Source organism: Ovis aries, chromosome 2 (assembly GCF_016772045.2).
Source record: "Ovis aries strain OAR_USU_Benz2616 breed Rambouillet chromosome 2, ARS-UI_Ramb_v3.0, whole genome shotgun sequence".
NCBI classification, from domain to species: domain Eukaryota; kingdom Metazoa; phylum Chordata; class Mammalia; order Artiodactyla; family Bovidae; genus Ovis; species Ovis aries.
The window spans coordinates 8,466,052-8,610,230 of record NC_056055.1 but is presented as its reverse complement, the minus strand read 5'-3'; the positions used below and the strand labels follow the sequence as shown (position 1 = coordinate 8,610,230).

General features: G+C 42.7%; 1 pseudogene; it reads left to right on the top strand.

Annotated features, from left to right (window-relative positions):
- The first annotated feature begins 43,548 nt into the window (after positions 1–43,548).
- Positions 43,549–45,429, top strand: LOC101102452 (RNA N6-adenosine-methyltransferase METTL16-like; annotated as a pseudogene).
- The last annotated feature ends 98,750 nt before the right edge of the window (positions 45,430–144,179 follow it).

The following is a 144,179-nucleotide window of genomic DNA, read 5'->3' as shown; positions in this document are numbered from 1 at the left end:
TGATGCCAACACCTATGAGGCTCTTTCCACTGAGAGACAGATGTTGACCTTTGACACTTCACTCTTCCTGACAAACACAGACAGGGATGACTAATCAGAGGGAACTGATTCTTTTCAGACAAGCAAACATGCTTAGAGCACTTTGTACTTGCCTAGTGGTGTGAGAGATGAAGAAAAGTGGACGTCCTGATCTTGGCCACAGTTCATTGTTTATTTGAGGTCGTAAGATAGGAAGATTGATGGGAGTGCCCTGGAGCCCCGAGGATGCCAGGATCGCAGACAGTGTTTTAATATCTATAACCAGAATACCAGAGACTGGATGGCTTAAACAGAAAACTTTTATTTCTCGTGGCTCCGGAGTCTCAGCAGCCCAGGATGGAAGAGCTGGCAGATTTCGCGTCTGCTGGGAACCTGTTTCCCTGTTCCTAGGTGGCTGCCTTCTCTCTGTGCCCTTATACTGTGGAAGGGACAGGAGAACACTTTGGGGTTTCTTTGATAAGGACACAGATCTCATTCATGAGGGCTCCGCTTCCAAGGGGCCTCCCCTCCCAAGACCATCACACTGGTGGTTAAGATTTCAACCTATGAATTGTGTGCGTGTGTGTGTGGTGTGTGCTAAGCTGTGTTCCACTTTTTGTGACGCTATGGACTATATAGCCCGCCAAGCTCCTCTGTTTGTGGGATTTCCCAGGCAAGAATATCAGGGTGAGTTGTCATTTCCTTCTCCAGGGCATCTTTCTGATCCAGGGATAGAACCCGTGTCTCCTGCATTGACAGGCAGATTCTTTACCACGGTGCCAACTGGGAAGCCTCATGAATTTTGAGGGGAACACAAACATAGCAGACAGTGATTCCTGGGTCATGTGGTCAAAATATCTTCCGAGAAGGGTTGCAGGACATGTTGTAGATTCTGGCAGAGTCATGGGTGCTGCCGTGGGAGGAAGGAAGGTCACCCAATCCTAGGGTGGTGTGGAGTTCCTATAAGCACTCAGCAGACAGCTCAGTTAGTCCTTCTCTGAGATGTCTTCCCTGATGCCCAGGCAAAATCCCCCAGAGGAGGAAATGGTGACCCACTCCAATATACTTGCCTGGAGAATCCCAGGGACAGAGGAGCCTGGGGGTCTACATCCATAGGGTCGCAGAGAGTCAGACACGACAGAGTGGGCATGCACACCCCTTGGTTCATAATAAATGCAAGTCTCATTCTCCCAGACTTGTAGGGAGGAATGAGTATCTGCCTTGCTGGCTGGATTGCCCTGATGTAAGCTGATGGTATGGGGAGCTGTTTCCCTGTTGGCTTTCTGGCAGAGGGTTAACAAGCGCTGGATTTCAGAGGAAAGAGACACTGCCCGAGTCCTGAGCTTTCCCTCCAGCTTTTTGCAGTGGTAAGTTCTGCCGGTTCTTGCAGCCATGGGTCGTGGTATGTTCCGTGAGCATTGCCCCTTCCTTGTCATGCTTCCTATGCGAAGTTTCCTTGTGCGACCAGACAGCTCCTTGCGATAGTCTCATCTGGCAGTATCTCTGGGGCTCTCAGAAATACCCACTTTAGGGTGGATCAGGACCAGCTGGGTACATATAAGCCAGAGTTGCCTTCCATCCTTCAGCTTTCAAGAAATATTGTTTTCTTTTGCTCACAGACATTTTTTCCTTCTTCTCTTTCACTTCAATAACTCCTACTGCCCTTTTGAGCTCAGCTTAAATCTTCCATTGGAAGCATTTGTACCCTTAGGTACCACCTCTTAGGGCCTTTCTCATCTTGGCCATGAGACAGATTAATTATTGAATTACTTTTCTACAGTGTCAGTTATGTTTAGCTTTGATTAGTTTATTAAGTGAGTTTATCATCTGTAGAACTTCGGAGACTTAAGAGAAAATTTTTCACAGAACTGATACTTTTTGATGAAGGGGAATTGGAAGCAAAAGCAATATGGGCCTCAGTGGGGGTCTCGGAGCCTCATAGCATTGAGCAACTTTCTGAGTGAGTCCCAGGAGGAGAGGCTGGAGAGAAAGAATATAACAATGGAAAACTTGACTCACTTGAAAATTCGTCCATGAGCCAGTCCTGAAGTCAAATATGATCTCATCAAAGCTTTCCCCCTTGATCACAGTCACATATGAATGCATATGTGTGTATGAATGCATGTGTCTGTGCTTTTCAGACAGCAAAGGGCTGTCACACAAGGTTTCAGCAGCCTTGTATATTAAGCACAATAGAGATCCTCTCATTTGTTAGTGAGGAGGAGTCGAGGGTTTAAGGAGTGACCTGCCTAAGCCCTGCAGCGTGGACATACGCTGCTGGACTTCTAACCCCCATGGCAGCTAGTCTATTCCATTTTCATGCCTTGAAACTGAAAGGTCTTTAGATGCCTAAGAGGTAGGTATTTGCCTTCATCTCTTTCATCAAAGAATTCAATGCACCTTATTGTATTGAATATTAGCAAGACAGTTTACAATGATATTCCATAGTAGTATCATATGGTATTCTTGACCATATGGTATTCTTGACCATGGAAGAAGATGGCAAAAACCCATCCTGACAAAGGGTGAGTAAATGCAAGATATTAATAACCAAATGGAGAGACAACCTATGGATTGGGGGAAGTAATTTGCAAATGATGCTACTGACAAAGGATTAATTTCCAAAATATACAAACAGCTCTTACAGTCTAACACAAAAAAAGACAAAACAAGAAAAGCAACTGAATCAAAACTGAGAAGACCCGGATACACATTTTTCAAAGAAGTCATACAGATGGTCATCAGGCACAGGAAAGGATGCTCAATACTGATAATTATGCAGTTCAGTTCAGTCACTCAGTTGTGTCCGACTCTTTGCGACCCCATGAATTCCATGAATTGTTGCACGCCAGGCCTCCTTGTCCATCACCAACTCCCAGAGTTCACTCAGACTCACGTTCATTGAGTCAGTGATGCCATCCAGCCATCTCATCCTCTGTCGTCCCCTTCTCCTCCTGCCCTCAATCCCAATGAGTCAACTCTTCATATGAGGTGGCCAAAGTATTGGAGTTTCAGCTTTAGCATCATTCCCTCCAAAGAATACCCAGGGCTGATCTCCTTCAAAATGGACTGGTTGGATCTCCTTGCAGTCCAAGGGACTCTCAAGAGTCTTCTCTAACACCACAGTTCAAAAGCATAAATTCTTTGGCCCTCAGCTTTCTTCACAGTCCAACTCTCACATCCATACATGACCACTGGAAAAACCATAGCCTTGACTAGACGGACCTTTGTTGGCAAAGTAATGTCTCTGCTTTTGAATATGCTATCTAGGTTGGTCATAACTTTCCTTCCAAGGAGTAGAGAAATGCAAATCAAAACTATAGTGAGTACTGGCCACTCAGAGCAGTCAGAATGACCATTGTTAAATTTAAAAGTCTATAATAAATTTACATAAAATAAGTAAATGAATAAATAAAAGTCTACAATAAAGTCTGTCTATAAATACTGGAGAGGGGTGTGGAGGAAAGGAAATCCTCTACACTGTTGATGGGAATGTGAATTGGTTCAGCCACTATAGAGAACAATATGGAGGTTCTTCAAAAAACTAAACCAGAGTTACCATATTATTCAGTTCCACTGAAATGACCATATTCAATCCCATTCCTGGGCACATATCTGGAGAAAATTCCAATTAGAAAGGGTGCACACACCCCTATTTTCATAATAATACTCTCTGCAACAGCCAAGACATGGAGACAGCCTAACTGTCCATCAACAGATGAATTGATAAAGAGGATGTGGTTCCTATATACAGTGGAGTACTACTCAGTCATAAAAAAGAACTAAATAATGTCATTTGCAGCCACATGGATGGACCTACAAATTATCACACTAAGTGAAGTCAGACAGAGAAGGACAAATACATGGTAACACTTACATATGAAATCTAAAATAAAATACACGTGAACTTATTTACAGAATAGGCTTACAGACAAATTTATGGTTACCAAAGAGGACAGTGGAGGGTGAGAGGAGAGATAAACTAGGAGTTTTAGATAAACAGATACCCATTATAATATATAGAATAGATAAGCAACAAGAACCTACTGCAGAGTACAGGGAACTATTAACATATTCAATATCTTATAACAATCTATAATAGAAAACAATTTGAAAAAAATATATATATACATATACAGGTATAACTGAATCCCTTTTCTGTGCTCCTGAAACTAACATAATACTGTAAGTCAACTATACTTCAGTTTTAAAAAATGGTTAAAAATGTAGGCAATCCAGACCAAGGGAAGAGAAGATGCACATATGCAAACTCCTTGTATCCCCAAGATTGGAATATTTGAGCCTCACTGAGGGCTTTGACTTCCTAGCAGCCAAGATAAAAAAGAAAAACGTATTGAATCCCTTGTACTTAGGAAAGCAATAGTTTCTGAGCCAAAGGAATCATTTGTAAGCCTTTAGGCATCAGAAAATTCTTTTCAAGGGGCTTTAGCATTTATTCAACAAATGCTAGTTACTGTGTACCAGGCACTGTGCTAAGACACGGCACAGAGGATGAGCAAATATTGTCCTTGTCCCTGTGACGATTGGTTAATGATTAATAATGTCTTTCTTGCCTCAGTTTGCTCAGCAGGAGCCATCTAGCGAGAAGGTGTGTGTTAGTCACTCAGTCGTGTCTGACTCATTTGCAACCCCATGGACTGTAGCCTGCCAGGCTTTCTCTGTCCATGGGATTCTCTAGGCAGGAATACTGGAGTGGGTTGCCACTTCCTTCTCCAGGGGATCTTCCTGACCCAGGGGTCGAACGCAGGTCTCCTGCATTGCAGGCAGATTCTTTGCACACTCAAAACCCAGATGTGCACCCCGCACGACAATTGTAGCTCTCATCTGGGAAAGTTTTCAGCAAGCAGTTGAAAAGAAGCTATTTTCGGTTCTTTCCTTACGCTGTTTCGGTCCTAAGTGGGTACTTTGGTCCCACAGTTGCAGCAGTGAGAAACTAGATTGACAGCTTCTGGCACAGCCAAGAAGAAGGATCGCAGGCAGGCTTTTTTCCCTGGGTAAATGGGTCTTTCTCTGAGGACAGATGCTGGCACTTCTTGATGACTCACTTCTGAGGGCCTCAGCCCCACCAGGGTCTGGAGAAAGGAAGAGGGCTGGCGCCAGGCCCAGTGCTGGTGACATCCTGGCTTCTTGCCTGCCTTTTAGAATTGCCCCAGTGGGCACATCTGTGCCCGGAATTTGTCGACTTGTGTCAAAGGACAATGAAGGTTTGTTGCCTGCATCTGAAACGATGACTTCATGGTTCATTTAAGGGAGAATAACAGTTAGGATGGAGGAGGTGGGAGATTTGCGGAGTTAAAGGGGCACATTGCAATGTTTGAGTTTCATGATAGATAAAATCTAGAATGCTTCCTATCTGGGAAAACTGTAAAGTCTGAAGCATTAACCCTGTTGACCATAAGAGAACCCAAGTTTCCTCCCATTTAGCTAATTTTGAAAGGAATGATGAGTCTCCAAGTCGTTGGGGTGACGTGAGTAGACTTATTTTCCTTTCCTGTGCTGAAAAGCATGATGTAGAGCAGTGGCTTTTAAAATTGTTTGACAATGATCCATAGCGAGAAGTGCATTTTATATTGTGACTCTGAACATACAAATGTACTGAAAAAGGTTTCATGGAAAATGCCACTGCAATGTGTAATAGCCGAGAACAGTTTCTGTTATATTTTATTTGTTCATTTACTTCATCTATGAAAATCAGCTTGTGAGTTGGTTCCAGGACTTCCTAACAGGTCATGACCTCCAGTTGGAAAATATACATGTGGAGGAAAGACCATGGGGTCTTAGAGGTCTCAAAACAATAAGATACTTGTCTGTCATTGACATTAGGGGCTCTATGCATTATAGTGACTCAGGGACCCAGGTGGCTGGAGTCTCCGTGTTAATCCCTCCTCCAGTGGGTTGGAGAGCAATCTGACTTCCAGCCATGAGCCTGGGACAGTCACGGGTGTGACCTGCACAGTCATGGGGTCTTGTGCTAGGCTCACTGCTCTGTGGACACTGTCTTGAATTATTAATAGTTTTTGAAGAAGCTCCCTGCTTTAATTTTGCTCGGGGCCCCGCAGATGATGTAGCCAGTCTGCGTACAATGTCATTGAGTCTTCATTTTTTCTTCTGTAAAATGGGTGCTCTTGATAAAACTCTTAAAAGGATTAAAAGAAGAATGGCTGAGGGTTCCTATATGCGAGCTACTGTTTTCAGCTTGCTGGGCTCATCTTCAGTGGTACCTCCACGGAAAACCTCTACTTAATTAAACGTGCCTGGTCAGCCTGAAGTGCTGTACTTTCTTATACTGCCTTCCTTTCTCCCTGCCGCTTATCTGAGTTTTGTTCATTACTCAAGAAATCACTCTAGTTCGTCCTTGGGGGCCATCTTCCATGACTTCTCAGCACCCCTGCAGCATCAGCCACGGGCCCTTCCTTCAGGCTCCATTCACTTTAATTCCATCCTCTCCATCTGACTCCCTCCACCCCAGCTCAGGACTCCTCACTTCTTGCCCGGAACACTTAGGCAGCCTCCTAACTAGTTGTGCCATGTCTAGCTGGCCCTTCCATTCTATCCTCCACCATGCCAGGGTCATTTTCCCATTATTCCCAAAGACTTTTCTAGGGTGCCACTTCCTTAGGTAGAAAGCTTCAGCGGCTCCTGCCACCTGTAGGCCTTGGTCTTGGGGTCATTGGCTCCATAGCCCCCTCTATTCTGCTCTTCCTCTGCTCCCTTCCTGAGCCCTGCCTGCCTGCTCCATGAACCATCTCTGGAATAGAGTTTATCTTTTGGCCTTTGGTTCTTCACACATTCTCTTCCTTCAGCTGAAGTGACCTGCCCTCAGCTCTCCATGGGAAGATTTCAACCCACCTTTCACTGCTCCTGTGAAGCTCAGCCTCCTCCCCAGAGATCTCCTGGGCAGGATGGAACAAAGTCCCTCTTGTCTCTGAATTCTATAGTGTTTCTTGGAATTTAACCTTCATCTTGAAGTTATTAGGCAATTCACCCAAGGTCTTAATTGCATTTTCAGCTGGGTCTGTGTTCCAGAGAATAGAGACAATTAGGTGATACGCCTGTTACATCAGCCATTCTTTAGGGGAGGCCCCTGGAGTGCAGACTCCTGCAAAGATTGCTTGGGGCTTATCCTGGTCGCCTCAGCTGGTCTGAATCATCCCTCCTCCTCTGGCCCTCTTGGCACTTTGCACATCCCTCTAGCATAGCACTCACCACTTTCCATTTGAGTTATTTCTTGACACGACTGGCTTCCCCACTAGGCACATCTTATTCATTATTGCAGCTCCAATGCCTCTCCCAGGGCTTGGTGCTCAGTTAGCACTCAGGAAATGGATGAATAGATGAAAGAACAGAGATCCAGAGAGAAGGGGAAATTGTTGGCTACTGCGGGGGTGCGTGGAAGGAGGGTCTTGCGTGTATCTCAGGTATGGTAGACCGAAATAACAATTGTTTCTCAAATCTTATTGACTCCAGACAACACATATTTGTTTCCCATTCAGACTTGTGTCTATCGTGAGCAGCAACAATTCTGCTCTGTTCTCTCTTCATTCTGGGACCAAGGCTGATGTCGGTCACAGAGACATGACTGTCTATGGCAGAAGAAAAGGGCAGATGGCGGAGGCACACAGTGGCTCTGGGGAGAAATGGCTCAGATCATTTCCACTCACATCTTGTTGACTGAAGCAAGTCTTAGGGTTCCAGGAAAGATACTTTCAGAGGGTTGGGCCCAGTAGAGAGGGGCGGTGGGTATTTTGAAAACACAACCAGCTCCAGCGGGGCAATGCTTCCAAGTGGGGTAGTGCCCAGAGTTACTGGTGTCATGCTCTGGGCCACAGAGTTCTGCATCTGGTTCATCCTTTCTAATCCAGCATGGGTTGCCCATAGGGACTGTATTTTCTACTTTGCCCTTTTAGGGGTGGAGGGAGAGACATTCTAGTCCAGGGTTCCTGTGACGTGGCATGTTCTGTCTAATCCTGAAGTCCCGTTTATCACTGGTAGGAGCCAATTCTCCGATATCAAGTGTACGCATAACAAAGGTGATGAATAAGGAGATGTTTCCTTCTTAGTCCTCTGTCCCATTCTCAGCTTGTTTGGAGCTTGGATGAGGAAGAAAGTGCGATTTCTTGAGACCCTTCCAGTGCCTCAGCACTGAGTTTGCAGAAATACCAGGTTCTGAAAATGATGTTTACTCCAACACAGAGAGGTTCTACACACAGAGATGTGGCTACTGTGAGTATTGTTTCACTTAAAGGACTTGGCCAGTGGGAAAGGAAGACCAGTTCTCAAACACAGTGTCTAAACATGCTGCTTCCTGCCCCAGGATCAGCTACCAAGGACTCTGTTCAGGACTTCCCGGCTGGTCCAGTGGCTAAGACTTTGCACTCTCTGCAGGGGGCTTGGGGTTCTATCCCTGGTCAGGGAACTAGATCCCACATGCCACAGCTAAGATGCAGAGTGGTCAAATAAATAAATAATAAATAAAATTTAAAAAGACTGTTCATGCTGGGCCATCTGGTTCCTGTATAATCAGAAATCAGAGCACTCTGTGGTGACCTAAATGAGAAGAAAATCCAAAAAAGAAAAGTATTTATACATGTATATATATATGCATATGTCTGTGTATATACAGCTGATTCACTTGGCTGTACAGTAGAAGCTCACGCAACATTGTAAAGCAACTGTACTCCAATAAAAATTAATTAAAAGAACACTGTAGGAAATGGCCATGGGGGACATCTGAAGTGAACAGTATCCTTTTTCATGCAAAGCAGACCCTCAGGGAAAATCCTGAAACCTGACTATTCACATTCATTTTGACTGGTACATATGGCATCCAGAGGATCCTTGTGAGGGGAACACACCTATCCTTACTTAACAGGGTGTTTTGCAGAGGCCAGGCCTGGGATTCATATATTTCTGGCAAGTGGAATCAGTGATACCCTTCCCTACCAAGCACCTCTTTGTATCAGCTTTTATCCGTGACCCCTTTGTATCAGCTGTTATCTATGGATGGTGCTTCAGTTCTTAACCAGAGGAAGAGGAACACATTCTGATGGGAGGAGGAGGCTGGTGGGTGGGCAGGGAAAAATGAGCAAAGGTGAGAGGGGAGGTGTCATGATTTGTTTCTAATCAGTCTGGCTGCGTGATAGAGTATGGGGAGGGGAATGATGTCTAGAGCAAAAGTCCTATTTATGGAAAAGTGCGAGATGCAGGGAAGAAGCAGTGCAGCTTCGGGAACAGGCTCCAAATTTGGCAATTTGCTCAAAAGATTTCTCCTCCCTCTGGTTCCAGAGCTGAGTCTTTGGCAGGGCTTGTAGGCCACAATGTTGACCGCAGGAGGGGCAGAGAGAGAAGCAGGGCTCTCACCAAGGGTGCCAGGGGTCTGTGGCACTCAAGTTTTTTTCCTAAAACTGTTTGCTCATGGAGAATTTCAAAGAGAGACTGGGTAAGGCTTGTTCTTGAGCCTATTCAAAGTATGGCGCTGAATGATACTGCATGCGTGCTCAATCGTCTCTGACTCTTTGAGACTCCAGGGACTCTCCTTTGTCCATGAAATTTTCCAGGCGAGAATACTGGAATGGGTTGCCATTTCCTTCTCTAGGAAATCTTCCCAACTTAGGGATTGAACCTGCATCTCCTGTGTCTCCTGCATTGGCAGGCAGATTCTCTACCACTAAGCCACCTGGTTAAAGACTATGTTATTGAGAACTGATGGTGGTGCTGGGGAGTATTTAAGAATCATTATCATTTATCCTTTGATGTATCTATGACTTCATATACCTTCCCAGGATGTTGGACCCTGAGACACAGGGGTACACCCACAGGTAAGCCCTCAATAGTGGGGAGACTATTGTGTTTGTGATATATCCTTCTGTATTCGTTTCTTATTGGTGATGTAACAGTTTACATTGGAAGGATTGTTGCTGAAGCTGAAGCTCTGATACTGTGGTCACCTGATGGAAAGAACCGACTTATTGGAAAAGACCCTGATGCTGGGAAAGATTGAGGGCAGGAGGAAAAGGGGGCGGCAAAGGAAGAGATGGTTAGATAGTATCACTGACTCAAGGGACATAAATTTAGGAGACAGTGGAGGACAGAGGAAGCTGGCGTGCTACAGTTCATGGGATTGCAAAGAGTTGGACATGACTTAGCGACTGAACAAAACAACAACTTAACACAAACTTAGTGATTAAAAAAACCCCATAAATTTATTATATTATAGTCCTGGAGGTCAGAAGTCCAAAATCAGTTTTACAGAGCTAAAAGCAAGGTGTCAGCTGGCTATGTTTTTTCTGAAGCCTCTAGAGAAAAGCTCATTTTTAATTTTTTTTGTATTTTCTATATTCCGGCAATCACCAGCTTTCCTTGACTTTCATTCATCATCAAAGCCAGTGGTGTAGCCTCCTTCGACCTCTTTCCCCTGACTCTGACACTCCTGCTCCCTTTCTCAAGGACCTTGTAAAACTACCCTCATCTCAAGATCCTGAGCTTAATCCCTTCTGCCACACGTTCAGCCAACTATATCCTCCAGTTTCCTTTGGCTTTGGTTCAACCTTATCAAGAGGACACACAACTGCAACATTTATTAAGCACCTGATGCTGGGAAAGATTGAGGGCAGGAGGAAAATGGGGATTATACCGTTTCTCTGCTAAAAACTTTTCATACTCTTGAAACTGAATCCCCACTGCGACTCTGCACATGTACATGTTCCTGCTCAGTCATATCCGACTCTCTGCAATGCCCTGGACTGTGGCCGGCCAGTCTCCTCTGTCTCTGGAATCTTCCAGGCAAGAATACTGAAGTGGGTTGTCATTTCCTCCTCCAGAAGATCTTCCCAACTCAAGGATGGAACCTAAGTCTCTTGCATCTCCTGCACTGGCAGCCAGATTCTTTACCACTGCGCCACCTAGGAAGCCTCTGCACGAGGGGGTATTTCCTTATGTCTGTTGTATAAAGGGGGACTTCCCTGGTGGCTCAGACGGTAAAAGCATCTGTCTACAATGCGGGAGACCTGGGTTGTATCAAGGAGGAAGCTGAGGGTGGCATATGTTAGATTACTTGTTTATTTTGTAAGAGACGGAAATAGGATTTGAGTGTAAATGGGTCTGGCTTAAAAACTCACTTTCTCTACGATTTCAAATACTCCATCTCTGAAGCTGCTGCTTTCTTATGATTGAAACGATTCAGTAAAAAAAAAAAAAAAAAAAAAGCCAAGAAATGTCTGTCCATTCTCTGCTGGTGGCTACAGAGGAATGTTCAAGGGGCCTTTCAGTACTTCTTGATAGCCACGTTCTCTATCCTGGGAATAGGGGCTACGCCTGATTTCATCTTTTGCCTGGGGTTCTGACCAGGATACCCTGGCTTTGTGGAAGAGACACACCCAGATTCTCCAGATGAGTCATAGACTGTGCCCAGAGCTAAAGTGTGGTGAAGAGGGAAGGCTTCTGCTGCCCCAGCCTGTGAAAGGGTTTCCATTAGGGTATTTCTGCCGAGAGAGCAGCAGAGTGCTGCCCTTTGATCCTCCTCCCCACGACTCTGGAGCCTCGGGCATCTGCCTGAGTTAGCAGAAGCATGAATAGGGCACTGGAGAAAGCCCGGGACTGGAGCTCAGTGACCTGGATGCCTGTGTCAGCGTCACCACTAACTGATCCTTTGACTGCTCCATCCTCTGAGTCTTGGGTTCTACCTGGACTGAATGTGGGCAGCCTTCTCTTTCCTTACAATTTAGAGTGTCACTGCTTAGCCAGAGGTACTGCTTTCAGTGGAACAGATAAGTGTCAGGAAGTTACCGTGCATATGGAGACAGCTTTGCCATGGGCCGCACTCTTTCTCCATTGAGCGGCTAAGAGCCCTGCATTAGAATTCTGGTTCTTCCCGTGCTGGCTGGGTTATCTTGGGCAAGCCTCACTTTCTTCACTTATGAAATGGGGATAATGATAATTACACTGCCCTCCTTCTGAGGTTGTTGAGGGGGCTGCACAGCCACTAGTATATCACTGGTGACTCTTCACTTCTATACGAATGCTCATCTCATGCCTCCCTGTCCGCTCTTATGGAAGCTCTAGTAGAGAAAGGAACTTGGGCTTCTGAGTCAGAACCACTAGCTTTTTCTATTAGACTCTGCTACTCATCAGCTGCCTGAACTTAGACAACTCAACTCAAACCCTCTGATCCTTAGGACTTTTCATAAACTGTGGACAATGATAATAGAGACTTCTTACTGGGGGGATGAGAATTAATAGGATAACACATGTAAAGTTCCAAGCCTAGCATATGGAAAGTATTTTCTCCCTTTGGGTCATGTGACTGACTTCTTTCGCATTTCTAGGATGCTTTGAATTTCATTCCAGTTTCAAAGGTGTCAAGAAACATTTTAACATTTTAGGTAAAGTCAAGTTTTTATATTGAGGTCACGTACTTGTAAATATGTATATTAAACTACATCCTGATGTAAAACAAGTGGTACTGATTTTTCCAGTGCCTTCTACCCCCTAACTTTTAGCCTCAATGTCTGCAAACAATTAATGCAGAGGGGAGGTTTACAGTTGGCTACACAAATGCACATTAAACATTAAATTTGAAAAAGTGAAAGGATGAACCTAACAAGCTGCAATAATCTTCAAAAGCTCTGTTAAGGACTTAGACATACGGTATTGACTTACGGATAAAACCAAGACTTTTGGCTTTGACTCCACTGAAAAATCGTGGAGCCACTGCCTCTATGTGGAGTATCAGAAAATAATGCAGAGGTGGTCCTGTGCCCTGGTTTCTGGTTCAGCCTTTCCTTGAAAGTAGAATCAGATAGCCAGCTCAACTTTCGGCTCTACCAGATGCAACCAATATTCAGAAGATTTAGGGCAGTGAGAATATACTGGACAGAGGACAGCCAAAGGAAGGAAACAGATTGAATCCTCTTTGGATTTAGCTCTTTTCTACTTGGAATAGAGGCAATGGTAACTAAGGCAACTGGCATTTAAGGAACTATAATTTACTGGATGGTTTTATGTTATTCCCATTTTACAGATGAGAAAACTAAGGCTCAGGAACATTTCATAACTTGCTCAGAGCCACATAGTTCATAAATGGAAATAAAGAATTTGAATACAAGTCTGTTTGAGCCTGGACTGCTTTTATGAAATTGTTAAAGGGAACCATTAACATCTAATAGGAATGGTTCATCCACTGATCTATTAAATACTTGCTTAAAGGCTGAGCAATGGATCAAATGACCTCTTGGAAAACCAAGGTTTTGGTAGGTTAAGGCTCCTTTTATCTTTCTGATTTGAATATGTTGGACATTTTCATGAGCCCTTCCAAGTAAGTTGCTCTGCATTCCTTCCCTGTGGATCCCTTGTCACTATTGCCTCCTTTCAAAAGTAAAGCATTGATTTGTACCCACTCTGAAGCTATTAGTCTGCCCACTGTTACCTGGAGAGTAAATTTGCTGTTTGACCAAATTCCTACAATACTCTCAGTAAAACCCAGGACATGTTTTTAAATTGATCATAATGTTTGTTGAGCTTTTATTTCCCTGATTTTGATGGAGGGATGAACAGAAATGTTTCCATTGGACCTTATACATTGACAATTGCTATCAGAGTGGCCTTGAGCCCAAAGTTTGGGGATGGGATTTTCTGCTCTCGGTCTTGGTTTGGAACGTTTCCTGAGATGTGGCATCCATCGCCACACTCCCACCATCCATCACCCATCCATCACGGTCCAAACTACCACTGTGCTTCACCTAAAATATTGAATGACCTCATTGTTCCCCCTGCCTAGAGCTTTACCTCCTCCAATTCATTTCATTTATAAAAAGGTTTCTGTATTATAAAATAACACAAGCATATGCAAAAGTATCACATGGTATAATGAATTATACTATAGTTCACTTAGGATTAGAAACTTTAAAAATTACACATATGCATTCATACAAGCAATATGTAAAGAATTGCTTCTCATGCATTTAAACTTGGCATAAATTGTATTACACTACACACATCCTTTGGTAAGTCGTTTTTTTTTTTTCCCCAGGGCAGCCTTGTGTCTTGAGAATTAGTCATGTTGTTATGTGTAGGTAACATTTACTCATTTTGAAACTGCCCTATGGAGTACTCTTGTGGGAATATCCTGCAAATTCAGTTTTTCCACTCCTATTTGTTGGTGTTCATCTAGTTGGTTTCAATGGTACCCGATTACAGATAGCACTACAGTAGGCATCCTTGCACACATCTTGTGCATATTTGTGTAAAGCCCTGTGGAGTGTATACCTACATATGGACTTTCCAGGTTGTATAATATGCCCATATTTATATTTACTACATGATATCAGGGCTTCCCTGGTGGCTCAGATGGTAAAGAATCCGTCTGTGATTCAGGAGACCTGGGTTTTATCCCTTGGTTGGAAAGATCCCCTAGAGAAGGGAAAGGCTACCCACTCCAGTATTCTTGCCTGGAGAATTCCATGGGCAGAGGAGTCTGGTGGGCTACAGTCCATGGCGATTATAGCTGGACATGTTATGAAACAAACTGGTTTCCAAAATGTGCCAGTTTACCGTCTCAGCTGCAATTTATGAAAAATCGAGAGTTTCCTTCTTCCTACATCCTTACTAGTAGTTGATATTGTCAGATATTTAACAATCTGATGGATCTGACAAAGTATCTCGTTTCCTAAATTTGTATTTGCTAGTAAGAATATTTTTCTTACTTATTATATTTTAATTTGCTTTTGTTAGCATAATTATCTTTTTATGTGCTTATAGCAGTAAAGACGGAGAAGGCAATGGCACCCCACTCCAGTACTCTTGCCTGGAAACTCCCATGGACGGAGGAGCCTGGTGGGCTGCAGTCCATGGGGTCCCGAAGAGTGGGACACGACTGAGCGACTTCACTTTCACTTTTCAGTTTCATGCATTGGAGGAGGAAATGGCACCCCACTTCAGTATTCTTGCCTGGAGAATCCCAGGGACAGGGGAGCCTGGTGGGCTGTTGTCTATGGGGTCGCACAGAGTCGGACATGACTGAAGTGACTTAGCAGCAGCAGCAGCAGCAGTGGTAAAGAATCCACCTGGCGATGCAGGAAACTCAGGTTTGACCCCTGGGTTGGGAAGATCCCCTGGAGAAGGAAATGGTTACACATTGCAGTATTCTTGCCTGGCAAACCCCATGGACAGGGTAGCCTGGCAGGCTGCAATCTATGGAATTGCGATGAGTCGGACACGACTGAGCCACTAGACAAAACGAAACAGAAACTGGCTGCTAGGCGCTTTCTCTATCACGTAGTTACTATTTTTTTTGTCTTGCATTTTTAGAGTCTTATTGTTTTGTAGAAATATTTACCCTATGTGGACTGCATATTAATACTTTAAAAATTTGCAAATAACTTCTCCAAGTCTGTGACATTTTTTGCATTTTTTGTTATGTCTTTATCATGTAAAACATTTTTAGTTTCACTGTACTCAAGCGTTTTGCTTTGTTTGATTTAAACTTTACTATCTGCTTCAGTGAATTCTTGATTCTGAGATCAAGGAGTTATTTTTCAATCATTTTCTTAAAAAGGTTTTACTTCTCATATTATGATCTTTGATGCACTTGACATTTATTTTGTTATAAAGTAGTTTATTATTTTGTTTTGTGTCCATGTGGAAAGTTAATTGTCCTGGTACTGTTTATTGAATAGTCCATCCTTTTCCTGTTTATTTATAGTGGCATATCTGATTATGCCACGTTTCCATGGGTATGTTTCAAGTGGTTGGTTCCATTATATTAATTTGTTTGTTCTTATACCAATAGTACATTGTCTTGAATATTCTATTGTTAGAATAAACCTTGATATCTGATTTTGGTCATCTTTGTTATTCTTCAAATTTTCTTATTTCTTTATGCTTCTATACAAACAGTATGAGCTTTGGCCTGTCAATTCCAATGAAAACCTTATTGAGATTTTAATTGTAAGTACAACAAATGTATAAATCATCTTTGTGGCAGAACAGAGGCCTGTTTAAAGCCGAATCTTCTCTTTCATAAATATTTATTCAGGCTATCTTTTATGTCCTTTAAAAATGTCTTAAATTTTTTTCTCTAAAAGTTTATTTACATTTTTATTAGAAGTATTTACAGCAGCCCTGAAGTTTTGCCCGCTATTATGAAACTATCTTTAATTTCCACTATTTTTTATAATTGAAGGGTGGTTTTCTGAGAACACTAATGAATTTGTGAGTTGGTCTTGTAACTTGCAGAATTCTCTTATCTTTTATAATATTTTCTCTGTAATTTTCCTGGATTTTCTAATGATATTTTCTGCAAGTGGAGATCCATTTTGTCTTTTTATCTATTTTAAAAATCATTTGTTTGTTTTTCTTATTGCATTAGCCAGGGCTCTTGGATAATGTTGAAGAGTAGGGGTGACACCAGGCCTCCTTGGCTTCTTCCACAATTTTTACAAGGAAATATTTCTAGCATTCTATCATAGAGAGGCCATTCAGTATAGTGGTTAAAAATGCAAGCTCTGGGGTCAAGTGAGTTTGAGATTAGACTCTGTCACTAAAGTGTTGTATTACTTGGAGTACAGGAACTTCCATACAGTTCTGCATATTGGCCTTACCTATTTATATTCCCACCCACAGTGTAGGAAGATTTCCTTTTCTATATACCCTCTCCAACATTTATTACTTGTAGATGATGGCCATTCTGACTAGAGTAGTGTGATACCTCATTGTGGTTTTGATTTGCATTTCTCTAATAATTAGCGATGTCGAACATTTTCTTCGTGTGCTGATTGGGCATCTGTATGTCTTTGAAGAAATATCTATTTAGGTCTTTTGCCCATTTTTTGATTGGGTTACTTGTTTTTGGTTTGTTTTGATATTTAGCTGTATGAGCTGTTTGCATATTTTGGGAATTAATTGCTTGTCAGTCACATTGTTTGCAAATATTTTCTCCCATTCTGTAGGTTGCCCTTTTATTTTGTTTATGGTTTCCTTTGCTGTGCAAAAGTTTTAAGTTTAATTAGGTTCCACTTGTTTATTTTTGTTTTTATTTCCATTAATCTAGGAGATGAATCTAAAAAGATATTGCTGTGATTTATGTCAATGAGGGTTTTGCCTATGTTTCCCTCTAGGAGTTTTATAGTATCCAGTCTTAGATTTAAGTCTTACATTTTGAGTGTAGTTTGTATATGGTGTTAGAGAATGTTCTTATTTCTTTCTTTTACATGTACGTATCCAGTTTTCCTAGCACCACTTATTGAAGAGATCGTTTTTCCTCTATTGTATATTCTTGCCTCTTTCTCCATAAATTTATTGACCGTAAGTACATGGGTTTATTTCTGTACTTTCTATGCTGTTCCATTGATCTATATGTCTGTTTTGTGCCAATACCATACTGTCTTGATTACTGAAGCTTTGTAGTATAGTTTGAATTTGAGGAGCCTGATTCTTCCAGCTCCATTTTTCTTTCTCAAAATTGCTTTGGTTATTTGGGGTCTGTTGTGTTTCCATACAAATTTTACAATTTTTTTGTTCTGTCAAATGCCCTTGATAATTTGATAGAAATTGTACTGGATCACTGAATCTATAGATCGCCTTAGGCAGTGTAGTCATTTTAACGATATTGGTTCTTCCAATCTAAGAACATGGTGCATCTTTCCATCTTTCTGTGTCATCCTCAATTAATGTTATCATCCTCAATTAATTTAATATTAATTATATTAATATCAATAATATTATAGTTATTGGAGTACAAGTCTTTCGTTTCCTAGGTTCTTGTTGTTGTTGTTGTTTTGATGTGATGGCAAATGGGGTTGTTTCTTTCATTTCTCTTTTTGATCTTTTGTTGTTAGGGTATAGAAATGCAATAGACAGTCTGTAGATAAGCCAATCTTATAATGACTGATTTCTCTCTTTCTTTCTTTTCCTTGCTCAGCTATTGTGATATTGATTTATACTTTGAGTTTTTAAAAATTGTTTAAATCATCTTTTTCAATTACACATTTTTCTTAGATTCTTTTTCCTCTTCAGTGTTCCTGCCCCCATTTTACCTTCTGTTGGTAGTTTTTGTTCTTTATTGTCTCTTTGATGATTATAACCTTATTTGCTACTTTTATTAGATTGAAAAAATGTACTCTGTAATTTATTTATCTCATGATCATTGTTTTGATTTCTGATTTTTATACAGTTTGATGTTATTTTTAATTTTTATTTGGTTTAGATTTTGCTGTTTGGATGGTACGCTTTCTTTTTTAAGATTATTAATAGCTTCTTCATGAGTTTTGTAATTTTGCTTTGCAGGATAATCTTACACAGAAAGAGTTTTATTTTCTTCTGATGTATTTCCTCCCTTTTCTAGAAGATTTGTAATGTTTTCCTCCAATGGACTCTTGGTCTGCTATCCAGAACTATGTTTTATGTCAACCATTTGAGATTACTGCTCCGTGGACACAGTGGGAATATTTTGATGCTATTACTTCAGGGAGCTTATGGCTTGGATCACTTTGATTCTTGGCTACAAGGATGGGTCTGCATACACTGGTCTCTTTTTTCAAGCGGCTGTAACCCCAGACAGTGGTCACAGCAGTAGTTAATTTTCCATCTCTTCTTATTAACAGGGGAGCTCAATCTCCAACTTGACTCTCAGCAGAGAGCCTAACTGAAATCTTCAGCCTTGCTTCATATTAAGCAAACTGAACTTTATTCCCTGTAGAAATTCTGAATGCTTCAGCCTGCTTTGGAGTAGGGATTCAGGGGCCTGTAGCTTCAGCCTATTTCTTAGCTTGTTTTTATTCTGTTTCTCATCCACAGAGATGTTTATGGTGTGTTTGAGGCCAGCTCTGTGTTTTGGATGTTCTCTTTGAGACTGTTATTTATCATTATTGTGACTTTGGAGCATTGCCATTTGCCTGGATTTCTGCTTCTCTTTCCTACCTGGCAGGACAGATGGTATTCCCTAAATTCTGCATACCATCCCCCTGTTTGTAAGGTTTCTTTGTTTTTCCATCAAACATAGAATAAGTGAAATGCATTACCAGGCATTTTCAGATCTTTATTCACCTGGCCTCTGTTCTCTACATATATGGAACTTCTTCTAATTCCCTGATACACTTGCTTCCAGGCTTTATCTCAGGCTATTTCTCCAACTGATACATATTCAACCTTCTGTCTGGTTTGTATTTGATCTCCCTGATCTTTCTCATCTGCCCCTAATGTCACTTCCTTCCCTATTCCTCATTCCACATACTTTCATTCTCCTGCCCCCACCTTATATTTGATAACACCTGTCTCCTTCCTGAAACTACTGTTTCATCAGTCTCGCCTCCAAGACAGAAGATCCTTGTGAGGGTCTCTCATTCAGTCCTTCACCACTGCAGCTAGCACAGCAAAGACACCCAGTAAATGTTAGGAAAACATAAATGAAAGGAGCACAATTCTCTCTTGCACTTCATTTCTTCCTTGCTGTCCAGAGGGAGCCCTGACTTGCATGTGATGTGGATGATTCCATCCACATCGCCAGCTAGCTGATGAGTTCCCAGGGCTCAGCCTTGAATTTATCAAGGAAACCTGGAGCTTTGTGGAGTGATGGAGGGCGAAGAGGTGGGATTCCAGTGTGGAACTGGGAGGGTCCAGAAGAGGTGAGTCGGGATGTCCAGCGCTCTGTGATATTCCTTCACTACTGCTTTGTGTTGCTGGAGAAAGGACGCACGGATTTTCCAGGACTGCTGTGATTTGTGGTGCTGTGGTAGTTATTAGAGTGTATCCTCACCTCTTAAACCTGCTGATCCTTGTAGATGCACAAGTGAAATCTGGTCTAAGCTCAGAGGTCCTGGGAAAGCAAGATCACCTCCCTCCAATCTGAAGCAGACATCATTCTGTGTATTTGGACATAGTCTTGTGACATTGGCTGAAGCCAGTTGGTGCTGGGACATCTGAGTTCTAGCATTGATCCCTGAAGCAGTTGTTGAGCCTGACTTTCAAGGTCATCCCTCTCGGGAAGGCTTTGGTGTGCCAAAATCTCTCACCCCCTTTCCTGCACCGTTTTTATATGCAATCTTGTTAAAATCCTTGCCTTTCATGTGGAGGCCAAGACGGTGACTTCACAAAGGTCAGGAACTGGGGATGTGAAGAAAAAAAAATTTTCCTTGAAAGCTTTTAAATGAATTATTTATAGTAATAATAACCAGTAAACTGAAAGATTCAAGATGAGGAGCCTGGTATGTAGATGAGATGAAAACTGTGATATTGGGGGGATTGTTGCCAATATTTCCCCAGGACTTCTGTGGTTTTATCTTTGCATTTTCTCTACTACCCTTCATATGCTATCCCTCCTTCAGAATGAAGCTATGTAAATTTCTAAAATTTCCTTCTTCGCGAGGGGGAGGGTTTATATGTATACTTATAACTGATTCATGCTGTTGTATAGCAGAAACTAACACAACATTGTAGAGCCATTGTCCTCCAATTAAAAAAAAATCCTTCTTTAGACTATGGTAATGGAATTGTGCTATCCCATTCCTTTTTCATGAAACCCTCTCTTCTGCTGTGGGACATGAGACAGCTGTTCAGGCTAAAAGTGCAGTGAGGGGAGGGGAGGAGAGACCTCAGATGAGCAATTCAGAATGCACTGCAGTTGTTTTGAAGCCTATTTATGAAAGAAGCTGAGGAGTGTTTTGGGAAAAGTGTGAAGTTAGGCAGGAGAGTAACCCACCACTGTCTTTGCCCTACTGCTTTACCAGCCAGTTGACCTTGGGTAAGTCACTGAATACCTGACAGTCCACCAACTCTCAAGGGCTCAGTTTGCCCACCTATAAATGGGAGAGTTGGGTTGATTCAAGGATAGTCAGTTAAATCACTTGTGAAAAATAAGAAGGGAATTTAAGCAACCAGAGCAGAGGCAGGAATCCTGGCAAACAAGGAATTGTGTGTTACCAAAACGTAGCCCCAATACATGGTTACCATGCAGAAAAACAGATCAGGCATTGTTAGCATTTTTAATTATTTCAAGGGAAGCCCCAGATCCAGATTTTTATGTGAAATATCCTAATTTCACATCTAATTAGCAACTCATTAAAAAAAATAGAACAAACTAGCAATGCCCTGTTTAGGTCAAACAGACATATCTAGGGGTTGAACCCAGTCTGTGGACCGTCAGTTTGCAGCCTCAGGGGCAAATGACCTTTGACTCCGGATTCACAATCTGTCTTCAAAATCAGGAAACATGGATTATTGGCCCAGCCTCGAATGAGGATTCCAAGATCCTGGTAATTGACTGCAGCATCAGCTTCCTGTTGGAGACTGGGACTGCCATCTGACTCCTGTCTAGATAGCACTGTCTGCAGAAAGCTTTAATCCTAAGACATCTTGTTTCTTTGTTAATAAGGGAGATGAACCAGAGTTTAAGGGATGTTAAAGGTACATCGGCATCAAACTGATACTTTCTCCTGGAAGTAAACAAGAATTGAAAGGACACTGAGCAGGAATAACTTTCTCACAATGAAATTTGTTGTCAAAATGCCCTCTCCATCTAAACCCCCAAAACCACCTTGTAGGGCTGCCTCTGGATTTAAGTGTTAGGATTGTTTAGTTCCTCAGTCATGCCAGACTCTTTGTGACCCCATGGACTGTAGGTTTGCCAGACGCCTCTGTCAATGAGATTCTTCCAGCAAAATACTGAAGTGGGTTGCCATTTCTTCCTCAAGGGGATCTTCCTGACCGAGAAATTGAGCTCCCATTTCCTGCAACAAAGGTGGGTTCTTTACTACTGAGCCACCAGTGTTATTAATCTGATACCTTTTTGTTACTGAAGGATGTGCCATTTATGAATCCCTGTTGCATTCACTGGACTCTCATAGCAACCAAGAGAGACCTGTCCACGGATTATCATCCTAAGTGGACAGTTCAGGAAGCTCAGAGAAGGGACTTAAGGCATTCTAAATCCCTCAGCTCGGAGTTTTCAGAGCTGGGTTAGAACCTGGGTCTCTTGACCCTGTTCCCTCTATTACCCTGTGCTGCCCACACAGAATCAGCTACCCAGCCTCTTCACAGGTGGGATTTGCACCCCAGCTCAATCCCTCAATCCTTGAGCAGCCATAACATATCAGGGCTTGAAGAAAGGGTGGTTCACCTGCAGATTCGAGTGCCTACATGGCATCATATGAGCCTAAGATAATGCTCCAGACCCCAGGAGGCGCTCAGACGAACACCCAGTCTCTTCAACTCCTTGGCTAACTCCCTAGATCCCACTTCCCAACTTCACGGTTTGAATTCAATTCCTATTAAAAAACAAAACCAAACCAAACCACTTCTGAAACTCCATCCATCTTGGATTTGTCCAGTACTAAAGAGAGAAGGGTCTTCCCAGCTGGCACTACTGGTAAAGAACTTGCCTGTCAGTGCAGGAAACATAAGAGACTTGGGTTCGATCCTTGGGGTCAGGAGGATCCCTTGGAGGAGGACATGGCAACCCACTCCAGTATCCTTGCCTGGAGAATCCCATGGACAGAAAAGCCTGGCGGGCTACAGTCCATTGTGTCACAGAGAGTCTGACACAACTGAAGCAGCTTAGCACACACACAAAGAGAAAAATTTATTGTAACATTCAGGAGTGCTTGGAGCTGTGTGATTCTCTACCAAGCAGAGTCACATTTTAGTGAGTTTTGGGTGACAAAACATTCAAACCAGATAGAAAGCAAACACATTAAAGCATTTGCTGAGATAGTTTGGTGGCTAATTCTAGACCTAAAAATATTCCTGTTTTTTTTTCTTTCACTTGTGTTTTGTCTTATTTAAACACTGATTGTCAGAGTTAGTAATTAATTGTATTTTACTAAGACATTTTAAAGGTCCTGGAACATAAGACTGCAGCCCAGGAAGGTTCTGCTTTTCTTATTCTGCCAGAGGACTAAGGAACTGAGGGGGTCAAAGAACAAGGGGCCACAGTGAGTGAGCTTTCAGCAGATGGTGGACTAGGTGATTGCATAAATGAAGTCACATTTTTATAAAGAAACACATGTTGCTATCTTTCTGTTTTTTAAATTAGTTTTAAACTGCTCAGTGGCTCCCCCCGGCCCCAACCACTCTACTTCCCTGCAAGTCTGGAAACCAGTGATGTTCCAGGGAGGCAGAGATCTTGTGATAAAGGACTTGCTTCAGGCTTCAGACTTGAATCCGTTTTACAGCTTGCATATAAAACTATGTAAGTTGGCCTAATGATGGAAAGGCTGATGCTGTCAAATGCTAACTGGTGCGATTAGAGCGATATTCAGATCTCTCTGAGCCTGTCTTCTCTTCCTGGTACCCAAAGACGCAGGTCTTTCCTGGCAGCAAATCAGTCTCCTCGTTAATTTCTGGGGCCGGCACACAAGTCTGCTTTGCCAGGTGTCAGGCCCAGGGAGTCAGCAAAGCCAAGCAGCTGGGCTAGGCTGGTGGGTGACATGAAGAGCAGAGGCAGCACTCCTGCACCAGTAGCCAGGGATGGTTGCGAGCAGGCAGAACCACGGTGATGCCACAGCATGGAACTCCAAAAAGCACAGATATCCCAGGACCCGAAGCAGGGACAAAGGCCCAGGGACACAGGTTGCTTCTGCTTTCCTGTTTGATCTGATGCTTCCCCAATTGATGGTTTAGAGAGAAAGTATGAGAGTGGGGCTATTCCTTGTAGTTTTTAAAATCCAGTTTGCAACAGAAAAGCTAGTTCAGACCATAACATTTTGCCCTGCACAAACTTATTTCAACATAGGTCACAGTAAAGCATTGAATCATTAAAGTCAGGCCAGATCCTAACGTGTGAGTCTCCTGGTCTCCTCCAACTACTCCATTGTATAGTCTGTATCAGGAAAAATGGCTTTTGTCAGTAGCAAAGTCAGAAATAACAGAACTTCTGAGTGTGTTCTGCTGAACTTCTGAGAGTGTCATGTTTAACACAGTATTTTAAATTTCAGATATGAATATCTGAGCTAAATAGCTTAATGTCACCATGATTTATATGAAGAGGTGGTAATAACAACCAAAATAATATGTTGATAGCATCTGGCACTTGCTCAGCATGCACTGTGCTGTGTTCCAGCCACATGGCTGAGACATTTACCCTTCGTGGCTGCTACCTCCACGGTGGGTTTCCCCAGCGGCTCAACTATAAGGAACCTGCCTGTAATGAAGGAGACACAGAAGACAGTTCCAATCCCTGAATCAGGATGATCCCCTGGAGGAGGAAACGGCAACCCACTGCAGTACTCTTGCCTGGAAAATCCCATGGACAGAGGAGCCTGATGGGCTATAGTCCACGGGGTCGCAAAGAATCAGACACAATTGAGTGAGTGAACACGCAACACACACTCACTTTCATGGTTCCCTCAACTCCAAATGACTGTGTCTAAACTTTCAGGCAATTATATGAGGTAGTTGATATCATCTTCAGAAACATTTGTTACCAACAGATTTGTATTGAGTATTTATTATGTTCCAGGTGTGATTCTAGGTCCTTGTGATCCATAAAAGTTCGATGAGATAGATATGCCCCCTGTCCTGCTGCTTTTGGTCTTGTGGGGAGAAAATGTTAGCCACAAAACGCTTCTTTTACAAAGTGATGAGAAGAGGGTTCAGATAGGGTCTGGAGGGAAGGCATCTGTCTGTGCGATGAGTTTGCAGACTGTCCCAGACCAAGCTCTGAAGTGGGCAAGATGCTGGCATGTTCTGGAAGCTGCAAGAGGGACTGTGTGATTGGTGATGGTGGCGAGAATGATAAAAGTGAAGGTGGTGAGGTCGGGAGGAGCCAGATTGACCAGGGATGTTCACATCTCCTCTCTGAGCCCTTTGTCTCTTCCTGGTACCCAGAAGAGAATCCCGTGGGTCCTGGGGGAACTGAGATGAGGAAACGGAGTCTAGGAGGGATTCGGCCTTCTCTTTTTCATGGCTGCTTAGCTTACAAGAGCTATAAAGTACAAAATGACCAAATGGGGATTTTTTTTCCTCTCTCATCAATATATAAATGTTTATCAGCCTCTTTCCTCCTTCTCCATCCTCCACCTCCCCCACTTCTCCCCCTCTTCCTCTTCTTTTTCTTCTTCTCCATCTCTCTCTACCCATCCTACCTGCATCAGCAACTATGTGCCAGGAGTTTAATTCTAGGCTCATAATATGTGATTGAGTTCTCATACTCATGGCTCCTTTTTCCTCCGAGTTCCCATTCTCATGGGTCTTGTTTTCAGGAACTGATGTTGCAAGCTAAGGTAGGGAAAAGGAATATTGACAGAGGAGGACTCTTTTAGATAAGCTGCCTTACACAGAGGATACCTCTGAGCAGAGACATGAATTCCTGAGGAAGAAGTCATCAACCCTGCAGTTAAGAGAGCTTTGTAGTTAGCATTATCAAAGTCAAGGGGAAATGTTGCTGTCCTCATGGAGTAGGTTGACACACACTACGTTGCGTGTGTGTGTGTGTGTGTGTGTGTGTGTGTGTGTGTGTGTGTATTGGTCAAATTTTTTCCCAGGCCAGAGCCAGCAAGGAAAGGTCAGCCTAGGTTGTATAAACAAGGGGGATTTGGAGGCTTTAGGTTAATAAAATTCTGCTCAGTTTGGAGGATCATGGAGGCAGTGTTCATGAAAGGAAGCACTCTAGCCAGATGGAAGTTTGAGTGTATTTGGGCCGTAAAGCTATGCAGCCTTTGGTGTCCACACATCAGGAATCAGTTACACCTGGAGAGACAATTATGGCATTTTCAGTAGAACATTCTTTTGGCTCATTCATGAGCAGGCTCCCATAAAAGAGTTAGGGAGATTAATGAGCCCAGCAACAGCCAATAGGAATTCATGGGAAGACCAAATGCTAATGCTTAATTGCCATCGGGTCTGACAAGTGCACTCTATACCCATAAAAGACGGAAGATTAAGCCATACTTCACTCTCTCCATTTTATTCTCTGTTTTTTTTTTTTTTTCCTTTTTCCGAACAGATTCCTATTGCTTGGAAAATTTAATACAGAGTAGAATTTTGCACATGATTAGGATTAGCTGTTATAGTATAAGGTGAATGGTAAAGGACCATTTGTCATGTTGATTTTTTGGAATGTCTAGACATGAATGAAAAATTAAATGGTGTAATTATTCTTTTCATGGTTGTCAAGTAGAGTCATCTATTCAGGATTAAATCTGACAATTCACAGATCAATTCCACCCATTTTGGGTTTCTTTATGGCTATGGCCAAGATATTTCAGAGGGTGCTATGTGATTTATTGGGTTTTGTGCAATTATTATACAGAGAAGAATGATGCGCCTTTGACTTGTTCTAGAAATTGCCTGTATATCTAACCATACTTCTGTGCATCCATCCAGAAGGTCTTTATGGAATATCATGAATGACAGAGAGATGAATAAGTCAAGACCTTTGTTCCCAAAATGCTTTCAGGCTACTGACCTAAAAGGAATCGGACATTATCCCCTAAAAGTGGAGAACTGCAAGATGGTGGCAGGAATCAGATGCTTTGGCACTGGGGGGAAGGGCCTTAATGGAATGAGGGTACTGGGGAGAGTTTCTCATTAACATCAGTGATGATGCTCAACCTGAAGAAGAATGTGTGGGAATCGTGCAGGCCAAGAAGGTGAGAAGTTCTCCAAGAGAAGAAATTCTGAGCCTGTGCACAGGCAAGAGGGTGGAAGAGCAAGACTTACACAGTGAACTGTAGGAAGCTGGCCCAGCTGAAGTCTAGACTGCCTAGGTGGTCAGACACTAAGCGCTGGGATGGCTGGGGGAGGAGTGATCAGCCCTGAGGCTCAGAAGCCTTCATGGGCAAAGTTATGAGAACCAAGTTATGAAGTCTGGGGATTACTAAAGTGAACTTAGATTTGATGCTAGTAGCTATGAGGAAGCATGACCATATTTTAAATTGAAAGTATCTGGCCAGCATCTTAGAATTTTCACTGGCCTCTTATGGAACAATTGTTTTTATATGGGCAATTTTTTGCAAGGATTATCTCAGAGAGTAAGGCCTAGAGTAAATGGTTATAGGTTATGGAGTGTGGAAGCCACTTGATTCTTTGTCTGTTGGTCCTAACAGCGTGTATAGCTCTTTCATAGACTATGTCTAGATCAAGTAAATAATCTGAACATGAAATCTTGTAGATAATTTTAAAAGGAAAGGAAAAAAAAAACTTCAAAAACAAAAAGTTCTTTATTATACTTCTATGACCCATGTTGCCTTGGAAACGTGGCCATGGTCTGATATGGTTTCTTGTTTGGTCTGAAACTCTTTCTGTTTTACATTTTCCCAGTGCCTGCCCCAGTGCCTGGGGCAGAGAAAGATACTCAGTTAAAGATGCAAAAGGTTGGTTTGCTAATGACCGAAACCAAGCTGTGGGAGACCCGTTTGAAAATTTTGTGAATCCCATGTGTGTTGAAGCTGGGAAATACCAGTGACATAGCAGGTCGCTCACAGCACGAGAGCAACAGCTTAATAGTTACATCTTACTGGGGACCTAGTGGAAGCTATAGCACAGTATCAGGCTCGCCAGTTGTCGGACTTAACCTGGCCCTCCCCTCACTGCTCAGTATTACCACCCCCTTTACAGAGAGGAGTGCTGAGGTCAACCGAGTTCTCGCTCCAGATCACACAGATGAAGAATAGAAGAGCAGGACGTGATTGCGGGTCTACTTCACAACGGTATCTATGACTTCTCTTTCCTATTGCTATTTCCAAATATTTCCAGGTGTTTCTTGTGAAAGAGGAAGCACATGTGTTCCCCTGGCCCCAGAGGAGAGAAAGCACACCTGGGGGCTCCCCTGCTGGGACAGGGAAGGGCTTGGCAGGACTTTGTGATTGCCTTGGCTCCCAGAAAACAGAACTGACTTTTCTGCAAGACTGTGCCCACCCTGTCCCTGGAGATGAGACACTGCTGTCAAAAGCAGATAACCATCTCTCAAGGGATCTGTAGAATAATTTCTGCTCTGGCTGGTAGAACAAAATATATTTACTTCTATCTTTACAATCTTGAGATGTTCTTTGGATAGTAACAGCCATTCCTGACATCTGGATAATATTTCACATTAGACAAAACACTTACATGGAGCATCTTATTTAATCTCAAATGGCCTCCTTTTTAGGAAGAAGTTGCTGCTGCTCAGAGAAATAGCGGGACTTGCCCAAGGATATGTGGAGTGAATTGAAGATGCAGAAGACAGACCTGGATCAAATAATTCCAAAATCAGAGCTCCTTCCTATCTGCATATTGTCTATACAATGGAGTGAATATTCAGGTCTGTGGGGAAGCATCCTATACTGTAGATCTGGTGAGTCCCTTCCCACCATGAGCATAGGCCACATGCTGAGGCTATTTCTGAGAAAATCTTCCCTTTTTCATGGCTCAATATCCCCAAGGCCTGCACCTCACTCTGGGAACAAAGCCTCCTTCAAGGTCTCCCTTAATCATCCTGGTCAGTGTAATAGGTTGCTTCCTGTTCAGCTGCCCCATTTCCATAGTCAATTTATACATCCAGAGATACTAGAGTGTGGATTCTCACTCCCATCATTTCACGTCTAGGTTCTCCTTCCTCCCACATGAATCCGGGACACAAGTCTAAGTCCAGACTTCACAGCCCAGAGGGGCCGCCGCCTGCTCAGCCAGGAGCATGCTGACTCCCAACTGTGGAAAGTTTGCTGAGTCTAAGTGCAAGCAGATGTCTCCAGCTGCTGGCTCATACAGTCATGTGAAACCAATCACCCGCTATGCACAGACATGCATCATCAGTCCAAAGTCTGAAGATGCAACCGACTCATCCTGCTTCCCAGAAGACAGTGGGTGAATAGGAGTGTGGGGTGTGGGGAAACTGGTCAAGGCAATCCATCTAAGGGCAAAATGTGTAAGGTTCAAAGGCATCCATGCATGCTAGGTCACTTTAGTCATGCCCAACTCTTTGTGACCCTATGGACTGCAGCCTACCAGGTTCCTCTGTCCATGGGATTCTCCAGGCAAGAATACTGGAGTTGGTTGCCATGCCCTCCTCCAGGGGATCTTCCCAACACAGGGACCAAACCCACATCTCTTCCATCTCCTACATTGGCAGGTAGGTTCTTTACCACTAGTGCCACCTGGGGAGTCCTTCAAAACCATAAGGATGGTGAAATTGGATCAAAGGATGTGCTGCTCAAAGTTATAATAGACACTCTGACTCATCTTGTGATACCATCTGAGCCCTTTCCATACTGTACCCATGGGATAACAAAGGTTTTGGGGTGGGGGTGATGACTTCCTCATGATATTATTGCAATTATTGATAGTGGCCCAGACAGGGCTCTATCAAAGATCAAAATGTCCAGTCCAGGACTCTTTTCATCGCTAAAGCTGCCTGTGCCCTTGGCTTCCTGGTGGGCTTTCCCTGTGCAGTCTCTTTTGCTTTGAATCCTGTTAGCTTTTGGGGTGACTTTTCCTAGCTGAGTAAACTTTTCTGAAGAATGATGATAATTAATGCCAGTTTGGAGAAGGAAATGGCAACCCACTCCAGTGTTCTTGTCTGGAGAATCCCAGGGACGGGGGAGCCTGGTGGGCTTCCGTCTGTGGGGTTGCACAGAGTCGGACACGACTAAAGCGACTTAGCAGCAGCAGCAGTGAGGGCTAATATCAGCTTAGGCTGGATGTTCTATGTAGTATGTTATACATAAAAATGTTCAAATACCATGAAATAGACTTTTCCCTCTTCTATTTTGAAAAAGGGGAAATTGATACTCAGAAACAAAAAGTTGCTCAAAGTCACAGAGCCTTTGTAGGTGGTACAGTCTAGACTCCTATCAAGATGAACCCCAAAGTCTTCCTTTAAAGGAATTGTCAACTGAAAAATTATTCGCAACCTAGAAGTTGTGAGTTGTGTTTTCTTTGGTGGGGATTTTTAGGACTTCAAGCCCGAGAGGCAGCATCTCAAGTAACCCTGAGAGAACTGCTCCAAGGAGGTGAGGGGGAAGCGACGATGTATAGGAGTTTTGCAACAAAGGGCAGGTAGTTGGAAACATCAAAAGATTATTGCAAACTGAAGAAAATCAGATACCCTAAGTTAAGGAAGTTAGCACTTTTCTATGTATGGGAAGATGTAAGAGTCTGGGATCACTAAATTCATTCCTTTGATAGGTACCTCAGCTATCTGGGGCCAGTATCTTGGGTTTTCATATCCCGGGTTTCTTCAGTGCTCACCATAGGGAGTGGCTGCAGTCTGATGGCTGCTAGACGGCAGGTATTCTTTCCTTCCTGGGTTCCCTCAGGGCGGACCAGCTTGCTACCCAGGGTGGCTGCAATCACTGATGACTGTGCCATCCTCATTTACTGGTATGGCAGGTGCTTTTCCATTTCTCAGAATCAATATATCATACTGAGGCATTCAGTTGATCAGCCCAGAAAGATGGCTGGGTAATCAACATTCCTATAATTGAAGGGAATTTTTTGAACATCAGTTTTGTGCCTGGCAGTAGAAGTGGCTTCAAAGATGAATATGACACCATTACATCCTCTGGCAAAATAGTCTAGCAGTGGAGTCAGAAATAAAAACAACCTTTTAGTAGCTGTTGAAGTCATGGTGAAAGCAATGACTGGTTAGGTACAACTGGAATAGGGTAGAAGGAACACATGTGTTTGCCCAAGTGGTAAGAGACAGTTTGTCAGAGAAAGCGGCACTTTCTCATCTGTCAAATGAGTGAAGATGATATTCAAAGCAGAAGCTGACAATGTGTGTAGAGACATTCACAGGACAAATTGTGACTACCTAGGACATGCAGATCACTCAGCACTGCTAGTTTGCTAAAACAGAAACAGGAAGCTTACAGTAAGTAGTTTAAAAATGTATAGGTTATTAGGACCTTGAATGTTTTGCTAAGAGGGTTGGAGTTTTCTCTGAGGTCAGTTGGGAATCATGCATAGGTTTTAAGCTAAGAATGACCTGACTGACCTATTATGTAGGATTAAGTGTGATTGCTGGTAATGGAACATTCTAAATTAGTACTGGTTTTAAGGCAGTTGCAGCCTGTATTTCATGTGAAAGTCTGGAGTTAAGTGGTCCAGGACAACTCTAGGGGCTCTTCTCAGGAAATCTAAGTCTTTCCCACATTCCTATATGTGGCTTTTAAATTCATATTCCAAATTGCCCATAGTCCAAGGGGCAATTGGGGAACAGTGATATGTAAGAGAGCTATGGGAAGTGTCTTAGTTCATAGGACTACTGTATAGCACAGGGAAGGCAAAGAAGATATGATCTGTTCATAGGACATGTATTGTGTTTACCTTAAAAGTTCATTGCAATATTCCTTAGGTGCAGACAAACACTGTTTGATTCTACTTATATAAGATACCTGCTGCTTCTGCTGCTAAGTCGCTTCAGTCGTGTCCGACTCTGTGTGACCCCAGAGATGGCAGCCCACCAGGCTCCCCTGTCCCTGGGATTCTCCAGGCAAGAACACTGGAGTGGGTTGCCATTTCTTCTCCAATGCATGAAAGTGAAAAGTGAAAGTGAAGTCGCTCAGCCATGTCCGACTCTTCGTGACCCCATGGACTGCAGCCCTCCAGGCTCCTCCATCCATGGGATTTTCCAGGCAAGAGTGCTGGAGTGGGGTGTCATTGCCTTCTCTGATAAGATACCTAGAATAATCAAATTCATTGAGGCAGAAAATACACTGGTGGATGCCAGGAGCTGAGGTGTCAGGGGGTGAGGAGGGGGGAATGGGGATTAGTATTTAATGGGGACAGATTTTCAGTTGAGGATGTTGACACATTTGGGAGATGGATGATGGTGAAGGCTGCATAACAATGTGAATACTTACTGCCCCTAAACTGTACAGTTAAATATGGTTAAAATAGAATGCTTTATATTATGTGACTTTTACCACAATAAAAACAAATTTTTAAAGAGAAAAAAGGGAAAGAACACTCCAGCATATGAATTTTGGATGGACACAAGCATTCGGACCATAGCAGGAAGCCTTTGACACTCTCTTAAAGAAAAGTCTCAGAAGCTTGCACAAGACACTTTGATGTTTATTCCATCCATTAGAAATTAGCCACAGGTTCATATTCAGCTACAAAGAAGATTGAAAAATGTAGTCTCTTCATGGACAACCATGGGCCCACATCAAAATCAGATATTGTGTTTCTCTATTAGAACTGGGGGATAGACATTTAGAAAAGTTATCAGTCTATGCCGCAAGCAGATCTGAACTTTAGAGGTAACCTCAATATCCTTGTAGTACATGGACAGCTTCCCAAATGGCACTAGCGGTAAGGAACCTGACTGGCAATGCAGGAAACCCAAGAGATGCAGTTTCAATCCCTGGGTTGGGAAGATCTCTTGGAGAAGATGGACAAGGATGTAAGGCCGTGACCAAAGATTTGGGACTAAGGCAGTGGTTGCCATGGGGTTACCTATGGCTTTGCCCTATTAAGCAACTTGGTCTTCCCTTTATTTCTCCACTGTTGAATCAGGGTTACTATACATCTGATTCAGCAACTGAGTTATACGCAGGGTTGGGCAAACGTGTTTGGATATGCAGAACTGGTTTGGACCACATCCTTCATTGACTTGAAACACTGCTCACTGTACTTCCAGTGGATGTATCAGATTTTTCCTTCTGATCGTTTATAAAGCCAGGATAGGGAAGAGGAAGTTTCTATACATACTATTCAGATTAGCAGAGTTAGTACATTTTTATCTACGGATATTCATAGAGTTAGTTGGTTAAGAGAATATGCTTTAGAGGGCTTCCCAGTTGGCTCAGTGATAAAGAATCTGCACGCCAGTGCAGGAGACATGGGTTTGATCCCTGGATTGGAAAGATCCCCTGGAGCAGGAAATGGCAACACACTACAATATTCTTGCCTGGGATATCCCATGGACAGAGGAGCCTAGGGGGCTATAGTCCACTGGGTTGCAAAAGTTGGACACAACTTGGTGATTAAACAACAACAACATATGCTTTAGAACCAAAAAATATCAATTCAAAACTCTGCCATGGTCGGGATCTCAGGCTGTCTGATTTCAGAGTCAGTCTTCTTAATCACCATGCTGTCTTGCCTCCTTTTGGGCATTTGTTTACTTTTCCCACTTCCCTAAACTTCCTTCAAGTGAGATGAGGGAAACAGTCGCAGTAGCCTGGATGAGTATCTCTAGAAGGTGGCGGCAGGAGGATGGACCTAAAGATCTAAGAGGCGAGCCTTGGTTGTGACTGCTCTCCCCTGGCTGCCTTCCTCCATGCAGCCCCTTCAATAATCAACTCCTGTCCCAGCAAAGGGGTCTATGGCCCAATGAACGAAAGAGCCCAGCCTATGCCCAAACATCGTCCCCAAGCCTCGTGCTCTCTCGGTATCTCACTGTTTCTGCTCATGTCTTTATGCCCCCTGCTTTCCTGGCCTCTCTAGTCTGTTTATATTAGTCACACCTTATATTAGGCACCCACGCTATATGCATTTGTCTCATTATCGCAAGATGATTTTTCCTTATATATTTTCAGGCTTTCAAGCCTTTTCGTGAAGGCCTGCCAGTTAATTCTCATAGACTCAGTAGAACATGTTATTGTCTTTGTGGTTTAGGTGCCAAAGACATTAATTATCTCATGATTCCCCTTTATGGGACTTAGGGGCAAGTGACTCATCCCTACTGACTGCTGGGAGAGCCTGGGGCCTGAACGCACTGGACTCTAGAGAAAAAGCCTGGTTTTCTTCGAGGATTTAAAGCACAAGTCTGAGATGGGAACCCCTACTGCTTTCTGGCCTGTAGTGTGATCATTCTTCTGCTTGTGGTTCTGAGGCTATTTGCTTACCAAGTACTGGTCTTCTGACCCATTGGAGAACCTCACCAAAGGTCTGCAAGACAGGATCAAAAGCGTTTTTGTTTTTTTTTTAAACCCAGAATCCCTCTCCATTGCTCCCATACCTGGTATAACAGAATTAGATTCAAGAAGCATTTGCTGAAGATCACACTGTTTGCATGAACTTTCCATTGATACATCTGGTTTTCCTTTTGAAAAGAGCCCTCAAACCTCATAAAACCAAAATCTTTTGAATCAAACCACAAATTCTTTATAGCTAACCTCAGCGAAACTCCCTCCCCATCTGTGTATGTAGTCCCTCTAACCCCATTTCTCCTCTCTTCCATCTTCATTAACTTAGCTGGAGCCAAGCTCACAAGAATAAATCTTTTTTTTTAAATTGACTTCATATTAATAAAAATTACAGGTTGTTTTTTTTGTCTGAGACCTTTGATTTACAATAGACACCATTTATTGAGCCCTAACAATGTGCCAAGTGCTTTACATAGTATCACATTTAATCCTACAACAGTGTTGCAAGGTAGGTGGTATTTTTCCAGTCTTTCCAATGAGGAAAAAGAAACAAAGAGAAGTCAAATAGCATGTCTTGCTCCTGCTAAGTGGTAGATTTAGTAAATTGAATCCTGTCGGTCATCTCTAATGCCCTCAGTTCTCATGCTTGTCTCTATACATAATACATACCTAAACTTAATTTTCAAATGTGATTTGCTGTTTAAAATAACTCCTGGTTGACCTCAGACAATCGTCATCCTACTTATTAGCTCTGCTGTGATGATAATTCTTGCTATTACTAAAAATATCGGCCACTGTTCTCTGAGTAATCACTTACCGTAACTTGAGTTCTTGCAACAGTCTTCTGAGGCAAATGTTGATATCAGTGTTTATAAAATGAAATGCAAAAAGGCATGTTAACCTTCCCAAGGTCACAAGCAATCAATTAATTGGAATTGCAATCTTTAAATTAATTTTTATTAGAGGATAGTTGATTCAAAATGTTGTTAGTTTCTGCAGTATAGCAATGTGAATCAGTTACACATATATCCACTCTTCTTAGATTGTTTTCCCTATTCTTCTTTAGAGAGGTCATTACAGAGTATTGAGTAGAGTTTGCAGGTCCTTACAGAGTATTGAGTAGAGTTCCCTGTGTTGTATAGTAGGTTCTTTTCAGTTATCCATTTAATATACGCTGCTGCTGCTGCTGCTGCTGCTGCTGCTGCTGCTAAGTCGCTTCAGTCGTGTCCGACTCTGTGCAACCCCATAGACGGGAGCCCACCAGGCTCCCCACCATCCCTGGGATTCTCCAAGCAAGAACACTGGAGTGGGTTGCCATTTCCTTCTCGAATACATGAAAGTGAAGAGTGAAAGTGAAGTCGCTCAGTCGTGTCCGACTCTTAGCGACCCCACGGAGTACAGCCTACCAGGCTCCTCTGTCCATGGGATCCTCCAGGCAAGAGCACTGGAGTGGGGTGCCATCGCCTTCTCTGCATTTAATATATATGCCAATCCCTGAAATAAAACCTTTATATATGCCAACACCTTTGAAACATTTTATCCAGTTAACTCATTTAGTTCCCGCAAGGTCAGTTGCATTACCATTTGCATTGCACAAGTGGGGAAACTGAGGCAAAGAGAAATGAACTTACTTTCTAAAGCCACACAGCTAGTCAGTGGTGTAGTCAGTGTAGTCAGTGGCCCTGAGTCGGTTCATCTCTGCTTCCTAACTCAGCGCTCGTAGCCACCTCTTGCTGCCTGACTGATTTCAGAACCTCTGTGCTCTGGACAGGTGTCTATGTGAATGGATTTAAAACTATATTACTCGTCCAATTCTTTTAGTCTCTGGTGACCTCATTGTGTCAAAAAGACAGGGGGAGGTGCATGTCATGTCAGTGGCAATCATAGTTACTGGCATGGATCTGCACTGATGTCGGGGCGTTTGAACTGAATGTTAATGACACACAAAGGTGACCTGTAAGAAAAATACTGCTCTATCGGAAAGCTGGAGCTAAACAGGAGAAGTCATGACAGACTGTGGCTGATTCTCCTCCCATCCGACTCTTTTATGAGCAGTGTTCATGTAGGCAAAGCTTATCTAAAGGCTGAACAAATCACACTGGAATCTTCTGGAATGTGGGAAAGGGATGGGTGGGGGGGCAGGAAGTAAGTATTGGGTATGAGTGGGGATGTAGGTAGGTGGCTCAACAGGAAGATGGAACATGAACTAGAACAAAGGGAAAGGTGATGTCAGCCAGGAATAAAGGACCAAGAATGGAAGAAAAAGCAGAGGGATTTTCTTTAATCGCAGACACAGAAATAGAGAAGCCAGCATCTTTCAGAATCCCAAGTGGAAAGCTGGGCTCTGACTAGGTATTACCCTGCTTTTGATTCTTAAACTTTTTCCTCCCAAGTCTTCTCAACTATAGGGACAAGCATATAGCATAGCTTAAAGTGGACCTGTCCATTGGAAATTAATTAAATACCAGTCAGAGATGAATTACATGTAGGCTATTAAAATATGAAATACTTGCTTAGATTGGTGTTCAGCTAAATTTCTTAAATTTTATTCAGTGAAAATGATGCCCAGTATTTATTATCAGATGAGTATTCCCAGGAATGATGTTTTACAAAGCATCTTCCTATTCTGAATTTATGGGAAGATACCCTCCAGCAATGGAGAGGCTCAGGGGAAAGAAGTTTAAAGGAGACGAATATTTGTTTGTGACCTATGTTGCATTTGGCACTGTATTGTGTTGTTCATATACCATCTCATTTAATAATCTTAACAGACACGCACAGTATTATTATTATTATTATTTTTGTCACCAAATCATGTTTGACTCCTTGCAAGCCCATGGACTGTGTAACTCACCAGGCTCTTCTGCCCATGAGATTTTCCAGGTGAGAATACTGGAGTGGGTTGCCATTTCATTACTATTATTTTTTAACTTTTTATTGAAGTATAGTTGATTTACAATGTTGTGTCAGTTTCAGGTGTATAGCAAAGTAAATATATCGTATGAACACATATATCCATTCTCTTTAAAATTCTTTTCCCATATAGGTCACTATAGAGTACTGAGTAGAATTCCTTGTGCTACACAACAGGTTTTTATCGGTTGTCTACTTTATATATAGTAGGATGCATGTGTCAATTCCAATCTTCTAATTTATCCCCCCTACCTTACTCCCTGGTAACCATGAGATCGTTTTCTCCATCTCTATTTCTATTTTGTAGACAAGTTCATCTGTACCTCTTTTCTTAGATTCCACTTATAGTTGAATCATATATTTGTCTTTGTCTGTCTGACTTGCATCCTGGTTATTGTTAATCCCTATATTGCAAAGAAACTGACCCAGAAGAGTGAGTTAAATTACACAAGGTCAGGTGGCTGGAACATGTAGGAGCTGGAATTTGACACACAGTCTGTCTGACTCCAAAGCATGTTCATTCACCAGATCATTCAGCACTGCTTTTCAGGGTAAAACAGAGACTCGTCATTATTAACTTAGATTCTTGCAGACAGTTAGGTCAGGAGACTCTTGTTCTCCCAAGGGAACAATCAAATCAAACTAAAACCATGAATTTCAGTCTTCTAATTTGGAACATCAAACTTTTTGAGTCCCATGTTATGACCTTTGTAACATGTAGAGTATGGGCCATCTTGTGTTCTCATTGGGAACCTCTGTCTCCTTCTGGGTTAGAAAGTAAATTATTTATGAAGGAAGCATTCATTTTTTGTGAGAAAACAGATCACATATTATAATTTGATATGTTGTGCATTTCATTCATGTCAAATATTTTGTTTGTTTTCGGCTGGAGATCAAACCAGTCAATCCTAAAGGAAATCAACCCTGAATATTCATTGGAAGAACTGAGGCTGAAGCTGAAACTCCAATACTTTGGCCACTTGATGTGAAGAACTGACTCACTGGAAAAGACCCTGATGCTGGGATAGATTGAAGGCAGGAGAAGGGGATGACGGAGAATGAGTTGGTTGGATGGCATCACTGACTCCATGGACATGAGTTTGAGCAAGCTCCAGGAGTTGGTGATGGACAGGGTAGCCTGGCGTGCTGCAGTCCATGGGGTCACAGAGTTGGACATGACTGAGTGACTGAACTGAACTGAACTGGAAACATTTCCCTGATTCTCTGCTCATCCCACACCCTTGCCATGAGATGCTGCCACCCTTTCATTAAGAGGTAGTCTATTTTCCCATGCTTTGAATCCAGCTGCCTCCTGTTTCTAGATTCATCGAATAGAATGTAACGAAAATTATGATTCTAGTCTGAGTCTAGGCTGTAAGAAGATTTATTTCAACATGCTCCTGTTTCTCTTGCTTAGTTGTGCGTCCCTGTCAGTCCATGGGAACAGAAGTGGGCTAGCGTGTAGCTCACCATGTTCTCATGAAGGGGCCAGGCAGCAGCCACAAGAGCCACCCAGCCATACCTGCCTACATTGCTGATCTGCAGAACTGAGAGCTCAAGAAACGGCTGTTGCTTTAAGCCGCAAATTTTGGAGTGGTTCGTTTTGCAGCAGCAGGTAGCTGACATCCATTTACTAAAATCTGATGGAATGCCAGCCTCGTGGCATGCTACGGGGACCTAGAGATCACTCAGGCACCGTCCCCATTCTCCAGGGGCAGCCAGCTCTCCAAATGGAAAATCAGCCATGTAAACAGATAATCACCAACTGGCAAGTTGCATGATGAATCAAAGTCACTTGTGAAATACTTTTAGTGAGAATAGTTCTACTTGCTCTGTAAAGAAGGCATCATTCTAAACACTGAAATACTAGTTATTTCCAAGACTTCCTGTGACAGTGTCATCCAAACCTCAGACTGCATCAGCGGGCACTCGGTGAGGAGCCTTGAGGATTACTCACATGCTATTTATGTCTATTATAGGAGCCCCGCTGAATAACCTCAGATGGGAGTAAGGAGCTGGGGGCCAGAACGTTTTGGAACAACTAGTTGAAAGAGGTATTATCTTGTGTTTAAATGTGAAACTGTTATATATTTGATGGGTACCAAGAAAAAATTTCAACTCCTTGGACATTTAATGATTGAAAATTTTAATAGAGCTGTAGGTCCCAGAAATCATGGACTCCTCGACTATCTCTGACTTTTGAGAGAAAATGAAGGCTATGGAGGGCTAAGACAGAAAGTCAGGACAACTCTGTTTGGAGTAAACTCTTTAAGCTGAATGCAAGCGGCCCAGAGCAACAGTCAGTCCCTTTTGTCCACAGACAGAGCGGTGGTTGCCTGCCACCCTGGGCACCGCAGTGGAATAGATCTCAGTCGGCTGTTGCCTTACACATGGCCAAAGACATAGCTGGGTGGACTGTCGAGAATGCTTTCTGTAAATGTAGTAACTAATTCAATATTTGTATGCAAACCAGAGAGGAAGTGGGATCATTCTTTCCTCTTGCTTTTCTTTGCTATTAACCTCAATCACATAACTCTTACTTTAATTTTCCTCCTCTAGAAAGAACATCTAACAGAAACCACATGTGAAAATTAAATAAAAGCAGAATTGAGTGAGAGCTGAATCTGTGATATATATGTGTGTGTATATATATGTATATATATATATATGGAATTCCTCTATTGAGAAGGTGTATGAAAGCATCTTAGAGACACAGTTTTATCACCTGTATGATTTTATGATGATGGAAAGATTCTCTCAGGGGTTAGCATGGGGCTGTGGGCTTCTAGGGATGGTCTAAGACAACAGATGTGAAAAATGGAAGCCTCTCTACTAAAGCACTTTGTAGTCTCAGGACCTTTGTTCTTACTGCTCTTTCTGCTTTGATATCCCTTCCTTTCCTCTAGAGATGTCTGTTGGTACATCTTTCAATTCATAATGACCTCTGCTCAAACATGACCTCCTTTCCCTGGTGGCTCAGATGGTAAAGAATCTGCCTTCAATGCAGGGGACCTGGGTTTGACCCCTGGGTTGGGTAGACCCCCTGGAGAAGGGAGTGGATACCCACTCCAGTATTCTTCTCTGTAGAATTCCATGGACAGAGGAGCCTGGCGGGCTATAGTCCGTGGGGTTACAAAGAGTCAGACATGACTGAGCAACTAACACTTTCATTTTTAGAAGGACTTACCTTGATTATCTCATCCAAAAATAGCCATCCTATACTCTTTATCGTCTCATCCTGGTTCATTTTTCTTTGGAGCACTTTTCTGACTTTGTCTCACATACAGTAAGTCCCGTACCTATGAACCTTCAAGTTACAAACTTTCAAAAATCTGAATGTGTGTGCTAGGCCTATATGCCAGCTGTTGTACTATACTGCTCTACTTTTCAAGATACTGTACTATAAGATTAAAAATGGTTTCATTATTTTTGTTTGTTTGTTTTTTATGTATGTATTATTTTGTGGAAAGTATTGAAATGGAGCAGAAGCCTATGGTCCTTGCCTCCCATGTACTCTGCCTACCTTTTGTCTGTGGAAAACTTTAGTCAAAGAATAAGTTTCATCAGAGAAGTGAGAATATGTAGAAACAAAGGAAGGCAGTCAAAGGAGACTAAATAATCATAATGTGCTCACTAAGCACAGTCAAGGACCTTTGGTTCTGTAGATGATATTCTGAGCCATATCCTGTGGGCTGTCTTACAGACCCTAAAACGCCAGGGTGAAGAAGTTAACTGCATGATGGCCAGACTGTACCCATGATGTAAGTTGCCACAATTCGTAGAGTTGGCCTCAAAGAAATGGGAACAAATGGACCCTGGAACTGAAGATCGCTGCTGCTGCTGCTAAGTTGCTTCAGTCGTGTCCAGCTCTGTGTGACCCCATAGACAGCAGCCCACCAGGCTCCCCCGTCCCTGGGATTCTCCAGGCAAGAACACTGGAGTGGCTTGCCATTTCCTTCTCCAGTGCATGAAAGTGAAAAGTGAAAGTGAAGTCTCTCAGTCGTGTCAGACTCTTTGCGACCCCATGGACTGCAGCCCACCAGGCTCCTCCGTCCATGGGATTTTCCAGGCAAGAGTCCATTGCCTTCTCCAGAACTGAAGATTACGTGTACCTGAAACAACCAAGACGATGCTGGACAGGCCACCAGTGCCAATTTGAAGGTGAGTGTCAGAGTCGGTTGTGCTGTTTCTACATGTACCCCCGCCCCCCCACCGCCTCATTTTGTCTATAAAAGCTCTCGCCCCACTGGTTGCCAGTCAGGGAGGAGTCAGCCTTTGGACAAACGTCCGTCACCCTCTCCTGGGCCCCTGCTTGCCATCATCTGAAATAAAGCAAACTTTCCTTTCCACCAACATGGCCTGCTTTTTAGCTTTTGAGTGATTGTTTCTGCCATGGTCCTTTGTGAGCAACCAGACCTCACACTCTCTTTCAGTAGCAGTACTAGAAACCTATTGTGGTACAGTACTATGGGCTTCCCTGAGAGCTCAGCTGGTAAAGAATTCATCTGCAATGCCGGAGATCTGGGTTTGATCCCTGGGTTGGGAAGATCCTCTGGAGAAGGGCACGGTGACTCACTCCAGTATTCTTGCCTGGAGGATACCCATGGACAGAGGAGCCTGGTGGGCTAGAGTCCATGGGGTCGCAAAGAGTCAGACATGGCAGAGCAGCTAAGCACAACACAGCACAGAACGCTATAACCCGTTGTGTTTGCTGGGTACCTAGGCTAACTTTGTTGAACTTAGGAACAAATTGGACTTAAGAACACGCTCTCAGAATGGAACTCACTCGTATGTAGAGGGCTTACTGTAGTTAGATGTTGATTTGTTAATTGACCATCTCTTTCAGTAAGATGCCAGCCACATGAGTTTTGTTAACCTTTATATCCCCAGCACCTGTATTAGTACCTGTTAAGAAGTGAACACTCAAAATAGACATTCATTAGGTAAATGAATAAGTTAACAAAAGTGCAAGTTTATCTTTAGATTGAAAATCATAGGCAACCAGTGGACATTCTATAACCGTTGGCAGAATTCACAGGCGTGCGTGCTCCTCCCTGAGCAGGTATCACATAGAGCAAGCAGCGTCTCCCTGGCTTCACACCCCTGCACATTGTGTAAGGAGTATCCAGACGCTTTCTCTTTCCAGCATGACGTAATGCAGAATGAGAAGACCTGCAGAGCGTGCTGCTCACAGACCAGACAGATGATCTCATCCCCTTCTTGGGCATTCCCAGGCTTTGCTGTTCAAAAAGAAATAAATAAAACCTGCAACGTTCAGTTCACAGGTGGTTGTTTCGGCTGTGGTCCTGTGTTGGCAAAATCCTGAAGCTCAGCTCTAAGCTCTCTGGTGGCCAAGGGGGAGGGAAGTCATGTCGGATATTGTCTGGGCTCTTCCTCCAGCCAAATGGAATGGATTTAGCCTGAGAAACTAGGACATTCAGGGGGAGAAATGCATTTTAGCATCAGCCGCAGGGGACAGGCTGTGAGTAACTAACTGGGGGTAATGGGAGAGTTTAAAACACAAAGTAAGCAAAGTATTTCATTGACACCAGAAACCCAAGGTTGTTCTTGGGATGGTTTCAAAGGTTTAGGGCCTGAAGAAAGAATGCACTCAATTTTTCTTACATGGCTCACTTTCATATAAAAATTCCTTTGGTTTTGATGTCTGTGTATATGTTAAAATAATTCATGATTTATAGATGTTTATTGTGCTACAGTTTGTGATACCTTTCTTGGTCTATCTTTTAATTTTTTTAAAAAATATATTTCTTTGTTTTAGGAAAGTGTAAGTCAAATTTTGCCCCTGTGAAGTTTTTCTTTTTAATTGAGGTAACGTTGGTTTATACCCTTCTATGTGTTATGTGTCATTGTGTTTCTATGTCTGCATACACTTACAGGGCGCTCACCACCCGAGTTGTTTCCCTCCATCACGGTGCAGTTGATCCCCTTCACTCAGATCCCTTTCACTCACTTCATCCACTCTCCCTGCCCTTTCCTGTCTGGTAACTGCTACTCTGTTCTAACTACGTGTTTGTTTTTGTTTGGGTTGGTTGGTTTATTGTTTGTTTTTTACATTCCACATCAGAATGAAATCGTATTGCATGCAATGCCGTTTAGCACACGGATTGTCACCAAAACCCTGAAAGTGAGGGCTGTACGATTATTCCCATTTACAACTGAGGAAGCTAAGGTTCTGAAGAGATGGTGAACTGACCATGCTCACACCGCCAGAGTGCAAGGGAACTAACTGGTCATGGAACCCAGACCTGGCTTTCCGGTTACCGTAAGTGCAAACTCATCCAGTGAAAAGCTCAAGACTTTAAGGGAATCTCTGTTTGCCCATCACAATGTCTGTCTTCCTAAAGTTTCCCTGTCAGCTACCCTATTTTAGACCCTAGTCTGGGGCAGTTTTGGGCAGACAAGTCTGTGTACAAACCAAACTGAAGTCCACCTAGATATCCCGTGAACAATGACCATATCCAAATGGAGCTGTCAGTTCTGCCCCCAAAACTTGCCACCCCCGCCTCCCGCCTTTGCTGTCCTCTTCCTTCCAATCTCTATCCAGCAATTGGTGTCACCAGTTGCTCAAGTCCTAAGAAGTCATCCCTTGGTTCCTCCCTTGCTGTAACCACTTTCTCCAACCAATCCATGATCAAATCTTCCGATTTTCATTTCCAAACTTTGTCCTGGCTCTATCCTCTCTTCTTCGTCTTTATTGCCAACATCTCAGTTCAAGGAGGCCCAAGATGGCGGCACACGGAGGGCGTAACATCTGCCTTTCTAGGATCTTCACCCAGCGGGTGGTTAAGACTCTGGGGTTGTAGAGGTCCACACTATACTAGTCGTCTGGCAGGAACTTTGACTTCAGAGATGGCTCTGAGTAAATCAGCGGATGCAAGGAAGAGATACAAGGGCAAACCTCCTGACTTTGCGTATCTGGCAACCAAATATCCAGATTTTAAGCAGCAAGTTCAGATACATCTGCATGGAGGAGTGAGTCTTAATTTTAAAGACCCTGAAGCAATCAGAGCTCTGACTTGTACTCTGCTAAGGGAAGATTTTGGACTTTCTATCGATATTCCACTGGAGAGACTGATTCCTACAGTTCCCTTGAGACTCAACTATATTCATTGGGTTAGAAGGTCTGATCGGTCATCAGAACTCTGACAAAAGTACCCTCCGAAGAGGAATTGACATAGGTACTGGGGAATCCTGCATCTATCCTTTACTTGGAACAACTTTAAACAGCTGGTATTTCCTTGCAACAGAAGTAAATGATATGTGCTTCAACTACGCAAAGAAGAATGTGGAGCAGAATAACTTATGTGATCCTATAAAGGTGGTTGAAGTACCACAGAAGACACTCCTGATGGGTACTCTTAAAGAAGGATCTCAGATAATTTATGACTTTTGCACGTGCAACCCTCCCTTTTTTGCCAATCAGTTGGGAGCCAAGGGAGTAAATTCTCAAAATCCTCGAAGACCCCCACCCAGTTCTGTAAATACAGGTGGAATCACAGAGATCATGGCAGAAGGAGGTGAATTAGAGTTTGTTAAAAGGATCATCCATGACAGTTTACAGCCTGAAAAAAGATTAAGATGGTATAGCTGTATGCTGGGAAAGAAATGCAGCCTGGCTTCTCTGAAGGAAGAACTTCACATACAGAGGGTTCCTAACGTCACCTCTACTGCCAGGGTCGGACAATGAGATGGGCTTTGGCTTGGAGTTTTCATGATGATGTAACAGTACCATCACCACCCAGTAAGCAAAGAAAACTAGGGAGGCCAAGGAAGCCCATTACGTTTGTAGCCCTGGGGTCTGTGATGGAAGAACTAGCCCTCCAAGCATCATCTCTGGGCCCTGAGCCAGTGGAAGGCATCGTGGTTGTGACAACATGGATTGAAAAAATCCTCACTGACCTAAAGGTCCAGCATAAACAAGTTCCCTGTGGAAAGGAGGAAATGAGTCTTTTCCTAACGGCCATAGAAAACTCCTGGATTCACTTAAGGAGGAAGAAAAGAGGCCGAGTGAGACAGCTGAGAGAAGGGCCCCTAGCGCCCAAGGATGTGGTCGAAGTCTTGGAAGAGGAAATGTCTCCCCCAGAGTCTGACAGGAGCCAGGATGTTGCCCAGGGCCCCCAGGAAAGTGCCCTGGGGGCCCTGTTCCACCGGAAGGCGAGTCTGCCACTATGGGGGGCCACGGCCCCAGCCAGGACTCGCTTTCCCAGGAGGAAAACCCAGAACCCATGGAGGATGAAAGGAGTGAGGAAAAGGGGGACATGGAGGTTCTGGAAGGTTGTAAAGGCTCTAGTAATGGAGCCCAGGACCACGAGGCTCCTGAGCCCTTCAGCAGCCCAGTGTCTGAAAAAGGGAACCATCTCCAAGGAGTGGCTGGACATTACTTATTCAAGTGTCTGATAAACGTTAAGAAGGAGGTAGATGACGCCTTAGTTGAAACGCACTAGGCTGAGGGCCAGAACAGGGATTTGATGAACCAGCTTTGTACTTATATACATAACCAAATTTTCAGGCTTGTTGCTAGTTAACTCCAAAATTCTCGCACAGTTGGGAAAGTTCTATAAAGCAGCTTGCTTTGAAGAGTGGCCTGTGGCAGGGGAGGGCAAGCTGAAGTCCATCATTAGCCCACTAATAACATTATGTGGAATTGTCTTTAAAAACCAACAAATGAGTCCATTTTTAAACACCTGCCTCCTTTAAAAAAAAAAAGAATTACAGGGCATTGTAGCATGGTAGTTCAGAGAAAGAATTGTGGTGATCAGCATCAACAAAATGCCATCGGTAAACTCATAAGGGATTTAAACCCGACTTAAGCTGATCACCTTTGGAGAAGGAAATGGCAACGCACTCCAGTATTCTTACCTGGAGAATCCTATGGACAGAAGAACCTTGTGGGCTGCAGTCCATGGGGTCGCAAGAGTCGGACACGACTGAGTGACTTTGACTACTGACTACTAATTCAAGTCACTAGATTCATGCTCCCTAGGTTTTTACAAACGCCTCGAAGCAGCTGACCCTGTCCCGCTCTATACCTCTCCCATTCATTTTCTCTAACAGAAACAAAAGTGATTGTCCTAACATATTTTTTGTGTTTAGATTCCCCAAGGCTTCCTGGTACTTCCTGGTACCCAAAGTCCTTAACATGACCACCGGTCTCTGCTTGATCTAGCCCTTGGCTTTCTCTCCAAACTTATCTGTGCCCTTTTTGCACTTGCTAATTCTATTCTAGGAGCTACTGTGTGGAGGGAAAAGTTTCATGAGAATAAGTCCATAGAGAATAAGGAAGGAAAGTAGAGCTCAGATGCTAGCGGAAGTGGAATTTGGATGATACCACTTGAGCTGCAGAGTCCTGCTGTGGCCTAAGTGCTGCACTGACTTAATGAGTCAATAGATCCTCTATCCTACTTTTAAAAAAACTAAGGTCATACCAATTTGCATTTACTATTGTTTGCAATAAGATATTCTTGGATTTTTAGAAACTCATAGTCAGATGGGGGAAACTCAACGTGTGACTAGGAAAACACTCAACAAAGTGGTTGGTATGATGCAAGTAAATACCAGGAACTTTTGCTCAGCCTGGGAGAGGAAAAAGCACCATGGAAGGCTTCCTGCAGGGTCTGAATCTTGAAGCATGATTAAAAGTTGACAGGATGCGTCTACCAATCAGAGGACAGTGCCAAGACATTCCAGGGCTCAAGAAAAGCCCAGGTATGTTGTGAAACCATATGATAGGTTCAAGGAACCACAAGTTGTTCTGCATAAGTTTAATGCATCACAGGCAATGGAGTTAAGGCAAGAGAAGCTGGAGAGGGAGGCAGAGGCCAGACTAGGAAGAGACTAATAAATAGGTCACCCTAACAAGATGAATAATATATTGGAAGTTTGGAGGGGACATTGGAAACTGAAATCTCCACTTTTAAAAATGGGGATGCCAATCCTTGCCTAGCTTACCCTAAAAGATAAGGGTGAGGGTCTCTCGATAAAATGGCTGGGAAGATGCTTCGAACCAGATATGGATAAGTGATTTGGGCAAAGGAGAAAGAAGACTGAAATCTATTGGTCTTCTCCTATTTGCCAGCCTCTGGACCAGGAGAGATTCAGGCAGGTAGGAGAAACTGAGGAGCTGTGTAGATGGGTTAAGCCCCCCAAGCTTTTTGTTCCTACAGTAAACGCAGAGGTGGAACCCTTTTGGGAGTTAGGAGTTGCCCCTGAAGGGAAAGCAGAAAGCTTCGTTTATGAGCCCAGCCTATTTCACAGGTGCCCCAAGCTGGATTCACTCTGTGTCCCTCTGTGCGTCCTTCTGGCATCCCAGCAGCGTGATCCTGGGATGGCTTTTCTGATGCTTAAGTCCAAACCACTTCAGCAGTGGGCAGCTTTGTTCTCAGAAACTGTCCCCTTATGTTCCCTTCCTGTTAACTCTCTCCCACCCAGCCCTGGATCGTTACTTGAGCAAAGCCAAGAAAATGCCACAGCTGCAGTCTCTTATAGCTCCAGTGTGGGGAGGTGACTGGCCTCTTGGGGGATTTGTGGTCTGGAAAGCAGGGCTGTAATTAACGAGGCACCAAAACTCAGGGTTTGTCCTCCCTGGGAGATCCATCCATGAGATCAGGAACTCTCAAACTGGACTCTTGGTATCAGCTTTTCTGGACTATTTGCTCTGGCCTCAAAGTGTCTGGACTGGCCCTGGGCTAATTGTTTCTGGTAATTAGTGAGCTGGGACAGTCACCATGATGTCTGAGATGTTGCAGTATGGATCTACCCAAATTAAACCACATGGGATTGCTGCAAGAAAGGAAACAATGTATCTCTTCCATTTAGAGGGTGGTTTGGTAATATTTAGAATTTTAAAGCATTCCCTCTATTTCTTTTTTTAAAAAAATATTTATTTGTTCATTTTGCCACTTAGGGTCTTAGTTGTGGCACATGGAATCTTGCTGTGTCGTGTGGGATCTCTTTCATTACGGCACACAGACTCTCTAGTAGCTTCATGGGCTTGCTTTCTCCATGGCATGTGGGATCTTAGTTCCCCTATCAGGGATTGAACCTGTCTCCCCTGCATTGCAAGGTGGATTCTGAACTACTAGACCATCAGGGAAAGGCCCCACCTCTATTTCTTAGGAGTGGAAAGAACGTGAAGGATTATACGATGCTTTGATTAATTATTTCACTCATTCATTGATTTACTCAACAGTTACTAAGAACCTTTTTGTGTCAGGTTTTGGGGTAGGACATGAATAAGATAAATAAGACCCTTGTCTGCCCTCCAGAAGCTTGCAGTCTGTCAGTGGTGTTGCACGGTGGTGTTAATTTACAACCAGAAGTCAGAGAATTGCAAACTCTCCCTAGCTCTGCTGTAGGGCTGTGTATGCCCGTATAGAAGGAGACAGCATTTTGTCCACAAAAATTCTATCTTGCCAAACAGGAACCGTGTTATAATCAATGTCTGAGAAGTCTTGCATATTTACGGACAATCTCGCAATTGCTTTATTTTTAATAACAAAAAAAGTATTAAACATATTAAAACATAATAAAATCAACATATTAACATATTAAATCATATTAAAACATATTAAACATATTAAAATCAACACCAAGTTTGAATAGGTATTGAGATCACTTGAACAAATGGTAAAAGCAGGAGGCAAAGTTTATTACATTTTGCAATTATTCCTCAGAAACTGCCTTGTGGAATTCAAGACTATACATGCCGACAGAATCAATTTAAAAGGAAATGAACAGTGTTCTTTTGCTAAACAAATCTCTTGTGGCTTGTGGGTTTAAAAAAGAACTAAAACTCACATTAATTGGATAACTGCAAAGTTGATCTGGAAAGCAGTTAGATGACTTATAATGGATGGATCTTGATGTCAAGAGTTTGTTTAAAAGAGGTTCATGAAAATTGAAAGTTGGAAGAACAAACAATGATGAAATATATTAATAATTTATGTCTTTAGATACATGGTGACTTCATTGATACATTAAATAAGTAGACATTTTATTATTTTATCCAAATCTCTAATGTTTAAGTGTATAAATAGGCCAAATAACTGGCCTCTTTGAGTCATCTTGAAAGGATGAGGGATACACCATCATTAGATGCTGTCCTGGGCCTGGGCAAATGTGATAAGTGGCTAATAAGCTGCTTGGTTTTCACACAGTTACTTCCATCTCCTTGTCTGTGAAATCAGAGTGATGAGGTACTTTATTTTCCCCTTCATTTGGAATCATGGCTTTTGTAAAGGCAAATGCTATGGGAAATCATACAACTACACATTGGCTTTGTTTTGAATCTGCCCTCCCTTTAGTCTCAGCTAACTGAGTTGGGAAACCTCATTAAGTAAATATACCTCCAGAACTTAACAATACCCTCTTCCCTAAGACTCTAAGTAGGGAACGCAAATACTTTTTCCTTTCTCCTATCTGTCACAGAAATTGAAGATGTATAAGGCATCTCAGGAGAAAGATGTATAAGACATCCCAGGAGAAAGGAAATGCTTGTTGATTTTCTGATACTGTTACCTCTTACTTGTCCTCATCCAGATGGACCAGAGCAGCATTATGAGGAGCATAATGACATTTAAGGGAGAGGATGTGGGGCGTTATCACTATTTTGAAGCGAATGAAGCTTTTGCAAACACGCTTGATCCTTTTGCAAACCCAGCTGATCTGACGCATTAGCCGTCCCCTTGGGATGGGCCATTCCATGTGGTCCATAGAACCTCCTGAAGTACCTTCCATTAAACGGCCTCTGCCACTTCTATGTTTATTTTATCCTAGGAAACTAGAGGAGATGGCGATGGCACCCCACTCCAGTGCTCTTGCCTGGAAAGTCCCATGGACGGAGGAGCCTGGTGGGCCGCAGTCCATGGGGTCACTAAGAGTCAGACACGACTGAGCGACTTCACTTTCACTTTTCACTTTCATGCATTGGAGAAGGAGATGGCAACCCACTCTCCAGTGTTCTTGCCTGGAGAATCCCAGGGATGGGGGAGCCGGGTGGGCTGCCGTCTATGGGGTCGCACAGTTGGACACGACTGAAGTGACTTAGCAGCAGCAGCAGCAGGGAACTAGAAATACAGTTGAGAAATATAGGTGGGCTCTGGCTAGTTATTAAAGTCTGCGTGTAACTGGATTGGATGCATCTGTAGAACAGAGAGGCTGGGCATGTTTTTATTTAATCTAATTAATGTAAACTCTTCAGAACTTTGGGCATTCAGGATTTATGTGTGACCTATAACTGCTGCTTCTAGTTGCAGAGAAAGAAAATCATGTTTAATAGCTTTGTTAAAAGTTTTTGCTTTTTCTGACCTTTCTGTAGAGTCTAACTCAATCTGTGTGTATTTAAGAAAGAAGGGGAAACAGGCTGGGAGCAAAATTGTCTTCTGGTCTCTACCCAAAACATCCTTTTTTTTTTTTTTTTTTTTGGTTAAACTCTGAAAGCCTTTAAAAAGCTGCTTTGATTAACTTCCACACCACAGCCCCAGCTCAGAGTGAGATGCTGGTTTGTGGCCCCGGATGAGAGAAAAAGGGGAGCTGCGACTCTCACGGGACAGCTCGGCCACTCAAGTCTTCCAAACCCAAAAGACCTGACTAAATTGGAGATGCCCTGGAAGGGGACCAGCAGCCTTTTGAGCTCTTTACCCATCACTAATTCTGGCTCCAGCTGGACTCCAGCTCTGGTGATGAAAGGGGCTGAATGCAAACGCTTTGGATGGGAGCTATTCAGTCTGCATTTACTCACCCTGCATCCTGCAGTTTCCATGGCAACAGGCGCATGTTCCAGAGTGTCACGTGTGGAGGGGCTGCACCTTATAGTCTTCCCTTGTCAGGAAAGTCTGGTCACGTGTCCCTTCCTTTTTTCTCATCTGATTGGGCTCAACCAGGTGATATGCAGAGACAAATGCCTGAGACCACTGTCTAAGATCCTGAACTGTGGGTCCCACTGGAGACATAGGAGAATGGGTCCAAAGACACTTGGCAAGGTTGTGGAAGATCAGAAATTGAGCCACAGGCCCCTTTCCTGCTCTCCCTTGGCTCCCAGACTTGGCTGGGTTTTGAGGGCCACGAGATGAAAAGATCACCTGGACACTGTCCATCCTGGTTCTGCTCCAAGAAGTGTGATTCGTTAGGCAGCTGGAGAACTGCCAGAGAGAACTCCTTGCATGAGCCTGGAATAATTATTTTCTGTGATATCTGTCTACTAGTCATTTGATAAACCTGAGAGTTGGCTGTTTGCTAGCAGTTCATGGGGTTTCCCAGGTGGCACTAGTGGTAAAGAACCCACTTGCCAATGCAAGAGACGTAAGAAATGTGGGTTTGAAACCTGGATTGGGAAGATTCCCTGGAGGAAAGCATGGCAGCCCACTCCAGTATTCGTGCCTGGAGAATCCCATAGAAGGGGAAGCCTGGTGGGGTATGGTCCATAAGGTTGCAAAGCTGGGCATGATTGAGTGACTTAGCAGACATACAAGCAGTTTATAGGATTATCAAACTATATTCAAGAGGAATCTAGTTTATTATCACTGTTGTAAGAGAAACATCCTTTCTCTTCTTCTCCTGTTTCCACCCACCTCAGTTCACAAAAATGGAGTCCTCTGACATCTGAGAAGTTTCAGGAAGAAAGAATTGATTCTTCTTTCCAGTCCCTTCATTTACTTATCCCCATAAGACAAGGTATCACTTGTCTGATGGTAAACAAGAATCTGACCTCCCCCGTCCATATTTCTCTGTAGGGTGGGTCCATATGTTAAAGACTGTGTGATATGTCAGCTATTTTAGGTTCTAATACGTCTTGGTGCCCGTCCTCTTTAATAGATTATAGTTTTCATTTTTAAAATTTATCTAGTTCTCCAGTTCAGAAATTTCATTTATGAATCTATAATGATTCAGAGAGGAAAATCAGTAGCCCTTACAGCAGATTTGATTCATGATGCTTTTTACTGCTTCACTTGGAGATTAACCATGGCGTTTTGATTTAGATATCAAACTTTGAGCATTGAGAAGTTGTACAATAAAATTCCAGATTTCCAATTTATCTTGGAAAATCTGGCAACATGGGGCCTATAGGGTAATGATGAGTAGGAGGTAGAAAACTTTACCCCACAATTGCGCTCATCTCACATGCTAGTAAAGTAATGCTCAAAATTCTCCAAGCCAGGCTTCCGCAGTGCATGGACCGTGAACTTCCAGATGTTCAAGCTGGTTTTAGAAAAGGCAGAGGAACCAGAGATCAAATTTCCAACATCCGCTGGATCATGGAAAAAGCAAGAGAGTTCCAGAAAACCATCTATTTCTGCTTTATTGACTATGCCAAAGGCTTTGACTGTGTGGATCTCAATAAACTGTGGAAAATTCTGAAAGAGATGGGAATACCAGACCACCTGACCTGCATCTTGAGAAACCTATATGCAGATCAGGAAGCAACAGTTAGAACTGGACATGGAACAACAAACTGGTTCCAAATAGAAAAAGGAGTACATCCAGGCTGTATATTGTCACCCTGCTTATTTAACTTCTATGCAGAGTACATCATGAGAAACGCTGGGCTGGATGAAGCACAAGCTGGAATCAAGATTGCCGGGAGAAATATCAATAACCTCAGATATGCAAATGACACTACCCTTATGGCAGAAAGTGAAGAGGAACTAAAAAGCCTCTTGATGAAAGTGAAAGTGGAAAGTGAAAAAGTTGACTTAAAGCTCAACATTCAGAAAACAAAGATCGTGGCATCCGGTCCCATCACTTCATGGGAAATAGATGGGGAAACAGTGTCAGACTTTATTTTTCTGGGCTCCAAAATCACTGCAGATGGTGACTGCAGCCATGAAATTAAAAGATGCTTACTCCTTGGAAAAAAAGTTATGACCAACCTAGATAGCACATTGAAAAGCAGAGATATTACTTTGCCAACAAAGGTCCGTCTAGTCAAGGCTATGGTTTTTCCAGTGGTCATGTATGGATGTGAGAGTTGGATTGTGAAGAAAGCTGAGAGCTGAAGAACTGATGCTTTTGAAGTGTGGTGTTGGAGAAGACTCTTGAGAATCCCTTGGACTATAAGGAGATCTAATCAGTCCATTCTAAAGGAGATCAGCCCTGGGATTTCTTTGGAAGGAATGATGCTAAAGCTGAAACTCCAGTACTTTGGCCACCTCATGCAAAGAGTTGACTCATTAGAAAGACTCTGATGCTGGGAGGGATTGGGGGCAAGAGGAGACAGAGGATGAGATGGCTGGATGGCATCACTGACTTGATGGATATGAGTTTGAGTTCACTCCAGGAGTTGGTGATGGACAGGGAGGCCTGGCGTGCTGCAATTCATGGGGTCGCAAAGAGTCGGATACGACTGAGCGACTGCACTGAACTGCACTTTACCCCTCTGGCTGTGGCTGTTCTTTCCAGTCTCTCGGAGTTCCCTCCAGGCCCACTCATGCACTCAGAGTATCTAACACCCAGGTGGGTGTTTGAGCATGTGACCCCTGCTAACTCAAGATGTGTGCCTCACTCTCTGTAAGGTTCACATGTTACAGTTTGTGTGATGTGTGATCTTGTCCTTTTGTGTGTTTCGGTGGGGTGCACAGGGAGCCAGGATGTCCCTGATGGCTGACTGGTTTAGGGTTTTGGAGGACCAGCCTCCCTATATCAGGATGATGAGATCTAATAATACTCCCAGAAGTCCAGTTGCTGCTGAGATGGCAAGAGCAGCTTCACCGGGGAAGAGCAGAGGAAATAATACTCGAGCTGGGTTCTGGAACATAAGTAGGATATCACTAGGCAAAGAAGGAGGACAGAGGCTTTCTGAGCTGAAGATCTTAATATGGGGGGAAAAGGCTATTAAGAAGCACGTGAAACTTCAAAAGATGATACATATTTTGGTATGCCAAAAATGTCAAACATGGGAGAGGTTACTTGGAGAGAGAGTCAGGGACCAGGGAATAGAAGATCCTCCATGGTCAGTGGAAATCTAATGAAAGTTAATTTTTAATTAATTTGTAATGATGAAAGTCATGTACAATTGCATTTTATTTGGAAGGCCTAAAATATTAAAGATAAATTTGGACATCTATGTAATTCTCAGGCCCTCTGAGTTTACCTAGGGCTTTTCAACCTTGTTACTACTGATATTTTGAGCTGGATAAATCCTTGCTGGGGCTGACTGTCCTGTACACCCTGGACTCTGTGCACATCACGGTAGCCTGTTTCCAAACGACGAAGCAGTCTTGCTGTTATTCATTTCCAAAATGACAAAACCATTAACTAGATTCTTTGTGCTTCTTAGGAAAATGCTTCTTTTCTATTGGAAACAACCCTAAAGGGAAAAGAAAAAAGGGGGCAAAGAAAGGAAGGGCGGAGGAGCAAGTAAAAGCGAAGAAAACAAAGACGGGTTTTCTGACCACTCCAGTGAATGGAGCTGAGCATTATTAGTTCAGGAAAAAAAAAAAAAAAGAAAAAACATTGTTTTTGATGAGAAGATGAATAGCACGACAGGGTATTTCAAATGTCTGGGGAGACATCCCAGTGTAAGCAGGAGGGAGCAGGATGAAGCTTCCAAATTTCTTTCCCCAAAGCTTCTCAAGACTTTGCCGCCCAGCCTCTGATTTGCCTTACAGCCAAAACCAACTGACTTCTCATATTCCTTATTCCAAAGAAAAAGAAATGTGTCCCTTTAACTCCAGCTTAAGCCAATTATCTGAGACAGGTCTCATGTTCTGAAACAAGTCTGTATGCTTTTAATAAACCCCTTCCTTCATGGACTGATAGGCTGCCACTGGCCGGGACTCCTTAGTGGGGAATTAGTTCATAACCTTGCCCTTGTTCATCCCACTGCATTAGTGGGTGTTCAGTTATCACTTCTTTCTGGTACCACCCATTTCATGTTAGCTGCATTCTTAGTCAGCTTATCATTAAATTAACTGTGAATCATTCTAGCGGCCTGTAAAGTGGCAACTAGTCCATTTTGTGGTCTTTTGCCACACTGTTATTTATAATTTGCATCATTGGCTACTTAGTCGATATTTAAAATTCTTTGACAATTTCTCTGTGGTTTCATGCTTGATTTCTTCCCGAGTATTTGTGAAAGAACAGTTCTGTATGTTTTCCTTGCTGTTGGAGTTCTCTGATGTGTGTCTGCTTTCATCATTGGTTTTGATTTCCTGTCTCATCCAGTTGTCTGCTTAGTCGTCATCAATCCAGACCCCCCACCCCCCACCCCCGAGGCTGTAGTTTCCCATCCATCTCCCCTCCCCCGTCCCCCCACTTGCTCTGGTCATGGCCGTGCTGTGGTCCACAGCGTGTGTCCCTTTAGTGGGGTTTGTGCTTTGTCTTCATGTCTCATTAAATGGTGTTTCTCCCCCATAGCAGTTTGAATTGGTGTATCACTATGCAGTTACAGGAGAAGGCAATGGCAACCCACTCTAGTACTCTTGCCTGGAAAATCCCATGGATGGAGGAGCCTGGTAGGCTGCCGTCCATGGGGTCACACAGAGTCAGACACGACTGAAGCGACTTAGCAGCACCAGCAGTTAGGGTTAGCCTTCCCTGTAATTTATCCAGAGGGAGGAGGGCCAGAGCCTTCAGGATTAATCAGCTCTGTCCTGAGAGAAGCTGAAGCTCAAGGTTCCCATTCTGGCTGTGTCCTTGATGTGCCTGATCAGCAATTTCCCTCCCATCCTTCAAGACCTGGCTTCCCCTGGGAAATGTTTTAACCCTCTTGCTCTCCTGACCCACCTCCTTGATGCCTCCCCAGCACCAGCCCCTCCTCCCCTGCCCTTCCATGATAAGTTTCCCCGTGTGCTTATTACAACTTTAGAACCTCTGATGCATCCTCTCCTATGTTCTTGATCATCCCTTGGGTCAAGATGCCAGTACCTTAAGGGCAAGACTGTATCTAAGGCAGCTCCACGTCCCATACTCTGTGTTCAGTGCCGCATTCCGCTGATCAGTGAGTCACAGAGTCTGCCCAAACTCAAGGGGTGGTGAAAAGAACACTACCTTACAAGGCGAAGAGAGCAAGATTTCACGTTGCAAAGGAGATTTCATGTTGCAAAGGAGACTGGATACAGGAAAGGATTTTTTGCAGGGATTTGTAAATTTTTATAAACAATCTATTCAAAGTGGTTTTATTAAAATTAAAAATGCACATACTTTGCTGCTGCTAAGTCGCTTCAGTCGTGTCCGACTCTGTGCGACCCCATAGGCGGCAGCCCACCAGGCTTCCCTGTCCTTGGGATTCTCCAGGCAAGAACACTGGAGTGGGTTGCCATTTCCTTCTCCAATGCATGAAAGGAAAAAGTGAAAGTGAAGTCGCTCAGTCGTGTCTGACTCTTCAAGACCCCATAGACTGCAGCCTACCAGGCTCCTCTGTCCATGGGAGTCACATACTTTAGGACCCAATAATTCACCTTTCTCTATCTGAGAGACAATTTACACAGGTGCATAAGGAAATATATATCAGGACAATTATTGCAAATTTACTTGAAATACAAAACAAACAAGATCCATTAGCATAGATACAGATACAGATATGATAAATACATACTACAGAAGAGTATGTCACTTAAAATAAAAAAACTGATAGTTTTTTACATACCAAACTATTTAGATATCTCAAATACTAAGGTTTATTAAATAAGCAGGTTAAAAACTAATGAGTATAATATAAAAGAATATATGTGAAAAAGATAAAAAGAACATGAAACTATTGGTAAACCCATGTACAGGTTAATCTATAGAAAGAGGCCCATGAACTTCTACAGCAAATAGATAACACTGGTTACTGCTCTTCTCAACATGTCTGTGGTTCTCAGCTGGGAGTGGTCTTGCCCTCAGGGGACATTTGGCAATGTCTGGAGATGTTTTTAGTTGTGATGATTGAGGAGGTGAATGAAATTACCAGGCACGTAGCAGGTGGAGGCCAGGAATGCTGCTAAGCATCTCCCAGAGGACAGGAGAGCCCCTCCAGCCAAGAATGACCCAGCCCCAAATGTCAGTCGTACCAAGGTTGAGAAGCCCTGCTGCTCTAGATAGACACAGAAGAGATGTTTTAGACTATTTTTAAAGAAAATATAATTGTGAATTATACATGCAACTGCAAATTGATTCAGATTTAACCTTCAGTAGATTTCCATTGACCGCAGAGGTCTGTATGTCTAACCTGGTCTCTGTCTTGTCTCTCCCTGGTTCCTACAATGCATCCTACATTTTTGTCATACCAAAATATTTGTCATCCCTCAAAGTTTCATGGGTTCATGATGCTTTTCTTTATTTCACCTCATGTTCTGAGATCCATACACTTGGAAAGTCTAATTTCTTATTGAGTGTCTGATAACTAGCCAAAATTAACCTGCACAGAACAGACCTCTTTTTTAATGAATTAAAAAAATTATTTACTTTTGTTTGTTTGTTTTGGCTGCACTGGTCTTTCCCTGTTGCGTGCAGGCTTTCTCTAGTTGCAGTGAGCGGGGCTCCTCTCTGCAGTGGCATCTCTTGTTGTGGAGTATGGGCTCCAGGGCACTCAGGTGTCAGTAGTTATGGCACACAGGCTTGGTCTCCCCATGGCATGTGGGATTGAACGGGCGTCCCCTGCATTGCACGGCAGATTCCTAAGCACTGGCCACCAGGGAAGACCTCTTGATTTCTATCAGCTTCACATTTGTTTTCTTCCCCCACACTCTCCCTTATCAAGACATGGCATTTCTTTCCTCCTCATTGTTCACTTTGCTTCACCACATCCACTCCAACAATAGGACCTAGAAGCTCTATCAGCAAACTGTGCTTTGAACTGACCACTTCTTGCAACCTCCTGTCACTTTCCTGCCTCTCCAAGTAAGCCATCTTTGCATCTTTCCTAAGTCACAGAAAAGGGCCAGAGGGGATAAAGGGCACTGGTACTACGTGGCTGAAAGTGAAGTGAGAGTGACAGGGGCTCAGTCATGTCCGACTCTGAGACCCCAAGGACTATACAGTCCATGGAACTTTCCAGGCCAGAGTACTAGAGTGAGTAGGTGTTCCCCTCTCCAGGGCATCTTCCCAAGCCAGGGACTGCAACCCACATTGCAGCTGGATTCCTTACTGGCTGAGCCACAAGGGAAGCCCAAGAATACTGGAGTGGGTAGTCTATCCCATCTCCAGGGGAGCTTCCCAACCCAGGAATCCAACTGGGGTCTCCTGCATTGCAGGTGGATTCTTTACCAACTGAGCTATCTAGGAAAGCAGATTGTGGGGAGTGAAACAAAGCTGAGGGGAGCACATTCCTTGAGTTTCAGTGAAGACCACAGTGTAGAAATATGCTCCAATTTTTGGTAATAGAAAAACATGTTAAATAAGAAGGATACAAAGAAGATAGCCAGCTGTGTTTCGAAGGAGCTTTTCCAAGCTGGGTTTGCATGTGGTAATCAGACCTTGTGAGCAGGATTTACTTAGAGGGCACAGCAGTCCTTTGTTAGTGGGACTGCTTGGGGCTTGCCATGGCAACAGAGGGGGACTGCCCGATGTTCTTGAGGAGGGGAGCAGAAATGGGTCCGGTCAGTGAGTAGACTGGGAAGCTGGGTGAGATGGGAGCTTGGATTGCAGTCTCATCTGTTACTGGGATTGAAGTGGAAGCTGGATTAAGTCTGATGAGTCCTGGAGTTTGAGATGGAGAGGCTAGTATAAATTCCAGTCTCAGCCTACACTAAATGTTTGAGCTTACTAAACATCTGAAAGTCTCATTTCCCTTACCTATAAAATAGATTTAATAATTTCTGGCTAGAAATTTAATAATTTCACCACTGTACTGTGAGTCCTAGCCAGAGGAATTAGAGAATTAAAGAAAAAAAGAAAAGAAAGAAATAAAAGCATCCAAATCAGAGAGGAAGAAGTAAAAGTGGCCCTGTTTGGGGATGGCATAATTAGTTATGCAGAAAACCCTAAATGGTCAACAACAAAAAATTGTTGGAACTAATAAATTCAGTAAAGATGCAGGATACAAAATCAACAAAATCAGTGGTACACAAACAATGAAGTCTCTGAAAAGGAAATGATGAAAACATTCCCACTTACAGTAGCAATAACAAGAAAAAAAATGTTTAGGAATAAACTTAACCAAAGAGGTGAGAAATTTATACACTGAAAACTATACTATGTTAATGAAGAAATGAAAGAGGATACAGACAATTGAAAACCCACCCCATGTTCCTGCATTAGAAAAATGAACATTGTTAATTCTCCTGCAATGCAGGAGACTTGTGTTCAATCCCTGGGTGGGGAAGATTACCTGAAGAAGGAAATGACAATCCACTCCAGTATTCTTGCCTGGGAAATTCCATGGACCGAGAAGCCTGGCGGGCTACAGTCTATGGGGCAGCAAAAGAATCAGACACAACTGAGCCACTTAACAACAACAACAACTGTCTAAACCCCAGTGACTTTCTTTACACAACGGTCTTAAAATTTATGTGGAATTATGAAAGAGGAGAGTGGAAAAGTTGGCTTAAAGCTCAACATTCAGCTACGATCATGGCATCTGGTCCCATCACTTCATAGGAAATAAATGGGGAGCAGGTGGTGACTGCAGCCATGAAATTAAAAGATGCTTACTCCTTGGAAGGAAAGTTATGACCAACCTAGATAGCATATTAAAAAGCAGAGATATTACTTTGCCAACAAAGGTCCGTCTAGTCAAGGCTATGGTTTTTCCCGTGGTTATGTATGAATGTGAGAGTTGGACTGTGAAGAAAGTTGAGCACTGGAGAATTGATGCTTTTGAACTGTGGTGCTGGAGAAGACTCTTGTGAGTCCCTTGGACTGCAAGGAAATCCAGCCAGTCCATCCTAAAGGAGATCAGTCAGGGTGTTCATTGGAAGGACTGATGTTGAGGCTGAAACTCCAATAATTTGGCCACCTCATGTAAAGTGTTGACTCATTGGAAAAGACCCTGATGCTGGGAGGGATTGAGGGCAAGAGGAGAAGGGGGCAACAGAGGATGAGATGGCAGGATGGCATCACCGACTCAATGGACATGAGTTTGGGTGAATGCCGGGAGTTGGTGATGGACAGGGAGGCCTGGCGTGCTGCATTTCATGGGGTTGCAAAGAGTCGGACACGACTGAGTGGCTGAACTGAACTGATGAAAGACTCAGAATAGTAAAAGCAATCTTGAACAAGAAGAACAAAGCCAGAGGAATCATGCCAACTGATTTCAAAATACACTACAAAGTTATTGTACTCAAAATACAATTATTCCAGGATAATCCTGGACTAATAGTATACATATCAAACAGTGGAACAGCATAGACAGCCTCCAGATAAATTCACACATCTATAGTGAACTGATCTTTGACAAGGGTGCTAAGAGCGCGCAGTGAGGAAAGGATAATCTCTGAATAAATGATATTGGGAAGAGTAGGTACCCATATCGCTAGAGAGTGAAATTGGATTAAAGCCTTAAGTGCAAGACCTAAAACTATAAAACCCCTTGGGGAAACAGGGGTAAACCTTCTTGACTTTGGTATGGGCAATGATGTTATGACCCCAAAAGCACCTTGTCAACAAAAGCAGAAATAGACAAGTAAGATTGAATTAAACTAAAACCCTTCTGCTCAGTAAAGAAAATGATAGGGTGAAAAGACAGACTGTGGAATGAGAGAAAATATTTATAGACTATGTCTTTGATAAGGGCTTAGTATCCAAAACATGTAAGGAACTCAACTCAATAACACACTTATTTTTTAAAGTGTATCTAATGTTTCATTGGGATACAAGTAAGACACCATAAAATTCTTTCTAAGTGCACAACTCAGTGATTTTTAATATGTTCATGATGTGGTGAAGCCATCATTACATGTAGTTCTAGAACATTCACATTAGCACAAAAGAAATTCCTTACTATACCCATTAGCAGTCACTCCCGCAGTCTTCTCCCAGCCCTTCACAATCCAGTAATCTCTCTTCTGTCTCTATAATTTTTGCCTATTGTGGATGTTTTATACAAACGCAGGTATATGATATATGCCCTTTAGTGTCTGGCTTCTTAACTTTCCATGATATTTTCCTTATTTATCCATGTTGTAGAATTTATCAGTACTTCAGTACTTTTTCATAGCCATAAAAAATAAAAAAAATACGGTTAATTCCACCATATGAAAACATGAGCATGCAGAAACCTGTATGCAAATGTTCATAGCGTAACGTTATTCATAATAACCAAAAGGCATAACAGCCCAGTGTAGTGCAATTCATGAATGGATTTTTTAATATATAGAGCTCAGAACTCCTTAAAGGCAGGAAGCATGTATTATTTGATGTTTTATGTTTTACCGGTGTTAGATGAATGTTTGGTCAGTTAATGAATGAATGACAACTACTATGATAATATGTGATAATTGACTATTAATAATAATGGAGATAACAGCATTGAGGGTGATGGAAATTACTGCTTGGTTGAGCTTGGTTAGATTTCTGACTCTTTTTGCATTTCAGTTCCTTTGCTAATGAAACAAGGCTAACAGTGATGGTTAAAATGAGATCAGGGACATAATTGTTATTCCTATATGTAAGCTTCATTCCCCATTGCAACCCTCCTTTGCCAGGCCTGCCATATATATTACAACAACAGACAATCATTGGATATTTAAGAAATGTACCAGTGATCAAGAGTAAAGGACTTGCTTCTCGAAAATCTCTTTATATCAAGTAAATTTCCATTTCTTTCATAATTAAAAGAAACTGCATTTTTCTCTTGGATAGTACAAACAATTAGTTATAAATGGTTTATGAATATCTGAAGAAAGGTTGAGGTTGAGGCTCACACAGTTTAGGATTTTAATGTTTGTTTCATGTTTTATCAGTTTTCAGTAAAAATCATTGAATCTCAGGCTTCCTAAGGCAAGCTATATCTTCACCATTGCGTTTTCAGAGACAAGCAGAAGGGCTGGTGCTTAGAATGTACTTTTAAAAATTTTTTGCAGATACATACATTGACAGCATTTGACATAAAAAGGTGCCAAAACTGATCTCTAGGTTCTGTGTCAACGCATGAACACAATGCCCCATAGATTTCACCTCAAACAAATGCAAGCCACAGAGAATTGGAATAGATCCATCCAAGGAAATTGTGCCTTGCAGACATGCCCTGTTTCCCAGGCTCACTTCTTGGAAAAGGATATGAACTCAGTGCAGACGGACTGTCCTCCACACTGCACCGTGGTAAGCCCTTTAGGAGACCCAACCTTCCAGGATCTGAGTTGGCTGCAGGAGAAAGTCATGTCATGAGAAATCAAATATAGAACCCATAGCCTTTTACAGATGGAGGGACAAAGGCAGATTATTTGTGGTGGGGATAGAGACAGTCATTTTAACCAATATCTCCAGACATTAAAAAAAAAAAAAATCTAGCCAGTCTTTGTGGCTAAATCCTGGAGTAACTAACCTCGGAGCCATATGGCTGATGGGGATGAGGAGGCAAATTTCATCTGTAAAATGATAGGCCTGGAGGAGATAATAATCACTCTCCTCCTCCCAGCTCAGCCTCGTGGTTTCTTTGTGAAACCCTACGGAGGGGGATGTGGGATCCCAGGGCCCCCAGGGCTTGGGGAACCTAGAGAGGTCCAAGGGGCTGCCAGGGGGGTCCTGATGGGGGGTTCCTGACTTTTCTGGGCAGCTGTGTGCACCCATCTTCCTCCTCTTTCTACATGCTGGGCTTCTTCTCTGCAGACTCAGGCTCTCCTATAGCACATGTGTCTATACAACAAAGATGCTGAACCAGGAGGAGGAAGGCTCTTAGCCATGGCCTGGTGTCTGGAGCCTGTTAGGACCAAACTGAAGCCAGGACAGGCTCTAAGGGGCAGGCTAGGCCTGAGGTTTAGTCTCTAGGAAAGCTGAGGCACTGGGAACTCCCACAGGCAGTGTAGCTCGACCAATCAGGAAAAATCCCCGTAGCCCCTCGCTGGTGCCAGACCTGAGCCAATCCGGATAGGGATGCAAGGTTAAAGGTCCCGCGTGCGCGTACAGTTTAACCAATCAGCTATGCTGTTACGGGAACAAAGGACCGTCTGTATAAAAGTAGATGTGATTCAGAGCTTGGGGCTCTCCTCAAGACTCCACTGCGCTGGATGAGACTTGAGCCCTAGCTAGCAATAAACCCCTTCATGCTTTTGCATTGCTGTGGACGTCTTATTCTCTCAGTTTTGGGGACTCAGACTCTGGGCACAACAGAGCCATCACTGTCACTGATGTGTTTCTGAAACACCAATACGACATCCCTCTGTGAATTCTTCCACAGCATCCATTGCATTGGGTTAGAGTCCAATCCTTGCCATAGCCCCTAAGACCCCAGAGAATGGATCTTAGTCAACCTTTCCTGGGTATTCCCTGGCCACCCTCTCCTTCAGCTGAACTTGGTGATTTTCTTTCTCTTTTTTCTTTCCTTTTGTTTTTTTCTCACATAGACCATGGTCCTCTCTCATCTGGAACTTTTGCATATACAGTTGACTCTTGAACAACATAGGGTTGAACTGTGTGAGTCTACTTACAAGCAGATTTTTTTTTTTTTTTTGAATAGAGTAACTGAGTAACTGCATTAAGTAAGTGTAGTTTGATCAGAGATCATTATATTTGAATCAAAGGAACTTAGGGCTTGAGTTCTGATTCTATTCAGAGTGTTTAAGCTTTCTTTCCCTGAGTAGGTCATTTACAGTTCCTTTGTTTTTGAGGCAGAGAATGCAGTTAGTTGATTTTTGCCCGCATGTAGGCTCAAAGCCCTTAACCACCACATTGCTCAAGGGTCAACTGTATTGTGCTTTATGCTCCTCCAAGAATTAGAGTGATCTCTAAATAGGAAAATCAGATCACAACTCTTGCCCACTGACACCTCCAGTGGCTTCTCATCACACTTGGAATTTGATTCTACAAGAGCTGGTCCTGCCCTCATTCCTATGCTTCCTTTTTCTTGCTGTGACAGCTGGATCCCCTTCTTTCTGTGCCCAGAACATGCTAGGCTTGCTCTGAATTTAAGAGCTTGGTGTCAGCACTTGTCTGTTTACCTTCTGTTTGTCCTTCAGTTGTTCGCTGGCTTGGCTGGCCTTTCTCCTCTCCCAGATTTCAGTTGAGATGGAACTTCCCTGGAGCGCTCTTCTATGACCATCAAATCTGAAATAGCTCCTTTCCACTGCAGTCTTCATGTCATGGATCACTTCCTGTGTTCTGTTAATTATTTGTTACTGATCAACCACCTGGAAGATTGACTCTATAAGATCAAAGACCCTGTCCGTCATATTCAATACCGTACCCTCAGTTTTTAGAATAACTCCTAGAACATAGCAGGCACTCAGGACTTGTTTGTTGAATGAATGAACGCCTCTCATTATCCTTTTTCTTCTTTCATGTGTCTAACTTTTGCATATCCCTCAGCTCCTTGCTTAGACATCACTTCCTCCAGGAAGCATTCCATGACCCTGGAAGGTGAGCCAGGCAGTCCTCATCTGTGTTCTCTTAGCAGCTGCTACTTCCAGAAACAGAGCATTATGAGGCTGTGTCATTCTTCCCGTAACTATGTCCTTATGGACAAAACCTTTAACATGTACGTTGCCACACGCCTGAAGTTAGACTACTTGTGAACAGCTCAGCAGCTTTAAAGATTCAGAATAAGCTGTGTATGCTTTTGCTAAAACTGAGGTGCTTCCTAGGTAGTTGCCCTGTTATCTCTCTGGGTTAATTCACTCAAGGTAGAGGATGGGGAACTCTCTGGGGTTGCTAGACCCAATCCAACTTGTATATGTTGGGCAGCTTCCCACAGAACAGCAAGCAGTTCTTGGACCCTACTGGCACAGTGGTGAAGAATCAGCTTGCCAATGCAGGAGACACTATCTTGTGTTCGATCCCTCAGTCAGGAGGATCCCTTGGAGTAGGAAATTACAATCCAGTCCAGTACTCTTGCTTGGGAAATCCCATGGACAGAGGAGCCTGGCTGCAAAGTTGGACACAACCGAGCACACACACACACACACACACACACACACACACACACACACACACGCTGATGTCCAAGAATTCAACTCAGTTCTGACACCATCTGCCCAGAGATAGCACCAGATCCCACAGGCTAGACGTTCAGTCCTATCAGACTGCTCCCCTCCCTAGTTCAGAACTCAGTCCCAAGTCTAGGTTGTTACCTGTTCTTCTGACTAACTGGCTATAAATCAGATATTCCCACAACCTCCTCCTCAGGTCTGACTAATTTGCTAGAGCAGATCAAAGAACTCAGATAAACATTTTACTTACGAGATTTTCAGTTTATTTTAACAGATATCCTGTTCCATTAGGAACGGCCAGATGGAAGAGAGATACTGACAAAGCATGGGGAAAGGGCTCAGAGCTTCTGAGCCTTCTCTGGGCACACTGCTCTCCCCAAATCTCCACGTCTCCAGCCTGGAAGCTTACTGAATGCAGTCCTTTTTGGGGTTTTTATGGAAGCTTTACCATGTAGGCATGAGTGAGTGAACCATTGGTGACTGAACTTCATCTCCAGCTCCTCTTCCCTCCCTGGGGGTCAGGGAGGTGAAACTACTTTCCAACACTCTAATCTCTGGTTGGTCCTCCTAGCAACCATTCATCAACATTAAATGCTGTCCAATAATCCACCTCAGTCATATAATAGAAGATGCCTTTATGCTCTCATCACTTAGGAAATGCCAAGGGCTTTAGAAACTCTATGCCAGAAATGAAGACAAAGACCAAATATAACTTCTGTCTTATAAACTGCAACATCACAAGGGGCACTGCCTGAGTGCCTTGATAAGTGCTGGTATCTTACTTGCTTTTTCTCCTCTTGTTTTCAGCGAGCCCTCACTAGGAGTAAATGCTGACTCCATCCTATAGGGGTGGGACTTGAGGCTCAGAGAGAGCAGTGACTTGGTCAAGTTCAGAAGACTGAAGCAGTATTCTGTCCTAACTACATTTTCTCCTCTTTTCCACATCTGTCCACAACAGTGCAGAATGCACAGCTGGCCTTCTTGAGAATGTGATTGGCAATCTTCACATTAACAGCTTCCCTCTGACCTTCCAGAAAGGAGGCCACGATCAGAAGTCCAGCCTCAGAAGTGGAAGAGCCCCTGAGGCTCTGGTCCCAGGTTCCCTGCAGGGAAGCAGCTAATGGAAGCCAGTGTTGTTACTTAGCTAAGCCCCAGTGCCGATCTGCCCCCCTTTCCTGAGAGGGTCCATATCTGACCTGAGCAGTGTTTACCAGCAACATGATCTGATTCTGCAGATCATTAGATAAGAAATGAGGGACCTTCATGACTAGCTGGTGATGATTTGTTTTTGATTTTAAAAAATGGAATTTGGATTAAACCCCAAGTGCACTGAGGCCGGGTTCTTTCCACCCTGGCATTCAGGTAGCTAGCAGGGCTGAGGACTGACATCTGTATGCAGATATCTTCTGTCTCAGCGGTTACCTGCTCCATCAGTTAGTGCCTTTCGATGCTTGACACCCCTCCTGGTCTTGCTGAGTCTCCAACTACCCTCTGTTAGCATCCTCAGAGCTCACTGCAGTGGATTCAGGAAGAAACCGCAGCCGAAACTGTGTGGGCAACTAGAAGTTCCACAGTTTAGACAGGTGCAAGCTGGGCTTTGTGCATGAGTCAGCTGCTGTCTCCCCTCAGTCGCCTCTGGAAAGCTTGGAGTGGATACGTCTTTCTCAGTGATTCCTCTTCCCCAAACCATGAAGGCCTTCCTCATCTTCCAGAGGCCCTTGGGTAGTGAAAACAGCTGCCTTTCCTTTCCCAGCCATAATGAGACATATATCAGAGCCCCTCAGGACACCCAGTGGGAGGTCTTACTATAAACTTGCTGTGTGACCTTTTGAAAGTCATTCTACCCCCCTGAGCATCAATTAACTGAGCCATTAACCCAGTGATTCAGCTATACATTCTTATCTCAAGATCTCCCTCTGACTTCTTAATTTTGTGATTTTTAAAGCCACTCTGAACTGACAAAGGATGGCATCCACCATAGATTAAATAGAAGAGGCAAGTTACAGAACAGTCATCATGGGGGTCTTCCCGACCCAGGAAACAAACCTGGATCTCCTGCAGTGCAGGCAGATTCTTTATCATCTGAGCCAGCAGGGAAGCCCTCAAAGAATCCCTCATTTGTTTAAATTCATATGTCTGCATTGTATGCATTGTTTTGGTAATTTAAAATACCAACTTATCAGCCATATTTGGTAAGCTGCTCGTTCCACTAAATAATGGATTCATTCCAAAGGCTGCGTTGAGTGCCTACTTGATATCAGACATTTGGGATACAGAAATATGAAAACAGGGTCATTGTCTTGCAGGAATTTGAAGTCTAGGGAGTTTATGGGGACTTATGATTTATGTTATAAAGATTTCCACAAAGTAATTACTCTGCATTGAGGCTGGCCTGCCTCCATGTCTGATACACCGAAAGGGCACTGAAGCTCATTTTCTCAAGACAAAGAGTGTATTGTTCACGCTCTCCTCAGCGACACATCCTCTCATTAGTGTTCCCAGTGGACTCGCCCTTCCTGAACTCCTACCCGACCCTGCGTTTGGGCCAGTAATTTAGCACTAAATCGTACAGCATCTTCCCCCGCTATTTTCCCCTCTTTACCGCCCTTTCTTTCCTTAGCTCACTCCAACCAGTCTCTGGCACCTCCATTCCGCTGAAAACATTCTTGTCAAGGTTATAATGATGTTTCATTCCACACACACACACACACACACACAAAAGGGCAAAAAGGCACACTTGCAATGTCAAAAGGTAGATGAACTGGTGAGGTCCCTCTGACACTGCCTCCTGGATCCTATAGACTGTGGGGTGGCTCTTAAGTGCCGTGCATGTAACCCTTCATTTTCTGGTCTCTGTTTATACTCGGTCTCACCAGTACTTTGCTATCTCAGGATTCTGTTCCCTGCGTGTGTCTTTCTCACCACCAGACCTTAAGCTGTGCGGCTCTCCTGTGCTCCTCTCTCTGCCTCAATGAGCATCTTTGTCTTGTTCAAGCAGAAAATTCCCACTCTTCTTTGCGGTAGATGCCTTTCTGTCTTGTTTCCCTCACCCTCTGGGGGGTTTAGTTGTCCTCTCGTCCCTCTTCCCAGAGCACCTTTATTTCCCTTTGTGGAATTGTGTCTCCCCTACTATGGACAGGAAAGCCCTGCTGGGTCCTTCATCCTACATATCTGGGACAGTTATGGAATGGGCACTGACCTATACTAGGCCAACTGGACTTTCTCTCCAAGTGAATGCATGAATTCTCTCATTCCAAGAGCGGTTCAGGCCTCCATCTATTCCAGTCTCTTTCTTTAGCTTTCTAACTTGATCTCAGTTTACCCTTACATTCCTGACATGTGCTTTTTGAGACTCCCATCCAAAACTGATTTCTGCTTCTTGCAATGGAAAAGCCTTGTCATACTCCTTTCTGCGTATGTTGGTGATACTTTCTGAGCAATAACAAGACTGACACGTCTTTTGAAACTCAGATAAGCAGTAACCTTCCCTGCAAAGTTCACAGGCTTCCTCCTTTGTCCTTCCCTGGCCTCTGGTTGCTCTAGTGGATTCCTTTTCTATGGTGCTGTAACTGACATCCCCTCCCCTTAGGGGATCCTAGTGGTAGAGATCATAGCTCATTTAAAGTTGGGTCCCTAGGTCCTAGGGCACTTTATCTTTCTTACTGCTGCAATGCAGATCAAGTTTGTTTAAGGATGAAGGAAGAATCAGAACCCTGAAGGTTCGTGACATTGTACAGGAGACAGGGATCAAGACCATCCCCATGGAAAAGAAATGCAAAAAAGCAAATGGCTGTCTAAGGAGGCCTTACAAATAGCTGTGAAAAGAAGAGAAGCAAAAAGCAAAGGAGAAAAGGAAAGATATAAGCATCTGAATGCAGAGTTCCAAAGAATAGCAGGAAGAGATAAGAAAGCCTTCCTCAGCAATCAATGCAAAGAAATAGAGGCAAACAACATAATGGGAAAGACTAGAGATCTCTTCAAGAAAATTAGAGACACCAAGGGAACATTGCATGCAAAGATGGGCTCGATAAAGGACAGAAATTGTATGGACCTAACAGAAGCAGAAGATATTAAGAAGAGGTGGCAAGAATACACAGAAGAACTGTACAAAAAAGATCTTCATGAAGATAATCACGATGGCCTGATCACTCACCTAGAGCCAGACATCCTGGAATGTGAAGTCAAGTGGGCCTTAGAAAGCATCACTACAAACAAAACTAGTGGAGGTGATGGAATTCCAGTTGAGCTGTTTCAAATCCTGAAAGATGTTGCTGTGAAAGTGTTGCACTCAATATGCCAGCAAATTTAGAAAACTCAGCAGCGGGCACAGGACTGGAAAATGTCAGTTTTCATTCCAGTCCCAAAGGAAGGCAATGCCAAAGAATGCCCAAACTACCGCACCATTACACTCATCTCACATGCTAGTAAAGTAATGCTCAAAATTCTCTAAGCCAGGCTTCAGTAATACATGAACCATGAAATTCCAGATGTTCAAGCTGGTTTTAGAAAAGGCAGAGAAACCAGAGATCAAATTGCCAACATCCACTGGATCACGGAAAACGCAAGAGAGTTCCAGAAAAACATCTATTTCTGCTTTATTGAATGTGCAAAAGCCTTTGACTGTGTGGATCCCAATAAAATGTGGAAAGTTCTGAAAGATGGGAATACCAGAGATGGTATTCCCATCCAGAGATGGTCAAGAGATGGGTTTGCCTCTTGACAAACCTATATGCAGGTCAGGAAGCAACAGTTAGAACTGGACATGGAACAACGGACTCGTTCCAAATAGGAAAAGGAGTACATGAAGGCTGTATATTATCACCCTGCTTATTTAACTTATATGCAGAGTACATCATGAGAAATGCTGGGCTGGAAGAAGCACAAGCTGGAATCAAGATTGCCAGGAGAAATATCAATCACCTCAGATATGCAGATGACAGCACCGTTATGGCAGAAAGTGAAGAGGAGCTAAAAGCCTCTTGATGAAAGTGAAAGTGGAGAGTGAAAAAGTTGACAATTTACAAATTCAATGCAATCCCTACCAAGCTACCAGCCACATTTTTCACAGAACTAGAACAAATAATTTCAAGATTTGTATGGAAATACAAAAAACCTCGAATAGCCAAAGCAATCTTGAGAAAGAAGAATGGAACTGGAGGAATCAATTTGCCTGACTTCAGGCTCTACTACAAAGCCACAGTCATCAAGACAGTATGGTACTGGCACAAAGACAGACATATAGATCAATGGAACAAAATAGAAAGCCCAGAGATAAATCCACACACATATGGACACCTTATCTTTGACAAAGGAGGCAAGAATATACAATGGAGTAAAGACAATCTCTTTAACAAGTGGTGCTGGGAAAACTGGTCAACCACTTGTAAAAGAATGAAACTAGATCACTTCCTAACACCGCACACAAAAATAAACTCAAAATGGATTAAAGATCTAAATGTAAGATCAGAAACTATAAAACTCCTAGAGGAGAACATAGGCAAAACACTCTCAGACATAAAGCACAGCAGGATCCTCTATGATCCACCTCCCAGAATTCTGGAAATAAAAGCAAAAATAAACAAATGGGATCTAATTAAAATTAAAAGCTTCTGCACAACAAAGGAAAATATAAGCAAGGTGAAAAGACAGCCTTCTGAATGGGAGAAAATAATAGCAAATGAAGCAACTGACAAACAACTAATCTCAAAAATATACAAGCAACTTATGCAGCTCAATTCCAGAAAATAAACGACCCAATCAAAAAATGGTCAAAGAACTAAATAGACATTTCTCCAAAGAAGACATACGGATGGCTAACAAACACATGAAAAGATGCTCAACATTACTCATTATCAGAGAAATGCAAATCAAAACCACAATGAGGTACCACTTCACACCAGTCAGAATGGCTGCAATCCAAAAATCTGCAAGCAATAAATGCTAGAGAGGGTGTGGAGAAAAGGGAACCCTCCTACACTGTTGGTGGGAATGCAAACTAGTACAGCCACTATGGAGAACAGTGTGGAGATTCCTTAAAAAATTGCAAATAGAAATACCTTATGACCCAGCAATCCCACTGCTGGGCATACACACCGAGGAAACCAGAATTGAAAGAGACACATGTACCCCAATGTTCATTGCAGCACTGTTTATAATAGCCAGGACATGGAAACAACCTAGATGTCCATCAGCAGATGAATGGATAAGAAAGCTGTGGTACATATACACAATGGAGTATTACTCAGCCATTAAAAAGAATTCATTTGAATCAGTTCTGATGAGATGGATGAAACTGGAGCCAATTATACAGAGTGAAGTAAGCCAGAAAGAAAAACACCAACACAGTATACTAACACATATATATGGAATTTAGGAAGATGGCAATGACGACCCTGTATGCAAGACAGGAAAAAAGACACAGATGTGTATAACGGACTTTTGGACTCAGAGAGAGGGAGAGGGTGGGATGATTTGGGAGAATGGCATTCTAACATGTATACTATCATGTAAGAATTGAATTGCCAGTCTATGTCTGACGCAGGGTGCAGCGTGCTTGGGGCTGGTGCACGGGGATGACCCAGAGAGATGTTGTGGGGAGGGAGGTGGGAGGGGGGTTCATGTTTGGGAACACATGTAAGAATTAAAGATTTTAAAATTTAAAAAAAAAAATAAAGTTTACTTAGAAAGTAAAAAAAAAAAAAGAAAGAAAGAAAGAAGTTGACTCAAAGCTCAACATTCAGAAAATGAAGATCATGGCATCCGGTCCCATCACTTCATGGGAAATAGATGGGGAAACAGTGGAAACAGTGTCAGACTTTATTTTTCTTGGCTCCAAAATCACTGCAGATGGTGACTGCAGCCATGAAATTAAAAGATGCTTACTCCTTGGAAGAAAAGTTATGACCAACCTAGATAGCATGTTGAAAAGCAGAGACATTACTTTGCCAACAAAGGTCCGTCTAGTGAAGGCTATGGTTTTTCCAGTGGTCATGTATGGATGTGAAGAAAGCTGAGAGCTGAAGAATTGATGCTTTCGAACTGTGGTGTTGGAGAAGACTCTTGAGAGTCCCTTGGCCTGCAAGGAGATCCAACCAGTCCATCCTAAAGGAGATCAGCCCTAGGATTTCTTTGGAAGGAATGATGCTAAAACTGAAACTCCAGTACTCTGGCCACCTCATGCGAAGAGTTGACTCATTGGAAAAGATGCTGATGCTGGGAGGGATGGGGGCAGGAAGAGAAGGGGGTGACAGAGGATGAGATGGTGGGATGGCATCACTGACTCGATGGATGTGAGTCTGTGTGAACTCTGGGAGTTGGTGATGGACAGGGAGGCCTGGCGTGCTGCAATTCATGGGGTCGCAAAGAGTCGGGCACGACTGAGTGACTGAACTGAACTGAACTATACCTACGGGACAAGTACATACGTCTTATCAACTGAGATGACAGAGTAGTCTCCTTTTAAAACAGTTAACAGTTTGTTTTTTTAATAAAATTTCCTTGTAAGAGATTTGACAGCATTACATTTAAAGTTACAGATGCCTTTGTATCCATCAGGTTCCAGTCAGGGAAATGGAAAGCATATCAGGAACTTCAAATAGAGGGATTTAATATAGGAAATTGACTGCACATGTGTTTGGAAGCCTAACTTGCAAACAGAGGATGTGAGATAATCCAGGCATTTGTAAATGCAGGAAGACACTGCTACCCCTCGGGCAGAACAAAAACGGAGAGATAGTGTAAGGTTTCCCTGATGGCTCAGTGGTAAAGAATCTGCCTGCAATGCAGGAGACGCAGGAGACATGGGTTTGATCCCTGGGTTGGGAAGATCCCCTGAAGAAGGAAATGGAAACCCACTCCAGCATTCTTGCCTGGATACTCCTGTGGACAGAGAAGTCTGGAGAGATACAGTCTCCGGGGTCACAAAGAGCTGGACATGGCTAAGCACAGCACAGTGTTCTTCCTGAGAAGAACTTAGGAATGAAGAGAGGAAGCCTGCATGGCTGATTCTCATCTGGGATAGGGGTGGGTGGGGGGAGTGTCTTACAACAGTGCCTCAACCTCCAGGGTGGGGCTACCCTGTAGCCAATGCTCAGACATCTGGGGAGGTGCCCCAAGCCTGATACTCAGGTCTCAGTGGGGTACACTGTGGCCAGTCCCAGAGTTCAGGGAGTATGAACTGAATGCCTGAGCTCAGACCTGATGGGCCAGCCAGTGAGGGTACCTCTAATGAGGCATCTCGGGTACCGGAAGTGCTGGAGGAGGCTGAGGCTGGAACCTCGGCTCTCCTGCTTCTGGAAGGGGTGTGACTGTCCCTCTGCCACCATCTAGTGTCCTGTCAAGTCCTCCTGTAGAGGGAGCCTCCTGGGAAGTGAGCAGCAAGGAGTCTGGGAAAGGCAGTCGGCAGACTCCCAGCTCCAGGACCACAGAGTGTGGATGAGGGTGAGGAGCCTCGAGGCTGAGAGACCCTGAGTAAACACCTGACCTAGTCTTCCAGGAAGGAGAGACTAAGTGGAGTTGGCCTCCAAGGTCATGTGGCAAAACACAGTCTTCCTATTTTGTAACCCCGTTCCAGCATGATTCCCCATAACTCTTCAGTAAGAAGTTGCAGCTTGGGATAGGTCCTCCCTCTGTGGAAAATTCTGATGCCAATGTGAAAAGTGGCTCCAAAGTCAAAGCATTCCTGTGAGCCTGGGCACATGGAGGCCATGATTCATCCTAGCTTCTCTTTATTTTGCCTCCTCCTGCCGTCCCTGCTTCCAAGAACACCTTCTGGGCCAGATGCCCCCTGTGGTTCTGACACTTGGATACACAGCCATCTGCAACAGTGCCTGCTGCTCCTCAGACCACCCTGCCAAACTCCTGGCTGGGCAACCACGCCCTGCCCTGCAGGCTTGCCCCCTCCACCTGTCACCGCCCCCTGTGTCTCCACCCCCTTCCTGGGGAAGAGCACGCTGTGGCTCATCACGTCCCATCAGCTTTCTTCGTCTTCATTTTCAGTTGCTTTTGCTCATCCCTTCATTCCGATGTGGGATGGAGGCCCCGGGGTCTCTTTCTAGCTTCTAGGCTCTTCTCCTAGGACTCTACTATGTAAAGAACATCCATTATAATAGTGACGGTGACATTTCTTATACAGCCACACATTTTTTTTTTTCTTTTTTTTTTCCCCCCATCTACAACCTCACTGACATAGTTAGGAGGAGAAATAGGCTTTTGAATTCAAGCAATCATATTTAAATCCTGCTTCTAACTCGAAAAAAATGTAGCCACTTTAAATTCTCTGAGCCTGGGCTTCCTCTATTTTAAGACGACTAATAACCATTTCTGAAAGTTGCTGGGAACTAAATGACCCAAGCTATGTGCTGCGCCCAGCACAGAGTGGACAGGGCAAGCCTCAGTTCTCTTTTCCCATGTGAGAGCGGTGTTTTTCTTAAATACTTCTGGTAAAAGGAGGATTCAGTGTTATATAAGCCTGGTCTGAGCCATGTAATAGGTATTATAATGAGAAAGGATTTAAGATTGAAAATCTGGGCAATGCCATGGGGAGGAGCTTTATTTATCTGTTGCTACAGGAAGATGGGAGTGATACTATCATCAGATGAGATATGACGATGGACTGGTGTCCCTTCTCCAAGTTTCCCTGGCTTCTGGAAGACCTTTTCTGTTATTTGAACACACCTGTTATTTGTATATGCATCACAGCAGGGAATAAGGAGGCTCGGAGCAATAGCCTGGGACTGGGACGATATAAGGTGTTTGAAGGGAAAGAAGGGCAGATTATAGAACTAGGAAGGAAGCTTTGAGCCACACTATGCGGATCCTTGAAAGCCTTGCTAAGGATTTTTGCATTTAATTTCTTAGGCAATTAAAAAATTAAAACCAGAAAGAATAAAAAATAGAGAAGCTTATAAAATAGATTTGACATTCTATTTACAAAACTCTTACTTAAGGAAGGACAGACAAAGAGACTCAGAAAAAATGCAAGATCCAGGGAGATTTGTCTTTGGCAGTTCTTTTCTTCTCCTTAAATGACTTGAGGAAAGTTATACTTAAAGTAAGTGCTAGAGGCCGAGGTGTTCCTGTCATTTTCTTTTTCTTTTTTTCTATTCACAAGGAACGTGGCCTGCCACTGCTTCAAGCCCAGGAAAGACTGCCAGTGGACCAGCTACAGTTCTGTGTGAAGGAGGTGAACAGGGTTTCACAGTGGTTTTATTTTGTTAGAAACATTTGAGTCATTTCTGCCTTTAAGTAGTTAACATTCTGGTGGAGAAGACAGATGCAGTGGAATTACTCAGTGGGTCATTTGCAGAGATGTGGATGGACCTGGAGTCTATCATACAGAGGGAAGTAAGTCAGCAAGAGAAAAACAAATATCATATTAACACATATATGTGGAATCTAGAAAAACAGTACAGATGATCCTGTTTCCAGGGCAGAAATGGAGACGCAGATGTCGAGAATGGACATAGGCACATGAGAGGGGAAAGGGGAAGAGGGGGATGAATTGGGAGGTGAAAACTGACATAAATGCCCTCCCATGTGCAAATGGATAGCTGGTGGGAACCTGCTGGATAGCACAGGGTGCTAAGCTCTGTGTTCTGTGATGACCTACAGGAGTGGGATGAGCAGGGTGGGAGGGCGGTCTAAGAGGGAGGTGATGTGTATACATATAGCTGATTTATTTCATTATAGAGCAGAGACTGGGCTTTCCAGGTGGTGTGAGTGGTAGAGAACCCACATGCCAATGCAGGAGACATAAGAGATTGGAGTCAATCCCTGGGTCGGGAAGACCCCCTGGAGGAGGGCATGGCAACCCACTCCAGTATTTCTGTCTGGAGAATCCCCAGGGACAGAGGGGCCTGGCTGGCTATAGTCCATAGGATCACATAGAGTCAGACATGACTGAAGCGACTTAGCATGCTTGCAGGAATAGCAGAGACTAACACGGCATTTTAAAGCAATCATAGTCTATGAAAAATAAACAAATAAATAAAGAGAAACCAGGATAATCAACAAAGTAGACATACTGAGAAGCACTGGTTAGTATTAGATCCTCAAGGTGGAGTTGGTAGGGCTTCAGGGAAAGCTTTCTGGAAATACACATAGCATTAGAAAGAACAGCAGCTAAGCGGAGCCTTGGGCTTCCCAAGTGGCCTGCGTAGTAAAGAATCTGCCTGACAGTGCAGGAGACACAAGAGACGTGGGTTTGATCCCTGGGTCAGGAAGGAAGATCCCCTGGAAAAGGGAATGGCAACCCATTCCAGTATTCTTGCCTGGAAAATTCCACGGACTGAGGAGCTTAATGGACCACAGTCCATGGGGTCACAAAGAGTCGGACATGACTGAGGGACTGAGCAAACCGAAGCTGAACCTTAAAGGATGAGGAAGAATCAATCACGTGGCACTAGAGCCTGAAGGAGAGTGGTCCAGGTAGGGGGACACCCTGGGGAGTGATGAGAAACACATCATTCACCAGCAGAGACCACAAGGAAGTTCTGGTCCTGGAGGCCAGTGAGGCAGAGAGGAATGGGGAGAGAGGAGCTGAGCAGATGAGGCAGGACCAGAAGGAACAGGGTCCTTATACGCTTGCAAGGCCAAGAAGCTTGCAACTTATCCTGTAGGTGATGTGGGAAGGGGAATGCTCTGAGCAGGATGGTGACACTGGAGAATGAGCATTTTGTCTGCTCCCCAGGGGCTGCATGAAGCAGGGGACAAGATGAGACCAGATGGGAGGTATTAGCAGCATTCTGGGTCAACTCTTAGGGGGAATGGGCTTCCAAGAGGTGCCAAGCAGTGTGTGGAAATGGGTCTGAGGGCTTGGTGCTTGATTGAAACAGGGAGATGAGCCACCCCAGTAGTTTAGCCTTCGTGACTGGTGGGTGTTGCTTCTAACCACAAAATGGGGGGTCACACGAGGAGTTGCCATTTCAGGAGAAGGCCGTCTACTTAGCTTCAGAAACAATGAACTTGAGGTGCCTTTGGGAGGCTGAACGCGCATCCTCCCAGCTGTCTCAATCACTGACTTTTTGTTGTTTAGTCTCTCAGTCGTGTCCGACTCTCTAAGACCCCGTGGACTGCAGCACAGCAGACTTCCCTGCCCTTCACCATCTCCTGGAGCTTGCTCAAATTCATGTCAGTTGAGTCAGTGATGCCATCTAACCATCTCATCCTCTGTCCTCCTTCTCCTGCCCTCAGTCTTTCCCAGCATCAGGGTTTTTCCAATGAGTCGGCTCTTCGCATCAGGTGGCCAAAATATTGGAGCTTCAGCTTTAGCATCAGTCCTTGCAATGAATATTCAGAGTTGATTTCCTTTAGGATTGTCTGGTTTGATCTTGCTGTCCGAGGGATTCTCAAGAGTCTTCTCTAACACCACAGTTTGAAAGCATCAGTTCTTTGGTGCTCAGCCTTTTTCATGGTCCAACTCTCACAGGTGTAGCTGACAGGTGGAAAAACCATAGCTTTGACTATATGGACCTTTATCGGCAAAGTGATGTCTCTGTTTTTTAGTATGCTGTCTAGGTTTGTCATGGCTTTACTTCCAAGGAGCAAGTGGCTTTTAATATCATGGCTGCAGTCACCATCCACAGTGATTTTGGAGCCTAAGAAAATAACGTCTGTCATTGTTTCCACTTTTTCCCAGAATGATTTAATCTCCAGAGCCACAACTTCCTCATCTCACTTGAAGATGGGAAAATAATAAATAGTTTTCAGGGAAAGATAAATTTGCTCAAGGAACTCAAGGTATTGCTTTCATCAAACTCTTTCCATTTGTACCTTCTTCACATTAACTATAATATAGGAAACAAATGAACAAACCTCCGTCCTAAAAGTTGACAAATGTTCCTATCTGATCCAAGGTTCTGCTTTTGTTGGTCATCTTCAGCCTCAGGAAATGCCCCACCTGTAGGACTGGCCCTTGGGTTTCATGCATGTCCTGAGGGATGTTCCTTCTGCTCCATCTTAATAGCAGTGTGACAGGTTACGGTGTGAAGTTCCCAGAGGTGGAGACACTTCTGCTGAGAATCCACATCAAAAATTTCGGAAGCCTTGAGAAACAAAGGTGATCCAGAAAGGATTTTGAAATATGTGAAAGCTTTGAAATATTCCTTAGTTTATATTTATTTTTCTCCTATCATATTTCTAAACATTTTGACATTAATTTTACCCTTAAATATTGTCTTTTTTGTAGAAAACAATGTTATCTAAATTTTCATCTCTATAAAAGTCATCATTTTTGAACCGAAAGATTTTGGGGTAGGGGTGTGTGTATGTGTTTTGGTGGCAGGATAAAAGGGGGACAGACCCAAACCCTAATTTCGCATTTACTCCTAGTAAGTCACAAAATGAACAAGTCTTACCAGCCCCACCACATGTGTCCCTGCGAAACAAAAAGGGTTTTGGTGTGATGGGTCCGATTTTTTGCTACAAACTGTGGACTATCATAATTTAAACTTGGCTCCTAAGACTGACCAAGGGAGCTTTCTTGTCCCTCTCTAATAAAATGCAGATGGCTGTCCTCTTGCGGGCTCCTAAATCCACAAAGCTGTGTTTAAGCATGAATTTCATCTTCTTCAAGGATAAGAATAGATTGGAAATTCAATAAGTCACACTGTGCATCAATTCCATTCCTCATCCCAAAATAGTTTCTAAAGGGTTTTTCATATAGTAAGTGTACATTAAAAATATGTACTAAATGAATGAATATATAAGAAGGCATTAACAGTAGCCCAAGAATACGAAGATCTGGGTTTAAATTCTGGCATTGCAGGACACTGTCTATAATGGAAAGGAGTCTTGGATTCCAGTTTAGAATAAAATCCTTTAAGTTGGTTAGATCAGGATTGGAGCCTGAGTCCATAACTACCTAGCCATTTGTGGGAAGGATTCGGGTCAAATTTCATAACCTCTTTATAACTCAAATGGCTGCAGTGGCTGAGCTTAAGGATTTGGGGTTTGAATCCTGGTTCTGTCTCTTATTATCTAGAGTATTTTGGCAGTTTACTCAAATGGCTTGATTTTCTCACTTGCAAAATAGATATTAAAAAATAGCTATTGTTATGAGTTTGGTATGAGGATTTAAAACTTAATACATGCAAAGCACTTAGAGTAGAGCTTGGCATATGCTAAGCTCTCTGTATGTGTTAACTATTATTCCATTAGTTTTATTATGCTACCTCTTGCTGCGCTACTGGGACTCAGAGAATGTGTGGTTTTTCCCAGGGAGGGAGCGTCCATACCACGCAGCATCTTGGGGGTGGTGTTAGGATGGTCAATCGTTCAACCTCAGCCACTTCGGGTTTCAGTTTTCCACACATGCCAATGAGATAATGTTCCCCCTTCCTCCTCTCTCTCTATAGCATAGACTTGAGTGAGTCTCAAATAAGATCAAATGTGAAAACACTTAGCTAACTCTCCAGTGTTCCATAAATGTGAGTTTATTAGTTGGAAGCCTTTCCACTACAAACGACAAAGCCCCAACTCAAATCGATGAATGCCAAAAAAGAGGATTTGTTGGCTCTTGCAGCTTGATTCTAGGGTAGCTCACACAGTCCCAGAGGAAGAATTTTGGGAGCCCAAACTGATGCTCAATATAACCTGAACACCTGGTTTACCTCTGAATGTCAACTCTGACGGCTGCTTTCTCTCCCTCACACAGACTTTGTGGATATAATAAGGAAGATGGCCCCAGGAGATTAGCTTCCTGTTGTTCCAGTACTCCACACCAGCAAAAAGGAAATGTCTTAATCATCTCCTGTATATTCGCTTCGAGGAAGAATTCTGATTGACCCTAATTTAATCTCTTGTCTAACTTTAAGCCAGTTATTAGATATGAGAGAATGGACAACTGAGGCTCTTTAGGCTTGGTCACAGACCTTTCTATTTAAAGTGGGAGAGAGGAGTAGTATATTCGAGTTCTTTAGAGAAACAAAACCAATAGGATCTGTACATCTCTATATAGAGTTTTATTTTAAGTAAATGGCCTTTTATGAAAGTTGGCTAGTCCCAGGTTCTAAGAGAGCTGATGGTATAATTCCAGCTCAATTCTGAAACCCTAAGAATCAAGGAAGGTGATAGCATACAGTAAGTCCCCTACACATGAACAAGTTCTGTTCCGAGAGCACATTTACAAGTCCAATTTGTTGGTAAGCCCAGCAAAGTTAGCCTAGGTAACCAACTAACACAGTTGGGTATATAGTACTGTGCTGTAAGAAGTTTATGATACTTGTCACAAATAATATGTATAAAGCAAACACAAAAAGTGAAGAAAACATCTTTAATCTTACAGCACAGTACCTTGAAAAATACAATAGTACAGTTCAGCAGCTGGCTTACAGGGGCTGGCATGGAGTGAACAGATAAGAAAAGTCATTGACTAGAGGAGATGGGAGAAGGTAGAGCTGAGCAATAGGAGACAGAGGTTACAATTTTGTGCCTGATGTTAATGGAATGTGCATTCACATTTTTGAAATTTCACAACTTAAAGGTTTGTATGTGGGGGACTTAACTGAAATGCAAAAGTCAGCAAGGTCAAATCCAAGGAAAGCCAGTGTTTCAATTCAGGTCTAAAGACAGAGATAAGCAAATGTCCCAGTTGAAAGGAAATCAGACAAGAACAATTTTCTCACTTGGGGAAGAGTCAGTTTATTCGTTTTATTCAGGCCTTCAGCTGATTGGACGAGGCCCACCCACACTAGGGAGAGCAATTTGCTTTACTCATTCAACTGATTTAAATGTTAATCTCATCCGGAAACATCCTCACAGAAACACCCAGGGTGATATTTGACCAAATATCTGGACACTGTGGCCCAGACAAGTTGACTCATAAAACTGACCATCACATATTCCACCTATATTCATGAATATGTATTTGTTTTCTTCTTTCTGACTTAACTTCACTCTGTATGATAGATTCTAGGTTCATCCACATCGCTACAAATAACCCAATTTTGTCCCTTTTTATGACTGAGCAATATTCCATTGTATGGATGAAACTATTTACAGGATAGGCAGATGGAACAGACATATGGACACGGTAGGGAGGGTGGGGAGGAGAGGTGGGATGGATGCAAAGATCCGCACAGACGTATGCACGCTATCCAGTGTAAAATTGATGGCCAGTGGGAAGTTGCTGTGTATCACAGGGAGTCCAGCCTGCTGAATCCGTGATGGCCTAGAGGGATAGGATGGGGAGGAGGTTCAAGAGGGAGGAGATTATATATATATATATATATATATATATATTCCAATTATATTCCAATAAAAAACAACCATCATAGATATATTGCCAGATGAAGGAAAAAAAAAGTATTGAGCAGATTTAAAAAAATAATACTATCATAGATTATCATTATTAATAGTAGTCTCTTTCTTTATTTGGAGAAGGCAGTGGCATCCCACTCCAGTACTCTTGCCTGGAAAATCCCATGGACAGAGGTTTCTTTCTTTATTTAGGGTAACCTAAATAAGGTACCCCAAATTCTTGAATATTTCTCAGTCTCTGGCAGAGAGAGGTTACCAGAATATTGATCCCATTAGAAACTGTTTGATAGAGGAGAAATCCTACTAGTACAGGATTTTTAATTTTGGAAATACTGACATTTGGGCTGGAAAATACTTTGTTGTGGGGGATTGTCCTATTCAGTGTAAGATGTTTACAGCATTCCTGGCCTCTGCCCACCCGATGCCAGCAGCACCCAGCCCCCTGCACCATCCACCTTTTTGACAATCAAAAATGTCTTCAGACATTGTCAGATGTTCCCTGGGGAACAAAATCTCCTCCCATTTCTGGTTGAGAAGAATTGTACTAATAGCTCCCAGCTAAGTAGTAAGTCATACCGCTCTATCTTTCACCCTTAGTCCGAAAGGATGGAGGAAATGGTGCTGTACTAGGCTGATTTTGCAACTTTATAACTTCCCTCCGTTCCATTTATACACACCCCACCATACTGAAGCTCCCCACCACTGGGAAATCACACTGTTAAAAAAAAAAAATGCAGGGTATACCATTCACAATATTTGGAGATATAGTTCTTCCTCCGTCACTGATTTATGGTTTAAGGGGGCATCTCTTTCCTCTCCTGGCTTTAGTTTTCCATATTGGCAAAAGGAGAAGATGTCCTGTAATTGTACACGCTAATGTAAACTTCTGTGATACAAATGGGTGAGATTTGAACTATGAAGTAGGAAATCACCATAGAGAATTCACTGATTGAGTGATGAAGATCCTAACCTTCCCATAAGCATCTCTTTGCTTCCTGGAAGTGAAGATTGCACTGGGTTCCTTGGAAAAGTAATCTGGGCAAAAGAGGACTGCACCAGGTCAGGACTTCTGTGGCAACTTGATGTTTCATTTGGGGTGTCACTCAAGATTCTGTCTGTGTGTAGGAATACAGTATTGAGTGGAGAATCATTTGGTGTATGTAGGGAAGGACTGGGAGATGGTACAAAGCTTAGGTGCCAGAGTAAGGGCCCCAGCACTATTAATAGAGCTGGGTGGTCGAGTTCATAACAAAACAGGTATAACTGGATGAATTATTTTTTATCTTTATGCTTGAAATTTAGTTAGATGGAAGAGTGAATTTGATACAATCGGAACAAATATGGATACAGCGTGGAATAGATGACAGTTACTGTGTCTTTATTTTCCTTGGCAAAATTATAGGGCACCCAACATTGACTTTATTGATGAGAAAACTGCCACTCAAAAAGATGAAATTATGAGCAAGGGACACATTCTGAATTAGTGGCAGAATTTACGCAAACTTCCAGGCTTTACAGCACTCAGCCCAGTGATGTTCCCACCATATAACCCCCAGGGACAAGGCCATATTGGAAAATAAAAAATACCCTTTCCTCTTCCCTCCTAATATTACAGTTCAAAACAGAAAGTTCAGTTGATGCTGACTTTTCCATCTTCCCCTCCTCTGCCTCCCCCTTCTTAGGTAGGCTTTTCACAGATTTCAGTCTTCTTCTTGCTATTTGTTCCTAGCTGGAGGCACAGCAGAGCTTATGACGGGCCCAGAACGGAGATCAATGAGCAGATGTCTCCTTGTCCCAGCCCCCTTCTTGCCCAGCTGAAGAAAAAGCTAAAGAACAGAAATAAAGACATCAGCTGTGTTTGCATAACGGCCTCTCCAGCTGATAGAGATGAGAAATTACGTATAGTTTTTGAACAGCTGAGTTTTCTAGTTCCTGTGTTCATTTCCTGTAGCTGTCACAACACGTGATCACAAACTTGGTGGCTTGAAACAACAGAAATGTATTCTCTCACAGTTCTGGAGGGTAGAGGTGTGAAGTCAAGGTGTCAGCACCCCCTCCCCCCACCACTCCCCCAGCAGAGTCTCTGGAGGAGATGACGTTCCTAATTTCTTTGTTTCTGGTGGTTTCTGGCATTCTGGGTTTGTGATGGCCTTGTTCCAATCTCTACCTCTCTGGCCATCTTTCTGCTCCTCTCTGTATCTCTCATAAGGACACAGGTCACTTGGTTTCAGGCTCATCTGGATAATACTGGATAATCCCCTTATTTCAACATCCTTGACTTGATTACATCTGCAAAGATTCCTTTTCCAAAGAAGGTTACAGTCGTAGGTTCTGGATAGTAGAACATGCATGTATGTTTGTGGCCACCATCATCTTGCCCACTACACATTGGAACTGTGCTATTTTTTCTATATAGGTGTAGAATCTCTTGGATTTCTCACAGGTCTTTGATTTATGAGTGAAGACTCTTGAGAGTCCCTTGGACTGCAAGGAGATCCAACCAGTCCATCCTAAAGAGGATCAGTCCTGGGTGTACTTTGGAAGGAATGATGTAAAGCTGAAACTCCAGTACTCTGGCCACCTCATGCGAAGAATTGACTCATTGGAAAAGACTGTGATGCTGGGAGGGATTGAGGGCAGGAGGAGAAGGGGACGACAGAGGATGAGATGGTGGGATGGCATCACTGACTCGATGGACGTGAGTTTGAGTGAACTCCTGGAGTTGGTGATGGGCAGGGAGGCTTGGCGTGCTGCGATTCATGGGGTCGCAAAGAGTTGGGCATGACTGAGCGACTGAACTGAACTGAACTGAACAGAACTGAACTCTCATTTTATGAAGAGATGAAGACATAGCAATAAATTTGTAAAAGGATACAGAGTTAGAAAGTCAAGGCGGCAGGGTGCACAGACTCAAGTATTTTTTGGTGAGTTCATAATCTCCCTCAGAACTTTGTATCTTCCCTCAAAGAGTTTAGTTTCAGTGACTTTTGTTGTTGATGAATTTATTTTATCAAGTCCGTGCAGTACTGGGAGCGTCATCCATAGAGGACACACATACTGATGTACTGGGTGGGATGGGGAGTTCCCTCTAAGGTATTCAACTGGACACAACTATTACCCTGGTGATTTAAGACAGTCTTCACTCAACTATTCAACTCTAGTTCAGTCTCTATTGTGAATGCATTTCGTCAAGTCTATTTACGTTGTTTCTCAGATTTTTCCAGCTGAAAAATGAGCACATTGGCCTCTGAACTTTCAGTTTTGCTTTGTTTCATTTTGTTTTGCTGTGGACCATTTTTAAGGTCTCTATTGAATTTGTTACAATATCGCTTCGGTTTTGCGTTTTGGTTTTTTGACCGCAAGACCTGTGGGATCTTAACTCCCCAACCAGGGATTGAACCTGCATCGCCTGCATTGGAAGGTGAGCTGGGGAAGCTCTACCAAGCTCTTCACTGGAAGAACTAGGGAAGTCTCCCAGCTCTAGGTTTCTGAATTGCACTTTTCATCAATAGTAATCCTCAATGACGCAGTTTTTTAAGAAATGATGCCATATTTGCAAGGGTAGCGACTGCTGAGCATATTCAAACTCTTCCCACCACTGCTCCACAGATGGGATGGGACTCAGATGCAAGGAAGCTGTAGGAGTCACTCTGATGAAGCTCATCTTTCCCAGCTACTCTTCTCTCCTAAGCTCTACCTTCATTTCGGCCTTGAAAACTCTTCTCAAATATTCCTCCTGCCCTCGTCGTCCTGGGAAGAATTAACTATGCCTTTCCCTCTCTTCCTACCCAGTGTACACTTGAATAATGACATGTATCTTTACATATGGGGCTTCCCAGGCGGCTCAGTGGGTAAAGAATCTGCCTGGAATGAGGGAGACACAGGAGACATGGGTTCAGTCCCTGGTTTGGGAAGATCCCCTGGAGGAGGGCATGCAACCCACTCCAGCATTCTTGCCTGGAGAATCCTCATGGACAGAGGAGCCTGGCAGGCTGCAGTCTGTGGGGCTGCAAAGAGTCAGACAGGACTGAAGCTACTCAGCATGCTTGCATGCAAGCATCTCTATGTATGCTTGTTCTCATTCTCACTCCTCAAGAGGGTGTGTAAACAAACAAGGGAATCTAGGCTTTCTTTCAGGTGTTGTGAAGACAGGGAACTTGCATTCTCACTTTTTTTTTCTTTATATTTGATTTAAAAAAGTGCCAGAGCCCTTAGAGAGAGACAGTCTGAGATAGTGAGATATGGAAGCCGTTGTTAAAAGAAGACTAGAGTTTGCTTTGATGCAAGATCATTATTTCCTTTGTTTCTTTCCTCTTTTTCATCCTTTCCTTTCCATTCCTGCCCTTCCTTTATCAAAAAGACACCCTGAGCTCTGACTAATTTTCAGATGCTGTTAGGTCTAAGGATATGATGGTGAATAAATTACCGCCCTGCAGTCAAGTAGATTTTAGTCTCGTGGCCACGGTAATCAAGGAAACAAAGAATCACAGCAATCATAGTGTATGGTATTATGTCATATATAATATATACAATATAATACACTTAGTATTGTTTGGCTGTATATTTTGCATCACATTTTACACTATAATATGCTTCACATTACATACTACGAGGAAAATGTACTAAACTCTTCAGAAGTTCTTTTCTTGGCTTCAGGGGAGGTCCTACACAAAAAGTGTTAGAAAATGAATCTGTGTTTATCAGATGTGGGGGGTGATATTTAGAATGGAACATTCTCTAACATTCTCTAAAGCTTTAATATAACATTTAACATTCTCTAAAGCTCAGACTCTGTGCACTTGAAAGGTAAACTCAGATACGATAGCCAAAAAATTTCACTGGGGGACAATTTATGCAAGTTATTTAGGGGCTTCCCTGGGTGTTCCAGGGCCATTGTACAGCCTGCACCTCCGTACCTCTGTCGGACAGCAGGCTGAGCCAGCATCACCTTTTGCCCACCGTTCAAACCTCCAACCAAACCAGACTGTAGGACAACTGTGAGCAGAGATCCAGCACATGGCCCTTCTCACTGAGCACTTGGCCTGGTCCTCATTAACTGCCCTCTCAAGCTACTTTGGATTCCACAGAAACCATGTGTATTTCCACTGCTAACCTAATCTGCAAAGCATTCACGGAACTTCTTAATTTTCTTTTATTTGTCAGTAATCTGATATTGCAAATGCAAACAAATTATAAAATGGGGGCAATCAGTGAATGACCTACATTATCAATCACTGTATTTTAATGCCACAAATAGCTGTTCATTGTTAGGTCATGAAAGTACAAAGTATGATCCACTTTATCTTGATATCCCTGTGCCTGGCATTGGGTAAATTGGGTAATGAGTAAATGAGAATTAAATTAAGTTGAACAATACTGAGAAATGAATGAAGTAGGCTTTATGGACTCTCTTCATATTCAAGAAAATCGATTAGAATTGCCTATATACCAACTGATCCTGTGTCTGTCCATTTCTCCAACTCAGCTCTGAGCTCCATGAGAATGGAGACCATGTTTGTGTTCTCAGTTCTAATCCTAGGATTTAGCACCTATCAGTTGCTCAGCTAATGAGAGAAGGAAAGAGAGAGAGGAAGGAAAAAGGAAGGAAGGGAGAGAGGGAAGCGGGAAGGGTAGGAAGGAAGGAGGGAGGGAGGAAGCAGTTATGAATGGATGAAGTAGAAGGGTGGGACAGCCACAACCAAATGGCAGCGGGAGACACACACAGTCCCATGGTCAAGCCCAGCCTAAATTATTTTGTGCATGAGCTCTTCAGGAAGAATTTTCAACAGCTGCCCCCTATCTGGCTTTGGGGGACCAGGGATATATGGCTGCTCAACTGCTCCATAAACAGTGCTGGGGAGCTAAAGAGGACTTCACTCCTCAACCACGGAAGCCCGGGACTGCTTTTGTTTGTTGTGTCTCTGTTGCCATGGTTCCCAGATGACACCCCATCTCCGGGAGTGCTGCTACAAATAGACTCGAAGCTGCCAGGCGGGATTTCTCAAACCCAAGAACCGCAGCAAAGCAGCAGCTGACAAGGGCTAGGAGCAGGCCCCAGACAGAGGGAAAGGAATGCGGATTTGTCTTGATCTGCCTCATCAGAGGGGAAATGATAAAGAAGGAGTCATAAAAGACTGGCGGCAGCTCAACTATGTGGCACCGAAGGCCTCTTCCAAAGAATCATTTTCCAAGAAGGGTCTGCTCCCCTGCAAACATGCTCACATTCGTATAAGGTTCTGCTTGCCGTTTCCTTTTTTTTTTTTTTTTTCCTATCTTTAAAACATTTTCCTGATCTTTCAAAGAAAATAATTAGTAGAAGGGTCAGGTCTCAGGCATCAGGTAAAACTAGAAAATAAAATAGGAAAGTGAAGCAAACACTTCTCAGGGGAGAAGTTTGGTCTGTCTGCAAGGAGGGGCACCCTCAGCCCCCACCGTCCCTTCCCAGGCTGTTTCTACCCTGGAGGAGCTACGGGTGCAGAGCCCATTGTATTCTTGCTACTCATTGACCTGATCTCAGAAATTCTAACCCCATCATTTCCCCCTAATGACTCTCCTTCTCTGAATATCTGCCTGACTTCCCTCTGGGGAAGATATGACAGTGAGATGCTCCTTGTCAGCTTTTCTTTCTCAGGGCTGCCAGCAGGCAGAACTAAATTCCTTCCTTTCCCTGAGAGAGGGGCCCATCTCCTCCTTCCCCCTCTTCTCGCTCCTTACCTGCTGTCATTCATTTTCTTATGCCTTCATTGTCCCCCGCTTGTCCCGTAGCTCTTCAGCATGCAGGGCTCACCTTGTTGGTTTTGATGAAAGTGCACTTTGGCTGGAAGACCCATTCCCTGGTGGCGGGATCCCAAGCGTCCTGTGTGACTTTCCGGGACTCAGGTTGGTTACCTCTGGCCTGGTCTTGTGACTCGCCTATGGTCTATTCCTTTGCGTCCCCCAGGGGCCATTTCTACACTCTGCTGTTCACAAATGCTTGGAAAATAGCTCCCTTTAATTAATCTCCCCCATACTCCCACACTTGTCTGGAGAATCCCATGGACAAAGGAGCCTGGCAGGCTACAGTCCATGGGGCTGCAAAGTCAGACACGACTGCTCAACTAGCACTAAACTTCAAATTCCCGCATGGGAGCAGTGGCTAGCAGACCTCTACTGAGAACCCGCCCTAAATGTGTACAAGTGTGCAAATGTATAAGTTTGCAGCTTGAGATGGATGTCATCTCAGCCCAGTCTTCAGTCTTACCATCCTTTTCCTCCCTCCCCCTTTCTAGTGCCTTAACCCTCCCTCTCCAATGTCCCAATTTATTTTCTGGGTAAAACAGTTTAGCTGTTTTATTCTAGCCCTAACCAGGGTCACTATTTAATAACAGAATAACCCATAGGAGATCTTGTTATCTAAAAGCTGTCTTCTCCCTCAAGTAGAATTTTATCACTAGTTCTTAACCGTACAGCCTACTAAAATTATTTTTTAATTGGGGTATAGTTACTTTATAATATTGTGATAGTTTCTTCTGTACGACAAAGTGAATCAGTTGTATGTATACATACATCCTCTCCCTCTTGAACTTCCCTCCCAACCTCTGTTCCACGTCACCCCTCTAGATCATTATTTCATTCTTTTTTATGACTAAAAATTCCATTGTATATCTATCTGTCTATCTAGATCAACTCTTCTTTGGGCTTCCCTGGTAGCTCAGATGGTAAAGAATCTGCCTGCAATGCAGGAGACGCGGATTTGATCCCTGGGTCGGGAAGATCCCCTGGAGAAGAGAATGCCTACCCACTCCAGTATTCTCATCTGGAGAATTCCATGAACAGAACAGCCTGATGGGCTACAGTCTATCGGGTTGCAAAGAGCCTGACCTGACTGAGCAACTAACACTCCCACTATCCGTGTATTACACACGTGGTAGTGTATATATGTCAAACTCATCTCCTAATTCATCCCACACCCCCTCCCCAACCACCGTCCCTGTGTCTACAAGTCCCTTTTCCATCTCTGCATCTCTGTTCCTTCCCTGCAGATAGGTTCATCTGTACCATTTTTCTTGATTCCACGTGTATGCAGTAATTAACCTCGCAGTCTTCTGCACAACACACTCACTCAATATACACACGATGGCTATCCTGTGTGATGCCCTGGGCCCTGCTGACTGTGCAGGTGAGAAAGGGAAGGCTGATTTCCCTCATGTACTTTAATTTCTTGCATAACTATCTTTTCCAAGTCTCGAGGGCAGATGCTGTGTTTCATTTATTTCTGCATTTCTAGCTTCTAGTATCACGTGCAGTATATACTGACAGTGTGTAATCAATCATTGTGGCAACACAGTTTCTGATATTATTATGATGCACATTTTATAGGTGAGAAGAAGAGTCAGAAACCTCCTAAAGTGAAGCCTTCACTATGTAGTAAATGGCAGAGATAAGTCCTCAAATATCCACATGTTCAGACACCAAATGCCCCACTTTTCTTTCTCTACCATATTGATGTCATGTCTCCTGCAAAATGTTTTTTTTTTTTTTTCAGATTTTACACACATATAAAGTTATGTGTTCCTGTCACACTGGTCACCCATACCCATAGGATCATCTCCCACTGCTTTGTAATACATGTGCAGGAATGGGTGGGAGGCAAGGATTGGTAGTTGGCCATGCAGGCTCCATTCTTGGCCATCCTCAGGTACCAACTGGTCCCTAAGTCTCTAAGGCTGGCTGCTGAAGAAAGCCTCTGCAATCAGTCCATAAGAGTTCCTGGGCTCTTTCTTACACAGTTGGCTCCTGAAGGCAGAGACTTCAGGATCATGGTAGCAGAATATTTCATCTTAGGCAAGGGACGTATGAACATAGGAGTATCTCCCAGTCTACTAGTTTTCTGTTGTATGACAAATAATCACAACTTTATTAGCTTAAAAACAGCTCACAGACATTATCTCACGGTTCTTTTAGACCAACAGTCTAGGTGTGACTTAGCTGGATCTTAGAAAGTTGCAAAGTTTCTGCAAAACTGGGATATGTTTACATCTGCGGACTGGACTGGAGATTAATCCATTTCCAAGCTCATGCAGGTTGTTTGCAGAATTCATCTCCCTAGGACTCTAAGGCTAAGGCCAATGTTTTGGTGGCTGTGCATGGACTTAAATTTCTTCTTTCTGGATTCATTTCCATTTTCATTTTAATGAAAGCAATATAAATAATTTTTCTTCAGTGTAAAACACTAAAATTCATTCAGAAATCATGTGGGCAATCATTTTGAAGTTGATGTTTGATTATTGAACTCAACTCAGATATTAAGAATGTCAGACTCTTACCCTGTGGAATAATGATCAAAGCAGGATTACAGACACCTGACGTTTTTTCCTCTAGTATGTGATCCACAAGTTGCACTGATAGAAAGAGTGTTGCTTAAGCTCAGTGAGAAATCACCAGATCTGCAGTTGGTGCCACTTAACCACTCTTTTCGAACCCCCCCATTCCCCCATATCCAACCCCACCGACAGTACCCTTCTCTGCTACCGAAGTGCTGGAAACTCAGCTGGGAGCCATGTGACATCTCAACTCCTAAAGACTCAACTCAGCTCACTACACATTAATTTGGAGTTGAACATATCACAGTTCCAGCAACTGAAAATTAAGATCATTTTTAAGATAAAAAAGTTGACATTTAAGCAGCTATAAATCCTTTATACTTTTCTGGGGTAAAGCTGTAGACATTCTTTACAATGGCAGATTGTCTTTCAGACTTCTAAGAGGGACCACATGGGAAGGCTGTTTCAATCACATAGGTCTGCTCAGTTCAGTCGCTCAGTTGTGTCCAACTCTTTGCGAACTCATGAACCGCAGCACGCCAGGCCTCCCTGTCCATCACAAACTCCTGGAATTTACTCAAACTCATGTTCATTGACTTGGCGATGCCATCCAACTATCTTATCCTCTGTCGTCCCCTTCTCCTATCCTCAATCTTTCCCAGCATCAGAGTCTTTTCCAATGAGTCAGCTCTTCACATCAAGTGGCCAAAATATTGGAGTTTCAGCTTCAACATCAGTCCTTCCAGTGAATACACAAAAAAGATCTTCACGACCCAGATAATCATGATGATGTGATCACTAATCTAGAGCCAGACATCTTGGAATGTGAAGTTAAGTGGGCCTTAGAAAGCATCACTATGAACAAAACTAGTGGAGGTGATGGAATTCCAGTTGAGCTGTTTCAAATCCTGAAAGATGATGCTGTGAAAGTGCTGCACTCAATATGCCAGCAAATTTGCAAAACTCAGCAGTGGCCACAGGACTGGAAAAGGTCAGTTTTCATTCCAATCCCAAAGAAAGGCAATGCCAAAGAATGCTCAAACTACTGCACAATTGCACTCCTCTCACATGCTAGTAAAGAAATGCTCAAAATTCTCCAAGCCAGGCTTCAGCAATACGTGAACCATGATTTCCCTGATGTTCAAGCTGGTTTTAGAAAAGGCAGAGGAACCAGAGATCAAATTGCCAACATCTGCTGGATCATGGAAAAGCAAGAGAGTTCCAGAGAAACATCTATTTCTGCTTTATTGACTATGCCAAAGCCTTTGACTGTATGGATCACAAGAAACTGTGGAAAATTCCGAAAGAGATGGAAATACCAGACCACCTGACCTGCTTCTTGAGAAATCTGTATGCAGGTCAGGAAGCAACAGTTAGAACTGGACATGGAACAACAGTCTGGTTCCAAATAGGAAAAGGAGTACGTCAAGGCTGTATATTGTCACCCTGCTTATTTAACTTATATGCAGAGTACATCATGAGAAACACTGGACTGGAAGAAACACAAGCTGGAATCAAGATTGCCAGGAGAAATATCAATAACCTCAGATATGCAGATGACAGCACTGTTATGGCAGAAAGTGAAGAGGAGCTAAAAAGCCTCTTGATGAAAGTGAAAGAGGAGAGTGAGAAACTTGGCTTAAAGCTCAACATTCAGAAAATGAAGATCATGGCATCCGGTCCCATCACTTCATGGGAAATAGATGGGGAAACAGTGGAAACAGTGTCAGACTTTATTTTTTGGGGCTCCAAAAGCACTGCAGATGGTGACTGCAGCCATGAAATTAAAAGACGCCTTCTCCTTGGAAGAAAAGTTATGAGCAACCTAGATAGTATATTCAAAAGCAGAGACATTACTTTGCCGACTAAGATCCGTCTAGTCAAGGCTATGGTTTTTCCTGTGGTCATGTATGGATGTGAGAGTTGGACTGTGAAGAAGGCTGAGCACTGAAGAATTGATGCTTTTGAAGTGTGGTGTTGGAGAAGACTCTTGAGAGTCCCTTGGACTGCAAGGAGATCCAACCAGTCCATTCTGAAGGAGATCAACCCTGGGATTTCTTTGGAAGGAATGATGCTAAAGCTGAAACTCCAGTACTTTGGCCACCTCATGAGAAGAGTTGACTCATTGGAAAAGACTCTGATGCTGGGAGGGATTGGGGGTAGGAGGAGAAGGGGATGACCAAGGATGAGATGGCTGGATGGCATCACCGACTCGATGGACGTGAGTCTGAGTGAACTCCGGGAGATGGTGATGGACAGGGAGGCCTGGCGTGCTGCATTTCATGGGGTCGCAAAGAGTCGGACACGACTGAGTGACTGAAGTGAAGTGATCTCCTTTACGACGGACTGGTTAGATCTCCTTGCAGTCCAAGGGACTCCCAAGAGTCTTTTCCAACACCACAGTTCAAAAGCATCAATTCTTCAATGCTCAGCTTTCCTTACAGTCCAACTCTCATATCCATACATGACCACTGGAAAAACCATAGCCTTGACTAGATGGACCTTTGTCAGCAAAGTAATGTCTCTGCTTTTTAATATGCTGTCTAGGTTGGTCATTACTTTTCTTTCAAGGAGTGTCTTTTAGTTTCACGGCTGCAATCACCATCTGCAGTGATTTTGGAACCCCTCAAAATAAAATCAGCCACTGTTTCCACTGTTTCCCATCTATTTCCCATGAAGTGAGGGGAGCAGATGCCATGATTTTAGTTTTCTGAATGTTGAGGTTTAAGCCAGCTTTTTCACTCTCCTCTTTCACTTTCATCAAGAAGCTTTTTAGTTCCTCTTCACTTCCTGCCATATGGGTGGTGTCATCTGCATATCTGAGGTTATTGATATTTCTCCCTGCAATCTTGATTCCAGCTTGTGCTTCTTCCAGCCCAGAGTTTCTCATGATATACTCTGCATATAAGTTAAATAAGCAGGGTGACAATATACAGCCTTGATGTAATTTTTTTCCTATTTGGAACCAGACTGTTGTTCCATGTCCAGTTCTAACTGTTGCTTCCTGACCTGCATACAGATTTCTTAAGAGGCAGGTCAGGTGGTCTGGGATTCCCATCTCTTTCAGAGTTTTCCTCAGTTTCTTGTGATCCATACAGTCAAAGGCTTTGGCATAGTCAATGAAGCAGAAATAGATGTATTTCTGAAACTCTCTTGCTTTTTTGATGATCCAGCAGATGTTGGCAATTTGATCTCTGGTTCCTCTGCCTTTTCTAAAACCAGCTTGAACATCACAAACTTTTTTTGTAAAACTGCAAGTAGTTAATTTGTAAGACTTTTCAGGGAGTCCGTGCTGCCATTTTAGCATAGAAAGTAACCCTAGACAACATATAAATGAAAAAGCCTGACTGCATCCCAATAAAACTTAATGTATCGACCTTGAAATTTGAATTTTATATTTTCTCATGGGTCGTAGATATTCTTCTTTTGACTTTCTTCCAACCATTTACAAATGCAGAAACCATTCTTTTTTAACATTGAATTTTTAACTGGAAGATAGTTGCTTTATAATGTGTTTGTTTATGCCATACAACAATACAAATCGGTCATAATTATATGTTGTCGGTTTGTGGGATATATACAATGGGCAACAGGCTAGATCTGGCTCATGGGGCATTGTTTTTTAACCCCTGCTACAGTAATAAAACAAGCACCTGTCCACTGTTCTTGGAGAAACCAAGTTTTCTCCCTTACCCTCTTGGGAGTTGGAGTTGCTCTGAGGGTTTCAAGCATCTCTGAAGACTCTTGGTGGGGAGGACTGTTTCTGAGGTCGCACTTTCAGCAGAGGTGCTTGTTATGTGTGGGGACAGCAGCCAAAGGGTGAGCTTCTTAGACTCCTGGGACCAGCTCCACAGAGGACAGCTGGGCCCAGCCAAGCCAGGAAATCAGTGATCTCGTGAGCAGGTGAGGTGGCCACATCAGGGAGATGAAGAAGCAGCTGCAACTTGGTGAACCCATCTCAGTAGAGAAAGAATTGACCTGCAGGAGAGCAGATGGTGGTCCAGAGACAAATGCTTGGTTTATTCGCAAAGTGACAACCAGGACAAATGTGCTGAACTTTCCCAAAAGATGGGGGCTTCCCTTGTAGCTCAGTTGGTAAAGAATCTGCCTGCAGTGCAGGAGACCCGGGTTCAATCCCTGAATTGGGAAGATCCCCTGGAGAAGGAAATGGCAACCCACTCCAGCATCCTTGCCTGGAAAATCTCATGGACACAGGAACCTGGTAGGCTGCAGTCCAAGAGGTCGCAAAGAGTCAGGCACAACTGAGCAACTAACACTTCTCAAAAGATACTTGATGGAGCATGGTAAAAAAATAGATTATCTGTATTTATTTGTATATCTAAATTTCCTATTCTTGAGGGACAATCCCACTATAATTTGGAAATAAAGAAGTGCAGTGGTTTTGGTTGAGGTTGGCTTGTGAGCCCTGAGATGTATGTTATCATCAACACACTTGGTTGCCAAGCAAAGTGCATGTTCCCATTCCTCCTCTTTAAACTTTCTATTTTAAAATAATGCGAAATATTCAGAGAAGTTGCAAAATAGTACGTATTTCTATCACCCAGATTCTTTGGTTATTAATGCTTTTCCACATTTGTCTTAGCATTCTTTCTGTATTACATATGCACCATACACATGGAGCACATATTCATATGTGACATTGTTTCTAAACCATTTGCAAGTTAAGTTATATCGATTTGTGTATCTTAAAAAACAAGGATAATCCCCCACATAATGATAGCACAACTATCAAAATAAGAAAGTTAGCATTGACCCAATACTGCATTTTAATACATATACCCAACTGAAATTTCCCTCATATCTGAATAATGTCCTTTTTATGTTCTGGATCAAATCCAGTAATATTAGTTCACTTAGATGACATGTATTTTTAAGTTCCTCCAGTCTGAAACAATTCCTCAGTCTTTTTTAAACTGAAGTTATAGTTGCTTTATAAATTAGTTTCATGTGTGCAGCATAGGAATTAGATGTTTTTATAGATTAGGCTCTAAACAAGGTCATTATAAAATATTGACTATGTTCCTTGTTGTACACTGTTGTTCAGTCACAAAGTCATGTCTGACACTTTGGCGACCCCATGAAATGTAGCCTTCCAGGCTCCTCTATCCACAGGATTTCCCAGGCAAGAATACTGGACTGGGTTGCCATTTCCTTCTCCAGAAGATCTTCCTGACCCAGGGATCTAACCCACATCTCCTGAATTGACAGGCAGATTCTTTACTGCTGAGCCATCAGGGAAGCCCGTGTTGTACATTATGTCCCTGTAAATTATTTATTTTATTCCTAGTAGTTCTTTATCTTTCATGACATATTTGAACATGCCAGGCCAGTTACTTTGTAGAATATCCTTCAGTTTGAATTTGTATGATGTTTCCTCATGATTTATGCCTCCTAGCAGTATTATCTGAGCGACTTCACTTTCGCTTTTCACTTTCATGCATTGGAGAAGGAAATGGCAACCCACTCCAGTGTTCTTGCCTGGAGAATCCCAGGGACGGAGGAGCCTGGTGGGCTGCCGTCTGTGGGGTTGCACAGAGTCGGACACGAATGAAGCGACTTAGCAGCAGCAGCAGCAGCATTATTATCTGCCAAATATTCTTCTTACAGCATTATGTCACTAAGCACCAAATGTTAATTTCTACCACAACTGGTAATACTAACCTTTTTTCACTTGATTAAGTGTCTATAAGGTTTCTTTATGGTGAGGTTTATTAATAAGTATTTTATATTCATTCATCAACAGTGACTGGCAAAATATATTTTGAAGATCGATACAAGTCTTCCACTATAAATTGTCACTTTTATCTCTCCCCCATTTATTTAAACCAGTATATACAAATGCATTTCTATTTCACTCAAAAGGTTACAATCTGTCAATATTGTTATCAGCTTGATTCACAAATGTCCTGGACTCCACAAGTGGAGTCCCTCACACTGGCTCTGACGGTGTTTTGATCTATCTCCATCTTTCTTTCAGCAATTCCTTGTTTTATGAAATGAGGTGGTTTGGACCCATCTTGAATTTTCCCCTTGTCAGTTCTCAAGAAGCCATTACTCTTAGGGGCTCAAGTTTCTTTAGCAGAGAGAGGCTTCCCACAAGGCACTAGTAAAGAACCTGCCTGTTGATACAGGAGATGTACGAGACACAGCTTCCATCCCTAGGTTGAGAAAACCCCCTGGAGGAGGCAAGGGGTGGCAACCCCCTCCAGTGGTCTTGCCTGGAGGATCCCACGGACATAGGAGCACACAGTACATAGAAACCAAAAACCAAACATGCTCATCATGGAAGGGTTGCCACTGGTTTAGATCCTTTTAATGGACGGAGATAGAACATACACACATTGACATACATATAATCTGTTCAGTTCAGTTCAGTTCAGCTCAGTCGCTCAGTCGCGTCCGACTCTTTGTGACCCTATGAATTGCAGCACGCCAGGCCTCCCTGTCCATCACCAACTCCCGGAGTTCACTCAGACTCACGTCCATCGAGTTGGTGATGCCATCCAGCCATCTCATCCTCTGTCGTCCGCTTCTCCTCCTGCCCGCAATCCCTCCCAGCATCAGAGTCTTTTCCAATGAGTCAACTCTTCTCATGAGGTGGCCAAAGTACCAGACTTTCAGCTTTAGCATCATTCCTTCCAAAGAAATCCCAGGGCTGATCTCCTTCAGAATGGACTGGTTGGATCTCCTTGCAGTCCAAGGGACTCTCAAGAGTCTTCTCCAACACCACACTTCAAAAGCATCAATTCTTCGGCACTCAGCCTTCTTCACAGTCCAACTCTCACATCCATACATGACCACAGGAAAAATCATAGCCTTGACTAGACGGACCTTTGTCGGCAAAGTAATGTCTTTGCTTTTGAATATGCTATCTAGGTTGGTCATAACTTTTCTTCCAAGGAGTAAGCATCTTTTAATTTCATGGCTGCAGTCACCATGTGCAGTGCTTTTGGAGCCCCCAAAAATAAAGTCTGACACTGTTTCCACTGTTTCCCCATCTATTGCCCATGAAGTGATGTACCTATCTATATTTCTATGTATGTATGCATATAAATGAAAAACGACGTATCAACTCATTGCTTTCCATTTCAATCTACAACTCATTATAAGATTTACTTTAGGCTCACCCCTCTACATTTTTGTAAATACCTTCTCCATTAGTGAAAAAACAAACCTATAGCATTTCCAATATACTTACTTATCTTTTCAATCCCTCCTATGTATAACCCACTGAAACAAGCATGAGGGAAAGACCAAGAGCATCTCACACATGCCAGTCCTCATAACTTTAGGTGACTGAGTTAATTCTGGTAGACACCTAGCTCTTGTTATGTGAAAAAAAATAAACCCATGCTAATTTAACCACTACAGGTCTAGTGGCTACATTTAGCTGAATACATTCTCAACTTAACCTCAACTTGGACAGTGTCTTTGTGCTGTAGGTGACGATGACCCCTCTCTAGCTCTGTGGATAAATCTGATTAATTTCTTCCCCTCATTTCACTTTCCAGTAATTGGAAATTATGTGGAAGGTGAATCTGGCCATGGGAAGAATCAGTCTTTCTCTTCTTCTGTAAGTTACTGTGGGTGGGTATGAGGTTCATGATTTCTGCAGCCTAGCTACTTGCGCAGAGAAGAACCTGATCCCAAACTGCAGCAGGAAATCCAAACCAGTATCTACCTTGCCTTTTGACCCTCAGTTATTTGAACTGGTACATTTTTCCACCGACCAACCTGGTTTGAATTGAATTTTCCATTCCTTGCTGTTAAAAGCAACCTAATTGATAAATGCAGATAACAGTATATAATTTAGGGTCAGTTCTTGACAGTGAAAATGAAGAAAGAAATGTCTACTTTCAATGAGATCAAACAACATACTGGCATACGTGCCATCAATGAAAAGGAAGATGTAGGACCCAGGAAGAGCTCAGAGGAAGTCTGGATGAAGGGTTGCCTTAACTGACCAGGATTTTACTGTGCATAGAAGGCGAGACAGGAATAAAGACCACTGTAGATAAATTATTTAGTACAAGGACATAAAATCCTAAATGGAGAGGCAGGTTGGTGATAGGGGTGTTAATATTAGAATGAAAACTTTGTGCTATTATTGATTTCATGAAGATACATATATTGGTCACATGCGAGTGGTATAAAGAGATCTCTGGTGACTAAAGGGGATACATATATGCACAGGTTTTAGGGGATATAAAGATGAAAGACTAAATGTTGTCAGGGTAGAAGTTATGAATTGAATCCTCTGAAATGCCTCTTTTTATTAGACTGGATTGTGGAGTGGACCCTACTTCTCTGAAGGGTATACTGAATTTGATCCAATAATTTTCTTTATTTTACTGACAGCTCTGTGTTTCATGGATCTGAAAATACAGGCCAGGAAGCTCTCCATGTCAAGACATGAGGCTGCCCACACCCTCTAATCCAAGATGATGGGTATAGTTACCTATAGGGTTTCTTCAATGAGATTATGAAACAAAGTTCCCTGGGGCAAAGCCCAGTCTTGTTCTGAATTAGCAGAATCTGTTTGGTGGCTTCTGTCTACCATTCTAGAACTGGTCCTTACCCACAACGGCCCAGATCTGGTGCAGCTTTTTTGACTTTGTTGCTAGATGCGCCTTTGGGGATTAGACAATAGAAATGTCTTCTCCTTTGCTATCACCATGGAAAAAGCACCGATCAAGTCACTAAGTTAATTACTTCAATCCAAAAATTTTTGTATTACTTGAATTAATTGAAATCCAACAAAAGACCATGATGTAATGGAAAAAAGAGATAAATGTTGGGGAAAAAAAGACATAAAACAATAATTATTTTAGAGTATGGGATTTTATGGACTTCCTTGGTGACTCAGATGGTAAAGAATCTGTCTGCAGTGTGGGATGTCTGGATTCAATCCCTGGGTCAGGAAGATCTCCTGGAGAAGGGGATTCTATTTCTGAGGAATAAAGATAATTAGGAAAAATAACCCTTAGGATAGATAAGGCAATTTCAAAAGTTGGTCAGATACAGGATAAATATGCTAAAAATCAATATTTTTTAATAGATATCAGCATTCAGGAGATAGAAAATTTAACAATGTACATTAAACAAAATAATCGAAGCATTAACAATTGGTGGAGAGATCCAGAATGTTCGCCAGTCCTGCTAAGTCACCTCAGTCATGTCCGACTCTTTGAGATGCTATAGACTGTAACCCGCCAGGTTCTCCTGTCCATGGGATTCTCCAGGCAAGAATCCTGGAGTGGGTTGCTGTGTCCTCCTAAGGGGATCTTCCCCACCCAGAGATGGAACTCATATCTCTTAATTATGTCTTCTGCATTGGCAGGAGGGCTCTTTACCACTAGTGCCCCTGGGAAGCCCTCGATTGTCTTACCTTCCATTAGACAATCAAATGTCACTATCAGTTGAGTGGAACTGAATGTGGAGACCCCCTTTATTTAGCATATGCCATGTCTTTTCTTGTTGCCAAGCACCCTTCCAACTTGAACCATAATCCTTAAGGCAATCTGTATGATACATACTATGAAACTCCTTTTGATATGAGCAAACTGAGAGAGGAGAAATCTCCAAGCTCACACAGTTGGTAAATGGCACAGTGGGGTTTAAATTGCTCTCTGTTTCTCTGATTGGCTCTCAAATTCAGTTTTGTCACTATTTTCACTGAAATTATTTTCCTCTGTTGTAGAACTTTCTCTTTATGTTGAAGATGTTCCTTTTCATGGAAAGACTACTACTACAATTTTCCTCCTTGTTTTTTCCATACTAGCAGGTCAAAAGTTTTTATATTTGGCTTCTGTTGCAATGTCCTTCCTATTTCCACAGGTGAAATGCACCTAGCTGAAGTCAGTAGCTGATCATCTGGTTTGATTTAGAAAAACTGCTGGCTTGTAAATAAGGAAAACAGAACTGTAGCCATATTCTTTTCAAATTTGCCTTTTTGCTTTCAAAGTTGACTGTAGAGAATCTGTGGCATTCTGTCATTGTTTTTCAAATTAAATCTTGAAAGAGGGGGAGAAACGATGGTGGAAGTCCTGCGTGTCTCTGACTTGATTGGATTAAGTGTCCTCAGTACACTGGCGTTTTCATGGAGAATTCCTCAAATGTGAATCCCCAAATGTCAAGGCTTTATTAATCAATGCCATAGCTCAGCATCCTTCCTGCCTTGTCTCTAATGATACTTTCCACAAGAATGGGGTCTTTCCATTATTTTTGTTTTTGACAAATATATCTGTGTATAAATTGGAAGAAAGGAAAACACGGGAGAGTCTCTTGAAACTTTTTAGCTTTAGCCTAAAATAACTAATGTGAGTGTCTTGGGGAGTTATTCTATGGAGAATATATATATATTTTTAAGGGAAAGTAATGTGAAGCCCAAAATTTGCTTGCAATGCAGGATACTGACCTTTAAGAAACAGATCTCATTATTCCTTCTTGTGCTGATTAGCATTTCACACTTGGTGGATTGAGAATAAATAAGAATTAATAGCTAGTATGGGACTTCCCTGGTGGTCCAGTGGCTAAGACTCTGAGCTCCCATTGCAGGCAGCCTGGAGCCAATCCCTGATCAAGGATCTAGATCCCTCATGCTGCAGCTAAAGATGCCCTGTGCCCCAGCTAAGGCTCAGTGAAGCCAAATAAATAATACACATCTTAAAAGCAAACCCCCTCCCTCGAAAACACGAATGAAGCTCACTTAGTCTTACAGTCTCTACATGCCTTCATCCCACTAGATGAGGAAAACGTGGAAACAGTGACAGATTTTATTCTCTTGGGCTCCAACTCATTAGAAAAGACCCTGACACTGGGAAAGACTGAGGACAGGAGGACATGGGGTTACAAAGTATGAGCTGGTTGGATGGCATCATTGATTCAATGGACATGAGTTTGAGCAAACTCCAGGAGTGCTGCAGTCCATGGTGTCACAAAGAATCGGACCGACTTAGCGACCGAACAACAACAATAGCTAAACGATGATGAGGATTCAGATGTGAATGGCCGTATATGATAGGGTCTAGTGGAGAGAACATGGGTTTGGAATTGTGTGTAACTCCATTCAACACCTGGTTCTCTTGCTTATAAAGTACCTGGAATAGTTATATGACTACTTTTGTTCGCACGTAGAAACAGAGTAAGAAAATGCAATTTACCTATTAATTAGGTTTACCATTCAGCATTTTTTCTCATGCTTTTTCATCTGCTTGGAATGTCATCCTTTTTATATGCCTAGATAATATCTGTTAGGCTTCAAGGTTTAACACAGTGTTCACCTCCCTGTGAAGACTTCTTTGGCTATTCTTCTCTATTGGAAAGAGGTTTCTTTTTTTCCCCCCTCTCTGGCTCCCAAGTTGTTTCTCATTGTTATAAATATCACACTAAATTATATTTATTTCCCCATGTGTGTCTCTGGTTAGACTGTGCCAGGGACCTCTCTTCTTCACCTTCACATCCTCAGTGCCTAGACTGGTGTCTGAGGACATGAAGGTATTAGAAAATGTTTATTTTGATAGACTTGGAATATAGAAATGGAATCCTTTTCAAAAGAAACCTACATTTGTCTGTATTGTCCAGTTGATTTTCCCAATTAGCCACTAGCAAGAGAACTGCAGAACCAAAAGCTACAATGACAGATCCCGTTCAGCCAACTCATCTGACACCAGTTTGTGATCTACCTTCCCCGTTTCTTTCACATCCACATACTCTCTACAGTTATAATTTCTATGAATATACTCACCCACATACTCTACTTATATTCATAATTTCTAACGTAATTTAACAAACTGAACTACTTACTTTGAACTTTTTAATCAGTTACTTACGTGATGTTAAGCATTTGCTATGATGATTATTTTCTAGCACACATTACAATAATTCACAGCTGCTGAAATGTTTGCAAGTTTGTCCTTGTAGTACCTGTGAACGTTCCACATACCACCAGTGGTACACACACCCTGTTTGTGAAACACTGAGCTTTGGGTCCTTATTTACATGTGAGGACTTCACTTGCTTAGAGAAATACGTGTCCAATCAGGGGTCTCACAACAGCAGAGCCTTGACACAAATCTAAGTCTTCTGAGCAGGTCGTCAATAGATGTTTCATGAATTAAACCAAATATGTACATTTCCTTGGAGCTCCAGCATGTTGAACAGCCTTTGTCATCACGCCCGGCCTTCGTGGCTCTGGTGAAAGCAAGACACCACGTACATAGCTCCCTGCCTGTGCCATAGCAACCCAGCACAACACAGATGGCTGGCTTGGCAATCTGCCCACCAGACGCTGATCACATACCTGGCGGTGAGATACAATGACAGCTTCCCCCAGGCAGGGATAGCTTGCGTTTGCATAGTGTGACTAGAGTTTATGTGATATGCAACAGAGATTGCGTCTCCTGACTTCAGGCCAATTTGCTAGTTTCCAGTCTAGAGGCAATAACTTTCCACTGGTGTAATGACAACTTGTCTCTGGCAGCTGGATCACGTTAGGGCAGTAGGAATTTTCTTTTTTGGTCCCCTTTCAGTAGTGTCTTGTAATAGTAGGGGAGCATTTTCCCAAGTTGCCTCTTGCCAACTGCACACATGTATTGGCTCATGAAGTCTTGAGCATTTCCTGGCATCGAAGAATGAGAATTGTCTCTATTTCCAGGAGAGAGCAGTCTCCATTATACAGGTGGAGAGACCAAAACTCATTCCAACCCATAAAGTATTTCTTACATGTTCATTACTGTGTGTTAAATTGAATGATTGACTATCGTGTATGAACCTTTCCACCAGGATCTGAACTTGCAAAGATAAATAATGCACCATGTGATTAAATAGGCACTCGGACAAGTAGATGAGACAGACCTTTACACTAAGAGATCTAACAACACTGTGAGTGGTCCAAAAGCAGGGCGTGTCCAGTGCTGTGGATGCAGAGGGGAGGGGGTAGTTAACTCTCCCTGGAGGAGGTGGAAAATGAAGGGTACGTATGAGCTGGATGTCGCGTCCAGGAAAATGCATTCTGGCAATGTGGTGAGACTTTTGCTTTGCTGCCTGATGAATCTGTACTCAAGTTCTAACTTTACCACTTACTCATTTTATGACTTTGGGAAAGTCATTCGAAGTTCCAGATCTGTTTCATTATCTATAGAATGGTGACAGAAAGAGTTCAAGTCATATATGTTTATATAAAGTGAGAACAAAATGAAATAATTATGAAGGACTTAGCGTCTTTTCTGGCATCTGAAGCTTGGGCAATAAATACTAGCCCTAGTTGTCATTTTTATCATTGTTATTGTTATGGGGTGGTGATGTGAGCTGCCTTGCAGGCAGACTTGTGATGCGGTAGTGTCATCGGCATCAGAAAGCACTGACTCTAAATTTGGCTCAGAATTGTACTACCTGTTTGTCCTTAGGCAGTCTTCTCTGCTCTGAAGCAGTTTATACTAGTTAAGCAAGACGGAGTAGGAAGCCGCTGTGAACAGTAAATGTATATCTGGTTTCTGTCCCTGGTCTCTGGCACACAGCTCCTAAAAACCATCAGAATTTTGGGAGCGATGAGTGTTCTTTGCTAATGAGATGACTGTTATTTGGGGACCCCTAATGGCAACCCACTCCAGTACTCTCGCCTGGAAAATCCCATAGACAGAGGAGCCTGGTAGGCTGTAGTCCATGGGATCGTGAAGAGTCGGACACGACTGAGTGACTCCACTTCAACTTTTCACTTTCATGCATTGGAGAAGGAAATGGCAACCCACTCCAGCATTCTTGCCTGGAGATCCCAGGGACGGGGGAGCCTGGTGGGCTGCCGTCTATGGGGTCGTACAGAGTTGGACACAACTGAAGCGACTTAGCAGTAGCAGCAGCAGCAGCAGCAGCAGCAGATATCTTCAGTATGGGAGCTGGTCTCCAGAAAGACCATAGCAGGATTTAGTGGCTTGGAACTTTCAGCCCCACTCCCTACCTCTAGGGAGAGGAGAGGTGATGGAACTTGCATTAATTGCCAATGGCCAACAATTTCATCAATTCCTGTATCATAAAACCTCCATAAAGATCTCAAAAGTTTTGGCTTTGATGAGCACATCACGGAGCTGAGGGGTCGGGGTTGTGCCCCTGGGGAGGGCATGGAAGTTCCTTGACCACAATCTCCATCCCTCGTTTGTGCCCAACTTTTCCCATTGGCTGTTCCCTAGTTGTATCCTTTATGGTAAGGCAGAAATAGTAAGTAAAGTGCTTTCCTCAATTCTATGACTGTTTTAGCGAATTACCAAACCTGGGGAGGAGGGGTTGGCTGTGGGAACCCCCTGTATAATTGGCTGGTCTGAGTACTGGTGAGAACCTGGGACTTGCAGCTGGTATCAAATGGAGCCTTGTGGCCCCGAGTCCTAAAGCTATGGGATCTGATGCTACCTCTAGGAAGATAGTGCCAGAGTTGAATTGAATTGTAGGACACTCAGCTGGTGTTGAAGGGTTGGAGAAATTATATTGGAAAAAACACTACACTTGTGGTGTCGGTCAGGTTGTGAGTAAAAAATGGTTCAGAGCCACTTATCCTCATCCATTAGGTTTCATTCCAAAGGCAAATCATTTGAACACAGGGACATTTCTGGAATTGTGATTCTTTCCAAACATCTCACTGTACCACTCATTAGGTTTTGGAGGTCACACTTTTTTTCAGAGAAACAGCAGAATGTGAGCATGGCACATTCCGTTTTCCAGGATGAGTCAAGTGTAGACTCATGAGTCAAATGTACCATTACAAGATGCATATCATACTGAGGACTTGAATGCCAAGAAGCAGAGACAATGGACAGAAGTTGGGGTGATGTCCAGGACCAGAAGAAGGCTGTGCTATGTTGAAGGGGAATGCTTCCAGGCAGAGAAATGCTCACAGCTAGTGGGGATTCAGGGTATGTGGTGTGCAGTGTGTTGTGGGAGCAGAGATGGAAGTCTTCTGTCCTTCTAGGGGAGCTGGGGAAGTGAGGGTGGCAGAGTCCTGAAAGCTGAATCAGTCTCCAGGAATAGCTGAGAAAGGATCATCTGGGCAGAGAAAAGAGAATTGCAAAGATCTGGGAGAATAGGTGTTTGGAGTGTATTTGGTGAATGATGAGATGTGAGTGGCCTGGTGTATCAGGGAAGGAGTATCAGACTAGGCTGGAAAGAGTGTACAATCATACTAAGTCACTTTAGTTTTGTCTGACTCTTTGAGACACTATGGATTGTGGCCCACCAGGCTGCTTTGTCTTGGGATTCTCCAAGCAAGAATATTGGAGTGGGTTACCATGTCTTCCTCCAAGGGATCTTCTCGACCCTGGGATCAAAACTGCGCCTCTCTTGTCTTCTGTATTGTTATGTGGGTTCTTTACCACTAGTGCCACCTGGATAGTTCAGACTGGAAAGAGTGGTTGGGGGCAAATTTGGGAAGACAATGAAAAACTGCTTCCAGTTGAGAATTTTCAACGTGTTTCACTGCCCACCCAACTGCTGTCACCATTGTCATTGACAATAGTCAGGAATGAAAGCCAACGGTGTGCTATGTTGTTGTTCGGTCACTCAGTCATGTCCAGCTCTTTTCTACTCCATGCACTGCAGCACACCAGGCTTCCCTGTCCTTCACCATCTCCTGGAGCCTGCTCAAACTCATGCCCACTGAGTCGGTGATGCCATCCAACCAGCTCATCCTCTGTCATCCCCTGCTCTTGCCTTTAATCTTTCCCAGCATCAGGGTCTTTTCTAATGAGTCAGCTCTATGTACTATGCATCACACTAAATGGTTTATGCATTAAATATCTTTTAATCCCCACAAAAAATGGAAAGAATTAGCCTTTCAGCTAGGAAAAATTTGGCCGAGAATAATATGTAGATGGTTGGATGGCATCACTGACTTGATGGATGTGAGTCTGAGTGAACTCCGGGAGTTGGTGATGGACAGGGAGGCCTGGAGTGCTGCGATTCATGGGGTCGTAAAGAGTCAGACACAACTGAACAACTGAACTGAATATGTGCATGTTCCCAGCCCTGGATAACAGTGACATAAACAAGATACAAATTTGGTTTTCTCTCCTGTACAGTCTGGAGATCAAGGATGTAATGATGGATCTGATCTAGGAAGGCCTCAGATACCTGGGCTTCTTCTGCTTTGTTGTTTCCCCATCTCTATGTCCCAGGCCATGTCATAGCCTGAATCAGACTAGTCTAGCTCTAGTTATTTTGTCCACCTTCTTGTCAGTAGCAAGGAGGAAGCACTGAAAAAAAAAAAAAATAAGGTCATGAAAATATGCTGGAAGTGTGCTCTGAGAAAGCTTTCTAGAAGCTACCTCTCAATATTTTTGTTTGCATTCTTTTGATTCAAAGTTAGTCCTGTGGCTACACCTAGCTGCAGAAGATGCTAGAAGATGTGGTATTTGTCCTCGGCAGCCATGTGCACAACAAATAATATAGAAAAGGGATGAATGGATAGCTATATTTTCAGATAAGGAAATTAAGGTTTAGAAAATCAAGGGAACTTGCCTACAGTGACACAGATACCAGGTGTCTACTGGACATGGAACAATAGACTGGTTCCATATTGGGAAAGGAGTATGTCAAGGCTGTATGTTGTCACCCTACTTATTTAACTTATATGCAGAGTACATCATGCAAAATGCCAGTCTGGATGAAGCACAAGCTGGAATCAAGATTGCCGGGAGAAATATCAATAACCTCAGATATGTAGATGACACCACCCTTATGGCAGAAAGCAAAGAGGAACTGAAGAGCCTCTTGATGAAAGTGAAAGAGGAGAGTGAAAAAACTGGCTTAAAATTAAGCATTCAAAAAACGAAGATCATGGCATCTAGTTTCATCACTTCATGGCAAATAGATGGGGAAACAATGGAAACAGTGACAGACTTTATTTTCTTGGGCTCCGAAATCACTGAAGATGGTGACTGCAGCCATGAAGTTAAAAGACACTTGCTCCTTGGAAGAAAAGCTATGACAAACCTAGACAGCATATTAAAAAGCAGACACATTACTTTGCCAACAAAGGTCCATATAATCAAAGCTATGGTTTTTCCAGAAGTAATGTATGAATGTGAGAGTTGGACCATAAAGAAGGCTGAGCACTGAAGAATTGATGCTTTTGAACTGTGGTGTTGGAGAAAACTCTCGAGAGTACCTTGGACTTCTAGGAGATCAAATCAGTCCACCCTGAAGGAAATCAACCTGAATATTCATTGGAGAAACCGATGCTGAGGCTGAAGCTCCAATACTTTGACCATCTGTTGCAAAGAGATAACTCATTAGAAAAGACCCTGATGCTGGGAAAGACAGAAGGCAGAAGGAGAAGGGGATGACAGAGGATGAGATGGTTGGATGGCATCACTGACTCAATGGACATGACTTTGAGCAAGGTCCAGGAGATGGTGAAGGACGGGGAAGCCTGGCATGCTGCAGTCCATGGGATTCCAAAGAGTCAGACAGTACTGAGTAAAATGAATAAGATTTCAGTTGATTCAAGTTCCAGTGTCTTAATGATAGGACTTCATCTCCAGTATCACTTATATAGTTTAATTAATAATTCCCCCAAAGTATAGCCAAGGTCAAAGATTTGGGTGAAAATATTTGGAAGGGAATTATGGGATAGTCTATCATCCTGTTTTGTCCAGGATGTTCCTGAGAAACTCAAGGAGTTCCTGGGATGCAGGACTTTCAGTTTTAAAGGTGGGACTGCTGTCTAGGGGAGGGAGACAGGCAGTGGAGCAAAGCTGATGTGAAGGTCCATCGTGAAGCAGTGGGACTCCATTTTATCAGGGCCTCTGAGACACATGCAGAATTCCTTTCCAAATATTCACCTGAAAGACAGGTACCTTTGTTTATCCATTCCTCTGTCAATGAACATTTAGATTGTTTCCATGTGTTGGCTGTTGTAAATAGAACTGCTATTAACATGGGGGTGCATGTATCTTTTTTAGTTATAGTTTTATCTGAACGTATGCCCGGGAGTAGGATTGAGGGATCATATATGGCAACCCACTCCTGTACTCTTGCCTGGAAAATCCCATGGATGGAGGAGCGTGGTAGGCTATAGTTCATGGGGTCACAAAGAGTCAGACACGGCTGAGCAACTTCACTTTACTTTTTACTTTACTTTATAGAAACTCTATTTTTTAAAATTGAAAAAGTGATCTCAGTTCACTGCTGAGATGGGGGACCAGAGTCATTGCCATCTCCAAGTGCATGCTGTCTCATTGACTTCTTGTGTTCTTTCTTTAGATCCCACCTTTTCACAAGTTTGTTCATGACATTACCAAAGGGGAAGCTAGGAGAGAGGTCTGGTTATCTGTTAATTATTCTTCATTCCTTCTTTTTTATCTTTGCAAAGAACCAACAAGTTAGGCAAGGTTTTGTGTGATCAAAGATTGGAAAACTGTACTTGGGCCAGGCATTAGCAGAGCATGGCACGTGCTTGATTTAAGGGTAGTTAAACTACTCTTTGCTAAATTGACAAGACATAAGGGGTTTCCTTGCTGAGGGTGGCTTCTTGCTAAGAGCTGCTACTGCTACTGCTGCTAAGTCGCTTCAGTCGTGTCTGACTCTGTGTGACCCCATAGATGGCAGCCCACCAGGCTCCCCCGTCCTTGGGATTCTCCAGGCAAGAACACTGGAGTGGGTTGCCATTTCCTTCTCCAATGCCTGAAAGTGAAAAGTGAAAGTGAAGTTGCTCAGTCGTGTCCAACTCTTAGTGACCGCATGGACTGCAGCCTACCAGGCTCCTCGGTCCATGGGATTTTCCAGGCAAGTGTACTGGAGTGGGTGCCATTGAGCTGGGTCCTTTCCAGGTTGCTAGAGCCTGGTGACGTCTCGGCATTGCTGCAAGTCCCTGATGCTCTCACAGTCATTCTCTTTTGGGCAAAGGCCGTGGTGACTCTTGCTAAGAGCTAATTGCAAACAAATTCAGATAATTTTTTGAGCTTCCTATAGTCTCTTTGACTTGGAAACTTTATTTCAACTCTTCCACAATCCTTAGCATGTTGCATATCTACTGATGAGAACAGAATCATTTATGGAAAAAATATACGCAGTGGAAGGAGCTAAGTTTATAGGATAATGATCCATCCATTTATTGAGAAATGGTCAGCACCAAAGGCTCTTTGTTCTATGATATGGGAGAGTCTGTGTTTGGGGTGGGCTATACCAATTTAGAGAAGACCTCAGGCCACCTCTTGGGCCCCCACATAGGTCAAATAATCCAGGCAGAGTATCCTTTGTCTGCAGTGCCCTTGGAGAAAGGAATTCAATTCTTCCTTTCCCAAATACACTAATCAAAGGGTGTTTTGATTAGTTTTGATTAGTGTTTTGATTGCTTCTCCATCCCTTGAAGAAGCACTGAGCCCCGAATTCACTAAGGATGCTCAGGGGACAATGTCACATGGAATGAAATTAATTTTCATTAATTCACCCATATGTGGGAAACCAACAGAAAAGCTTTGTTGACAAAACTACTTGAAAAAGAGTAAGTTGGAAATGACATAACTCTTTGGGAGGCTTCCTAGATGTCTTGTATTTTTTTGCTCATGTAACACATACTGATAAAATGAATAAAAATTAAAAGAGCAAACACACAAAAAAATCACCATGCAATACAAATAGAATAAAGTCAATAATCTTTAAACCCTACTTGGAAACTATTAGCTATAAAAGGAAGAAAGAATGGGCTTAAACTCTGGATCTCAGTCACATGTGTATGGTGGTCATTTTGACGTTTTAAGATCTAATATGAGACAGCAAAGAGATTTTGAGATGATTACTTTAGGGTTACACTTACATCCCTTTAAGGCCATTCCTGCCTCAGGATTCATCCTTATCCTCCTTTTATGTCAATGGTTGTTTTGGAGGGAAATTTCAAGTACAAAATTATCTGAAAGTACTTTTAAATTATCTGTGCTTAAAAGAATAAGAGAATAAAAATATTTAGTATTATAATGATGATTCACTCTAACTCATATCAACTGGATACATCAGCAAAGCCTGACAACCAAGCATCTCTGGAGTCCAAACTGTCTTTCCCTTGGTTAGACGTTAGCCTCCAGTAACTTAGTTGCAGGGCTGCTGTTCATGACAAGAGTGCTGAAATTCTCACACTATTTTGTGACCAGTTGAGGGGGTGGAAACTGCCATACTCGAGTTATCCTATACTCTTTCCCAATTGAGAAGACTCAATCATAAGCACCAAAAGGAACAGAGCCAGACCTTGTATAAATCATGTGAAAGCCAACATTTTATTAGGCGTGGCCATTCTCCATCACTCTGGGATCCTGATGCTGTCCCAGTCATGCCAAGAGCCCAAGAACTTCTCGCCCTGAAGCATCCTCTTTCCAGGCCAAGTGATTTAATGCTTGGTAGTGACAGAATCCTTTATTTAAATGAGATCTTTTATGAAAACTATACATGTGAAATGAGTAAAAGCAACTCTGCTGAAATATGACAACTCTGCAGCCCATTTCTCAGAGAGGATTCCTCACCATATTTGCAGTGTGTAGGGTTCTGCAGAACCACGTTTGCAAATTTCTGATGTAGACAATTCCCATTGTAAGTGCCCATGGAAACTTACCCGAGTCAGACTTTGCATGTTTGAATTCCATCTCTTCCAAGCTAAAATTTTCACTAGCTCTCTGATTTTGGAAGACATTGCTTAACCTCTCTCTTCTTCAATTTCTTTACCTCCTAAGTGAATAACATTTTGTTTGCTATCAAACGGGGTTGATGTGGGGATAACACAATGCAAGACACGTGAAAGAACCTAGAAGAATGCCCATCACATAGTGCTTCTGTGCTCAGTCAACTTCAGTCACGTCTGACTCTTTGTGACCCTGTGGATTGTATCCTGCCAGGCTCCTCGCTCCATAGGATTTTCTATGACCAACAACACTGGAGTGGGTTCCCATTTCCTCCTCCAGAGGATCTTCCCACCCCAGAGATCAAGCCTGTGCTTTCTGCATCTCCTGCACTTCAGGAAGATTCTTTACCACTGAGACATTAGGGAAGCCCCTGTCCCATAGCACTCACCCAGTAGATATTATGTCATTGTTTTGATTATTGTTATAGCTCAAAGTTAAGTCATTAGTTATAACTTAATATGATAAATCAGTGCATGTTTACAGCCAAAATAACAAATAATGAGAAAAATATCAACAACCATGAAACACACCAGTAATCACAATAATCACTTTGCAATGATCACTCTGTTTAGCCACTTTTTAAATATGCAGCCTTATAAGGTAAATACTTCTTAGACGCATTTTACAGATGAAGAAATCAAGATTCTAAAATGTTAAGCCACTTGCCCACAGCCAGAGGGCTAATATGTGCCATAGTCAGGGTGTACAGCTTAGAATTGTCTAATTCAAAAGCCCAAGCTCTTCACTGTTCTGTGAATGGCCCCATGCCCTCCCAATTTCTTTTCTTTTAAAGGAACTTTTCAATTCAATGCAATCCCTATCAAGCTACCAGCCACATTCTTCAGAGAACTAGAACAAATAATTTCAAGATTTGTATGGAAATACAAAAACCTCGAATAGCCAAAGCAATCTTGAGAAAGAAGAATGGAACTGGAGGAATCAACTTGCCTGACTTCAGGCTCTACTACAAAGCCACAGTCATCAAGACAGTATGGTACTGGCACAAAGACAGACATATAGATCAATGGAACAAAATAGAAAGCCCAGAGATAAATCCACACACATATGGACACCTTATCTTTGACAAAGGAGGCAAGAATATACAATGGAGTAAGACAATCTCTTTAACAAGTGGTGCTGGGAAAACTGGTCAACCACTTGTAAAAGAATGAAACTAGATCACTTTCTAACACCGTACACAAAAATAAACTCAAAATGGATTAAAGATCTAAATGTAAGATCAGAAACTATAAAACTCCTAGAGGAGAACATAGGCAAAACACTCTCAGACATAAATCACAGCAGGATCTCTATGATCCACCTCCCAGAATTCTGGAAATAAAAGCAAAATAAACAAATGGGATCTAATTAAAATTAAAAGCTTCTGCACAACAAAGGAAACTATAAGCAAGGTGAAAAGACAGCCTTCTGAATGGGAGAAAATAATAGCAAATGAAGCAACTGACAAACAACTAATCTCAAAAATATACAAGCAACTTATGCAGCTCAATTCCAGAAAATAAACGACCCAATCAAAAATGGGCCAAAGAACTAAATAGACATTTCTCCAAAGAAGACATACGGATGGCTAACAAACACATGAAAAGATGCTCAACATCACTCATTATTAGAGAAATGCAAATCAAAACCACAATGAGGTACCACTTCACACCAGTCAGAATGGCTGCGATCCAAAAATCTGCAAGCAATAAATGCTGGAGAGGGTGTGGAGAAAGGGAACCCTCCTACACTGTTGGTGGGAATGCAAACTAGTACAGCCACTATGGAGAACAGTGTGAGATTCCTTAAAAATTGCAAATAGAACTACCTTATGACCCAGCAATCCCACTGCTGGGCATACACACCGAGGAAACCAGAATTGAAAGAGACACATGTACCCCAATGTTCATCGCAGCACTGTTTATAATAGCCAGGACATGGAAACAACCTAGATGTCCATCAGCAGATGAATGGATAAGAAAGCTGTGGTACATATACACAATGGAGTATTACTCAGCCGTTAAAAGAATTCATTTGAATCAGTTCTGATGAGATGGATGAAACTGGAGCCGATTATACAGAGTGAAGTAAGCCAGAAAGAAAAACACCAATACAGTATACTAACACATATATATGGAATTTAGGAAGATGGCAATGACGACCCTGTATGCAAGACAGGGAAAGAGACACAGATGTGTATAACGGACTTTTGGACTCAGAGGGAGAGGGAGAGGTGGGATGATGTGGGAGAATGACATTCTAACATGTATACTATCATGTGAATTGAATCGCCAGTCTGTGTCTGACGCGGGATGCAGCATGCTTGGGGCTGGTGCATGGGGATGACCCAGAAAGATGTTATGGGGAGGGAGGTGGAGGGGGTTCATGTTTGGGAATGCATGTAAGAATTAAAGATTTTAAAATTTAAAAAATAAAAAACTAAAATTTAAAAAAAAATACTTTTGCTAAAAAAAAAAAATAAATAAAGGAACTTTTCAAGAGATGGTTCTAAGGATGAAGATTTCAAGCCCTGTCTTCTAGATGCACAGATGATACTGAGGAATAAGTGTCATCTTCCTTGTTGGTGTTCTATACACTCTAATGGCAATAGTTATATAACCAAGGGCTCCAAGTTCTTCATTTTTACCAGAGGAAGTGGCCTCATGATCATCACATATGAAATCCTAACTCGTGAAAAATGTTCCTGCTCTTTCTACACCCTGTATATGTCTTGTTTTAACCAGCCTTGCAGATCTTAGTTCAGTTCAGTCACTCAGTCATGTCCAACTCTTTGCCACCCCATGAAATGCAGCACTTTGGGCTTCCCTGTCCATCACCAGCTCCTGAACAACTTGCTCAAACTCTTGTCCATTGAGTCGGTGTTCTCTTTACTCAGATACTGAAAGATAGCAGAGTATAATGTAGATTCTGTTGTCAGACTGGGGTTCAAGTAATGCCCTGGCCATGTGCTACCTGTGTGATATGTGCTAGTCTTTTCCACTCTCTAAGACTCAACTTTTTCCTTTATAGAGGTGATTAATTCCACCCATAAAGTCCTGTGAGGCTAAATACAATAGAAAGCTCTCAGCCCCACGCCTGGAGTCCTCAGTATGTAGGAGCTATTGCTGTAGTCATTAAGTGCAACATCCTCATCAGTTTCAGGAATCTGTTTCCAGCCACATTTCACCCAAATGTGAGTTTCTTTCCCAGGAGTCTGTGTGCTCTGCATGGTTGAGAAGGCGCCGGGCTATTCTCTCTGCTCCCTTGATAAAGGCACTTTCACCATCAAATGGCTCCACTGAATCAGCCCAACATTTCCCCTCCCTGCTCCCTCCCTGCTAACTACATTTTGGCACTTCTTCAAGGAGCTTTCTGTAATGAGCAGGTTCCCAGAGAAAGCCGTTTCCTGAAAGGCTTATAGCATTTAAAAGAAAACAAGTTTAGAGTCTCAACATTCTTGCTTTTGAAGAAAGAAAGAAAGAAGCTTAATCTGCAAGCCTGGCAGCTCTAGCCAGAGCCTCAGGCTTTCCTGATCACAACCCTAAAGAACCATCATCTCATCTTGCTTGCTATTTCCCAGCTCCCTTTGCAACTTCATTCTGGCTTGCCTGGGGAGGGTTTGGTGGGAAACCCAGCCTCTCTTCTAATCCTTTGTTCCTCAAATTAGGGCTGAGTACTGTTGCCATTCTGATCAGATGAGCATAAATAAGCCCCTTCCTTACAGTAGTATGAAATATAGTGATGCTGTTTCGTGGCAGAAAGAAAGTGCTTATGTACCTAGGAGCCAGACCAACAAGAGTGTCGATCTTTTGGCCACCTGCTGTGGCACCTTGAACAAATCACTGATTCTCTCTGAGCCTCCATTGTCCTTCTTAGTTAAATTGGAATCACTGTGTCTTCTTTGCTTGTGTTGTGAAGACTGTATTGACAGTGCACATTTAGGTCTGGAATATTCTATGTGCTTCACAAATGTCAGTTCATTTACAAAGCTTGCCTTCATTCACTTGATGCAATAGCTTCTGAGCTCTTGCTGTGCGTCACACAGGATTAGGCATTGGAAATAAAGAAGTGTGACACAGTACGACTACTTTCATGGTAGTTACAGACTGGCAACCCGTGCAGTGCGCCATGGATAAGCAGAGGTGGGGATAAACGAAAAGTATGATATAGTTCATCATAAAACGATTGAATATTAAAGTTATTTGAGGATGTAGAGACCAAATCACCTTTTTATAAATAAAAACAAGTGACATAGCCAAGAAGAGAAATGATCTATTTAGAATCACATGGAAAGTCAGAGAGAAAACTAGAACTTTGTGCATAGTTTGATGATTTTCCTTTTCTTTGCCCTTCAGAAGCTTATAGCTTCACTGACATGTGAAATAATTTGCAAAGAAAACATATGAGTATGTATTAATTATTTTGTTTAAAAAATACTTGGGGACTTCCCTGTTGGTCCACTGGTTAAGAACCTACCTGCAAATTCAGGGGACATGGTTCTATTCCTGGTCTGGGAAGAGCCTGCATGCTGCGCAGAAACTAAGCCCGTGCTCTGCAGATACGGAGCCCACGTGCTGCATTTGCTGAAGCCCAGTTGCCTAGAGCCCATTCTCTGCAAAAAGAGAAGCCAGTGCACTGAGAACTCCATGCACCACAACAAAGAGCAGTGCCCGCTCACCGCACCTAGAGGAAGGCTGGCATGAAGCAAAGAAGAGCCAGCTCAGCCTAAAGTAAAAATAAATTAAAAAAATACTTGGAAGGAGCTCTGAAGTTGGGGAGGTTATTTAGGAAAGACTTCTAGAGGAGGGAAGATCTCATCTAGGTCTTGGGTAATGAGTTGGGAGAGAATCTTCTGGACATAAGAAATTCATGAAAAACACCAGCATTGGGGGCCTTTTTCTAAGAAAATAAAATCAGCTTTTCTCTTTTGTTTTGCTTTTGTTTTTATAGGCTCTTAATCTCAAGAATCTTTTCTTTTGTAGGTCACTCTGTTCAATGTAGAAATTAGGCTTCAGTTCAGTTCAGTCGCTCAGTCATGTCCGGCTCTCTGCAACCCCATGAACCACAGCACACCAGGCCTCCCTGTCCATCATCGGCTCTCGAAGTTTACCCAAACTCATGTCCATTGAGTCAGTGATGCCATCTAACCATCTCATCCCCTGTCATCTCCTTTTCCTCCTGCCCTCAAACTTTCCCAGCATCAGAGTCTTTTCAAATGAGTCAGCTCTTCACATCAGGTGGCCAAAGTATTGGAGTTTCAGCTTCAACCTCAGTTCTTCCAATGAACACCCAGGACTGATCTCCTTTAGAATGGACTGGTTGGATCTCCTTGCAGTCCAAGGGCCTCTCAAGAGTCTTCTCCCATGCCACAGTTCAAAAGCATCAATTCTTCAGCTCTCAGCTTTCTTTATAATCCAACTCTCACATCCGTACATGATCACTGGAAAAACCATAGCCTTAACTAGACAGACCTTTGTTGACAAAGTAATCTCTCTGCTTTTCAGTATGCTATCTAGCTTGGTCCTAACTTTCTTTCCAAAGAGTAAGTGAAAGTGAAGTCGCTCAGTCGTGTCCAACTCTTTGAGACCCCATGGACTGTAGCCCACCAGACTCCTCTGTCCCTGGGATTTTCCAGGCAAGATACTGGAGTGGGTTGCCATTTCCTTCTCCAGGAGACCTTCCCAACCCAGGGATTGAACCCGGGTCTCCCTCACTGTAGGCAGACGCTTTACCGTCTGAGCCACCAAGGAAGCATCTTTTAATTTCATGGCTGCAGTCACCATCTGCAGTGATTTTGGAGGCCAAAAACATAAAGTCAGCCAATGTTTCCACGGTTTCCCCTTCTATTTGCCATGAAATGATGGGACCGGATGCCATGATCTTCATTTTCTGAATGTTGAGCTTTAAGCCAACTTTTTCACTCTCCTCTTTCACTTTCATCAAGAGGATCTTTAGTTCTTCACATCCTGCCATAAGGGTGGTGTCATCTGCATATCTGAGGTTATTGATATTTCTCCTGGCAATCTTGATTCCAGCTTGTGTTTCTTCCAGCCCAGTGCTTCTCATGATGTACTCTGCATAGAAGTTAAATAAGCAGGGTGACAATATACAGCCTTCACGTACTCCTTTTTCTATTTGGAACCAGACTGTTGTTCCATGTCCAGTTCTAACTGTTGCTTCCTGACCTGCATATAGGTTTTTCAAGAGACAGGTCAGGTGGTCTGGGATTCCCATCTCTTTCAGAGTTTTCCACAGTTTCTTGTAATCCACACAGTTAAAGGCTTTGGCATAGTCAATAAAGCAGAAGTAGACATTTTTCTGGAACTCTCTTGCTTTTTCAATGATCCAGTGGATGTTGGCAATTTGATCTCTGGTTCTTCTGCCTTTTCTAAAGCCAGCTTGCCATCAGGAAATTCACAGGTCACGTATTGCTGAAGCCTGGCTTGGAGAATGTTGAACATTACTTTGCTAGCATGTGAGATGAGTGCAATTGTGCAGTAGTTTGAGCATTCTCTGGCATTGCCTTTCTTTGGGATTGGAATGAAAACTGACCTTTTCCAGTCCTGTGGCCACTGCTGAGTTTTCTAAATTTGCTGGCATATTGAGTGCAACACTTTCACAACATCATCTTTCAGGATTTGAAATAGCTCAACTGGAATTCCATCACCTCCACTAGCTTTGTTCATAGTGATGCTTTATAAGGCCCACTTGACTTCACATTCCAGGATGTCTGGCTCTAGGTGAATGATTACACCATCGTGATTATCTGGGTCATCAAGATCTTTTTTGTACAGTTCATCTGTGTGTTCTTGCCACCTTTTCTTAATATCTTCTGCTTCTGTTAGGTCCACACCGTTTCTGTCCTTTATTGAGCCCATCTTTGTGTGAAATGTTCCCTTGGTATCTCTAATTTTCTTGAAGAGATCTCTAGTCTTTCCCATCCTATTGTTTTCCTCTATTTCTTTGCACTGATCACTGAGGAAGACTATCTTATCCCTCCTTGCTATTCTTTGGAACTCTGCATTCAAATGGGTATATCTTTCCTTTTCTCCTTTGCTTTTCACTTCTCTTCTTTTCATAGCTATTTATAAGGCCTCCTCAGACAGCCATTTTGCTTTTTGCATTTCTTTTACTTGGGGATGGGCTTGATCCCTGTCTCCTGCACAATGTCACGAATCTCTGTCCATAGTTCATCAGGCATTCTGTCTATCAGATCGTCCCTTAAATCTATTCGTCACTTCCACTGTATAATCATAAGGAATTTGATTTATGTCATACCTGAGTGGTCTAGTGGTTTTCCCCACTTTCTTCAATTTAAGTGTGAATTTGGCAATAAAGCGTTCATGATCTGAGCCACAGTCAGCTTAGTGGGTGATAAATTACAAATAAATGGGCATTAGATACATAGATTTATGTTTCCATGACTCTGAATTATAAAAACATTATCCCACAGGAATATTATACTCCATCTCTGATCTTTTTCTGAAGGGCACTGGAGATTAAGTATTCCAGCCCCAACATGAATATCTTATTAAGGAGTCACTAACAAAACAGCTTTCCTATCTCTAAAATCTGTGAATTGGAAAGTAGTCCTACCTTTTTCTTTTCTTTTTCTTGTGGGACCTCACACACACGTTTCTGTAGAAGCCTTTTTGTGCTTCTAGAAAACATTGTTTGCCAAAAACTATGTTAGTTACTCAGCTTAAATCAATTGGAAGGAAGTTGAAGTCAACAATCAACATGACTCATAGGTATTTGGGCTTTAAGGAGAAACCATAAATGTTAGGACAACTAACTCAGATTTGGGAATATGTAGGTGGCTTCATGCTAATCCCAGGAATTTCTCAGGACAGGGGATTCCATCACGTGTAATTATATCATATGAAATTTATGTGATGTTAGTTTTCTTGGAAACTTGAGTCCAAATTATTTTTGATATGGTAAGAACTCATGGAATATTACCCCTTGTGAAATGGGCAAACTGGCTCTCTTTTAGAAAGCTCCATGTCCAGGTAGACTGGGACAAGGTGTCTTGGGCATCTGTAATGCCTGATGGAATTGGTTTGTAAGGGCAGCTCGCCAGCCTCAGCTGAGTCTAGGAACTGCTTTCCACTGAATGGTGAAAATGGTATGTTGGAATTGACCTAGATTCGGGCTCTCACAGCTTTCCACTCAAATGCTTCAACAGCTCTTGACAGGTTGCTGAGCTGGTTCAGGCAGGGTGGGGAACCACTCCTTAGGACTAAATGGATATAGGCTTCTTACAGCCTAGAGTTAAAGCAAGAGGATGTTCATAGTTCAGAATATTTTCTTACCTGTCTTGCCAAAGAGACAATCCAGGCGGGGGAAGGCAACAAGGTGAGGTGGACTTGGGGTTGCCTGTGGGCTCCATCCTTTACTCAATGAGCTCTTGAAAAAGTTACATGACCCTTTTCAGTGTTAGCCTTACCTACAAAATAGAGACACCAACATCTAATTTATAGGATTTTTAAAATGCTCAAAGGAAGGGTAACAAGCAAAGCACATGGCAAATAACTAACATAACATTTTAAATAAACTCTACTCCAGTAAAAGTTTAACAAATAAATAAATATTAGATAAAAATGGCTATGATTTAGGGGAAAAAAGCATCAGATTGTGAAAGAATTTTAGATCATTTTTAAAGGATGAGCAATCTAAGAAGTGGACACATTAACACTCAGAAAGATCCTTGTTGGAATGAAAAAATAGAGTTCTGGATTTTAGCCCAAGTTGTCCATGCTTGTTCTCTTTCATAAGGGCATGCTCATTTCATCAGGATGCCCAGAAGTGACTGGGTGTACTCACACCAAACACCTCTGCAAGTGACCAAAGTCTAAAGCTGAACAGCACTTTATTCATTAACACACAGACGGAACTATAACTACCCATAGGCTTGGATATTCCTTTTCCCTGGGCAGCTGATTCCCCTGTGCACACACACATTTACAAGGGGAGCCAACCTCTACTACTTGGAGAAGGAAATGGCAACCCATTCCTGTGTTCTTGCCTGGAAAATTCCATGCACAGTCCATGGGGTCGCAAAGAATCAGGCATGACTGAACACGCATATACAGACAACCTCTACGAGATGGTGATTATCAGATACAAAGTGAAAGATGGGTCAGCTCAAGGCTCTTAGCAGCTAATGTGAAAGAAACATGACTTTTGGTTGGCCTTCTCCAAGGTAGGGACAAAACTGCCAAGAATTTTGTGTGTTTATATTGGTGTGTTTGTTTTGATATCTCTTCTGAAACACTTTTTCTCCCTTCCTCTTTCCTTCTGTTCCTAGCAAGTTTCATGAGCAGAATAGGGGGGATACAATCAGAAAATGACTGTTGTTGTTTTTTTTTTTTCTTTCTCATAGCTGCACCTGTGAACCTTACCTAGTGTTGTCACTACCTGAACTTTTGGATGAAAATCTCTGGCAACCCAATAGCTGATCTGCTCCCTCTTAAAGCAAATGTGCCTTCCATCCATTCCTAAGCACAGGACTGTCTTTTTTCAGTAATCAAATTGTCTGGTTTCCTTCAGTAGTCAAAATGTTGAAGTTCATGAAAATATAAGTTTCCTCCCTTTCTTTGTGGATATTCTTTGTTCAGTTGTTTTGAATCTTTTTCTCTGCCTTATGCTCTTCCTTCTTCTTGTTCATAGAACATTATGTTTCTGATTCCTTCAGGAGCAAAACTGAGTTAAGGATGGAGAGGTGAGCTGGGGAAGAAAAGGTTTTGAGACCAGCATTGCTTTGAGCTAGCATCAGTGCTTTCAGGTTTTGAAAGTTGTTTAAAAGTGACGCTCAAATGTATGGACACCAAAGGGAGAAACGGGAAAAAAATGGGAGATTGGGATTGACATGTATAACACTCTGTGTGTATGTCTGCTTAGTCACTCGGTTGTGTCCGACTCTTTGTGACCCATGGACTGTAGCCCTCCAGGCTCCTCTATACATGGAATTCTCCAGGCAAGAATACTGGAATTGGTTGTGGCTCTCTTCAGAGGCACATGAAGGTGTGATGGATTCAGTTCAGTTCAGTTGCTCAGTCTTGTCTGACTTTGCAACCCCAAGAATCACAGCACGCCAGGCCTCCCTGTCCATCACCAACTCCCGGAGTTCACTCAGACTCGGGTCCATTGAGCCAGTGATGCCATCCAGCCATCTCATCCTCTGTCGTCCCCTTCTCCTCCTACCCCTAATCCCTCCCAGCATCAGGGTCTTTTCCAGTGAGTCAACTCTTCGCATGAGGTGGCCAAAATATTGGAGCTTCAGCTTCAACATCAGTCCTTCCAAAGAACACCCAGGACTGATCTCCTTTAGAATGGATTGATGGGATCTCCTTGCAGTCCAAGGGACTCTCAAGAGTCTTCTCCAACACCACAGTTCAAAAGCATCAATTCTTCTGTGCTCAGCTTTCTTCCCAGTCCAACTCTCACATTCATACATGACCACTGGAAAAACCATAGCCTTGACTAGATGGACCTTTGTTGGCAAAGTAATGTCTGCTTTTCAATATGCTATCTAGGTTGGTCATAACTTTCCTTCCAAGGAGTAAGCGTCTTTTAATTTCATGGCTACAAGCACCATCGCAATACGTGAACCGTGAACTTCCAGATGTTCAAGCTGGTTTTAGAAAAGGCAGAGGAACCAGAGATCGAATTGCCAACATCTGCTGAATCATCAAAAAATCAAGAGAGTTCCAGAAAAACATCTATTTCTGCTTTATTGACTATTCCAAAGCCTTTTACTGTGTGGATCACAATAAACTGTGGAAAATTCTGGAAGAGATGGGAATACCAGACCACCTGATCTGCCTTTTGAGAAACCTGTATGCAGGTTAAGAAGCAACAGTTAGAACTGCACATGGAACAACAGACTGGTTCCAAATAGGAAAAGGAGTACGTCAAGGCTGTATATTGTCACCCTGCTTATTTAACTTATATGCGCAGTACATCATGAGAAACGCTGGGCTAAAAGAAGCACAAGTTGGAATCAAGATTGCCGGGAGAAATATCAGTAACCTCAGATATGCAGATGACACTACCCTTATGACAGAAAGTGAAGAGGAACTAAAAAGCCTCTTGATGAATGTAAAAGAGGAGAGTAAAAAGTTGGCTTAAAGCTCAACATTCAGAAAACGAAGATCATGGCATCTGGCCCCATCACTTCATGGGAAATAGATGGGGAAACAGTGGAAACAGTGTCAGACTTTATTTTTTGGCCTCCAAGATCACTGAAGATGGTGATGGATTCAGGAAAGTGTAAATTACTCAGATTGGCTGTAAGATGGCAATTTTAAGAGTTTCAAGAAATGTGACTGGGAAGATAAATAGGGGCTGTATCCAGAAATCCTTGTTTGACTTATTAAAGAAGTGTCAATTAACAATTCCCTTTACAAATAGAAACAGTGAAAGACCTAGTCAAAAATGAAGTGGTAAAAAAAAAAAAAAAAAATTGCTGGGGGCCAGTGTGAGGAACTCCGCCCATGGCAAAGGTCATGAGGAAGGAGGCTTGGCATACGCAGAGGCGTGATTAAGCCTCAGGAGACCCCCTGTTCCTGAGCATCTAACCCCAAAACCAGAGTCTGTTTTATGCTCTCACCTACACCTCTGACTTTACGGGGGGCTCTCCCCATCACCATTTCTCTCAGAGAAGGAGTAAACGTGCAGCTCCAAGTCAATAAAAATTCCTGGGCATGACATGAGCGTTTCAGCTTACGGACTCTGAAGGTTATCTAGCCCGCCTGTATAGGTTCATCCGGCCACATGTGATTGTTTGCAGCCTCCCAACCTGAGAGGCACGCGATGTTTTAGACTTACTAAAGGCAAATTCTTTTGGGAAATTGTCAGTATAGTGGGTTGGTTAGGAATTATATTGGTGAAGGGTTTTTTCATTTGTTGTGCCAATAATTGCTGCTAATTCCCTGCCCTGGGTGTGACAAGGGTGTCTCAGGTCAAACCTCTCTGCTGACAGAGTAGCTTGTGTGACAGGATTATCCATACTCCTGCCACTAAGCACATGATTGTTTACTGCCTCTCAACCATAAACAGCACAGAGAGTTTTGGAGTATTTTGAAAGTCTTAATTAGCATAGGGCTTTTCTCATTGTTGAGTCAAATATTGCCACCAGGCCTCCATATCCTTAGGCACCTGGGAATATACTAATCAATGTATTTGGAATATAGAAAAGGAAATATAGTAGTTTTTAAGGTGAGCAATACTAGACTTTTTGAGTTAATGAATTTTTTCTTTTGTAATAGATCACTGTACTTTGTTATAAATCACTGTGTCCTTGCTATGTAAAAATGCAACTTTATCACTGTCTTAAGACTAAATAGATCTCAAGGGGAACATTGGTGAAAGGATTTTCATTTGTTGGGTTGATATTTGCTGCTAAATCTCCATGTTCTCTGCCCTTATAATGAATATAACTAGTATATAGGAGAAATAAGTTAACCTTTAAGATTAATCATGTTAACCTTGGGTTAAATAAATTCCTTTCTTGATTGTAACTCACTACACCCTCACCCTATAGGAATGTAACTTTATTTGGAGGGTGGTGCCTGGTTTAAGAAAAAACACGCTTGGAAGAAATAAGTTTTTTGATTATCAGGAAGAAAGGATCATAAAATGTCAGCAGGTCTCATGGCCAGAAGATGATGTAAAATCCCTAAGACCTTTTTATGTGAAACACCTGATTTTGATAAAGGTCAAGACTGCTGACCCCCGCGTGACTCTGTATTCATCCCTATGTGTAACAAAAGGTATATAAGCAAACCCAAAAATAAAGAAATTGGATCAGTTTCCAGAAAGACTGATTCCCCCATGTCGTTTCTTTCTTGCTCCCCGTTTTTTTTGGCTGAGTTCCCATCTGGAGCATGGATGCTATTCCATGTAAACCAAGTTATTCAGCCTCTTTTTCTCCACTAATTTTCCTACTACACTATCCTTTTCTAATCTCTCTATATATCTGTAATTAAATATGTATTTTTCCAAGGACACATTAAATATGTATTTTTCAGTCCCCACCTTCTAATCACCCTGGATCCACCGGGGCTGGACCCCGGCAAAAAATGAGGTGGCATCCCTTTAAAACATCCTGCTACTTTTCCTTCATTTCCTCCTTTCTATTTCTACCATTCAATCTTCTGGAAATATTACATACCCTTTTGTTATATGATATAAACTGTTAGATGTGGGGGATATAGAAAGCAAACACAATAGACAAATAATCATACAATTATAATCAGTGTGATGAATATCATTATGAGAGAAAATGTGGAGTTCTATGGGAAGACAGAGAAGGTACAGTAAGGTACTCCGGTCTGTAGAGTTGGATATGGCTTCTTTTATTTCAGTAAGAGGCTGTGTCTGAGCTGAGACCTGAAAAATTCTAGAAGTTGCTCTGGCCAGAGACTTGTGATGGGGGAAGCGTCGTAAGACACGGAAGAATGGGGAACAGGGGCACAGGCTGGAAAGAAGGAAGGAAGGAAGGAAGGAGATGGTTCCTTCCAGACACTAAAAGAAACCTAAAGTAGCTGAAGCATTTTCTGAGAGAGGAGAGGTGGAGTTTGAGATGAGATTGGAAGGGAAGTTGGAGCTAGGTCATAAAGCCTTTAGAGGGCTAAAAATGAGAAAATCTCTGCCTCATTTGACGGAGTAAATCCAATTACACAGAGTGTATTATGTGAGGCGGCTTTGGTTATATCCCGTTTCTGAGGATCTATCACATTCATCTTAACTATCCTTGGAGCTTCTGGAGACTTTCTCAGTTACATTTCTCACACCCTATCTCATTCTGTCATTCTGCCAAGCGACTCTGAGCCAGGTCCTAAATAGGACACTGGGAATTCATCTATGAATGAGATGTGTTCTGTTCATCAAGTCTTGTGCAAAAGACAGAGAAAGAAATCAGTGGTGATAACCTTGAGTTCCATGATGGGAGATTACTATTCTAAATTCTATAGCATATATTCTGTAGGGGGGAGAGGAGGTGAGAGGGAGAACACTGAAGAAGAAAACAGAAGGTAACTCAAGGGAGATGAGAGTTATAAGCAAATACTTCCAAGAATAAGTGATCTGCCTGAGCCAAAGACTAACAGTAGGAGTTAACCAGCTGAGTGACGGGCTGAGAGGAGCACTAGAGGCAGAAGGAACAGGTATGGAGTCAGGAAGCATATGAAGGTGCGATGGACTCAGGAAAGTGTAAATTGGTTGGCTGGAAGGTGGTGTGTGTGTTCATGAGAGTTTTAAGAAATGTGGCTGGGAAGATAAATAGGGGCTGGATCCAGAAATCCCTGTATGACTTATTAAATAAGTGTCAATTAGCAATTTCCTTTTCAATGGAAACACTGAAAGACTCTATTTTCTTGGGCTCTAAAATCTCTGCGGATGGTGACTGCAGCCATGAAGTTAAAAGATGCTTGCTCCTTGGAAGAAAAGCTATGACAAACCTAGATAGCATATTAAAAAGCAGACACATCACTTCACTGACAAAGATCTGTCTAGCCAAAGCTATGGTTTTTTCCAGTAGTCGTGTATGGATGTGAGAGTTGGACTGTAAAGAAGGCTGAGCACTGAAGAACTGATGCTTTTGAAGTGCGGTGTTGGAGAAGACTCTTGAGAGTACCTTGGACTGCAAGGAGATCAAACCAATCAATCCTAAAGGAAATCAACCCTGAATATTCATTAGAAGGACTGATGCTGAAGCCGAAGCTCCAATACTTTGGACACCTGATGGGAATAGCCTACTCATTGGAAAAGACCCTGCTGCTGGGAAAGATAGAAGGCAGGAGGAGAAGGGGACAGCAGAGGATGAGATGGTTGGATGGCATTCCCAACTCAATGAACATGAGTTTGAGCAAACTCTGGGAGATGGTGAAGAACAGGGAAGCCTGGTATGCTGCAGTCCATAGGGCCCCAAAGAATCAGACATGACTTAGTGACTGAACAATAACAAAACAATTTCTTTAGTTTAATTCTGCAAAGGTAATTTTATCTCTGAGTTTGGGGATCATCTTTCTATGTCTGTTCTGAGATAGAAACCATTAGCTGCTGCTATGTGAATGAGGAGTCTAGCTCTAAGACTCACAGGAAAACAGCGAATTTAAAACTGCTTGGCAATCATTAGGTAACACAGCTCATTTACCAAACACAAGAGGTATTTCACAGAACTTGGAGTGTCCTTGTCAAGTGTGGGGCTCATGAAGACAGGCTGAAAATGACGCTGATCTGCTCATGTTCTACACTGGGAGAATCTGGGAGCCCTGTGAGAGGTTGGAGTTCTGAGATGCAAATACAATGAGTCTATTATTTGAAGCTCTGTGTTCTCCAAACATTCTGACTTGGCTTCTTGTTGCTGCAGTGGAAGCTTTGCTGTTGGGAGATTTTTTGTTTTTTGTTGTTGGTTCTCACTCCCTCTTCTCTCCCTGCCTAGAAACTCCTTGGATACCAGAGTATTACCTGGTGCCCTGGAGGGCAGGGGCTGTTGATTTGACTCTGATTTTTTTTTTTAGCAATTAAAAGTTGTTTTATTTTGCCAGCCAGCACAGAGTCAGGCCTCTTGTGTGTGTCTGTGTTTGAAAAACGTTGTCTGTGAGTCCAGAGCACACCAGGATGTGGGGGACTCAAAGATTACTATTTTATTTTATTTATTTATTTTTAAATTTGTATTGAAATATAGTTGGTTTACAATGTGTGTTAATATCAGGTGTATAGCAAAATGAGTCAGTTATACAAACACATATATCCACTCTTTTTTAGATTCTTTTCCCATAAAGGCCATCGAGTAGAGTCCCCTGTGTTATACAGTAGGTCCTTATTAGTTATCTATATAGCAGTGTGTATATATCAGTCCCAATCTCCCAATTTATACCTTCCCCTATCTGCTTTTCCCCCAATGGCCATAAGTTTGTTTTCTCTATCTGTGGCTCTATTTCTGTTTTGCAAATTTGCACCATTTTTAAAGATGTTACTGTGCAGAAAACACATGTGCAGAGCCAAGGAGGTGAAAGGGTTCTCAGAAGACCACGGGACTGGGAACTCCTGAGAAGTAAAAGTCGATGAAAAGATGAGTCTTTTGTTCTGGATGTGTTATGATGTCTTCCCACTAGAGGAAAACCTCAGCACATGAGGCTTGCCTCCCACTTACTGCCTTCCTATTGATTTTGTTCCCTTGTAGTAACAGCTTTGTTCCATCTGTGAAAGGGGTAAAACTCTGCAGTTAAGCCTCATGTTGTGGTTTGATGCCCCTCTGATTCCCAGAGGTAAGAAAAAGGCAACCTGCCAGGCTGGGTCTGGTGAACCCTCACTCACACCCCACATTAGTGCCTCAGGTCTGGAGATCAGACATCCAAGGTAGGCCTCCTTGGGGTAAAACCAAGGTGTTGGCAGGGCTGCATTCCTTCTGGAGCTTCTAGGGAAGAATCTGATTCCTTGCCTTTTCTAGTTCAGAGGTGTCCTGTATTCCTTAGCTCATGGATCCTTCCTGCATCTTCAAAACCAGCAACTCCCAATCTCTCCATGACTTGTTTTTCTAGTCACTGATTCTGATTTTTTATAGTATATAATTTAGAGTGCATATGTGTGTGGATAAATAGAAAGATAACAGAGATATTCGCATGGTACCCATGAAAGAGGGCAATTGTATTTACCTCCTGTCAGCTATGTATAAGAAATGTAGTCCTGTAATCACCAACTCAATGGACATGAGTTTGAGCAAACTCCAGGAGATTATGGAGGACAAGGAAGCCTGGTGTGATGCAGTCCATGGGGTCACAGAGTCAGACACGACTTATTGATTGAAAAAAGAAACCACTTGAGTGTCATTGATATTGGTTGATTTTGTTAAATTCCTATTTTATATTTCTTTCATTTTCAAAAACTGCAATTTAAAGTTTACTATGACTACCTAGGGTAGATTATGTTCTGGATATCAGGATCTAAACTTTCCATAAAGTTAGCTTTCTCCTGGCATGAAATTGAACTGAACTATGATTATCATGGCTCCACCAAGACATAAAGCAGTTGTACTATCATCTGATCACTTTTAGGGGCTCAGTCTTGTCCTTAAAGCGTATCAAGAAAACCATGATCCACATTGCCAAATTGGATGAGAACAAATTTACCTTTCTCCTAATCTGAGTCATGAATGTTTCACCTCTATTCACCTTATAGCTTTCCAACCTGTATCTAAATTCACTGGATTCTTTTCTCTCACACCAACCCTGAAGCCTAAACCCTACAGAACTTACCATGTGTTGGATTCTGGTTTCCGTTTTCAATGATTCTCTACACTATTCTAAAGAATAAACGAGATAATGCATGTAAAGAACTAAGCACATGCTTAGTTTGCAATACACAGAATAAAATTTACTATTTTATTGTGTCACTACCTTACAGTGGATTTGAGTAATATATGGATCTCTCTTAAACCCTGGTTATGACTAAGACTAGTTATGAGTGGTATTCCTGTCAATTGAATTCTAAATTAGCTATTTTCTTATCCCCACCCTCTTCCTTACCCCAATTACCTATTTCATTGTGTCACTAGGATGCCAAGGACAGCTAACCCCTTCCTAATTAGACTGTCAATCATGGTGACTGAATTTGAATCCAGTTTCTGCAGCTTATTAGCTGTGTGATCTCTTTGTAGTCCAAGGGACCCTGAAGAATCTTCTTCAGTCAATCCTAAAGGAAATTATCCCTGAATATTCATTGGAAGGACTGTTGCTGAAGCTCAAATAATTAGACTTGATGAAAAGAGCTGACTCACTGGAATAGACCCTGATACTGGGAAAGACTGAAGGCAGGAGGAAAAGAGGGTGGCAGAGGATGAACTGGTTAGACAGCATTGTACTCAATCTCTAAGTTGTGTCCGACTCTTCAGGACCCCATGGATGGTAGCTCGCCAGGCTCCTCTGTCCATGGAATTCTCCAGGAAAGAATATTGGAGCAGGTTGCCATTTCCTTCTCCAGGGGATCTTCCCAACCCTAGACTGAACCCACGTCTCTTGCATCTCCTACACTGGCAGGCATATTCTTTACCATTGCACTACCTGGGAAGCTCTAGATAGTATTACCAACTCAGTAAACATGAATTTGAGCAAACTATGGGAGATAGTAGAGGACAGAGGAGCCTAGTGTGCTTCAGTCCATAGGGTCACAAAGAGTCAGATGCGACTTAGTGACTGAACAGCAACAAAGCTCTGTGACCCTGGGCAAGTTACTTCTCTGGGTCTTAGCTTACTACTCTGTAGAGAGGGCATCCTACAGTGCTTGTCTCTTAAGGTTCCTGCAAAAATTAATTGGGTTAAAATGTGCAAAGCAATTTGCAAACTGTATGATTTAAGAGAGTGGCTCCCCTGATAGCTCAGTTGGTAAAGAATCTGCCTCTAATGCAGAAGACCCCAGTTCGATTCCAGGGTAGGGAAGATCCACTGGAGAAGGAATAGGCTACCCACTCTGGTATTCTTGGGCTCCCTAGTGGCTCAGCTGGTAAAGAATATGCCTGCAATGCAAATCACACTCTGAGGGCATATTTCTACTACCATGGATCTCCCTGCACTTAGTCCAGAGATCATCTGAAATTCCCCAAGAAAGGGAAAAAACAATCACACAGTGACTTTCACGAAAGAAAAAAATAATCTCAGAGATGCATATCTGCCCACAATGTCATTATGCAAAGAACACTTTATTTTCTCATTGTCTTCAAATAAAATGGAATTCTGACCTTATCTTTGAGGAACAAAAGGCTCCTTACAACTCCGAATTCCCTTCTCCCCCAGACAAAAGTGCCAAGAACCCTCAAAGGTGAATTTGAACGTCTGCTTTTAGATAAACTTGGAAAGTAGCTTATTAATGATTAAAATAGACTATTTCCTGCCAAAAATATTATAGCACAGTTTCACCTAGGGTCCCTGAAGACATGAAAAATGCATGTGAAATGTGGTAAATTTTCAGCAAATACAGCAGACTCTCAAATAGGATTTGTAATGGAAGTAATAAATTGTTAAATAAATATTAAAGATTAGAACATATTACATCAATCCCAATATAATAATTATATATTTTTAATACATTTTACATTTGTATGATTACCTTCATCACCTTCATTTGCTACTGAAGGAAAGTCTTCTATTACATTTTGCACCTGGGAGATCTCACTTACAATTATATGATTTCATAATACTAGTAACATGAGCAACCTTGATCAATATCATAGCACTGCTCCAAGGACAGGGGACCTGCATTTACATTTCACAGATGGTTTTTACAATACGATGAATAATGTACTTTGCTCCTTTCTCTCTCTGACTTTAACTTACACCTGAAAAAGATATGAAAGAATTTGATACAATGAAAGGTTCTCCTGTATCAAACTGTTGGCACATTTCTCATTTAGCACAGTAATATAGTTAAGAAAAGAAGAGAAGCCAAAGGCAAAAGAGAAAGCAGAAGATGTACCCAACTAAATGCAGAGTTCCAGAGAAAAGCAAGGAGAGATAAGAAAGCCTTCTTAAGTCAACAATGGAAAGGAATAGTGGAAAACAATAGAATGGGAAAGACTAGAGATCTCTTCAAGAAAATAGGAGCTACCAAGGGATCATTTCATGCAAAGATGGGCAGAATAAAGGACAAGAGAGGTAAGGACCTAACAGAAGCAGATGAGACTAAAGAGAGGTGGCAAGAATATACCGGAGAACCATACAAAAAAGTTCTTAATGACCTGGATAACCACAATGGTGTGGTCACTCAGCTGGAGCCAGACATCCTGGAGTGTTACGTCAAGTGGGCCTTAGAAAACATTGTGCATGTGTCCTAAGTCACTTTAGTCGTGTCTGACTGTGCGGCCCTATGGACTGTAGCCTGCCGGGCTCCTCTGTCCATGGGATTCTCCAGGCAGGAATACTGGAGTGGGTTGCTGTGCCTACCTCTAGGGCGTCTTCTCCACCCAGGGATCGAACCTGGATCTCTTGCATCTACCTGCATTGGTAGGTGGGTTCTTTAACAGTAGTGTCACTGCGAAAGCCCTTAGAAAGCATTGCTATGAACAAAGCTAGTGGAAGTGATTCAGATTCCAGCTGAGCTGCTTAAACTCCTAAAAGATGATGCTGTTAAAGCGTTGCACTCAATATGTCAGCAAATTTGGAAAACAGAGAAGTAGTCATAGGATTGAAAAAGGTCAGTTTTTATTCCAGTCTTAAAGAAGGGCAATGCCAAAGAATGTTCAAATTACCACACAACTGCAGTCACTTCACCTGATAGCAAGGTAATGATCAAAATCTTCCAAGCTAGGTTTCAGTAGTAGGTTAACTAAGAACTTCCAGATGTACAAGTTGGATTTAGAAAAGGCAGAGGAACCAGAGATCAAATTGCCAACATGTACTGGATCATAGGGAAAAGAAAGAATTCTGTAAAAACATCCACTTCTGCTTCACTGAATATGCTAAAGCCTTGAACTATGTAGATCACAACAAACTGTGGAAAATTCTTAAAGAGGTGGGAATACCAGACCACCTGACCTGTCTGCTGAGAAACCTGTATGCAGATCAAGAAGCAACAGTTAGAACTTGACATGGTACAAAGGACTGGTTCAAAATTGGGAAAGGAGTACGTCAGGTTATACATAGTCACTGTGTATTTTTTAACTTATGTAGAGTACAGCATGCAAAATGCCAGGCTGAATGAATCACAAGCTGGAATCAAGACTGCTGGAAGAAATACCAGAAACCTCAGATATGCAGATGATAACACTCTAATGGCAGAAAGTGAAGAGGAATTAAAGAGCCTCTTGATGAGGGTAAAAGAGGAGAGTGAAAAAGCTGGCTTAAAACTCAACACTTAAACTTGCTTAAAACTCAACACTCTAAAAACCAAAATGATGGCATCCCATGACGCCGGTCCCATTGGTCGGTCAGTCAGTTCAGTCGCACAGTCATGTCCGACTCTTTGCGACCCCATGAATCACAGCATGCAAGGCCTCCCTGTCCATCACCAACTCCCGGAGTTCACTCTAACTCATGTCCATTGAGTGGGTGATGCCATCCAGCCATCTCATCCTCTGTCGTCCCCTTCTCCTCCTGCCCCGGATCCCTCCCAGCATCAGAGTCTTTTCCAATGAGTCAACTCTTTGCATGAGGTGGCCAAAGTATTGGAGTTTCAGCTTCAGCATCATTCCTTCCAAAGAACACCCAGGACTGATCTCCTTTAGGATGGACTGGTTGGATATCCTTGTAGTCTAAGGGACTCTCAAGAGTCTTCTCCAACACCACAGTTCAAAAGCATCAATTCCTCGGTGCTCAGCTTTCTTCACAGTCCAACTCTCACATCCATACATGACCACTGGAAAAACCATAGCCTTCACTAGATGGACTTTTGTTGGCAAAGTAATATCTCTGCTTTCAAATATGCTGTCTAGGTTGGTCATAACTTTCCTTCCAAGGAGGAAGCATCTTTTAATTTCATGGCTGCAATCACCATCTGCAGTGATTTTGGAGCCCCCAAAAATAAAGTCTGACACTGTTTCCACTGTTTCCCCATCTATTTCCCATGAAGTGATGGGACCAGATGCCATGATCTTCGTTTTCTGAATGTTGAGCTTTAAGCCAACTTTTTCACTCTCCTCTTTCACTTTCATCAAGAGACTTTTTAGCTCCTCTTCACTTTCTGCCATAAGTGTGGTGTCATCTGCATATCTGAGGTTACTGATATTTCTTCTGGCAATCTTGATTCCAGCTTGTGCTTCCTCCAGCCCAGCGTTTCTCATGATGTACTCTGCATAGAAGTTAAATAAGCAGGGTGACAATATACAGCCTTGACGTACTCCTTTTCCTATTTGGAACCAGACTGTTTTTCCATGTCCAGTTCTAACTTTTGCTGCCTGACCTGCATATAGGTTTCATATGTCATGGCAAATAGATGGGGAAATAGTTGAAACAGTGAAAGATTTTATTTTCTTGGGCTCTAAACTCACTGCAGATGGTTACTGCAGCCCCCAAATTAAAAGAACTTGCTTCTGGAAGAAAAGTTATGACAAACCTAGACAGCCTATTAAAAAGCAGAGACATGACTTTGCTGACAAAGTTCTGTATAGTCAGAGTTAAGATTTTTCCAGTAGTCATGTACAGATGTACGAGCTGGGCCATAAAGACGGCTGAGTGTCAAAGAATTGATGATTTCAAATTATGGTGCTGGAGAAGATTCTTGAGAGTCCCTTGGACTGCAAGGAGATCAAACCAGTCAATCCTAAAGGAAATCAACCCTGAATATTCATTGGAAGGACTGATGCTGAAGCTGAAGCTCCAATACTTTGGCCACCTGGTGCAAAGAGTTGACTCATTGGAAAAGACCCTGAAGCTGGAAAAGATTGAGAGCAGGAGGAGAAGGGGGTGACAGAGGATGAGATGGTTGGATGGCATCACTGACTCAACTGACATGAATTTGAGCAAATTTCAGGAGATAGTGAAGGACAGGGAAGCCTGGTGTGCTGCACTCCATGGGATGTGAAGAACTGGACACAACTAGGTGACTGAACAGAGAAGGTGATGGCACCCCACTCCAGTACTCTTGCCTGGAAAATCCCATGATGGAGGAGCCTGGTGGTCTGCAGTCTGTGGGGTCACGAAGAGTCGGACACGACTGAAGCAACTTAGCAGCAGCAGTAGGAGGTAACTGAACAACAACAGTAAGGTCCTTATAAACTTTTAAAATTGAATCACAAGTATTAAACAAACAATATGTATATATTTTAAGACATTATTTCAAGGATGGAAAACTGGTTTGTTAGCAAATGCACAAAGGGATCCAGTTTTAAATTCTATGACAAGGTAAGTGTGAGAAAGTCATCTTACCCTGAGTTTAGTAGAAGTGGAGTTCTTCTCTACAGTGAAAATATCATTAAATTTGCCTTTAAAGCTCAATTACCTAAATGTTTCTGAATTACCTGCAGTGACAATTATTTACATTTGACAATGTTTTTATTTTTTATTTTTATTTATTTATTTATTTTTTAAATTTTAAAATCTTTAATTCTTACATGCGTTCCCAAACATGAGCCCCCCTCCCACCTCCCTCCCCATAACATCTCTCTGGGTCATCCCCATGCACCAGCCCCAATGAGAACAGCATGAACTATATGAGATTACATGAATTTCTACAAAAGAAATACAATGAGTCAAGGTTAGAGTCCCTTGGACTGCGACGAGATCCAACCAGTCCATCCTAAAGGAGATCAGTCTTTGGTGTTCATTGGAAGGAGTGATGTTGAAGCTGAAACTTCAATACTTTGGCGACCTGATGTGAAGAGCTGACTCTTTGGAAAAGATGCTGATGCTGGGAAAGATTGAGGGCAGGAGGAGAAGGGGACGACAGAGGATGAGATTGTTGGATGGCATCACCGACTCAATGGACATGGGTTTGGGTGGACTCCAGGAATTGGTGATGGACGGGAAGGCCTGACATACTGTGGTTCACTTCATGGGGTTGCAAAGAGTCAGAGACGACTGAGCTACTGAACTGAACTGAACTGAACTGAAGGTTATATTGCTCCATTACAAGATTTAAAGAAAGAAAGATCTCTATTATGGGATGAAAAGTGTCCTCCTCCTTCTTCATATGTGGAAGACCTAACTCCCAAAGTGACCATATTTGTAGGGAGGCAATTAAAGTTAAATGAGGTCACAAGGGTGGGACCCTAATCTGAAAGGACAGATGTCCTTACAAGGAAAGAAAAGGACACCAGAGACTTGCTCTCTCTCTGAAAATAGAAGAGGCCGTGTGAGGACACGGTGAAAAGGCTACATCCACAAGCCAAAAAGAAGGGCCTCACTAGAAACTAGCTCTAAAAACACCTCGATCTTGGACTTCTAACTTCCAGAATTGTGAGAAGACAAATTTCTGTTACGTCACTCAGTCTGTAATATTCTGTTATGGCCGCCTGAGCAGACTAATGCAATGGTGTTCATTAATCATTCTCTAGGTACTAATTATGCTGTCAAGAATCAGACCACTTGCCAAGGGCTGGGACCCAGAGGTAAACTAGATATGGTCCCTCATATTGGACAGGTCCCTAAAGTTTCTCTATTGTTCAGTGCAGGGATAGATTCATAGAGGGGATAATTTTGCTCAAGGTCTCAGAGCTAGTTAATAGCAAAGCTGGGTACAAATTGCATATCTCTTGATTAACTTCAGCCTTATATTAGGTACCAGACTCTTTTTATGGAGATAAATGGTAATTTCAGCTAAGACAGAAAGTATTAGGAATGTCATTTTGGAAAATTTGAAACTATGCAGGCCAGGAAGCAACAGTTAGAACTGGACAGGGAACAACAGACTGGTTCCAAATAGGAAAAGGAATACGTCAAGGCTGTATATTGTCACCCTGCTTATTTAACTTCTATGCAGAGTACATCATGAGAAACCCTGGACTGGAAGAAGCACAAGCTGGAATCAAGATTGCCGGGAGAAATATCAATCACCTCAGATATGCAGATGACATCACCCTTATGGCAGAAAGTGAAGAGGAACTAAGAAGCCTCTTGATGAAAGTGAAAGAGGAGAGTGAAAAACTTGGCTTAAAGCTCAACATTCAGAAAACAAAGATCATGGCATCCGGTCCCATCACTCCATGGGAAATAGATGGAGAAACAGTGGAAACAGTGTCAGACTTTATTTTTGGGAGCTGTCAAATCACTGCAGATGGTGATTGCAGCCATGGAATTAAAAGACGCTTACTCCTTGGAAGAAAAGTTATGAGCAACCTAGATAGCATATTCAAAAGCAGAGACATTACTTTGCCGACTAAGGTCCTTCTAGTCAAGGCTATGGTTTTTCCAGTGGTCATGTATGGATGCGAGAGTTGGACTGTGGAGAAGGCTGAGCGCCGAGGAATTGATGCTTTTGTTTTTTGTTTTTGTTTATTTTTATTTTTACTTTATTTTACTTTACAATACTGTATTGGTTTTGCCATACATTGACATGATGTTTTTGAAGTGTGGTGTTGGAGAAGACTCTTGAGAGTCCCTTGGACTGCAAGGAGATCCAACCAGTCCATTCTGAAAGAGATCAGCCCTGGGATTTCTTTGGAGGAAATGATGCTAAAGCTGAAACTCCAGTACTTTGGCCATCTCATGCGAAGAGTTGACTCACTGGAAAAGACTCTGATGCTGGTAGGGATTGGGGACAGGAGGAGAAGGGGACGACCGAGGATGAGATGGCTGGATGGCATCACGGACTCGATGGACATGAGTCTGAGTGAACTCCGGGAGTTAGTGATGGACAGGGAGGCCTGGCATGCTATAATTCATGGGGTCGCAAAGAGTCGGACACAACTGAGTGACTGAACTGAACTGAACTGAACTGAGAGAAAGGTCACTTGAATTGGAGACTGTTTCTTACAGTTTCCTGTCTCTAGTTCTTGACCTTGGACCTCCCATGTGCACTCAAAGCTTGGTCATTTCTTTGTGACTTTGAATCAAGCAAAGGTTGGTTCCTCTCCATTAACTAACTGTGGCTTAAGCAACAAGGCCTGCTCTCTACTGAGGATAGAAATGGAACCTTTAATTTCCTCATCCATGGCCCACACTGGATTTCCCTAGAATTTTCTGGAGGCAAAAGGCTACCACAGGAAGAAAACCATAGAATGCAACTGGAAACCATCCACATTTCCTCATTCTTAGCTCCATCTCTGACAAGCTGTGGTCAAAGAGACCCAGACCACAAGGCTATGATGTAATTCTTGTTCTCCTGCCAAAATAGAAAGAAAATGATGAGGAAGAAGAGTTTTATATGTGAAAAAACAGCTTAAGGAAATGTGTTTTTTAAACTTGGGGAATGGCATTCTGAGACTAAGATCTGTCAGAGTATACCATATATAAGGATATTAAATGAAAACAGATAAAGGAAACTGAGTAAGTAACAAGGATAAAAATAGCTTTAGTACTTGGTGTTTTCTGTGGGCAATGGAAAAAAGAAAAAAAAAAAAACTCTGCATATTACCCTATCATTTATATTTTAGGTAAATTCCAGAGGAAAGGAATTGGATCAGGAGTGAGACACAGCTATTATATATTGAACCTGACCTGGAGAGCTGGTATGGAATGGCTGCAGATTTAAGAAGAGATGACAATGTCAGAACAGCTGACCAATTTTGTTTTCTTACAAGTGGAGACTCACATGAGGCAACACTTGTTGAAGGAATCACACTCTTAGCTCTATGAATTGTCCACTGAGACATAACCTGCGAGTCTTACTGATGCCTGTGCTCTCCTAGACATTTCCCAGTCTCCTTTGCACGAGGGTTGACCATGTGACTAATAACAAACTCAGAGTAAATGAGAAATAAACTTTCGTTTAAAAGAGCTGGACATGACTCAGCTACTGAGCAACAAGGCCTGCTGTCTACTGAGGATAGAACAACAAGGCCTGCTGTCTACTGAAGGCAGAACAACAAAGCCTGCTATTTACTGAGGATAGAAGATTCACAAAGAGTCAGACATGACTGAGCAATTGAACAGCAACCAGATTTCTAGATTGTTAGTGCAGCTAAGGATGAATGCCTTCTCCTCATTTTCTTGCATTCAAAGCTCCGATATTGTTCAGATGTCACCTTCCCCATAAGGCTCAGGGAGGGTGATGTTATCCTTTGCTCCTTTGCTCTAAAGAAAATCCTTATTATCTTCTTATCATCCATTCCCTTTGCCAGTTATTGGTTTGGAGGTGGACATGGGACCAGGTTGTGAAGCTTTCTGGGAAATTCTTGTCTTTAAGGAAAAGTCACAGACGTTCCCCTTTCTGATTAGAGATGGAGAGCTGATGCAGTGATGCAACAAAGCAAGCTGAGGTGGTTTGGTTAATAAAGTACAGTGATTTAATGGTGTACGCAGCTGTGTCATGCAAAGAAATAGAGGAAAACGACAGAATGGGAAAGACTAGAGATCTCTTCAAGAAAATTAGAGATGCCAAGGGAACATTTCATGCAAAGATGGGCTCAAGAAAGGACAGAAATGTTATGGACCTAACAGAAGCAGAAGATATTAAGAAGAGGTGGCAAAAATACAAAGAAGAACCGTACAAAAAATATCTTCATGACCCAGATAATCACAATGGTGTGATCACTCACCTAGAGCCAGACATCCTGGAATGTGAAGTCAAGTGGGCCTTAGGAAGCATCGCTATGAAAAAAGCTAGCGGAGGTAATGAAATTCCAGTTGAGCTCTTTCACATCCTGGAAGATGATGCTGTGAAAGTGCTGCACTCCATATGCCAACAAATTTAGAAAACTCAGCAGTGGCCATGGGACTGGAAAAGGTCAGATTTCATTCCAATCCCAAAGAAAGGCAATGACAAAGAATGCGCAAACTACTGCACAATTGTACTCATCTCACACGCTAGTAAAGTGATGCTCAAAATTCTCCAAGCCAGGCTTCAGCAATATGTGAACTGTGAACTTCCAGATGTTTGAGCTGGCTTTCGAAAAGGTAGAGGAACCAGAGATCAAATTGCCAACATGCGCTGGACCATGGAAAAAGCAAGAAAGTTTCAGAAAAACATCTATTTTTGCTTTATTGACTATGCCAAAGCCTGTGACTGTGTGGATCACAATAAACTGTGGAAAACTCTGAAAGAGATGGGAATACCGGAGCACCTGACCTGCCTCTTGAGAAATCTATATGCAGATTAGGAAGCAACAGTTAGAATTGGACATGGAACAACACACTTGTTCCAAATAGGAAAAGAAGTACATCAAGGCTGTATATTGTCACCCCGCTTATTTAACTTATATGCAGAGTACATCATGAGAAACGCTGGGCTGGAGGAAGCACAAGCTGGAATCAAGATTGCCAGGAGAAACATCAATAACCTCAGATATGCAGATGACACCACACTTATGGCAGAAAGTGAAGAGGAACTAAAAAGCCTCTTGATGAAAATGAAAGAGGAGAGTGAAAAAGTTGGCTTAAAGCTCAACATTCAGAAAACAAAGATCATGGCATCTGGTCCCATTCACTTCATGGGAAATAGATGGGGAAACAGTGGAAACAGTGTCAGACTTTATTTTTCTGGGCTCCAAAATCACTGCAGATGGTGACTGCAGCCATGAAATTAAAAGACGCTTCCTCCTTGGAAGGAAAGTTATGACCAAACTAGACAGCATATTCAAAAGCAGAGACATTACTTTGCCGACTAAGGTCCATCTAGTCAAGGCTATAGTTTTTCCAGGGGTCATGTATGGATATGAGAGTCAGACTGTGAAGAAAGCTGAGAGCCGAGGAATTGATGCTTTTGAACTGTGGTGTTGGAGAAGACTCTTGAGTCCCTTGGACTGCAAGGAGATCCAACCAGTCCATTCTAAAGGAGATCAGTCCTGAGTGTTCTTTGAAAGGACTGATGCTGAAGCTGAAACTCCAATACTTCGGCCACCTCATGAGAAGAGTTGACTCATTGGCAAAGACTCTGATGCTGGGAGGGATTGGGGGCAGGAGGAAAAGGGGATGACAGAGGATGAGATGGCTGGATGGCATCACCGACTCAATGGACATGAGTTTGAGTGAACTCTGGGAGTTGGTGATGGACAGGGAGACCTGTTGTGCTATGATTCATGAGATTGCAAAGAATTGGACACGACTGAGTGACTGAACTGAAATGAACTGAGCTGAACTGAATTTAATTGTCTAGCTGAAATGATTACCATTCTTTGGAGCCCTGGAACTGAGGACAAGAGGAGAGTGACAAGATGAGGCTCCAGGGGCACTGCAGTGGACAAGGGGCAAGGACATGTAGAGAAATAGCTTCTCAGGAGGGCAACGGCCTATAGCCTCTCAGAATAGTAATGTCTGACCTCTGATTCAGCTGAAAATAAATATACTCAGAGCAGGTAAATACCCTTCATTCCTGCAAGTCTCAAAAGCATGCCAGATGGGGAACATGACTTCAGAGTTGAATGTTTAAAAGAAAAGAGTAGGTCAGTTGACAGAGGAATCGATACAGAAGATGGGTACATATAGTCAATGGAATATCACTTAGTCAGAAAAAGGAATGAAACTGGGTCCTTTATAGTGATGTGGATGGACCTAGAGTCTATCATACAGAGTCAAGTAAGTCAGAAAGAGAAAATAAATGTATATTAGTGCATATATATAGAATCTAGAAAAATGGCACTGCAGGGCAGGAATAGAGGCACAGACGTGGAGAATGGACATGTAGAAACAGGGTGGGGAGAGGAGGGTGGGAAGAATTGAGAGGGTATCATTGACAAATATACACTATCATGTCTCGAATAGATGGCTACTGGGAAGCTTCTGTATAACACACGGAGCTCCGCAAGGTGCTCAGTGATGACCTAGAGGGGCGGGTTGGGGTTGGGGTGAGAGGGAGGCTAAAGAGGGAAGGGGTGTATGTATACATAATAGCTGATTGACACAGTTGTATAGAAAAAACTAGCACAACATTGTAAAGCAATTATACTCCAATTAAAAAGAAAATAAAAGAGAGTAGAGAGAACCCTATAGAAAGGGAGAAGGAATCGCGTGTTGCACCAGTGGGTTAGTTTGATATCTTGGCTTTGTCATTTACAGGTTTTATTTTATTCACCAGTTTACATCACCTCTCTGAGCTTCAGAGAAATTGCTGTCTTTGCACTCCTATTAATACACTCTTTAAATTTTTTTTTTCCATATGCTCTGTACCCTTGGGCTTCCCAGGTGGCAATAGTGGTAAAGAACCCACCTGCTAATGCAGGAGATGTAAAACACGCAGGTTTGATCCCTGGGTTGGGAAGATCCCTGGATGGGAAGATCCCTGGATTGGAAGATCCCCTGGAGGAAAGCATGGCAACCCATTCCACATTCTTGCCTGCGGAATCCCATGGACAGAGGAGCCTGGCAGGCTACAGTCCGTGAGTCGCAAAGAGCTGGACACAACTGAAGTGACTTAGCACTCACACACGTACCGTGTAAACTTATGCAATCTTGTCTGGGATTCAGAAGTTCTGCATCCTAGTATTCACTCAGCAGCATTTAGATGTTTGCATAAATGGTTTCGTTTGTAGAAGGAGAAAGATGCCATGGCATACTCCATCAGCTTATCCGGAGGAACCCATGTGATGCTTATTTTATAGACCCCGTCAAAGCAGGCAGATAGACTCTTCACTATCGCACCCATTCAATCTGAGGCCCCCCTGGTTTCCCTGATGATGCACTGTGAATTCTTTTATAAACAGCCACTTTTCCCCATTATTTAGACAAAAAGTGACAAAGTCAACCCCAATTCCCAGGAAAACCTGGACTGTTTTCACTTGACCTTGTATTTAGACTGGCTTTGAGGCCTCAGGAGCTGAGAAACATCGTTGTTGGAAACTCTGAACATGCCCTGTCACCCACACAGCTCTGCCCTTTCTGGATTTTCAGCCATCCACCCACCAGCCTCATCTGGCTGAGGCTTTGGTCGGTGTGGGAGAAGAGAGAGGAATCTGTTGGGCTGAGTCATGACCCCGGTGCTGCACATGGTACAAAATCAATTAAAGCCCCCTTGTCTGCGGCCCAAATCCATGACCCAGCAGCCTTGGGGAATGCAGATCCCTGACTTCATTTCTCTTGGCAGCCCCCGTTCTCTAGGAAGGCAAGGGGTTGGGGTCCCTGTGGGTCATAAACGATGAATAAGGCACACAGACAAGGGGGGTAATTGCTTCCACTTCACCTCCGCTCCCTCCCCCAGAAGTGTTTTCTGGCCAAACCAAATCCAGAGCTCTCAGAAGATCCAGCCGACCCAGAGCCAAGAGTAACTCCCACCTTCCTGCCGCCACGTGCTGTCCCCACGGGCCTGTCCAGAAGATCTGGTCAGGAAGCTGAAAAATAGTTGAGTGTGCGGTGACAAGCGTTGTAGGTTTGCTTTGTAAAAATATTCTGAGCAGGGAAATAAAGCTTTCAGCAGCTTATTTTTCCACCGCTCAGGGGAGCACCCACTTTCTGCTGCCATAAGCACTTCAGGTACCTTGAAGGTGGGGGGCAGGGTGCTGGAGGGGAGAGGAGAACCCATTCAAGTCTTGGATGGGAATGACTTGGTGAAGTGGAGAAGAGTCTTGTCGAAGAAGCTGGCCCTCTCATATCTGGTTCTTAGGATTCAGAGGGACACGATCCAGGCAAGGTAACATTTCTACACATGCTGGATATGAAAGGAAATGTAATGCCAAGCTCCTGAGTTTTTTCCAAGGCTCTTCCGAATTTCCTGTTTACTTAGCATAGCCCCTCCCAGGCATAATTAAGCCAAACAAACCGAAATGTTAGCAGTTGCCTTATCACATCATGATGCTTCATGAAGACTTACCTTTCCACACTCTATTCCTTCTGTTCAGAAGGCCCTTTCCAGCCCTAGACCCTCACCACCATCCCCAACTCCCTAGCCACTGATTCGATCATCAAAATCCAGTCAGGAAGTTTGCTTTCCCCTTGAAATGTTCCCTGACTCCCTTCACAATTAATCACTCTATTTCCTAAGCAACAATCTTGCCATCATTGCCAGTATCACACGGTGGGGTGTTTCCTCATACATGGAATTTGTGTTTCATTCATTTTGATGTTTTTGTAGCTTCATACAGGATGTGGCAAGAGTAAGTACCGCCAAACAGGTTAACTGAACAAATTAAAATCTGACCTATTTCTGCCGAAGAGGAGAAAGGGAGAGAACTGCTGGTTTTCAAGAAGCTTGGGTAAATTCAAGACCCTGTGGGGCTGAGAGTTTGTGCCCACTTCTTTCCAAGTGGACATTTGTCCCAGCAAATCCCTCAGTTAGAAGTTGTCATAAATCACACAGTCAAGGCCTCTGAGAACATTTGAGTTGACGGAGAACCTAAGCATCTTTTTTTTTTTTTTTCCCTTCCAGCAGTCCTTTGAGTTAAGATGCAATGATCGTGTTTTTACAGGTGAGAAAACAGTTTTCACAGAGGAGGCAGGAGGCGAGGAGAGCAGAGCTGGGGCTCAGTAGAGATTGCCTATTTCCAGGAATTTTCTCTTTCTACAAGTGACCAAAAACTACCGAGAACAGAAAAAAAAAAAAAAAAAAGTATGCAGAACTCTTTCTGATAGATTATTAATATCATTTTTATTATTTTCAGAAAATGTACAGCCCAGTTAAGATTTTGTTTGTCCAAATTCAAGAGAATCACCTAGGGGTCTGGCACAGGGCAGCAGAGAATATGATGTGTCCTCTCGGGGATCCCTAACTCAGACGGGCTTGACCACCCTCCTTAGTGTGATGGTGATGCTGGCACTGCCATCCACTGAGAAGCTCCATCAGGATTGGGACCCAGTGGTCATGAGAGGTCAGGCTCTGTCTCTAAGGCTCAAATCCACATTACTCAATCTTTCTGGACCTCTGTTCCCCCATTTTTAAACTGATGGCTGCCATTAGACCTAACTCACAGTTTTGTGAGTTATGCCATTGTTGTTCAGTTGCTAAGCCGTGTCTGATTCTTTTGTGACCCCATGGACTGTAACCCACTAGGCTCCTCTGTCCATGGAATTTCCCAGGCAAGAATACTGGAGTGAGTTGCCATTTCCTTCTTCAGGGACCTTCCTGACACAGGGATTATATTCACATCTCCTGGTTGGCAGCTGGATTATTTACCACTGAGTCACCAGGGAAGCCCAGGTTATGCCATTCTATGTATGTATAATATTAAACAATCAGTGTCACCTCTAAGTGCCAGGTATCCCCCTGAAACCATCAGATTCTTTATCTTTCATCCTAATACCAGCTCATTCAGGTATTATCATTTCTGTTTTGGCTATTAAATGCCTGGGGCTCAGAGATTTGTATTTTACCTCTTGCATATTCTGGATTTTGAATCCCAATTTTTCTGAATTTAAAAATTCTATATGTATTGTCTCTGTTTTCTCTGAAACTTCTGTAAACAGTGCTCCTTGAGACTCTGCCAGAGGGAATTCCGTGTCTTGGATAATCTATTAGGGTCCAGATAGTGAGCAGGACAGATTGGGAGGCCCTGACCTCTCTAACTTTCCAAGTCAAGGTCTGAAAGTTCTGTGCGGAGCATGGGTATATCTTGGATAAATACCCAGAGGCTTGGAGAGTAGAGGGAAACTATTTGGAGCCGGCAAGTTTAGTCCATTAACACATGCTTGTGAGTCAATTTCAAAGCTGAAAGATCTTTCGTAAGTGCCAAGTGATATT